Source organism: Squalius cephalus, assembly GCF_949319135.1.
Source record: "Squalius cephalus genome assembly, chromosome: 17".
Lineage (NCBI taxonomy): Eukaryota > Metazoa > Chordata > Actinopteri > Cypriniformes > Leuciscidae > Squalius > Squalius cephalus.
Genome location: NC_137138.1, coordinates 35,922,352 through 36,066,530, shown reverse-complemented (window position 1 = coordinate 36,066,530; position 144,179 = coordinate 35,922,352). Strand labels below are relative to the sequence as shown.

The following is a 144,179-nucleotide window of genomic DNA, read 5'->3' as shown; positions in this document are numbered from 1 at the left end:
TCTGCTTGAGTATGTTCTCTATCCAAAGGATCTGCTTTTGCAAGATTCACAGCTTCTTCCACACATGCCTCAACTGTGTCATCCAGGTTTTTACAGAAGCTTCCCTTAAATCGGGCATCCACAAAGCTGGAGATTTGTAGCACTCGTTCCACCTGCTCTGTGTATCTCCCTTGCAAGTCTTCTCTCATTACTTGCTTCATCTGTCTGATTAGTAGATTGTCTTCAGCTTGCTCAGAGAGGATTTCGCTGCAAATGTGCTCCAGTACCGGTGTGAGTGAGGACAGTGTGACCCGTTTCTCCGATGCCAGGGCATCAGTGAGGTCATAGAGTGGTTGAAGGAGCTGATTGACATTCTCAAGAGTGGCAATGTCATTATCTTTTGGCATGAAATGCCATGTACTTCTGTCACTAGCCAGGACTGCACAGACAGCCTGTTGTTGCTCCAGGAACCTGGAGATCATCTCATAAGTTGATCCCCACCTTGTTACCACATCATGGATGAGGGCATGCTCAGGGAGTTCCAGGTCTGCCTGTTTTTTTTAAAATTCTCTTTTCATTTTCCAACTCCGAGAAAATCCTTGAATCAAGTGTCTGCATGCCCTTACTGCAGATTCAACCCTTTGGATCTTCAAGGCTTTGCTAATGGCCAGATTTAAATTGTGACCAAAACAAGTGAGCCAAACACAAGGGAACTCTGCAAAGGCCTTCTTCATATTGCTTGCATTGTCTGTGGTAATTCCGCACAGACTTTCTTTTGAAAACTTCCATTCCTGGAGCATATTATCAAACATCTCGGAGATGTTTTCTGAGGTGTGGTCTTCAGGAAAAAAATGAGACTCCAAACAGTGGCACTTAAGCTGCCAATCTGAGGTGAGGTAGTGGACTGTAAAACTTATGAATGGCTCCCCACCTCCACTACTGCTGGTCCACAGGTCTGTGGTGGCTGAAATCCACACAGCTTCCTTCAGCTGTTCTTCAACACTGGCCCTTACCTCTTTGTACATGCGAGGGATTTCATTGGTGGAAAAGTATGTTTTTGATGGTACCTTGTACATTGGGACTGCCTTCTTCATCAGGTGGAGAAAGCCAGGTTTTTCCACTACTCTAAAGGGCATCATGTCTTTAGCAATGAAATAAGCTACAGCATGATTCAATTCTTTCGCTTGTTTGGATGTAGGATCTAACTTGATTCCTTTTGCAAGTGACTGTGTGACAGTTGGTTGAGCTGGATCAGGAAGCGTCTTTGCAGAGGTAGTTTGACCCTAAAGAATGAACAGAATTATGAACATGATTAGCATGTAAACAATTAGCATGTAACTACATATAAACACAAAATGAACCAACAACATGGATTTAAATAGGAAATTTAAATAACTTGGATGGGGCAAACTAATTCAAAATTTTTAAATACTGAAACATGTCTAATAAATTGTATTAAAAAAACCATTTTTAATTTATTAATTATTATTTAAGAACAATAGAGTCTTTATGAAATGTATTTTATTTCCTCAGAAATTCTGGGTTGTCTGATATAACTGGTCTGGATTCTGTGATTGAATACAAAATGTATTATTGAAAATGCAATCAGATAAAATGTAACAACTTTTGTTTGTCTACACAAGAGAGGTTTACTAAATTAAAACATGGACAAAAAACTATACAATAGTACAGTATTTCAGTCATTATTTCTTCAGGCTTAACCAAACTTTTTTTGACAGGTTGTACTGAACACCTATAAGTTTCAGTCAGTGTATTTGATGATTATTCTTTTAAAAAATATTATAAAATGCTCATTAAGTGTTCTCTGTCTGGATATGTTCATGTGTTCACGTCTTCACATACATAGTGAGTGAGACAACAGACGCTTTAAAAACCATGAGCATCATGCGTACTTGAGTGTGTACTAGATCTACTAGACGAAACGGCGCTGCTCATTCATACAGAGACACCCTGAATATAGAATTAAGGGGGTCGCACACCAGTCTTTTTGCGCTTTTTGTAGGCTATATTCACAGAGACGCACATCGAGATTTGATTTACTGCACAGCTATATTTTGATTTATTCATCCATCTATCAAATCGCACATTTTACGTGGCATCTGTATTGTAACGCAAAAAGACTGGTGTGCGTCTTTTTGACAGACCGGGATTCCCTCTGCATGACAGAAATAATATGGCCTTAAGTTATAAAAGTTATGAATTACCTTTATCTTCACGGAGGGATGGTGTTCCCGAATATGGGAGAACATGTTTGACGTGTTCCCTCCTTTTGCAGCCACTCTTCGTCCACATATCTTGCAAACTGGATATCCGTCTTCAAGTACAACACCACGATCGTTTTTCGGATATCCAAAATATTCCCATACTGCAGATTTTAATTTTTTTTTCGGTGGGAGATAGAGATTTGCAGCCTCTGTCTCGGACATTTTCAGCGCTGTACAGGTATGGGTGGAGTCTAGCAGTCAAGCTGAGCTGAAAGAAGTTGCATGCGGCAGCGCGGGTGCAATCTGGTTTCATTTTTTTTTTTTTTTTTTTTCCAAAACCGCAGATAAGCAAATGTGCACGATATGATAATCGTACATGTCAATATCGCAATAAACCGCCATACCGGTATACCGTTACAACCCTACTTCTTTCCCCCCAAAATGTCCCTCACCTTCTGTATGCTATATTGCACAATACTGAAAGCTCAGGTAAATGGTAAGTAGTGAACAAACTGTGTAAATCATTACTAATAAATGGTAGAAACAAACTGAATGCATGTAGCGGTTGGCCTTTTGCTGTAGAGATTTTCCATTTACTACATACAGTTGGCACTCTGATTCCATGTATGGGGCACATATTATTCATATGACACACAAACACAAGTAGACAAGACCTGTTTAGTTCAAGCTCACTCGCCACGGCAAGCCACAGATCATGAGTGAGATGACGAGACAAGACGAGAGACAATGTTAGTATTTTTTTTTTCTTTTTGTGGTTTTTGTTGTTTTTTTGGTTGTCGTTTTTTTAGCTGACAAAGACACACATCACAAGGACATGAACACACAAAAAAGAACACATATTGTCAGGGAAATAGATAGTAAATCAACAGTGTAAATCATTACTAATAAATGGCAGACAAAAAAAAAAGAATTTATGTTGCAGGGCTTTTGCTGTAGAGATAATGACTCCCTATCCATCCAGGTGACATTTCTTGTAGTGTTTCATGGTGTGGTCTTGTGATAGACTATGCATAATAGCCCCTCTGCCCCGTGTCACACCGCCTCTGCTCCTGCTGCCTCGCGCGCGCGCCGAGTGTGCACAGCTCGGACTACTGTCATTGCGACTCCCCACCCTGCCTCCACGTTGCCCCCTGACTGTCCTATGAATACTTCGACCTCGTCTAACATACCCAGTGGCATTAGACAAAGCCTCCACCACAATACTGTCGCCGCGATTGCGGAGACGCACACGGTCACCATGGCTAGCGCGGTAAAAATCTCCCGCGGCCGCCTCGTTCCCCACAACACTAACACGCCTGCTAACTTCGCGATGAACACTCCGACCCCGGGAAACATTGTTCCCTTCACTGACATTGGGCAAAGGAGCATATATATTGGGCAAAGGATTCACCGTTTGTGCTTGGTGTAGGGCTATACTTTCACTTTCAGAATCACCGTCATTTTCTGAAGGCAGATAACGTTATTCCCCTTCAGAATCAGGGTCTGCGAATAGAAGACCCAACACTTCATTGCGGGTAAGCTTTATTGATGCCATTAGATAATAATAATAATAATAATCTAATGCAAATACTCGCTGACGTTGACAATATTGCTCTGATAAAATGGCTCACTCGCACACTAGCTCCGCTTTTGTTCGCACTGATTCAATGCGCTCTAGCTCGAAGATTTTGTATAGAAACATGACGTTTTTTTGAGTCGGGGATGAAGTATGACATGTCTGCCAACTAGTGGAGGGGAGGTCGAACGAAATTTGACACCCTATTTGACAAAATCGGCCGTTTTATTCAGTGCTGCATCTTGTCGAGTAAACTCGACCGTGGCGCCTAGAGGGTTAAATTGGGATTTATTATGTGGGGGGGCTCTCTTGACTTTTGGGAGGCCACTTTTGACTTTTACTTCGTTACATTTTGCAGCAATTATTATATTTTCTACTCCACTTACTATATTTCTACAACGTTTCGTTACATTTTCGGATCAGTTTTTCGCCAAAACTAGGATTGAAAAAAATGACGCGCGACGTTCATGTAACATGTAAGGGTGGCGCTGCCAATAAAGCACCTAAAAGCTGTCACAAAGAACCGACAAAAGTAATGATTATGTAAAATATAGCAAGGAGACATTTTAATTGTTTATTAATAAACAAGTGTTTTCTAAAAATTACACAAGCAGCAGTCTGTTTTATTTCGTTTTGAATTGTTCTGTTTAAAAGAAGACATTTCAAGCTTTCTATATTTCTCAGGTCTGTGAGGCAAGTAGCTTATACGCTGAGTTTCGGTTCATTTATGAGACGAGCTCCAGTTCACGCGCCGGCGCCTCCGTGTCGTGTTTATCTATTGTCTGCTATATTTATATTTATTAAATCCAGGCAATTGGTTGATTTAAAATTAAGATACAATTAATACAAAACAAAATTAATTTTAAAGAAAGGCTTTGTGCTTTCTGTTTGAGGTCTCTGTGAAAGTTTTAAACAGTCTTTTAGTGCCGCTTTCAGAGCGCTCACGTCCGTGACATTGTTTTTTCCTCATAAATGCAAACATATAAAATAAAATGAATATGTTATGTTCTGTGGAGAGTATCCGGTGGGTAGTTACTTTTGGTTTGTGCAGTGTAATTCATAGAATTACAAAAAAATATTTTGCCACCTAAAAGTTAAAGATTTTTTGTGTCACGTCCACGGCATGTGTAGCCTCCCTCATATTAAAGGTATAACGGAGGATTTTCCCGAATTTTAGAAAAGAACCGCCCTCTCCACTTTTGGAAAAAATGCACATGTGCAACACTCTACCTGCTTCGCGAATAAAATATTATGATTATTTATTTCGCAGCTAGGTGGCGCCTGCGGGGGGTACACTCCGTTTTTTAGAGTGATAACTCAGCACTCGTTAGGATTTGATCAAAGTGATTAGATGCATTAAAAAGCTGAGATTCTAAGCTTTAAAATGATACATATTTTGTGTTGTTCCATTCATTGATTGCTCAGTCCCTCCAGTTTTTCGCGATTCCGCGATCGCTGAATACAACGCAAAATCAACAAATTGTCGCATTTTTTTGCGATCCTGCATAATTCCTAATTTAACCGCAAAATAATCACAAAAATGAAAAAGACCTCACAAAACATTAAATTATAATCACCCAATTGAAATATCTCTAGTTTAATTAAAGTTTCAATGCATTTTACGTGGATACAGATGTTGCGCACGCAACGTTATGTCTGTGAGCGGTCTGTCAGAAACATGGCGAAAGAAAATTTGTCTCACCTGCCCTCTCACATAAGCGCCAAGGAGCGGGCTAAGCAATATTCTGATATATTGCACGAGAGTGGGGGTAAATTGTTTTGTGTTGACCGAGTGACTGCCTGACTGCAGTGTGTGTGTGTGTGTGTGTGTGTGTGTGCGTGCATGTGCGTGTGTGTGACTGACTGCGTGTCACCGCCTGTCAGCGTAAATTCTCTTTATAGCGCTTGAACAAATACACATAGCAACAATTACTTCAAAATATTAATCTTGCCGAGTATTTACGTAAAACTATCAGTAATAACTGATTGGGACGTTTGTCATTACTGTAGTAGGTCTTAAAGTGACAGTAACCTAATTTACCTGCTGTTGTCAGTGTTGTTAATGTTAATCAAGCAACAACAATAGGCTACAGCACAATTTTAAAAAAAACGTAAATTATCCACTGTTTGTAACTGTATCCTTGTATTTATTTGTCCTGTTTTGTTTCTTTTTGTTATTTGTTCCTTTGTTCTTATTTCATTACTGAGTGTTTACTTGATTATTTAAATCATTTCTTGGATGTTCCTTGGATGCCCATAGGTTGTTTTAAAAGTTAATTTGATGAGAATTTGATTAGACCAAAATAAACAAGCTTTATGCATTTTGTTTGTGATTTGTGTCATGTATGACTATTGTGCATCTGACATAATACTTTTATGGTAAATGTGATGTCCTAATTATAAAATATAAAAATCGCAAATTTTTTCACAAATTTCTGGAAATTACCACCACAAAATCAGTCATTTTGATCGCAAAAATCACACAAAAAAATCGTGAAATCCTGGAGGGACTGATTGGTCTCTCCCATTCACTTTCAATGGCCCATTGAAACAATGGCCCACAATGGCCCTCAATGGCCCAGTGGAACACCACAAGTGTAACTCTGTGCCATGTTGTACAAAATAAAAGTTTTTCAAAACAAAATTCCTGGTGAAAAATTAAAGTAGACTAGTCTGATAAACAGTGCCAATTTTCTTCAGATTTTATTTAATATTTCCAAAATTATTCAAAAATAATGTTTTTTTTACTCAAAAAATGAGATGCCTACTCTCAAATAAATGAGGCCTACGATTTATCAGATGCAAATAGAAATATAAAACCAGTCCTAACTGAAAGAGAACAAGTTGACAAAAAGATTGAATCCAATATTGGGTGAAAATATAGTATAATGAGAGATTTATAAGCTATTTTTTATAGTCCGGACATTTTTGTCCGGGAACACCACAGGGGAAATTGGGTTGTGAACACCACACAAGGGTTAAGGGAGTATGGATATATAAACCGTTTCAATATATTGGTATTAGGCTTGGCGCGATAGTCGGTGTTACCGGTGTTACACGGTGTTCAGTCGCAACACCGGTTTCATCACTTGCCCACCGCAGCACCGCAAAAAAAAATTTTTTAAAGCAATTACGCAGTATCCATATTTTCTGTCTCCAGTTGCGTTGTATGATCATGCTCAACCATTCAAGTGTGACAAAACAAGAGACCGCGCTGTAAGTCCTGCCTATTACACACGCACACATACATACATACACACACACACACACACGAAAAAGACGCGCGTCGTCAGTATCGAGTTCTCTTTTCGGCCTTGAACAAGGATTGGTATACCGGTAGCCTAATAATCATGAATGCACTCTCTTGTGTGCATGAATTAATCTTTTAACACATCTCCGGCGAACTTTTCACGCAAAAGAAAAACTCTTCATAAAGCGCAGTGAAATTCATGTGGCGTTTTCTGTTGGAACGAGGTTGTTCGTTAAATTCACACGAGCTCTAAACGAATGCGAGACTGCTGCGATTAGTCAAAATTTATTAATGAAACAACATCAGAGGGAATAGTTTCTTTAATGTATTTTTTCTTTTATTTTTTACCGGTTGGCCGGTCACACGGCTTTCATAGTTTTCAGTTAGGCTAGTGCGGAGACCAGGGCCGGGTTTCCCGATAACGATGTATCTAAGCTCTTAAGAGCGTTCTCTATGTGCAAGGTTACGCTCGTCACACGCCGCAATTCCACGCGCGTTTCACAAAAATGCACTTAACATGAATGCGCGAGAACGCGTTCCTGCTACTTAAGAGTCGCTGTCCATTCGCGAAGTGCTGAAACGTAACCTTACATGGTGTATTCTTATTCTTTTTAATAAACGTTTTATGTTTAATATAAGCGTTTGCATTTTTCAAGAATAATAACGAACCCACCATTCAAACACTGTGGTTGAATCCGAAATCGCGCCCTATACCCTCAAATAGGGCGTTATTGTTCTCAACATGATCTCAAGCAGTGAAAAATAGAGGACACGGACAACGCGCTGAAAGACAGGACCAAGCAGGTAATATTTAATAAACAAAGTCTCAACTTTCAAATTTGGTCAGTCAAACAAATATAAAATAGGCCTACCGTTTTTTGGCTCTTTGTGTTGTGACAGATTGTCTCAGTTAAAGCCAAGTTCAAATCCACCGAAGTTAATCAATAACTGTTCTGACTGCTTTGTCGCACAAAAATGGTGGAATTTGATTGGTCAGATCGCATGTCAATCAAACTCAATACGAATGATGAATTGACGCCATGTAAAAAATAATTACGTCACTCTATACCCCCCACCCCCACGATGAAACCGGTAATACCGGTGTTGTCACAAGTCGATTAACCGGTGGGAGAATATTATCACCGTCACATCTCTAATTGGTATTAAATGCATTTTCTGAGAATTTATATTTCAAGTTTTTACTGCAAATGTCATGTCCATAACGCTGGAATTGACATCACTTGATTACACATTGTATTACCTTGTTATGATATAGTGACCCATAGTGCCAAATATATTTTCCTTACCTTGTCATTCAAGGCCAGGGCACTTTTTGTACAACCAACGTTGTGCTGAACTTGACAAAATTGATCTGTTGCTGCAGCGGCGGCCAGCAGCTCGTGAGGGTTTTTTTCTTCTTTTTTCCAAGGCAGTAGAAGGTTCTGGAACTTTTGCGCGCTTCCATATCCCGCGCAACTACGGATCTCCCAGGAACATTCATTATATATTGCTGCGTACCAGGGCTCCAGACTAACTTTTTTCACCTCCGTCCTGGAACCGTTCTGAAAAACAATTTAAACCGTCCTAAAGTGAATGTCAGCAGTCCCAAAATAAACATGTTGTTTCTGTACTTTGTTATTATCATCTATAGTTGTTAGTCACATAATAAAAACACCATTAAAATGTTTGATATATATTATTATATTTATTTAGCTCCATTCAAAGTAGTTATCTGTAAACAGGTAAAAAACAGATTTAATAAAAAATAACAGGAGTTAAATGCTTTTTTGTATTCATGCAGAACAAATCTTTTTTTTTTTTACATATATGAAAATTAAGAGAAAAATACATACAGCTCAAAACGTTTTTGAGTTGGTTGGATTAAACAATAACAAATAAATACTGGTGACTACTGTAGATATGTAACATATCTCAAAAATATCATCATTCTTTATTCTTTCAAGCAGCAGACATTTATTTGTATGAATTAAATATAATGAATCCTTATTAAAGCTATTAACGAGCAGTGAATGCTTTTCTCTTTTTCTTTTGTTGCTTGATATTAAGGACACAGACCGCATTAGGTTTATTACCTACTGTCACTTTAAGACATCGGATCATGTCCAATGACATGCGGATCCAATTTCACTGATGCACTGATACACTCAAAACTGCTTAAAGGGATAGTTCACTTTGAAATAAAATTTTGGTATGTTTTAGCTTACCTCAAGGGCATCCAAGATGTAGGTGTCTTTGTTTCCGCAGTAGTTTCAATTTTGATATTTTTAGGTCAAACCGTTCTTGTCTGTCAGTCATATAATGCAGGTCTATGGTCACTATCTCAAAGAGCATGCACAGAGAAGTCCAAATTAAACATGATTTAATGACTCTTAAATGTAAGTACACATTGATGGCCTAAGACATGAAACGAGTGGTTTGTGTGAGAAAATGAACAGTATTTATATCGTTTTTACCTCTTGTACACAGCCACGTCCAAGTGATCTGAGGGTGCGGGCGCTTAGGTCTGCGCAAGAGCCAGAAACAATGAGTGACGTACACGCGCGAGAGATCATTTCCGTGTGCAGCCTACAAGATTTACAGTACTAGTAAATAAATACTGTAGAACTGCAGCAAACTATATTGCACACTGAATATTAAAACAGAGAATATTGCACAAAATGTGAAGTATTGCACTACAGGGTCCAGTTTAATAACAAAGGGTCCATGTGTCAGACACTTTACTATCTTGAGGCCACAAGATAGTATCTTGAGGCCACGAGTTAGTATCTTGAGGCCACGAGATAGTATTTTGAGGCCACGAGTTAGTATTTTGAGGCCACGAGTTAGTATCTTGAAGCCACAAGTTAGTATCTTGAGGCCACGAGATAGTATCTTGAGGCCACGAGATAGTATTTTGAGGCCACGAGTTAGTATCTTGAAGCCACGAGTTAGTATCTTGAGGCCACAAGTTAGTATCTTGAGGCCACGAGTTAGTATCTTGAGGCCACGAGTTAGTATCTTGAGGCCACGAGTTGGTATCTTGAGGCCACGAGTTGGTATCTTGAGGCCACGAGTTAGTATCTTGAGGCCACGAGATAGTATTTTGAGGCCACGAGTTAGTATTTTGAGGCCACGAGTCAGTATCTTGAAGCCACTAGTTAGTATCTTGAGGCCACGAGTTAGTATCTTGAGGCCACGAGTTAGTATCTTGAAGCCACGAGTTAGTATCTTGAGGCCACGAGTTAGTATCTTGAAGCCACGAGTTAGTATCTTGAGGCCACGAGTTAGTATCTTGAGGCCACGAGTTAGTATCTTGAGGCCACGAGTTAGTATCTTGAAGCCACGAGTTAGTATCTTGAGGCCACAAGTTAGTATCTTGAAGCCACGAGTTAGTATCTTGAGGCCACGAGTTAGTATCTTGAAGCCACGAGTTAGTATCTTGAGGCCACGAGTCAGTATCTTGAAGCCACTAGTTAGTATCTTGAGGCCACGAGTTGGTATCTTGAGGCCACGAGTTAGTATCTTGAGGCCACGAGATAGTATTTTGAGGCCACGAGTTAGTATTTTGAGGCCACGAGTCAGTATCTTGAAGCCACTAGTTAGTATTTTGAGGCCACGAGTTAGTATCTTGAGGCCACGAGTTAGTATCTTGAAGCCACGAGTTAGTATCTTGAGGCCACGAGTTAGTATCTTGAGGCCACGAGTTAGTATCTTGAGGCCACGAGTTGGTATCTTGAGGCCACGAGTTAGTATTTTGAGGCCACGAGTCAGTATCTTGAAGCCACTAGTTAGTATCTTGAGGCCACGAGTTAGTATCTTGAGGCCACGAGTTAGTATCTTGAAGCCACGAGTTAGTATCTTGAGGCCACGAGTTAGTATCTTGAGGCCACGAGTTAGTATCTTGAGGCCACGAGTTGGTATCTTGAGGCCACGAGATAGTTATAATTAATTTTTTTGACAAAGTGGGACTAGGGGGGCTCCGTACTTTTCATATTCAACATAGATGGAAAAAAAACACATTATACTATTTTAAAGGGGGGGTGAAATGCTATTTCATGCATACTGAGTTTTTTACACTGGTAAAGAGTTGGATTCCCATGCTAAACATGGACAAAGTTTCAAAAACTAAGTTGTACGTTTGAAGGAGTATTTTTGTTCCAAAAATACTCCTTCCGGGTTGTCACAAGTTTCGGAAAGTTTTTTTTCGAGTATGGCTCTGTCTTACGTAAGATAGAGCGGAATTTCCTTATATGGGTCCTAAGGGCACTTCTCCGGTAAGATCGCGGCCGCGCGCGCACTCGTAGACTAGAGCAAGAGAGTGAAAGCAGTTCGCCATCAAAGCGCCCTGCCCGGCTTTTGGGAAGTCAATGTCACCAAAGAAGTGTGTTTTTGGTTGCCAGGGCAAGACAACCCTGCACAGATTCCCAAAGACCCCAGCGTTAAGGCACCAGTGGATGGAGTTTGTTTTTCTGAGCATAAACGGAGTTGTGTAAAGACTGTTGTTCCCTGCATTTCGACGATGATTGTTTTATAAACAAAGCCCATATCGACGGATTTGCAGATCGTCTAATGCTTAAGGATCGAGCAGTCACAATGATAAAGGTTCGCGGTCGTGCGTTGGAACCGGACGGTGAATAAAACTGTTTGTTGAACAAATGTCTCTGTGTGTTGTCACTAGCTTGGCGCGTTAGCACAGCTAAGCTTCGCCCACAGGGCCCGCCCCCAGCCGCTCGGTTTTTTCCGGAAAGACTCGGTACAGCCTATCTTTCTGTTAAAAATTTAATAAAACAAAAGACTTTTTGGAGATATGAAGGATGCAATATTACTCTATAGGTACTCAAGATTAACAGGAGATTGAGTGAAAATGAGCATTTCACCCCCCCTTTAACAAATATGAAACTAAATGCGCTTATTTAATGGCTATAGCACGTATAGTAGGCCTACAGACTCTCTATTTGTACAAATTGCTGCATATTCATTTACTTCTGAATTTTGCACACATAAGTTGAAAGGCATTTGTTTGTGCATAGTAAACATTTATCAACATTTATCAAGTTCACGGATAATTGTGCGTGCATTTATTAATTATTATCTTAATGAATAATGCAACAAGGACGAAGCATGTAAACTGCGTTGTTTGTTTATTCAGAATGGAATGGATCGCAAATGGATCCGAATGAAGAAACGTAAAAAAACAAACAAAAAAAAAAACGTGAACAATTATGAACACAGAAAATGAACAAGAATGAACTTTGGATGGCCCAGGAGGAGTAGGCCTAGGCTACTACTCTAATATAATTCAACAAGGTTTTAGAATATAGAATATTTTTGAAACAAAGTAAATATTTTTAAAGCCTATTATTCCGGGCCCGGTGTGATGCGTGTGAGCGGAGTCTCGCTGAGCATGACACGTGACGTGTTGCATTTTGTAACACAAGTGCTTGATCAAGGTCCCGGCCCAACCCGGCCCGAGGATAGTGGCGGGAAATATCGGCCCGACCCGGCCAAGTTCGGGCTCAGGTTCGGGCAGAGAATCCAAGCTCTAATTGAAAGGGAGAAAACAGGACAGAGTAACACGGCAGATATCGCTCATATACATTTTTTTGATGACGTAGTTAAGGCGGCAGGCGTGTGTTGCTTAGGCGGCCGCCTTAGTTCCAAAGTGCTGCGGGAAACCTAGGTATAAATTATTATTAATCACAAAGGCTGCGATTCAATTAAATAAATTAATGCTCTGTTTTTTTCCCACAGAGAAGCACAACGCTTGAATTATTTAAACCTGAGACGCGCTCCACGCATATAAATGATAACAGTGCAACTTTGAAACACAAACAGTGTCCGATGTTTTGTGTTCTCAAATGCACGTTATTGGAAACCTAAACAAACAGCACATGCAGAGACTGAGGGGGGTAGACCCCCCGAAACTACTAGTGTCGTGGAGCAGGCGTGTTACAGATGTTACAGGTGTTGTCATAGATGCGGTGCGCAGTAGACAGTTGTTTGTATCGATACATTTCTAGAGTAGTGAAATGACAAGAGTGCACATAAATTGGTAAATAAATATAAACAACATTTATTTACACTTCACACAACCATCAATCAAATTGAATGTTGCTTTTTCTTGTAATCAAATGAAGACATAAAACATTAATTTAATTTCTTTTAATCATATGAAATTAAACAAACTTTTTGTCAAACAACGTGCGGCACAATGAGCTTTACTGTTAAAATTAAAACATGGAATAAAAATTGTGATTATTCCTTGAAGTTTTGATGATAATTTGTATTAGTGTTAGTATTATTATTATTACATTGAGACAGATCTAAATTCAACTGTACAACAGTAATATATTTTTGTGAAGTTAAACCTAATTTTTATTTTGACGGGTTGCCGTGAAGACCCTTGAGTTTCTGTGTGCTCAAATGAAGCGGTTAAATGCTCACGAAGTGACTCTCAGAGCGGATCTAGAGTCTGGAGATGAAGTGTATGCATTTGTTTCCACATATAGGCAAAAAACAGCGCGAGCAACACACGTGCTTCTGTGTGTGTGTGTGTGTGTGTGTGTGTGAGTTCGTGAGATAAATTAAACTGCACATCGTCTGCACCATTCATTCACACAGAACATGCAGGATTTGTATTTAAAAAGTTTTTGCGGTTTAATATTCACACACACTATCGCGATTTGATTTCAAGTGCACTGAAATGCATTTTATTTATTCATCAAAAACTTTATAGTAAATTTCTTTTTTATGACTGGATTCCGTGATTCTGTCCACTTTTTATTTTTTGCATTGCAGAAATCAGAGGGACATTCTTTGCTTTTCATTTTCTAGAAGTAGAGTTTAGGAAACTTGCTTGCAGAAGTCCGGTGCTTGCTTTTGCTAATAGCACCGGTTCTCGCTCCCTCCTCAGAAAGTTGCAAGGAGCTTGTATTTAATCTGCTATCGTCAGTTATCCACCATCTCCACAGAGGCTGGCTTTGCTTGAGTTGTTTCTCCGGATTTTGTTGCTTTTAAGAATTATTATTTTTTTTAACCTTTTTAGGATTGTCACCTTCAGTTCCTTTTTGACATTTTTACTGTTAAAGTTACTACATGGAGATTGCGTGTCTGTTTTAATTTTGTTGGAATTAGTGTTGTCAAAAGACCCGGTACTTCGGTACCAAGTCGGTACTAAAAAAATGTAAACGTCACGGTACCAAGTTTTCTTAAGTACCGGTGGTACCGAGGACCCGTTCAAACCCGGTTCCTTGATGCGCATGCATGCACGCATGCACTGAGCGTGTGCAGTTGCGCGTCACACGCTGAGACATGGCGACCGGCGGTGCAGCTGATGTGGTAGCAAAACCACTTGTCGATAAAAAAGGAGGAAAGAGCCGTGTGTGGAAATATTTCGGATTTGCGGCTGATGACGAGGGGAACATAATTGATCATCAAAAACCCATTTGCAAACGATGTCATCAAAGTTTTCTCTCAAAAGGAGGAAACACATCTAACTTAATAAAACACCTCAAAGACCGACACCCGGATCTGATGAAAGAGTTCAAACAGGTAAGTTTCAAACTAATTTTAAATTTAGAGCTTCTGTTATGAATTATATATCATATTTTAATTTGAATGTCGGAATCAGTCGGATAGAAATAAACAGCCGTTTGTGTAGTAAATCGTTAGCATCCGTGATGCAGCTAACGCTAATATAATAAGTGTTAGAAAGAATTAAGATTCTTTATTAACTATTTAAAGCTCCTATACATTTAATTAGGGTAAAAAAAAATAAACAGGATGACATAAAGGCGTTTACTGCTTTTACACACTAGAGGTTTTTTTTTTAATGATTGTATATCCAAAAGGTGTAAAAAAATGTATGGTTCAGTGTTTAAGTTATTTTAAACTTATCTAGATTTATTATAAAAGCTGAGGTTTGCTATTTAGAGAAAAACCTAATGTTTCATTTGTTCAGACTCAGCCCATTGTTTGACTTATATACTTATAAAGTATATTTATTATATTTTCCTTTTACAGCTGCAGGCTGAGGAAGACCATGGAACACCCCAGCAAACTCATAAACAGCCAACAGTTACAGAAGCTTTTCAGTGGCAGCAAAAATATGACAAAAACTCACCTGAGGCAAGAAAGCTGAACCGAGCTGTTGCTGAATTCATATGTATGGATAAAGTGCCCATTTATACAGTTCAAAAATGTGGATTCCAACAAATGCTCCATCATTTCAACCCAAAATACCAGCTTCCAAGTCGAAACTTTTTTATGTACACTGAGATTCCCCGCATCTACAATGACACTAGAGACCTCATAATCCAGCATCTCAGAGAGAAACCGTTTTACAGCTGCACAACAGATCTTTGGACAAGTAGAACTGCAGACACTTTCATGTCTGTAACTCTGCAGTACATTACTAAATCGTGGGAATTGCAATCCTGGTGTCTTGGCTGTTGTGGTCTCAACACAGATCACACTGCTGAAAGTTTGAAGGAGGCCTTTGAAGAAAAACTTGAAGACTGGAAGTTGGACATAGCAAGAATGTCAGGCATCACAACAGACAATGCCACAAATAACAAAAAAGCCTTTGAGGAGTACACCTGGATTCCTTGTTTCGGACACAATCTCCACCTTGCTGTAAATAAGGCATTAGACATAAACAGGGTGTCCGCAGCGCTGTCAAGGCTTCGAAAAACTATTTCTGCCTTTACAAGATCACCAAAACTTTCACGCCAGCTGACCAAGAAACAGAAAGATCTGTCCTCTCCAGACCACAAACTCATTCATGATGAACCCACTCGCTGGAATTCTTCATACGATATGGTGGAACGTTTCTTGGAGCAGCAGCAGGTTGTCTGTGCTGTCCTGGCTGAAGATAGGAAAAAATGGTATCTGATGCCAAAAGACTCAGATATAACAGTTTTAGAAACTGTTAAAGCAGTTCTTGAGCCACTCAGTCCTTTTACTGATGCACTTAGCGGGGAAAAACATACCACCCTGTCCTCAGTCTTGCCATTACTCTGGAAGATATTTGAGTGTCTCAGTCATGAACAAAGTGACTCTGCATTAGCCAAAGAGATGAGGGAAAAGATACACGAGTATCTTCAGCATCGCTATGATGACCTGCAGCTGCGGTTTCTTTTGAACACTGCAACCTACCTTGATCCACGATTTAAGAACAGCTTTGTCTCTCTAAAGGATGATGTGAAGCAAAGTCTCCTGGATGAGGTGAGGAAAATGGGCAATGAAAATGAAGGAAATGCATCTCGGGTGTCTGGAGGAGAGTCAAGTCAAGAAGTCAGTCCATCAAAAAAATCCAAAAATGACCTGAAGTTTCTGCTTTCCACCATACAAGGGGAAAAGAAAGAAAAAGGAGAGCCAACATCCTCAAGTCAAGCACCTCTTTCTGCAAGTGACGAGATAAATGGTGAATTCTAGGTGTACGGTCAGATGCCTGAGGTCAGTGCTGAGGATGATCCACTTTCCTGGTGGAAAACAAATATGGGTACACTACCTCAACTATCAGAGTTTGCCAGGAAGTATCTTTGCATTGCTGCATCAAGCTGTTCTTCTGAAAGAGTGTTCAGTACTGCAGGGTACATTGTTAGCCCAAGACGCTCAAGACTGAGTCAGGAACATGTTGATATGTTAGTGTTTCTTTCGGAAAATCTGGAAATGGCAAAGAAAATAACTTAAGGAATAACTGTGTAGGCCAGTATTGTTTTGGGTGAAACTTTAAGCATAGAGTAAGTGAAACTTGTTTGAAAAAATGCTTGTTATTTATCTAGTTATTTAATTACTCAAATGTTTACAATCCTTGGCTTGAAATACTTAAATTATGCCATTGTTTTTTTTTTTTTATTTTTTTTTTTTTTTTTACATTTATAATAATATTTTAATTTATAACTTGTTGTTCAGTCATGGCATATTTTGTTTAATTTATAAAAATGTTAAAGTTTATAAATAAGAAGAGTGTTTATTCAGTCATGTCTTATTGTTTTGTTATTTATCTAGTTATTTAATCACTCAAATGTTTACAATCCTTGGCTTGAAATACTTAAATTATGCCATTGTTTTTTTTTTTTTACATTTAAAATAATATTTTAGTTTATAACTTGTTGTTCAGTCATGGCATATTTTGTTTAATTCATAAAAATTGTGTTTTTTAGGTTTGTAATTTATTTTCATTTATTACTTGTGGAAAAACTTGAAACACAATTTTAAACAAGTATAAAGAATGGCATTGTTTAACTTTATTAATAAAAATAGTGTGTTGTTCAGCTAGCATGTTTTTGTGTTTTGCTTTGGTACCGAGAACCATGAATTTTTACTGGTAAATTTAATCTAAATTAAACTTTGGTTTGGTACCGAAATTGGTACCGAGAACCGTGGATTTTCACTGGTATCGGTACCGAATACTGACATTTTGGTACCGTGACAACACTAGTTGGAATATATTTTTGTCATTGCGGGCCGGGGCGGGTCGCCCCCTCAAAACAATGGTAGGGGAAACACTGCATTTTACAATCCTACTAGCCCTTTATTTAGATTAAAACCCCTCTCTTTCATTTGGTGAGGAACTGGTGTTCCCTTTCAGTTCGGTCATCGTACTGCTTAGGGAGCGATAACGCTTATCGCTCCCTTACTGCATAACGCTTAACTGCATAATGCTTAGGGAACTTCATAACGCTTATGGAGCCTGTCATCTTCGAGTATTGATAAAACGAGCCAATGCACATTGGGGTGTGAGATTGCATCTCGCGCTCCGCCCCGCAGCACGGGTATAAATATGGAAGCAGATGCGCCCACTATTTGTCTTTCGCTTCGGAGCCGATCGGTCTTCATGTCGGTGTCTCTGAAGAGTGTTGATTTCTCAACAAGCAAGTGTGTCAGTGCCTCTTCTGGAAGTCTCTCCTGGTGCTGTTGGTTTCTACAGCGCGAGTACAGCGGTGATCGCGAGCTTCTGAGCTCTCAACTGCTGTTTTAACAGCATTCTTTGTGTTTGTTTGTTCTGACGGTTGGTTAGAGGGCGAAGAAGGTGAGTGCTTCACTGGTACAGGCTGCACCATCCCCTGTCAGTGTCGCCACAGTCATTCCCCTGTGTGCTCCGGCACTAGTGAGAGTAATTTCCTGAAAGAGCAACACGGGTGTGTCTGCGTCTTTTTCAAGATGCCATTCCACCTGTGCGTTTCTGGATGTGGTCGTTCCCTGTCCCCAGCTGACGGGTCACAATAGCTGCATCGCGTGTTTGGGCATTCAGCATGCTGAAGCAGCTTTTGTGGATGGTTCTGTTCTCATTGTGGGAACATGACTATCTCGATGTTGAGATCAAGACTTGTCTTCATCTGTGAAGGTGGAGCCCCCATTCCCATGCCCCACTCTAGCGTCCCTTCTGGCCAAACCCAGAAGAGAGCTACTGCGCCGTGTGGGATGGATGATCTGAGGATCTTCCTCACCCGGTAACCAATCCCCGTGGGCCGCTCACTCCTCTGTCACGTTTCAGCCGGTGGAGCTTCCAATTGAATGTGCTGGTCCCTCTGTAGTAGACCGACCAGTTGTTTGGTTCAGGGCTCCTCCTGAGGACAGGATGTCGATCGCTGCATCGGATGGGGACCTGGACTCTGGACATGACGACTGCGCTGCCTCCTGGGAGAGTAGCTTTGCCCAAGCCAGCTACAGAAATGTCAACTACGCTGAAACGGGCCACGATATGGTCAGGCTCTTGTGGAACCCTTCACCATGTCCCGAACCATCTCAATTGGATGATTGGTTTCTCGGGGCGGGATGTGCTGGTCCTCAGTGCCATTCTTTCCTGAAGTGCATGTGGAGGTTACGAGGTTGTGGGCGGCACCTTTTTCTGCCTGAAACCAGCTGAGTACCTCCTCCCCCCTCACTACCCTTGATGGAGGATTGGCTAAGGGGTACATGGTTATCCCTCCAGTGGAGCGGTCTGTCACGATGCTGTTGGCCGGCTACCTCTACCTCTTGATCCGCGTCTCCCCTCAAAGGCCTGTGAGTTCTCGTCCATTCTCACAGGCAAGGTTTACAAAGCCTGTGGGCAAGCCGCTTCCTCCCTGCATGTCATGGCGTTGCTGCATGTCCACCAGGCCACAAGCACTCATGGACATGCACAAGGGTAGTCCAGACCAAGAGCTCATGGGTGAGATTTGCAACACAACCGACCTCACCCTCCGGGGCATGAATGTTGTGGCTTGTGGAGTCGGTCTGGCGAATTCCACATTGGTGGACCAGGAGCGCCATCTCTGGCTCAACCTGGCCGATGTGAGGGAGACCGACAAGTCTCGGTTCCTGAACTCCCCCATTTCCCAGGTTAGGCTCTTCGGCAACGCGGTGGAGAACTTCGCCCAACAGTTCTCCGCCGCTCATAAGCAAACAGAGGCGATCCGGCATATCCTGCCCCGGCGGCCCGCTGCTGCCTCCACCTGTCTGCCGGTTGCAGATCCTCCGCCTGCTTGTTGTCGAGGGCGTCCCCCTGCCGCTGCCTCTGCTCCTGCTAGGCCACAGCAGCAGCCTTCATCCAGACCTCAGTGTGGAGCCGGCCACAGGCAGGCCGCCCAGTCCGTCTCAGCCGCTGCCAGGCCAGGTGGCAAGCGCAAGCAGCCCTGAGACGGGCCACCCAGGGATGGAAGAACGAGCTCTTCGGGAGATGGTGACCGCACCACTCCCTCCCCCGGAGGAGGGCCGGGTGGAGAACCTTTGTTTTGTTTCTGTTTGTGTTCCGTCGCTGGCTCCCCTGAATCCCACATTTAAAAAAAAAAAGAGCAAATTCCTCTCTTCCTGGGTCCCAAGAGGGCCAGACTGGCGGTGTGTGACGCTGTAAAGCCTTGCCACCCTCAGCCCCCTCTTGTACCAGGTTCGGTTCGAGGACCCTGTTAAGCCTTCTCACTCACCCCTAGCCGACCTGTGGAGACAGTAGACAAGTGTTACACTGCACACTCAGACCCTACCATTGTCGGGGAGGCGGCTATTTCTCCCATGAGAGAGCGTGGTGTTCGCATCCTCAACTCAAGGTCAGACCCTTCGTTTCTCCGGGCTGGAGTGCCCCAAGAACAAGTGTCTAGGTATGCTGTGCTCTCCACAGATGCCTCCAACCCCTACTGGGGGGCCACGTACAACAGGCATGCAGCAGCGGGGATCTAGATGGACCACCAACTGCATTGGCACATCAACTGCCTCGAGTTGCTAGCAGTACACCTTGCTCTGAGCCGCCTCAAAACGCTGTTGCTCGGCGAGCATGTGCTGGTCTGCACTGACAACACTGCGACCATTGCGTACATCAACTGTCAAGGTGGTTTACACTCCCCTTACATGTCGCAACTCGCCCACCATCTCCTATGTAGTCAGAAGCATTCGAGGTCGCTTCGTGCCTCTTATATCCCCGGCCTGCTCAATCGTGCCGCTGACGAGCTCTCACTCTATTGCTTATTTTGTGTACATTGCTTTGAGAAGTTGCTTTTAAAGAAATAAAGTTTATTATTATTATTATTATCACGACAGCCTGTGACCCAGGGAGAGTGGAGACTCCATCCCCAGGTGGTCTGGCTGATTTGGGCCCACTTTGGGGCCGCACAGATAGATCTGTTTGCCTCTCCGGACTCGTCCCATTGCCAGTTGTTTTACTCCCTGACCAAGGAACGGAGACGTTGTCGTGGCAAATTCAAAGTCTTTGGTTCGGGTCTCAAAGGAATCTCTCAGAGTCGAAGTTCCAGGTCTCAGAAGAATCAACTTTATTGGACAAGCAACAAAGTGAGATGCCAGCTGTTCATCATAAGTGAATGAAAACATCCTGCAAAGTTTTAAATCTGAAAGTGCACCGTATATAAAGTTATTGTCTTTCAAATGTAAGAGACGACTCTGAGTCAATGAAATATTGTTTTTCAAACGAGCCGTTTCGTGTCAAGACGAAACATTAGTATATAGCCTGCCCACTTAGCGCGCAGACACCAGGGAAAACTTGAAACCCCAAACACTGCAGCTTATTCCTGTGGATACTGGATAGCATCATGTCGAGAAGACGCTGTGCTCTACAATATGAAGGTAAAGCCAGTTTTTTTTCACTGCCCAAGGACGAGCATGTGAAAAATCAGTGGTTAAAGTTCATCTTTACCACGATATCACAGCAGTATAATCCTAAACTTTTGATGTGTTACCTTTATTTTACTGATGACTAATTCTCAAATCTCAATGCAGGATTCGCAAACCGCTTGCTCTTGAAAGATGGTGTTCAAAATACTTAGTTTTGAGTTTTATATTGTGTAGGTCTCCTACTAACTGGCTAACTCACATTATTACTGTCTTACTGCAATACTTCTGCTAATCAGCTGTGGGCCACTATCACCTATAACTGTGACTATTAATGCAGATCGTCTGTCGTTCTCACTAGTTTGAGTAAAGATTAAGCATGGAGCAAGATTTGTTTTACCAACGTTTATGTTACATCAGTCATTAACGATAGAGCTCGGCTAATGTATTGCATAACTTACATGCACTGTTATTGATACAGTTTCCACGTGTTCACCGCAATATATTACAAAAATACTCTGTAAATAAATTAGTACAAGTAAAAATAATCGGTTGATGGACATGCACTTGTTAATGCTGATGCTGAGGAATTACAGATGCAACATCTCATGTACCTCAAACTGAGTAGTGTATCACTGAGAAACACTGAGTCCTGCTCGAGTCGTCCTTGCGATGGAGTTTCGGGTTGAATAACTAATTCTTGTTTCGTCATCGGACTCGCGTTAGCATTGATATGGTAAAATCGACGTCATTGTTTGTTACTGTGTTTAGTTTACGGTGTAGGAAGCCTCAGCATAGCTGACGTTATGGCAATGGCAGTTTTTGTTTTCGACGCGCTGTACACGGTAAACCAATCACATCAGACTGAGCTGTCTGGCCAATCAGAGCAGAGTAGCTTGTGGAAAGGAGGGATTTAGAGAGATTGATTCATTTGGCGAGTCGTTTGAGAATCATTGAAAATCTGGTGATGTGCAAATGTATATTATGAGAAAATTAAACAGTTTTTTGACCTTTGATGCATGTGAACCTGTTGTAGGAGACTCCAAAACAACATTAGGAAACTTTAAAATAGCATAATAGGAGCCCTTTAACTGGCCAATTGACACAACTATGCAAATACTGACGAGCCTTTGGGCAGTATAAAATGCAGAGGAGCAACGATGACGTCAGAATCTAAGACTGAACGCTGCCATCGTTGAAGACGCACCTGAATAAACTTTTTGACTTCTTTCCCCATTGAGATCACACTCTTCGTTGGCACCCCCTCTGCCCATAGGCTGTCTCAACAGCCCGACACGCCGTCCGTCCCGACAGCGACAATATGTTTGAGGTTTCAAACATAAATCGGCAAGGCGGCGTGCGCTCCAGAGCCCTTTTCGAGCAGGCTGCGAGCCTCCTATTGTGGGCGGATCGGCATCAGAGCAACACGCATCCCGAACTGGCCGAATCATCCTTGGTTCCCGGACCTGAGAGAGATGCTGGCGGATATGCGAACGGCACGATATGGCACCCTGCATGCGTGGCTGCTTCAGGGGTCTCAGAGGGGCTAATGAGGTGCCCTGCATTCCCGTGTGCTGGACACACTCACAGAGTCTCGTGCACCTTCCATGAGGTGCCATTATGCACTGTAATGGGTAGTGTTGGTGAAATGGTGCCGTGATAACGATATCGACCCTGCGAGCTGTTCCATGTCAGAAGTTTTACATTTCCTGCAGCAGAAGTTGGATAATGGGAGCCTCCTGTCTACACTGAAAGTTTATGTGGCCATTATCGCCTTGTTTCGTTCCCCATTAACGGGCAATCGATTGGGCGGCATGCGCTGGTGGTCAGATTTCTCAGGGGGGGGCGAGGAAACTACATCCCTCTCGCTCATCTTCAGTACCACCGTGGGATCTTGTTCTGAAGGCTCTCTTCCCCTGTTTGAGCCCTTGACATCTATTACTGTGAGGGAGCTCTCTCTCAAAACTGCTTTGCTTCTTGTCCTTGCTTTGGCTACGTCCATAGGAGATCTGCAGGCGTTCTCAGTGGACGGCGATTGTATTCGCTTTGGACCTGGTGACTGTAGTGTCACTCTCTGGCCAAGACCGGGTTACGTGCTTAAGTCTCTTTCCACTCCCTTTAAAGCGCAGGTCATTTCTTAACCCGTTTTGTCTTCCGAGTCGTCAACCTCGCATGTTGCTGATGCTCAGAGCGCTGTTTGCCCTGTCAGGGCTTTACGGGGTTATATAGACCGCTCAAGCCACCTTTCGACAGTCGGGCCAGCTCTTTGTGTGCTACGGTGGCTGTGCTAAGGGACGGGCAGCCTCTAAGCAGAGGCTTTCTCAATGTATAGTGGTATCAATGTATCTCAATGTATCGCTTTGGCTTATGAGAACCAGGGAATACCCCCTCAACATCAGGGCTCACTCGACGAGGGCTATAGCCCCTTCATGGGCCTGGTCTAGAGGTATGTCTATTCGGGACTTATGTTTCGCTGCAAAGTGGTCTTCACAGACCACTTTCATCAGGTTTTACAAGTTGGACATGCTGTCTTTGGCATCTCGAGTGCTTTTGGTCAGTGAATAACTCACTTATTTCTGGGTTATTGCTGAAATAACTGTTTTGGGAACAGTCTGTTACCGCTTTATCTGTTGACGCTGTGCATGTTTATGTGTATACATTTATGTGATCACTGCTGTCCCTGTATTCAGTGCAGCCCGTTCACTAATTACCTGATATGCTAATTTTGGTAGCCCTTGAGCTGGCATTTCATTGGCTTAGCTCAACCTACCAGCTGTGAGCACTCCTAAGCGGCGTCACTATTGGTTGAGCAATATGCTGTTCTACTCTGTGATTGGTGTAAACTTAACCCTGTTTCTTCAGGCTGTTCTTCGCCCCTCTCACGACTGGATTGAACACAGTTCCCACAGTGTAGCTAGGCTACGCAATGTCGAAGTCCACTTACATTATTCTGCGTGATTAAGAGGTGTGTCTAGAGCATGTGTGTTTAGAGCATGTTGCGCCGTGAGAGGCTAATCATGATTACTTCAGAGAACCCAGCACAATGGGAACTACCAGTGACGTAAGTGTGCGATTAAATAAAGACTCTCACCTCAGAACTGACTTTCCTGTCCTGTAAGCCATTACGCTGTGCTCGTAGCATGCTCTCTTTAATTGCACTCGCTATGGCGTCGCGCGCTTTATAAAGCGCAAAAGAAACTACGAGCATGCAACATTGTTACATTGTAAATTAGTAAGTCACGAAATAAAAGTAAAATACCAATACATCTCGTGACTGGTACGTCGTGTGTTAGCTGAGAAGGATTAGCATGCAGGTCTGATGTTCATTCTTTTCATCAGGAGCAGTTTCCATGTTTCATTAACAGTTCTTGTTAGTATTGTGTATCACCATGGTAACTGTTGTTTCCATAACCTCAAAATGCCACTTTACTTTTACTTTGTGTTATCTTGTACATTTTTAAATGACTTACCAACATTGTATTAACAAAACTAGTTTGGGACCGCTTTTTAACAGCTTAACCTTATAGGCCTACTGTTTATTTATTAGTATTAGTTAGGGGTGTAAATCGGACAGTTCATCACGATTTGATACGATATCGATTCTCTCAGCCAGCGATGCGATATTTGCCGATACCTAAAAAGAATTCTGCGATACGATTACGATTCAATTCAATTCAGGGATATCTCGATAGATTAATTGATATTTAGAAATGATGTGCCAAGTTTACACAACCAGTTAAGTTTTTATTAACTCACAAATGCAACCAAAATATATAACGTGATGTTTAATTAAACTCTTTGAAAATTGCTCACCCTCTCCCAATTGGGACATTTACAACAGAAGAGTTCATTTGCAAAAACAGATAGCTCCGTTCTTGTTCATTTTCATAAATCGTGTTTTTAATTTTTTTTATTGTGCATTCCAAGTAAAATCAATCAAACTGCAGCTGGGTTGTTTTAAGTATTAATAACTAAAAAATTACAGCGAACTTAAAAAATTATAGTTAATTGAAAGTATGTTTTTTATATATTAAAAGTTTGTTTTTTAGCAGAGAAGATACATTCACATTTCATGTTTCAGAGATAAACAGAACCAAGTAATTGCCATGATACACAATAAAACACTCGGTTAATTCTTGTAACGTTAATCTCCTCAGCTGACATAGACACCTGACAAACTTTGTTGTTGTGATTACACGCAGTACAGGGAGCTTTTCCCTCGCCACTGTAACGTGCTGCTTTAGTAAGGTTCCGTGAAAAAGTTTCAGCTTTTATTTTTCCTATTACGCCCCGAGATATCACGGGTTCATTAAGTCCATCAAGTTCGTTGAAATTATCCATCCTCGATCACTTTTAATCAGCTTTGATGAAACTCCTCTTAGCTAGTGCGTCTTTTCGAAGTGACACCTGACATGAATACAGTGCGCTGACATGAGTCAGTAAAATGGACTTATCGGGTTGTGTTCACCAACAAGGGTGCTGCTTGTTGGTTTCTGCTGTAAAACATGAACTCGCGATGCTTTGACAGTGGACAATACCGGCTATTGTGACAACGCGTTTAGGGTTCAGTCAATCTTGTCAGGCGTCTATTTCAGCTGAAGAGATTAGCATTATAAAGACACACCGGCAGACAGTATGGCGAGTAAAAGAAAATGCGGGCTTTGGCGGAAGGATGTTACGCGAGGATGTGGAGAGTGTCAAAATAAAGGTACCGTATATCGATATTTTACGTGGCATCGATGCATTGTATCGTTAGTTGTTATATAGATGCATCAATCCATATCGATGTATAGTTACACCCCTAGTATTAGTTATATTCTTACAATATATGTGTATGTTAAATAAAGGGGGACAGTTCTTGTGTGTCAACAATTTTTGTGCAAACAAATTTATTATAATAGGCCTATATATAGATGTACTGTGTCTCAGAAAAATGAGTGCACCCCTCACATTTTTGTCAATATTTTATTATATCTTTTCATGGGACAACACTGAAGAAATGACACTTTGCTACTAATAGTGGGAAGTTCGGATCATTTTACTGTAGGGCTGGGCGATAAAACAATAACGATAATTATCGCGATATCATTTTTTCTCGATAAAACGATATCAAGAGTTTCGATAAACGTTCGATAATGTTTATGCGCTATAAGTGGAGCGAAACACATTTGAAGTGTTTGCCGCTAGACCAGCTGTGCAAGCATTCAGTCTTAGATTCTGACATCATTGTTGCTCCTCTGCATTTTATACTGCCCGAAGGCTCGTCAGTATTTGCATAATCGCGTCAATTGGCCAGTTAATTAATTGGCGTTATCCTATAAGGTTTCAGGATTTCTATGACGGGGAAGAGTTCCCATAGCATAGCTGTGCTACAGTGGGGAGAACAAGTATTTGATTCACTGCCGATTTTGCAGGTTTCTCACTTACAACGCATGTAGAGGTCTGTAATTTTTATCATAGGTACTCTTCAACTGTGAGTGACGGAATCTAAAACAAAAATCCAGAAAATGACATTGTATGATTTTTAAGTAATTAATTTGCATTTTATTGCATGACATAAGTATTTGATACATCAGAAAAGCAGAACTTAATATTTGGTACAGAAACCTTTGTTTGCAATTACAGAGATCATACGTTCCCTGTAGTTCTTGACCAGATTTGCACACACTGCAGGGATTCTGGCCCACTTTTCCATACAGACCTTCTCCAGATCCTTCAGGTTTCGGGGCTGTCGCTGGGCAATACGGACTTTCAGCTCCTCCAAAGATTTTCTATTGGGTTCAAGTCTGGAGACTGGCTAGGCCACTCCAGGACCTTGAGATGCTTCTTACGGAGCCACTCCTTAGTTGCCCTGGCTGTGTGTTTCGGGTCGTTGTCATGTTGGAAGACCTAGCCATGACCCATCTTCAATGCTCTTACTGAGGGAAGGAGGTTGTTGGCCAAGATCTCGCGATACATGGACCCATCCATCCTCCCCTCAATACGGTGCAGTCGTCCTGTCCCCTTTGCAGAAAAGCATCCCCAAAGAATGATGTTTCCACCTCCATGCTTCACGGTTGGGATGGTGTTCTTGGGGTTGTACTCATCCTTCTTCTTCCTCCAAACACGGCGAGTGGAGTTTAGACCAAAAAGCTCTATTTTTGTCTCATCAGACCACATGACCTTCTCCCATTCCTCCTCTGGATCATCCAGATGGTCATTGGCAAACATTGGATTTTAATCCATGATGGCGTAGTGTGTTACTAATGGTTTTCTTTGAGACTGTGGTCCCAGCTCTCTTCAGGTCATGACCAGGTCCTGCCGTGTAGTTCTGGGCTGATCCCTCACCTTCCTCATGATCATTGATGCCCCACGAGGTGAGATCATGCATGGTGCCCCAGATCGAGGGAGATTGACCGTCATCTTGAACTTCTTCCATTTTCTAATAATTGTGCCAACTGTTGTTGCCTTCTCACCAAGCTGCTTGCCTATTGTCCTGTAGCCCATCCCAGCCTTGTGCAGGTCTACAATTTTATCCCTGATGTCCTTACACAGCTCTCTGGTCTTAGCCATTGTGGAGAGGTTGGAGTCTGTTTGATTGAGTGTGTGGACAGGTGTCTTTTATACAGGTAACGAGTTCAAACAGGTGCAGTTAATACAGGTAATGAGTGGAGAACAGGAGGGCTTCTTAAAGAAAAACGAACAGGTCTGTGATAGCCGGAATTCTTACTGGTTGGTAGGTGATCAAATACTTATGTCATGCAATAAAATGCTAATTAATTATTTAAAAATCATATAATGTGATTTTCTGGATTTTTGTTTTAGATTCCGTCTCACAGTTGAAGTGTACCTATGATAAAAATGACAGACCTCTACATGCTTTGTAAGTCGGAAAACCTGCAAAATCGGCAGTGTATCAAATACTTGTTCTCCCCACTGTATGTCTCGTTCCCGTCTCTCAGGGAACCAAGGTTAAAACAGTAACCGGAGATGTTATCGAATATTGTTTCGTCATATCCGACTTGAAATTAACCAATGTTGTACATTATTTTCGTTACTGGCTGATGGTTCACATGACAATTTGTACGATTATGAGATGTGTTGAGCAACATTTTGAATAAATGAAAGCTGGTAAACACAACATATAACAAATAAATAAAATTTGTTTATTCCAGATATACCATATCTGTTAGGCTACATAGCATATATAGCATATGCGATCTAGATGGTATGGTATGGTATAGTATGTCTGTGAAGATATGTGCATCGTGTTAAACTGACTTAAAGGGATGGTTCGGAGTAAAATCAACCTAAGGTCCTTTGCACCATGACCTCGAGCCAAACACCCCCCAGAAGCTTTTTTTCCCTTGGTCGAACATTGTTAAAGTTAGAGCTTATTTAGAGATATCAGTCGAATGGCTTAGTGCAGGCGCTAATGGATCCAAGGATGTATCATAATGCCCAGAATGGTACCAAACTTATACAGTAGTACAAAGGTAAAGGTGTTTGGCTCAAGGTAATGGTGCAAAGGACCCTAGGTTGATTTTATTCTGAACCATTCCTTTAAAACCAGTACTTTTTGGGTTAACTCAATGTTTTCATTTTTAAAGAACATGTTTCAATAAAAATACATTTACAACTTCCTCTATATCTTTTTCACATTTGTCCTCCTTTATTTGAATTTTGAGAATTTAATGATTTTTGTTAATATTTTAGACTCAATGGAAGTGAATGAAGACAAACACCATCGGTTTCAAACACCTGAAGATGGAAACACTGTCGTTTCACAGACTGAAAGGAGTTTAACACCGAAACAAGCTGGAAAAACTGGAGTCAAAGGATCTTTCACCTGCTCTCAGTGTGGAAAGAGTTTTGCTCGGAAAGATGTCCTAAAACAACACATGAGAATTCACACTGGAGAAAAACCATTCTCATGCACTCAGTGTGGAAAGAGTTTCATTCAGAAAGGAAGCCTAAAACAACACATGAGAATTCACACTGGAGAAAAACCGTTCACATGCACTCAGTGTGGGAAGAGTTTCACAACCAAAAGCTTTCTCGAAGATCATCTGCGCTCTCACTCTGGAGTGAGATCGTTCAGCTGTGATCAGTGTGATAAAACATTTGTTGTGGCATCAATCTTAAGAAAACACCGTAAAGTTCATACTGGTGTGAAGCCTTACTTTTGTTTTTTGTGTGGAAAGAGTTTTATGGATCTGCAAATGTTAGAACGTCATGAGCGTACCCATACTGGAGTTAAACCATATATGTGCTTTGACTGTGGGAAGACCTTCGCTACATCCGATGGCTTAAAAACACACCAGAGAGTTCATACCGGAGAGAAACCATTCAAGTGCTCACTCTGTGGGAAGACCTTCACTACATCGGGAAACCTGAAGAATCATGAGAGAATTCATACCGGGGAGAAACCGTACAAGTGCTCACTCTGTGGGAAGACCTTCACTTCATCAGGAAACCTGAAGAAGCATGAGGGAATTCATACCGGAGAGAAACCGTACAAGTGCTCACTCTGTGGGAAGGCCTTCACTTCATCAGGAAACCTGAAGAAGCATGAGAGAGTTCATACCGGGGAGAAACCGTTTAAGTGCTCACTCTGTGGGAAGACCTTCGCTACATCCGATGGCTTAAAAACACACCAGAGAGTTCATACTGGAGAGAAACCGTACAAGTGCTCACTCTGTGGGAAGACCTTCACTACATCGGGAAACCTGAAGAAGCATGAGAGAGTTCATACCGGAGAGAAACCGTTTAAGTGCTCACTCTGTGGGAAGACCTTCACTACATCCGGTGGCTTAAAAACACACCAGAGAGTTCATACCGGAGAGAAACCGTTTAAGTGCTCACTCTGTGGGAAGACCTTCGCTACATCCGATGGCTTAAAAACACACCAGAGAGTTCATACCGGAGAGAAACCGTTTAAGTGCTCACTCTGTGGGAAGACCTTCGCTACATCCGATGGCTTAAAAACACACCAGAGAGTTCATACCGGAGAGAAACCGTTTAAGTGCTCACTCTGTGGGAAGACCTTCGCTACATCCGATGGCTTAAAAACACACCAGAGAGTTCATACCGGAGAGAAACCGTTCAAGTGCTCACTCTGTGGGAAGACCTTCGCTACATCCGATGGCTTAAAAACACACCAGAGAGTTCATACCGGAGAGAAACCGTTTAAGTGCTCACTCTGTGGGAAGACCTTCGCTACATCCGATGGCTTAAAAACACACCAGAGAGTTCATACCGGAGAGAAACCGTTCAAGTGCTCACTCTGTGGGAAGACCTTCGCTACATCCGATGGCTTAAAAACACACCAGAGAGTTCATACTGGAGAGAAACCGTACAAGTGCTCACTCTGTGGGAAGACCTTCACTACATCGGGAAACCTGAAGAAGCATGAGAGAGTTCATACCGGGGAGAAACCGTTTAAGTGCTTACTCTGTGGGAAGACCTTCACTACATCCGGTGGCTTAAAAAGACACCAGAGGGTTCATACTGGAGAGAAACCGTACAAGTGCTCACTCTGTGGGAAGACCTTCACTACATCAGGAAACCTGAAGAAGCATGAGAGAGTTCATACCAAAGAGAAGCCGCACCAATGCTCTTCATGTGGGAAGACCTTCACTACATCCGGTGGCTTAAAAACACACCAGAGAGTTCATACCGGAGAGAAGCCGTTCAAGTGCTCTCTCTGTGGGAAGGCCTTCACTACATCAGGAAACCTGAAAACGCATGAGAGAGTTCATACCAGAGAGAAGCCGCACCAATGCTCTTCATGTGGGAAGGGTTTCACTGGATTATCTAGTCTACAGGAGCATAAGAAAAAGCATTGCCCGAAGGTGTCTAAATGAGCAAATGTTCATGTTCAGATGACCAATGTATTGTAAATAATTTGATATTCAGACTAAGCAAAATATGGAATTTCCTTTAATAAAGTAATTTAATCTAAAGTTAGTAGTGAAGTTTGATTGTTTTTGACAAGGGGAACCTTTGGAGAAGGTCAAAGTTGTTGTGCTTTGCATTTGTGATTATAAACAAAAATTAGGTTGAGAAAGCTAGTGAGTAGATGAGTTTACATGTTGGGCGTGACGTTTAATATCCACTGACAACCTGTTTTGTTAAGTGCTTTGGACTGACAAGTTAACCACCAAGTTTTTCTAGACAAAAAAATATGTCCTACCTGCAAAGCTGTTTTTTTAATTATTTACACAAAGTGAAGACAGACTTAAACCATTTGATGTAATGCACCTCAGAGGTATTTTATGAATACACTATATACAAGTTATACAATTACAAATATAGCTGTGAACTATAGACCTTCAAGAGCTTTAAGGCCTTTAAGCATACGTGTAAAAAGGTATTATGTTTTATTTAGCAAGTTTGTAATCACTTAGATTATAGATGGAAAAGACAATTTACAGCCAATACAGGCAGATTACTAAAGAAATATGTGTTTTTTTAAAGCTTTTTTCACCTTTGTAACAGTTAAAGCGCCACCTATGGCTTGACGTCCATAAATGTTTGTATACTGCTTTAGAATCATGTCACAGTTTTCATCTAGGAATGATAGGCTTTTGCATGCACTTGGCCACGCCTGTTTTCTAAATGACCCTGCTATAGCTATGCAAAGGACAAAGTACAACATGTTTTGATAATTATGGAACTAGAGAGTCCCGAGAATTGTGCCGCAGTGGTTTTATCGAGGTTGAGCAAAAAACCAAGGACTAGTTCGCCAAAGTTGTTTTTGAAATTATCTAAAAATGTTAACAAAAGATTTGATTGAAAGCGGCGGTCCTAGACGCAGAGTTGCTCAGAATGAGGAGTTCTACCATATGGTATGAATGTCGTCGACGTATGCGCAAAATCACGTGATGTACAATCCTTTACGCCAGAGTTCTTAAACCGGTTCCACAGAGGGCCTAGTGTATGCAGGTTTTTGGTCTTTCCCTTCAATTAGTGCCCAATTAAGACCTAGACTACCAGGTGAGGGGAGATCTTAACCAATTAGTGACCTACTCAATCAGTTTGGTTCAAGGTAAAAGAGAAAACCTGCATACACTAGGCCCTCCGTGGAACCGGTTTGAGACCACTGCTTTACGCACTTGAAAAACACAAAGGTCATATCTAATTAGATGGCTAATTTCTTGCAAATTACTCACAGGCCTTTAGGGCCGTTTTGGCGGCCCTTATAGATCGTGAATCAAAAATTCAACTTTTCTTTGGTAATTATTGACAATCGGTAATTCCCTCACATCAATAGATCCTCTTCTCCACTAACTGTCGTCGACCAGCATCACTGACTGTGCCTCGCTCCCATTTTTTAAGGAGATTGAGGTGATAAATTTTACGTGCTCTGCTCCTATCCAAACGAACTACCTCATAATTGAGATCTCCAATTCGCTGTGTGACCTCAAAGGGTCCTTGCCACTTCACGAGTAATTTAGAACTCAAAGTAGGAAGCTATACAAGGACTTTATCTCCCTTTGCAAATTCTCACAGCCTGGTTTCCCTGTTGTATAGCCGGCTCTGTTTGTCCTGGGCCTGTAACAAATTCTCCTTAGATAGCCACCCCAAAGTGTGGAGTTTTGTTCTCAGGTCCAGCACATACTGAATTTCATTGCGACTCTCTGAAGGTCCGTCCTGCCAAGTTTCTTTTAGGACGTCTAAGAGCCCTCAGAGCTGACGTCCATAAAGAAGCTCGAAGGGGGAAAACCCCACGGAGGATTGTGGGATCTTGCGCATAGCAAACAAGAGGAGTTCCAACCATTTATCCCAATTCTGGCCGTCTTCGTGAATGAACTTCCGATTCATGTTATTTAATGCCAAATAATTTGTAAAGTTTGCGTAATGTACGTGACATAAACACCATGCCTTGATCAGTGAGGATCTCTTTCGGGATCCCTACTCGGGAGAATAAATGAAATAGTGCGTCCGCAACACTCTTGGCAGAGATGCTGCGGAGCACCACTGCCTCTGGGTATCGTGGTGCATAGTCTACAATCACTAATCCAAAGGGATGCCCATGTGCCGATCGTTCTAATGGCCTGATGAGGTTTCAAAGGGGACCTGCATTAGAGGAAGAGGGTGCAAAGGGGCTTTTGGGGAGGCTGGTGGATTTACCAGCTGACACTCACAACAAGCCACGCATCACCTGCACATGTTCTCGTGAATTCCCTGCCAAAAGAATCGGGTCATGAGACGATTTAGTGTCGTTGCTTGTCCTAAATGTCCAGCCATGGGATTACAATGAGCCGCCTGGAGAAGTATTTCCCGACGGCTTTTTGGTACTAATAACTGGGTTGTATAGTGTCTTGGGTCACTTGATACAACTTTTAAAATAGCAAAATATGGTTAGGAAAGCTGACGAGCAGGCTGGAGAGGTTGACCATCAATAGAATGTACCTGTTCAAAAGTATTTTTAAAGACTCATCCTGAGATTGTTCCTCGCTCAGAGAGGATCAGCCTCTCCCTGAAGAATTGCGCTCTGTTCCCCTGGTTCAACTCTTGGAGGTCCCGGTTCAGCCACTCCCAACTGCACAGCCGCCCCGTTTTCCTGCTTTTTCTTCCCACAAGACACATCAGCTCATAAATATCCCAGATGTCCCTTGAGACTGTTTCAGTAAAAGTTCTGACCTTAAAGACAGTGTTTCTTCTAGCCATAACTTCTCTTAAAAGAGAAGGAGATCTACAGAATTGTCGTTCCCCTACGTTCCTTGGTTTCGCACTGGGGATGGTCAAGGCATTCCTTTACCTAAAGCCGGGCTATTGTTTTGCAAGCCTTCTGCCCTCCTCCTTTCAGAGATCAGGACCAGGAAAAGCTGAACCTTGTGTGTCCAGTGAGAGTGCTGGATGCTTATGTCCACAGAGCTGCTCTGTGGAGAAAAACTGATCAGCTATTTGTCTGCTTTGAATTGCCTAAAAGGGGCTCCCTGCATCCAAACAGACAGTCAAGCAAGTGAATAGTTTGAGGCTATTTCTCTTGCTTATGAGGTTTCTGGCCAGCCATCACCTTTTGCTGTCAGAGCTCATTCTATATCGAGTATGGCAGCCTCCAAGGCCTTACGGTCGGATGTGTCCCTTAAAGAAATTTGTGACGCAGCGGGTTGGTCTTCTCCGCTCACATTCGTATGGTTCTACAATGCCTCAGGTTTACTGGTGCTCATATCTTAGTTGTCGTCTCAGTATTCACACAGACAGGCACTTGTAAGTAGTGTTGTCAAAAGTACTGACTTCAGTACCAAGAAATTAAAAAAATGTGACACTTTGAACGTTGTTAGCAGAATCGTACATAATTCTAATTGCCCATTGTGCTCACGCGCTCATCAAATATGTCTGTGATTGGCTACAATGATCAGCGCTTCAAACACATGTTGTAAATATACATCAGTGACGCTCTTCACCGAGTGCTTTTTCACAGATAGACAAGGGAGAGTTTGAAAGCAGGCGTCTATCAGCAAAGCGGTCAAACGCTCCTATGCGTTGATCATTGTAGCCAATCACAATCACATATAAGACATATCCAATGAGTGCATGAACACAATGGGCAATCAAGTGTGTGTACAATTCGGCTCAACAGCACTCAAAGCATCACATTTTTAAAATCTTGACTTGGTACCAAAGTCGGTACTTTTGACAACACTAAGCATGGCTTTTGGGCATTGTCGTTTCCAAATCGTCCTTGATGCAGCACGAGTTCCCTTGAAAGGGAAGGTCTTAGTTTATGACTGTAATCATTGTTATCACTGATAAGGGAACCATCGCCTGCCATAATTACTTCATCCCTGTGATCGACTTGCTTCGGCTAATTGAAGTCATTCCGGATGTGCTTTTATGCTTTCCTGGTCGTGACTTCACCCGCCTGTGACGTTGTGTCTCACCATTGGACTGAGTTGACAGACGTGCTTCAGACGCGATCACTGACACCCTGAAGTAAAGTTTGAATGGCTCGGGATAATCCCACAGCGAGCTCTCCTTCCTCTCTACGCAGTCTCAAGATTGGATGGACCCAATATTTCCTTTTTCTCTTTTTAAGAGAGAGGACAACAAAATCATTCTCACTGCTTGAAGACTCCATTTTGTATTGTTTTGCAATTTTTTTCGCAACCGATTAATTAATACTCATCAGACTCAGTGTGTGCCTGACCAATTTTTAGGATGACAAATACGGAAAAAACGCATATGAAAATTTCGAACTCAGTGTGCAAGGACTTTTACTCTCTCTGCTTGTTTGCTGGAAAAAAAGGCATGGATGAAACATAACTTTCTTAAATGAAATTGTTCTAAAACTGATATTTTGTAAATTGGCACTCCAATTAATGTTAACAAATGTAAGAACTTTATTTTACCATGGACAAAAGCCTAATTTCCCCTTCTGTCCAGGTGCGGAAATTGGGTGTGATTTATAATGTTAAAAAAGTATCTTCACAATATCGTCTGTCATGGTCACAAAAGACAGAAGCAATAATGCAAGTAAAACTCAGTTTTATTTATGAGAGGTATGAAAGTCCGGTAGTGGGTGAGCAGCTGATGACACAGGGACTGGATGGTCAGCGAGGTGTCCGTGAAGTGAAGTGATGCAGACGTGATGACCCAAGTGAAGACGAAATCCAGGTGAACAAGAAACAGGAACGGGAACACAAACAGGAACGTCGACGGGAACAGGATCACACACGGGAGACATCAAACAACGATCTGACAATGAGAGGAAAGTGCGGTGAGGTTATAAAGGTGCGTGAATGAGCTGCAGCTGGAGCGATGAATGAGATCAGCTGGATCGCTGATCTACCGGAATGAGTGGTAACGCCCACTCTCACACACCCAGACACACAAAACAACAGTTACACGAGACAAGAAGGAAACAATGAATTTATGAACCGTGACAATCGTACATATTAGACTTTTTCTTTCTAGGCTTGATGCAAAAAGTCTTATTCCTGCCTTTATTACATCGAGGCTTGATTACTGTAATTTACTTTTTTCAGGCCTACCAGCAAATTCTATTAAGAGATTGCGATAAATAAAAAATTTCAGCTGCTTGTGTCTTGACTTGTACATCTTCACGCCAACACCCCTGTGCTTCTTCAACTGCACTGGCTTCCAGTTCACACATTGGTTCTTATTTTAACTTATAAAGCAGTACATGGGTACACCATCTATACCGTCCTGTTATCTCCGCTCTGCTGGCTCTCTCTCAATCAGCCTCTCTGTAAACCTAAAACCATTGAAGGGGAAGGCTTTTTATTGCAATGCTCCAGAATTGTTTCTTTTCCACAACAGTTATAGAATTCATTACCTGCTTCTATTAGGAATGCTCCTTTTGATTTTTTTATGAAACTTCTCAAAACACATACAAGTTTTTCATTTGTAATTATTGTGATTATTGCTATTATATACTTAATTCTTGTTTTGCATTTTGTGACATGTCATGTGCTTTGAGTTTAAGTATGAAAATGACTTATTACAGATAAAATGTATTATCATTATATTAGGTTTTATTAACAAAGTTCGGGAGGAGCACGTTCAGATAATTAACACAAGTGGAGAGCACTCAGCAATCAATGGTAAGAGGTATATATACACTCAGCAGTCTCACCTCAATCCATTGACAGTTTTGCAGCAGTTTAGTAGCTTCTTGGTTCGCCGCTCGACTACCATGTCTCAACGACTAAGCTCTTCATCTGACGAAGAAGCAAACATCGTCAGGGATGCGCCTTCGCATTCCGCCGGTCCCACGACCATTCCTCCTACGCCAGACGTCGCACCTGAGCCCCAGGCTTCTTCACGCGGCCGCATACTGGCCCGAACAGCCCTGCGCTCACCAAGACGTCGAGGCCAGTCTTCGCCGCCCCCGGCAAGACCTCCATCTTCCTCCCCGGCCTACTCCTACCGCTCGCCCGTCCCGACGATCCCACCTATCGGGAAATGGACCGTAGCTGGATTGAGGCAAGCGCTGGGTAATTCAGACATACAGGCTTCATGAAAAATTAACAAAGCGGAGCTGTATGATCTGTACGTTTCTTTACAGTCATCTCCCAAGACGACCCATAGGCAGAGCAAAGCCCGCAGGGCCCAAAAGTCGCTTGCCCAGTCACCACCATCGTTCTTCATCCATCGAGCCGCAGAAACAGGCCTTCAGCGAGCCTGGGCTGCGACCCCAGATTCTGCCATGGCAGGTCCACTCCCACCTCTCGATGAGGCCCAGCCCTCCACCACGGCTTCTGCTGCCGCAGCACCGCATGCAGCCGGGCCCAGCGGCCTCCCCACAGCCACTCAGTTTTATATTCCCGCTGTTCATAACCCTTTTCCTTTTCAGTGACCTCCAGCTCCCGTCGCAGACACTAGTGCGAGGCTATCGCCACTAACAGCACAGGCCCAACCATTTCAACAGGTTTACCCAACAAGTTACAACCCCGCCCACTTCCAGTGGCCTGCAGCTCCAGTAGCTCAAACAAGCGCAGGCCTGCCTCCACTTGCAGCTCAAGCCCACACTTCATCCTATCATCCTTCCTTTCCTTCATATCCTCCAACTAACTTTCCTTTTCAAGCCACAGCGGGTCATCCAAGCATGAGGCAGCCGCCGACATTCACAGCCCCAGCTTATACCCTTCCCAGCTCTCTCATACAACCTAAATCACAATATTCTCTCTTCACAACAACACTGATGCCCGTTCCGTCCATCGCCGTTGCCATGGAACCACCACCAGTATCTCAAAACATCCGCGCACAGATCCTCTCAGAAATTCAGGATGCTGGCTCCAGAGGCGGATCAATTCCCAACTCCAGTACCTCGCTATTCAGAACTAATATTCCCGTAACCCACCCGTTAAAACCCCTGCTTGATGCACCGCACGACACTATCCTCCAAGCAGTTTCTCCCAGGACCCTCCAATCCTACGTGACTGCTTGGAGATGTTTTAAAACATTCCATGTCTCCTATAACATGCCTTTCCCCGATTTTTCTCTTCTTTCAATCACCTCTTTTATTTCCTACCTTAATAGCGTTAAGGGCCTTCAAGTCGGGTCCATCAAAGGTTACTTGAGCGGCATCCAGTTTTTCCATAAATTGATGTATGGCGCGCCTTCCCCCGAGATAAACAATTCAAAAACCTCGCTCCTGATCAAAGGGATTCAAAGATCCCAGCCCACCCGTCCCGACGCCAGACAACCCATAATGCTAGACATTCTCACCAAATGCATCCACGCCCTCCGCACAGGCTACCAGCTCCTCAATACCGCCTGCACACTCGACGCTATGTTTATCCTAGCCTTTTTTGGTTTTCTTAGATGCTCGGAACTCGCTATCACTTCCAAATTCGACCCAAAAATCCACCCCTCCATCTCAGACTTGTCAGTACTAGATGGTGAAACAATCTCATATTTGATTAAACAAAGTAAGACTGACCAAACCAAAAAAGGTCATTTCATCTACATTTTTACCTCTCATCGCCAATCCAACCATACCAGTCAATTCTGGCATATCTGCAATGGAGAAGCTCTCAGGCTAAATCTCCTCTGGAACCCCTGTTCATAGACGAATACAAAAAATATGTGACACGTTTTTGGTTCCAGAAACACCTCAAATCTGTTCTCCAACAGTCAGGCATTCCAGCAAAGAATTTTTCAAGTCACTCTTTCCGAGAGCCCCAAAAGGCCTCTCCCAACAGCAGATCCAAGCTCTCGGGATATGGTCCTCAGATGCTTTCCAAAGCGATATCAGGACCAACCGGTTCCACATTAAAAAAGCCAAGTCTTAATTTTTTTAACGAAGGTCTTAAATTTCATTATACTAGCCTATAGTGTTGTCAAAGACCCGGTACTTCGGTACCAAGTCGGTACTAAATTTTTTTTTTTAAAGTCACGGTACCAGGTTTTCTCAAACCCGGTACTTGATGCGCGTGCATGCCCGAAGCGTGTGCAGTTGCGTCCTCTATGCGCTGAGACATGGCGACCGGTGGTGCTGCTGATGTGGTGGCTGTAAATCCACTTGTTGATAAGAAAGGAGGAAAGAGACATAAGGAAATATTTTGGATTAGGCTAATGTCACGTTGCCATAAGTGGCCTTTCACATAGCGCGCATTCGTTATTCCAAATGTAGGCGCGCAGCATTTTCTAAGCGCTCCTATGTTCATGGTTGCATAGCAACGACAGACGCCACGGGAGAGCAAGCGCTTGTGGAAAGGAGAAACTTGTCGATCTCCGAATGCAACGTAACATGAGGAGAGTAAAGATGGAAAGCTCTTAAAGAGTAGTTCGATATAAATTCACGGATAATTTGTTGTTTTGTCGTTAGTGAAAATCAATATTGACCTTGTATTTGAAAAAGGATCCTCATATAAGAAACAATACTAAAATTCAGAGTCAGTTCATTTGCATTCAGAGATCGACTATTTTTGAAACGATGCGAACTGCGCTCTCCATGATGACGAGGAAGTATCAGCAAAGAATGAATTGATTTCTAGCCCTTTGGTACCAAAATTGGTACCGAGAACCGTGGATTTTCACTGGTATTGGTACCGAATACTGAAATTTTGGTACCATGACAACACTACTAGCCTATTTATTGAAAGTCAACCAGACTGCAACGCAAGGTGAAATGGGGGAAAAAACAACAGCGTGAAAATTTATCAAATTTATCTAAAATTTATTCTCTTATCTATCTCTCATTGTGTGTCTCTTTTTATCTATCTACCCCTCTCTATGTCTCTCTCTATCCCTCCCTCCCTCCCTTGTTTTTTAGGTGTATTTACATTTCTTTTTATTCTTGAAAATGTACAATGGTTGAAGCAATGGTTGAAGCACTTTGAATGCTGAGAAACTTTACTAAGACGATTTGAAAAGTTAGTTTATCTGTTTATTGTTATGAATGTTTGATATTTACCAAAAACATCACTTTGCAGTGTATTGTTGAATGAGTTTTTTTATAATAAATGTATTTTTAATTAAAACATTTGTTAGTAATAGTCATTATTGGGATTTGATCTGGTGTTTTACGACTGCATAATGGGTGCGACGTAGGTCTTAATTTTCATTAAAGTGGTCTTAAAAAGGTCTTAAAAAAGTCTTAAATTTGGGGTGATCAAACCTGGGGAAACCCTGTCCCTGTTTTCTCTTTCTGTCCAGCGAGCATTGGTCTCACAGCGGACGCAACGAGAACTTTCCCGTATGCGCTGACCGGAATTGTCACTCCAGTCCGCCGTCCGTGATCTACCGTGAAACTGCTCCCATCAAGAAAGGCGCAAACTCTCTCGATTGGTCGTTCCAAATTACAACTGCTCCCCGTTCGCAGGGGGTCTTTAGTCTGGCGGCTGTCCTCTGCTCTTTAGCCTTTTGGGGGGAGTACTCTGGGTTCGGGCCGAACTCCCAGCTCGGAGCCCTCCCTCCGGACAGCACCCCAAATACGCATTCAATTTTGCCCCCTCTAATTGTATGTAAGAGTGAACTCGTGAAATGATGTTTTATTAACAAAGTTCAGGAGGAGCACGTTCAGATAATTAACACAAGTGGAGAGCACTCAGCAATCAATGGTAAGAGGTGTATATATACTCAGCAGTCTCACCTTAATCCATTGACAGTTTAGGAGCATCCCTCCACCACCAATTCTCCACGCTTCTAGTCCTAAACATTTACATACGGGGGGAGTACTCTGGGTTCGGGCCGAACTCCGAGCAACGGCTTGATCCAGTAATGAAACAATTGAAGTTGTGTTGGACATCGGCTGCTGGTGGATGTAACCGATTAAAACAGAGACATGAAGTCAGACACTTTCTGCTTCCCGTAGTGACACTAACGTGGTGTTTGCATACTTACCACAGCTGAAGTGAAATACAGGGTTCCTACGCAGTTTGGAAAAGTATGGAATTTGATTTGAGTAATTTCCAGGTCTGGAAAAGTATGGAAAAAATATTTGCATTTCCAGACTATTGAACTTGGCAAATAGGACAATGCACACAGCCATATTATGCCATCAGCCCATTTCATGTCATGTTTTCTCACGAAACACACATGATCGTTGTCGTGGTGGATTCGGCCAATCGTGGAACTGCTGTGTCGTCATCTGGAGAAGCTGCGCATCTATGGGTGCTTCTCAATTCTTATTTGTGCATCCTCGTTTCCTTTCCTTGCTTCTTTTCCTCGCGTCTGAGCTCCATCCCCTGTAGGATGCGAGGGAAGGCTGCAAGGAAAAGAAGCGAGGACGGAGGAATCGAAGGAAAGCTTAATTATACATTGGAATACTTGATCACTCGAGCGTCACTTCACAGCGTCATCAGCAGCGCTCAAAGGATCTGCCCTTATGTTGTTAAGGTTTGATTATTTGAGATATTCATAATAATAAAGCAAGATGTCCCGTTGAAATATGTGAGATGTGTGGTTTGTATAAACTGCAGAGGTAAAGTTATGTATCCTCGCTCATAACTCCTCGGGAAGCCTCCTCACTCCTCGATCCTCACTCCTCGCGGTGCAATTAGAGATACTGCTGATTGGCTTACTCTCTCTCCTCCCCCATCATGTGAGGACACGCCCCCTACTGCTGATTGGCTTACTCTCTCTCCTCCCCATCACAAGAGGACACGCCCCCTACTGCGGATTGGATTTATGAATGAATGAATAAATTTTATTATTGTGTCATGTTCAAATAGGACCCATCCCTTTCGGGATTATAAGACACCACAAACCACTTCAAATGATAACATTCACTTCCTGTAGATGGTTACATACTTTACAGTAGGTTAACACATGCATAAATAAATAAAGAAGTACATAAAAGTGAAAAAAATAAAATAAAGAATTACAGATTTAGTGTTTCACCTAAATGTACTTTTTGTTCTCTTTGCCCAGGCTTTTTCTAGATAATCAGCAAGGGCGAATACCTTATAATCAGAAAACCACTTTAGTCTATCCGCATCAGCGGATCTGAGTGCACAATGATCTCTGTTTTTTTGATAGGGGAGCACATACATATTTTTCATTTCCAAAACAACTCTTTATTATTCTATATGTTCTTAATTTTGGTTTAAGAAATATATCTTGTGACCATTTACTTTTATGTGTATCTAATAAAACTTCCTTTGCAGCAAGTATATGTACTGTGTTTATATTTTGAAAAAGGTCAGGAGCTCCAATTTGTGTAAATATGTCCTGTACTTCAGATGCCCATGCACCCTTTACAGACACATCCCAGTTGAATATTTTCTTAGCAACTTGGTTCTCAGGCATTTTCACCAATCTATTCCATAAAGCCATCATACTACCTTTCCACCTTTCTTCACTTGGTTCCCAACCCATGTCTCCCGTTATTGCTAAGATTGGGGTAAATTTGTGGACTCCTAGGAAATAACGTATTGCTCTATTTTGTACCATCTCTCCTCTCACATTTATTTTTGAGCCCCATATTCCTGCCATATAGTCCATGACAGGGCAAACACAGGCCTGGAATAATTTGGAATAGGTAGCATATCCCAGGTTTCCCAACTGTTTCATTTTTGCTATTACACCCCCAAGCGCTCTACTAGCAGATTCGGCCAATATACATATACCATGCTTGTAATTCAAATACTCATCCAAAATAAAGCCCAGATATTTATAATGTTCAACATAATCCAACTTGTGACCCCAAAAATAAAACTGAAACTTGCTTCTTCTATGCCCAGATTTTCTAAAATGCATAATCTGTGTTTTACTATGGTTAACTCTAAGTCTCCACTTCCCACACCATTTTTCGGCACACTTTAACATCTTCTGAAGATGTTCTTCATTTTCCGCCACCAAGATTATGTCATCTGCATAAAGTAATATGTCTAGTGTGTTATCCCCATCATAATTTATACCCAATCCAAGACCTTTTATTTCCTGTGCCAAATTATTAATAAATATGGCAAACAGGGTAGGGGAGAGACAGTCCCCCTGTTTAACCCCTTGTGGTGTAGGGAACCACTCTGAATAGTACTCATTGACTTTAACACAAGCTTGAGGGTCTTTATACAATGATTGTAAGGCCCAGTAAAACCTTCCCTCTAGCCCTTCTCCCGAAAGACAATAAAATAATAAATCTCTGTTTACAGAGTCAAAAGCTTTTTGAAAATCAATATAACAAACAAATGATGGTTTGTCTTGCATTAATCTATTTCTAACTACAGTAGTGATAGAAAATACATGATCCACACAGGCTCTTGCCTTTCTGAAACCGTTCTGCTCCTCTACTAAACGATCATTTTCTTCCAGGTAGGCCATGAGGCTGTTATTAAGAATAGATGTATATAATTTGTATGTTGTACTCAATAAGCTAATTCCCCGGTAATTAGCTGGTACTCTGGGATCACTCTGGTACTCTGGGCTTTAAGTGTGTTGTGTTGTTTGGTCTGGTCCGATCCACCTTCAACAGCATTTCTCTGAAATCGCTCACTGCAGGTTTAATTAGTCAGGTGAAACAAGGTGTTCGTTTGACGTTTTTTCTTCTTGCGTGTCACTTTCCCATGAACAACTCATTTATATTCATATCTTTATTTGAAATGAGAATCACTCATATATTCCCCAATGATTGGACTTACAACTTACCTCTGGACGTGGGCCATGCTATATAGTGCTGTCAAATCGACAAATCACATCTAACATAAAAGTTAGATATACACACACACACATACATATATATATATATATAAAATAAGATATAATAAGATATACACATTATATAAACAAACATTTATGTTAGATATGATTCATCCATTTGACAGCACTAATACACACACACACATAATCATGTAAGATGCCACAGGTGGAATGCGTTTAAAAATAATAACGAAAATATTAGTAGTGCCACAAGAACTGTATTTACTCTGATTATTTCAAACAAAGGAAGAAAACTAACATTACAATCTACAAAAAAATGCAATATAGAGCAGATATACAGCAGTCATATAAAAGCCGAGACATGGAGCTGAAAGCAAAAGAACAGAAACAGAGAAACCCTACACGGCAGAATGAAGGAAACCGGCTCTTCTGGGAGTTTTGGCATTAGCAGTCATTCAGTGTCTCATGGTTTCATTCAGGTCCTCTCTGTGATGTTCGTCACTCAAACAGCGGTGGTTATATTGTTGTTTGGCACAGAAGTTGAAGCAGTTACCCTTCATCATCATCATCATCATCATCCGCACTGATTTGCAGTGACTCCCATGTGTCACCTGATGTTGGACATATGTACAGAAACACAACGTCTGCACAGAAAGCATTCAAACAGAGATTTAAAGCCAGCTAACATGAGTCGAGACACGCGCGTGTATCTGAGATCTTATTCCACTTGTTTGCTCCCTTCTGACTTCTGGTCCAGCCGGCTTTTACTGCTCTTCACCATATAAATAAAGTATGTGAGCGTTTCCTTCTCGTTGACTGGAATATTCCGGAAGTGACGGCTCACAGTCTGGAGAAGAAACAAAGAGCACATTACCAACACAAGCACCGAGTGAATTCTGCGTACACTGCTGAATGCTGCATTCTCATTGGCTGACAGATTTAAAAGTGTGTTCCTGTTGCCAAGGAAATCATATACAATACTTTGCATTATTATGCTCAATTCACTAGTTATGAACTGTTTTGACAAAGCAGTTACACTGTAAAATATAATTATTGCTGTTTATTAGACGTGTGTGGATTTAAATACACTGCCGTTCAAAAGTTTTGGATCGGTAAGATTTGTAATGTTTTTGAAAGCTCAGCAAGGCTGCATTTATTTGATTAAAAATACAAAACAATTAAATACTGTTCTGTGGAACTTTATATTCATTAAAAAAATCCTGAAGAAAAAAAAAATTGAACATGACTGTTTTCAACACTGATAATAATCATAAATGTTTCTTGATCATCAAATCCTCATATTAGAGTGATTTCTGGAGGATCATGTGACACTGAAGACTGGAGTAATGATGCTGAACATTCAGCTTTGATCACAGGAATAAATTACACTTTACTATATATAAACATAGAAAACAGCTGATTTACACGGTCATATTTAACTATTTTTTTGTATTTTTGATCAAATAAATGCAGCCTCGGTGGGCAGAAGAGACTTTCAAAAATATTAAAAATCTTACAGATCCAAACCGTTTCAACAGCAGTGTATATACAGTTGCAACCAGGTTTATTGGCTAAATGTACAGGCTTTCAGCTGTCTGCAATGCAAAAAACTAGACAAAAGTAATTGAAATCGCTCAACAGTGGCATACAGTGGCATCAGTCACCTGACTCGAACCCCATAGACAATCTCTGGTGGGATTTGAAGGCTAAACCCAGGAATATCCCTGAGCTGGAGGCGTTGCTCAGATCCTCAGAAACAGAAGCTGAGTCTGCTTATACATCTCGTTTACAGCAAACGTGTGTTCTACTGAGTGCTGAAGATGCTTGCCATGAAGGGGGAGAATAACTTTGAGACCGCAGAAGTCCTTAAAAGTTGCATTTTCAGTTGTATTTGGAGAAACCACGTGAAACATTTGTTGTGTTGAGCTGTTTCAATCACTTTTGTTTGATTTGTTCACTGCAAACAGCTGAACTCTATAAATGTGGCCAATAAACCTGATTTGCAGTGGCGGATGAACAATTTCTATTGCAACTGTATATATGGTAATACAGTATATCACGAACATGTATGGCATTGCTATCGTGAGCATTTCAAAATACAGCGAGTAATTCCAACACCTGAGTTTTGCTAACTTAATTCAGTAAATAAAGCTTTTGTTGTGATATGAAAAGTAGATTTGTGTTAGTCTTTGAGATTGATAATATTGAGTTTTGGGCAGTACCTCTGCTAGCTGGGCTTTGTTGAGTCCAGGTCGGGTCTGGATTTTGTAGTGCCTCTTGTAGCGTCTCAGTGTGTTGACCTGCAGCTGGAACAGATCCACCTGACCCAGAACACACACATCAGTACAGTTACACACACACATCATCACTGCAGCAATCCCAGCAGCCTCTGCTGCATCAGGGCTCGCCCACGCTTCCCGTGCCGTTGATAACAGAAATATTCTTCCCATAGGGATTTTAATAAAGTCTTTGTTATAAGCCATGAACCAAAACTAGGGCTGGGTAAAAAAAAATATTGATTTCTCGATTTTAAATGATTCTCATTTTTACGAACTGATATCGATTCTTAAATCCCAAGACTCGATTAGTCATCCTGTTTTCAGTTGATGAATTAATGGAACATTGTAGCGCGCATCCCATCCAATAAATCACAATAATCTTTGTGCTTTGTTACTATTGATATGAAGCAAAGTCTCAGATTTCAAATTACGTCCATTTTCTTACGAAATTCAAAAACATAAATGAGATTGTGAGATCGCTCCGGCTCAGCTCTAGAGAAGCTCATGATCTTCTCTTCCGCCTTAATAACACCAGTTACAGCGCGAGATAAACATGAATGAGCGTCTGAAAGTGTGTTAAAAGGTAGAGGACAACTTATCGAAGTCCGTATCATGTGACATGGAATCAATCAGTGTTTCAACCGTGGAAAGACGTCAGTAAACAATGTCATGTAACGTCACATTTACCTCAGAAAAACCACATCCAGTGACCATAAACTCGTTAGTCAGCGAGAAAAATGAACTCTAGAAAGGAGCATTCTGCTAAATATATGCACCATATTATATATTCATTATTTTTAATGTTCTTCAATATTTATTGCATGTTTGAATAAACCTGGCAAGTTTTTATGACAGCCACCATTTAAATGTTTACATTTGATATAACTTTATTATTATAAAAATAAATAAGTGTAATTTAGGTTTTTATACAAATCAGTTAATTTGTATAAAATTAAGTTAATCAGTTACAGCATTAGTTCAGAGATTAGTTCAGAGATTTGAAATGTGCCATGTGTTGTACATCCAGGGGGGCGTTTCCCCCTCTCTACCTGATATCCAGAACAATCAATACTGAATCGAAATCGAATCAAATTGTGAAATTTGTGTCAATACCCAGCCCTAAACCACAGCAACCAGCTAAGACGTGAATCACAACATCACAAACCTCGATTAGAAGCAAATCTCTATTTGAAAATTGGACGAAAAGACTTTTCACGATTTTGTTGTTAAACAATTATCACCAGATGAAATCATGTGGGCTGACAGGGTCAACACACCGCAGTCCACTGTATTAACCCCTCGCAGCTCACGGTAGAGCCGTACAAATGATTCCCCCGATGGAGAAAGCGAATGGGATTTTCAGTACGCATCACAGCACCGACAAACACCGGTTCAACATGTCGAGTCGGCCAGCGGGACAGAGCCCGCCGAGTGCGTCTGTGTGAATCAGCCTTAATGTGACTATTCTAAGCCTGGCCTTCGTAAAAATATAAAGCAGACCTGGATCTGTAAATAAATATTAGTTTCTAGACTATCGGCCTGCATCTTACTGAAAGATTACTGAAGCGTCTATGCGTTCAGCAATAATATAAAATTGAACTTTTAAGTAGTTAATTATATGGCTTATGACCCAGCATCTTCCCCACTAGGGCTGCACAATATAGCGAAAAATTATTGTTATCGCGATAATAGTATATGCGGTATCCGTACCGCAGAGAGGTGCGATAAACTGCATTTATTTAAAGTGCCAAGCATTTGTGTGATGCATGCATGGGTTGTTTATCCAAATTCGACCAATCAAATGTGGCCTTACCATCTTTAAACCCGCCTCCCCAGTAGGTGCTATTATGCTATTGGCTAGATCGGCCCACAGGGGAACCTAGCGGCTCAGAGCCGAGAGGGGAAAATAAGCTGATGGCGGGAGTAGAGACAAGCGAGCAAAATGACAACAGCGAAGAGCCTGTGCCTGAAGAGAACTGCACGTCTGAGATATGCAATATTCTGGCTTCAGTAGAGAAGACGTGTCATGATGCAGGTACTGTGAGAGGGGCCGTTCACATATCGCGACTAAAAACGCATGGAAAGCGCGGCCGCGCCGTTATCTCCTTCTCACGAGCGCGTGCGTCTGCCGTTGCTGAGCAGCCACGACCTGCGCGAGCTTGCAGAATTCTGATAAGTTGAGATGTTCATCCCGTCGCGGCACAGGCGGGAAAAATGTGCTTCCATTTTGAGTGCGCTTCTCACGCCTGCATTTGAAATAACGAATTTGCACACGCAAAAAACGTGATATGTGAACATAAGTGACGGTGTCATTAAGTCGTGATGAAAAATGTTGGCCACGTCGAGAGGAAACTAATCTCCAGTCATCCGGAACGCCACCTCAGGGAGCGATATGAAGACTTCAGAAAGTGTAAGCCCAAAACTAACGAAATGCCAAGTAACAATAACAGAGTCTCACAGACAACCATTAATCAAAGTGTTGCATGTGTAATGTTAAACTCCTTATGAAAAAACTGAGATATTCTTCTGAAGATCAGACGAATATCTATTAGGCTACCGGTTTATTTTAGTATGATACATGATAAAAAAAACTTAATAAAAATAGCATTTCTCTAGGGAAATGTTATATCGCAAGAAATATCGTTATCGCAATACTCAACATCAATATCGCATATAGCATACTTTCCCAGTATCGTGCAGCCCTATTCCCCACGTACATCTGTGGAGAGGAAACCATTTCAACTACCAGTATTTGACGCATCAGCTTCAGCGTTACCCATACAAGTAGAGCTCAAAGTTAAAATGAAATATTTAAATAATTAACACCCTGTTTCATTACATCTATCTTTGAATCAATCCGTATTTTTTTACATTTTCACTGAATGAACGGTTTATTAACTCACTCAAAGACAGTCCCCGCCGCCACCTAGTGGTGTAACAGTGTAACTGCACTGAGTGACAGGCCGCCCAGTCGAACAGTGCCGATACTGGTGACGTCAGCAGAAAGCCTCTCGTACAGTGAGATTGGAGGATCGGAGCTGTTGTACATATAGAAATATCCTAACGAGCTCATTGTCAGGTTTATGTTCTGTTATGTGGACCCTTATTTTGACATCCTCCTGTTTCCTCCACTTCGTTTTAACACTGTTTAGTTTCGGTTTCATTACTGAACATGTACTCGTGTTCGTGCCTGCTGACCACAGCCTGCGTAACACTCACTTATATAGCAATAAATAAATGGTGATAATCCAACATATCGAGCCACTCAGGATCACCCCTAGTCATGACTGTCTATTTACTGGCTAATCCACTGCTGTGTGGAGGGTCAGAAATGACTTTAGAAAGATGACAGAATCATTATAATATTTTCACACAGAGATTGGTTTATTAGTGAAATCTGCTGACTTTATCAATCTTTGTTTCATTATATGCCAACGCTGACAGTTCAGAAACGGGGAAAAGCACGTATTGTGTTATTTTCCCCAAGTCTGCTTGCCTGTAACTCCAGTAGTAATACAGTCATCTTAATATCCTTTTAGATTGTGCTTTTTAATAAACATTTCTTTTAGTATCTTCATCTTAAAGGCCCTCGATGGAGATCTTAATGCGGCTCCATCAGTAAATTGTACACATTTTCATTGGCTAAAAACCAAATGTGAGTCACTTTGCATACTTTAAAGACTTGTTCTGTTTAAAGAAGAAAGCGTTTAAAGAATAAACGTTTAAAATGTATCTTGTTTCCCTCCATCAAAACAGTTCTACACAACACACCTCTCCCAGTGCCACAAACACATGGTCGAGTTCAGGCACACTAACTTGACCTCAAAAGTGTATTTATAAGAATCTATATTTGAATTAATTTCAGGGGAATTTGAAAGAAAGGATTTAGTTGGTTTTAACAGCGTCTGAAGTATCATAACTGCATGTTACCGCATTGACATCCCTATATCTATGAGATTGAACCATATAGGGCCTTTAAAATTAAGATCCCAAAATAAATATCCAAGTTTAATTTCTATAGTATTGTCTCTTGAGTATATATACTAAAATGTTTGCTGAAATGTGAGGGGTGTACTCACGTTTGTGAGATATTGTATATTTACAACATGTTTTTGAAGCATTGATCATTGTAGCCAATCACAGACATATCTGATGAGCATGTGAACACAACGGCCAATCAGAGGACTTTACGATTCTGCTCAAAGCGCCACATTTTTAAAATTTCAGTATCGACTTGGTACCGAAGTTGGTACTTTTGACAACACTAAAGTGACCCACATAGGTTTTTGACCACTGAAAATGTGTATATAATTTGCCAATTTACACATGGACCCGCATTAAGATCTCCATATCTCTGGGATTGAACCATATAGGACCTTTAAGATGAAGATGCCAAAAGTAAAAGTTTGTTAAGAACCAGAATCTAAAAGGATTTTAAGATATGTTTAATATAGTGCTGTCAAAGTTAACGCGTTAATAACATTATGTCTTAATGGGTCGTGTTTCAGTCACTATTTCATATTCATTCCGTTGTTTGACAACAGAAACAGTAAAATATACCAATGAAAACAGTTTTATTAAGAATTTAGCTTCATCAAAATGGGCACAGAGAGAGACAAACTAATGTAATAATAAATAATAAATGTACATTTAGCATTTTCAGAAGAGCTGCCCTGTCATGTCTGTGTTAGTAAATTGCTCAGTGCAAAGAAAGAGAAGTAATGGGAACCTGTATTTCTTTGTTCTTTCTACATGTGTCTAATAGACATGAACAAGTTCTTTGAAAAACATCTCTGACCTTTGAAACATGTCTCGTCTTCATGCTCTATGTTGACTATGGTTTCAATAATAAACATACATTTGCATAAAGCATCCATATTTATCCATGCCCATGTTGATTAGAGTATTACAAACTTGAAAAGTATTAATTTAAGGTACATTTAGAACAAATAAAAAATGTGTGATTAATCGCGAGTTAACTCATGACAATCGTGCGATTAATCGCGATTGCATTTTTTAATCGATTGACAGCCCTAGTTTAATACCTCTTGAGTTACAGGCAAGCAAACTTGGGGAAAATTACACAAGAAGTGCTTTTCCCCGTTTCTGAACTGTCACCGTTGGCATATAATGAAACAAAGATTGATAAAGTCAACAGATTTAACTAATAAACCAATCTCTGTGTAAACATCTAAATTTTGAGCCGGGAACCTCTGGTTGAGTTGAGACGTGCAGTGTGTGGCATATGACCTCTGACCGTCCCAACACAACCACCCTGCTCTGCTCTTCTCAGTCTTTACTTTAATAAACATCACAGTCTACAGCTGGAGCAAACAGAGTGTGTGTCAATGCAGCATTTACATTACAAACCCAAAAAGCCCTGAAAGGGCAGAAGATTTTAAAGAGGTCATATTGCACCCTTTGTACAAAGTCTTGATGATGTTTTCAGGCTCTACTAGAACAGGTTTTCCTGCTTGAATGTTGATTATTCTCCTCATATTCTCCACTGTTGCGGCTCCTCTCTTCCCAGTCTGTCAGTAACGCTCTGTTTACTTCCTGTCTCTATGAAGCCCCTCCTTCTGAAAAGCACACTGCTCCAGCCGACCAATCAGAGCACAGTGTGCTTTTCAGAAGGAGGGGCTTCATAGTGATTCTTTTGTGATGTTTTCGAGTGTGTTTGGGAAATGTCCCGCCCCTTACCATAACCGCCAGTTTAACACACTACTAACCAACTCAACCAGGCCCCGCCCCTTTATTCTGCGCATTAATTATTATAATGAGGAATATTGTGACGTGTTCGTTCCCGGAAGAAACTCAAGACTACAGTGGAGGCGTTTGAGAAACACTGACTCTGATACATTACCTCGGGGACTTCGACATCATGGTCAGGTGACTCTCCGCCGTCATCGCTGGTCTTCCTCTTGCGTTTGTTGCGAACGCTCTGGATGAAGTTCTTGTGGAAGTCACAGATGTACAAATGCCGAACCTACACGGAAAACAAGGTTTAGGTTTCTTTAATAAGCAGGAAACTGGACTCAAGCTCACATTACCAATGACATGACATTTAACACACACACTGTGGAAGTTCATGGCTGTCAGTGTCTGCATTTACAGACTGAAGACGCACTTAAGAAGAGCATCATGAAGACGTGGATGACGGATGACAGGAGAGTTAAACACTGACAGGACACAAACATCAGGAATATGAGGTTAGGCTCAGCGTTTACACCCGTATTACCCAGGGATCAACACTGGTGTAACTATACTGGTGTGAGTACTGAAAGTACCATACTCAAATTAACTTTTACCAGTGTCTTTTACCAGTGATTTTATTTAACAAGAAACGTAATGCACTATATTGGACAAATAACCTATGTTAGCGAATAATAGTGTGGTAGAACTACAACATATTAAAACTGAACGTTTAGTGTATTCTGTACCCAATGTTAACACGGGTCAGTGGCACCTTATGACAATCAACCATGGTTTTACCAGTGACTGCAGTTCAACTATAGTATTAGTAGATTTCCATGGTTACCACTATAGTAAACACATGGTGACCATGTAAGTGCTGAATGTTAAAATGTTTTTTTTAAATATAATTTTAAGTGAGTATTATTACCCGTTTTACTCTTAGTATTGTAATAATTTAATAAATTAAATAATTTTAAAGTTCAGTTTAGAGGTAACGGAATTGCTAGAGGATACTGGCCTTTGAAAGTGTCGGTATCGAATCGAAAACACAATAGTTGTTTATTATATGAGTGTTGTGCTATAGTGAGCAGTGTTGTGCTATAGTGAGCAGTGTTGTGCTACAGTGAGCAGTGTTGTACTATAGTGAGCAGTGTTGTGCTATAGTGAGCAGTGTTGTGCTATAGTGAGCAGTGTTGTGCTATAGTGAGCAGTGTTGTGCTATAGTGAGCAGTGTTGTGCTATAGTGAGCAGTGTTGTGCTATAGTGAGCAGTGTTGTGCTACAGTGAGCAGTGTTGTGCTATAGTGAGCAGTGTTGTGCTATAGTGAGCAGTGTTGTGCTACAGTGAGCAGTGTTGTGCTATAGTGAGCAGTGTTGTGCTATAGTGAGCAGTGTTGTGCTATAGTGAGCAGTGTTGTACTACAGTGAGCAGTGTTGTGCTATAGTGAGCAGTGTTGTGCTACAGTGAGCAGTGTTGTGCTACAGTGAGCAGTGTTGTGCTATAGTGAGCAGTGTTGTACTATAGTGAGCAGTGTTGTGCTATAGTGAGCAGTGTTGTGCTATAGTGAGCAGTGTTGTGCTATAGTGAGCAGTGTTGTACTATAGTGAGCAGTGTTGTACTATAGTGAGCAGTGTTGTGCTACAGTGAGCAGTGTTGTGCTACAGTGAGCAGTGTTGTACTATAGTGAGCAGTGTTGTACTATAGTGAGCAGTGTTGTACTACAGTGAGCAGTGTTGTGCTACAGTGAGCAGTGTTGTACTATAGTGAGCAGTGTTGTGCTATAGTGAGCAGTGTTGTGCTACAGTGAGCAGTGTTGTGCTACAGTGAGCAGTGTTGTGCTACAGTGAGCAGTGTTGTGCTATAGTGAGCAGTGTTGTGCTACAGTGAGCAGTGTTGTGCTATAGTGAGCAGTGTTGTGCTATAGTGAGCAGTGTTGTGCTACAGTGAGCAGTGTTGTGCTATAGTGAGCAGTGTTGTGCTATAGTGAGCAGTGTTGTGCTACAGTGAGCAGTGTTGTGCTATAGTGAGCAGTGTTGTGCTATAGTGAGCAGTGTTGTGCTATAGTGAGCAGTGTTGTGCTATAGTGAGCAGTGTTGTGCTATAGTGAGCAGTGTTGTGCTATAGAGAGCAGTGTTGTGCTACAGTGAGCAGTGTTGTGCTACAGTGAGCAGTGTTGTGCTATAGTGAGCAGTGTTGTGCTACAGTGAGCAGTGTTGTGCTACAGTGAGCAGTGTTGTGCTATAGTGAGCAGTGTTGTGCTACAGTGAGCAGTGTTGTGCTATAGTGAGCAGTGTTGTACTATAGTGAGCAGTGTTGTGCTACAGTGAGCAGTGTTGTGCTATAGTGAGCAGTGTTGTGCTACAGTGAGCAGTGTTGTGCTATAGTGAGCAGTGTTGTGCTACAGTGAGCAGTGTTGTGCTATAGTGAGCAGTGTTGTGCTACAGTGAGCAGTGTTGTACTATAGTGAGCAGTGTTGTGCTATAGTGAGCAGTGTTGTGCTACAGTGAGCAGTGTTGTGCTATAGTGAGCAGTGTTGTGCTATAGTGAGCAGTGTTGTGCTACAGTGAGCAGTGTTGTGCTATAGTGAGCAGTGTTGTGCTACAGTGAGCAGTGTTGTACTATAGTGAGCAGTGTTGTGCTATAGTGAGCAGTGTTGTGCTACAGTGAGCAGTGTTGTGCTACAGTGAGCAGTGTTGTGCTATAGTGAGCAGTGTTGTGCTACAGTGAGCAGTGTTGTACTATAGTGAGCAGTGTTGTGCTATAGTGAGCAGTGTTGTGCTACAGTGAGCAGTGTTGTGCTATAGTGAGCAGTGTTGTGCTATAGTGAGCAGTGTTGTGCTATAGTGAGCAGTGTTGTGCTATAGTGAGCAGTGTTGTGCTACAGTGAGCAGTGTTGTGCTACAGTGAGCAGTGTTGTGCTATAGTGAGCAGTGTTGTGCTACAGTGAGCAGTGTTGTACTATAGTGAGCAGTGTTGTGCTATAGTGAGCAGTGTTGTGCTACAGTGAGCAGTGTTGTGCTACAGTGAGCAGTGTTGTGCTATAGTGAGCAGTGTTGTGCTACAGTGAGCAGTGTTGTGCTATAGTGAGCAGTGTTGTGCTATAGTGAGCAGTGTTGTGCTACAGTGAGCAGTGTTGTGCTATAGTGAGCAGTGTTGTGCTACAGTGAGCAGTGTTGTACTATAGTGAGCAGTGTTGTGCTATAGTGAGCAGTGTTGTACTATAGTGAGCAGTGTTGTGCTATAGTGAGCAGTGTTGTGCTACAGTGAGCAGTGTTGTACTATAGTGAGCAGTGTTGTGCTACAGTGAGCAGTGTTGTACTATAGTGAGCAGTGTTGTGCTATAGTGAGCAGTGTTGTGCTACAGTGAGCAGTGTTGTGCTACAGTGAGCAGTGTTGTGCTATAGTGAGCAGTGTTGTGCTACAGTGAGCAGTGTTGTGCTATAGTGAGCAGTGTTGTGCTATAGTGAGCAGTGTTGTGCTACAGTGAGCAGTGTTGTGCTATAGTGAGCAGTGTTGTGCTACAGTGAGCAGTGTTGTGCTATAGTGAGCAGTGTTGTGCTATAGTGAGCAGTGTTGTGCTACAGTGAGCAGTGTTGTGCTACAGTGAGCAGTGTTGTGCTATAGTGAGCAGTGTTGTGCTACAGTGAGCAGTGTTGTACTATAGTGAGCAGTGTTGTGCTATAGTGAGCAGTGTTGTGCTACAGTGAGCAGTGTTGTGCTATAGTGAGCAGTGTTGTGCTATAGTGAGCAGTGTTGTGCTACAGTGAGCAGTGTTGTGCTATAGTGAGCAGTGTTGTGCTATAGTGAGCAGTGTTGTGCTATAGTGAGCAGTGTTGTGCTATAGTGAGCAGTGTTGTGCTATAGTGAGCAGTGTTGTGCTATAGTGAGCAGTGTTGTGCTATAGTGAGCAGTGTTGTGCTACAGTGAGCAGTGTTGTGCTACAGTGAGCAGTGTTGTGCTACAGTGAGCAGTGTTGTGCTACAGTGAGCAGTGTTGTGCTATAGTGAGCAGTGTTGTGCTATAGTGAGCAGTGTTGTGCTATAGTGAGCAGTGTTGTGCTACAGTGAGCAGTGTTGTGCTACAGTGAGCAGTGTTGTGCTACAGTGAGCAGTGTTGTGCTATAGTGAGCAGTGTTGTGCTATAGTGAGCAGTGTTGTGCTACAGTGAGCAGTGTTGTGCTACAGTGAGCAGTGTTGTGCTATAGTGAGCAGTGTTGTGCTATAGTGAGCAGTGTTGTACTATAGTGAGCAGTGTTGTGCTATAGTGAGCAGTGTTGTGCTATAGTGAGCAGTGTTGTGCTATAGTGAGCAGTGTTGTGCTATAGTGAGCAGTGTTGTACTATAGTGAGCAGTGTTGTGCTATAGTGAGCAGTGTTGTGCTATAGTGAGCAGTGTTGTGCTATAGTGAGCAGTGTTGTACTATAGTGAGCAGTGTTGTACTACAGTGAGCAGTGTTGTGCTATAGTGAGCAGTGTTGTGCTATAGTGAGCAGTGTTGTGCTATAGTGAGCAGTGTTGTGCTATAGAGAGCAGTGTTGTGCTATAGAGAGCAGTGTTGTGCTATAGTGAGCAGTGTTGTGCTATAGTGAGCAAGTGAGCAGTGTTGTACTATAGTGAGCAGTGTTGTGCTATAGTGAGCAGTGTTGTGCTATAGTGAGCAGTGTTGTGCTATAGTGAGCAGTGTTGTGCTATAGAGAGCAGTGTTGTGCTATAGTGAGCAGTGTTGTGCTACAGTGAGCAGTGTTGTACTATAGTGAGCAGTGTTGTGCTATAGTGAGCAGTGTTGTGCTATAGTGAGCAGTGTTGTGCTATAGTGAGCAGTGTTGTGCTATAGTGAGCAGTGTTGTGCTATAGTGAGCAGTGTTGTGCTATAGTGAGCAGTGTTGTGCTATAGTGAGCAGTGTTGTGCTATAGTGAGCAGTGTTGTACTATAGTGAGCAGTGTTGTGCTATAGTGAGCAGTGTTGTACTATAGTGAGCAGTGTTGTGCTACAGTGAGCAGTGTTGTGCTATAGTGAGCAGTGTTGTGCTATAGTGAGCAGTGTTGTGCTATAGTGAGCAGTGTTGTGCTATAGTGAGCAGTGTTGTACTATAGTGAGCAGTGTTGTGCTATAGTGAGCAGTGTTGTGCTACAGTGAGCAGTGTTGTACTACAGTGAGCAGTGTTGTACTATAGTGAGCAGTGTTGTGCTATAGTGAGCAGTGTTGTGCTATAGTGAGCAGTGTTGTGCTATAGTGAGCAGTGTTGTACTATAGTGAGCAGTGTTGTGCTATAGTGAGCAGTGTTGTGCTATAGTGAGCAGTGTTGTGCTACAGTGAGCAGTGTTGTGCTACAGTGAGCAGTGTTGTGCTACAGTGAGCAGTGTTGTGCTACAGTGAGCAGTGTTGTGCTATAGTGAGCAGTGTTGTGCTACAGTGAGCAGTGTTGTACTATAGTGAGCAGTGTTGTGCTACAGTGAGCAGTGTTGTGCTATAGTGAGCAGTGTTGTGCTATAGTGAGCAGTGTTGTACTATAGTGAGCAGTGTTGTACTATAGTGAGCAGTGTTGTACTATAGTGAGCAGTGTTGTGCTATAGTGAGCAGTGTTGTGCTATAGTGAGCAGTGTTGTGCTATAGTGAGCAGTGTTGTGCTATAGTGAGCAGTGTTGTGCTATAGTGAGCAGTGTTGTACTATAGTGAGCAGTGTTGTACTATAGTGAGCAGTGTTGTACTATAGTGAGCAGTGTTGTGCTATAGTGAGCAGTGTTGTGCTATAGTGAGCAGTGTTGTGCTATAGTGAGCAGTGTTGTGCTATAGTGAGCAGTGTTGTGCTACAGTGAGCAGTGTTGTGCTATAGTGAGCAGTGTTGTGCTATAGTGAGCAGTGTTGTGCTATAGTGAGCAGTGTTGTGCTACAGTGAGCAGTGTTGTGCTATAGAGAGCAGTGTTGTGCTATAGTGAGCAGTGTTGTACTATAGTGAGCAGTGTTGTGCTATAGTGAGCAGTGTTGTGCTATAGTGAGCAGTGTTGTGCTATAGTGAGCAGTGTTGTGCTATAGTGAGCAGTGTTGTGCTATAGTGAGCAGTGTTGTGCTACAGTGAGCAGTGTTGTGCTATAGTGAGCAGTGTTGTGCTATAGTGAGCAGTGTTGTGCTACAGTGAGCAGTGTTGTGCTATAGTGAGCAGTGTTGTGCTATAGTGAGCAGTGTTGTGCTATAGTGAGCAGTGTTGTACTATAGTGAGCAGTGTTGTGCTATAGTGAGCAGTGTTGTACTATAGTGAGCAGTGTTGTGCTATAGAGAGCAGTGTTGTGCTATAGTGAGCAGTGTTGTGCTATAGTGAGCAGTGTTGTACTATAGTGAGCAGTGTTGTGCTATAGTGAGCAGTGTTGTGCTATAGTGAGCAGTGTTGTACTATAGTGAGCAGTGTTGTGCTATAGTGAGCAGTGTTGTACTATAGTGAGCAGTGTTGTGCTATAGTGAGCAGTGTTGTGCTATAGTGAGCAGTGTTGTACTATAGTGAGCAGTGTTGTACTATAGTGAGCAGTGTTGTGCTATAGTGAGCAGTGTTGTACTATAGTGAGCAGTGTTGTACTATAGTGAGCAGTGTTGTGCTATAGTGAGCAGTGTTGTGCTATAGTGAGCAGTGTTGTACTATAGTGAGCAGTGTTGTGCTATAGTGAGCAGTGTTGTACTATAGTGAGCAGTGTTGTGCTATAGTGAGCAGTGTTGTGCTATAGTGAGCAGTGTTGTGCTACAGTGAGCAGTGTTGTACTACAGTGAGCAGTGTTGTACTACAGTGAGCAGTGTTGTGCTATAGTGAGCAGTGTTGTGCTATAGTGAGCAGTGTTGTGCTATAGTGAGCAGTGTTGTACTATAGTGAGCAGTGTTGTGCTATAGTGAGCAGTGTTGTGCTATAGTGAGCAGTGTTGTACTATAGTGAGCAGTGTTGTGCTATAGTGAGCAGTGAGGGACGCGGCTTACGCTCTTGTCGATGTCCAGCTTGAGCTTCCTCTGCGAGATGCTCTTCTGGATGCGCTTGCTGAAGGACGCGTTCCCCGCCGGACGCCCGCACCGCTCCCCGTCCTCGATCAGACAGCAGCTCTGCCCGAAGAACGGCGGCGCGGGTGGCCCGTCGTGGCTGTCCTCCTCCGTGCTGAACCCGTTCATACCGGGCAGAGGCGGCGAGCAGCGACGCGACGTCAACGCAGCTTAACGAGCTCAACGCGCTGCGAACCAACGAACCAACGGACGGAGGATCTCAGCAACACTGCGGACTCGGGCCGCTAAAGATCCCGCGGCTTCGCTGGATCACCGGACTCGGTCTCGCGAGCAGAACCGAACGTGTGTGCGCGGAAACTGCGGATCTGACATGCGCCGAACTACCGAGCAACAGTCGAGCTCATCTCAACAATGTACGCCGTACAATGAAACATGTCCTGAGAGAAACCGGAAGCTGTGGCTTTGAACACCCATTGGTTGTTTTCCGACAAAGGCGGGCCGCCGAACTCGTGTCTTTGATTCTGATTGGCTAGCGCGCCTGTCGATCAAACTGAACTTCCTGATCGCTGCCATTGATGTCATGAAATAACGCCTCACTGGTGCACTTCAAATGACTCAAACACACACACACACACGACTTTGACTCTTTCATGGAACTTCAGTAACTAAAACCGAATGTCTTAGTATGAAAACCCCCCCGACGAATATTGTAATATAGATAAAATAGCCTATCTTGACGCGTTATGTTGTTTGAAGTGTCCTAAAAGTGCTATTGTCATTGAGATTGAACGCAGTTGTGCTTGTACATCGATAAAAAAAAGCAAAATAAATGGGTTACCGACTTTTAAACGGGAGGAAATCGTGTTTCCCATCTTTGGTGATTTACATCAGGGCCTGCGGAAGAACAACACTCACAAAGTGCTTTATTCAGGGTCAAAGCAGTGCAAGTTATATGAAATGATGTTAATCTCTGTTCATGTGTAATAGGGTTACTACAGTCCTGTGATGCAGCCATGCAGGATCATAATCTCAGCAATCCTGTAATAAAATAATTCATAAACTATATCATCCTTAATACTTAATATTCCAAACAAAAAAGTTTGTTGACCTGTGTGTGTGTTGTGGCCTTCATCTATTCAAAGTAAGACCACAAGAAGTGTTGGAACTAAAAGAGAAAAAAACATTGATACAAATGAAAATAAATAACACAACTGCACAGATGACTCCAGTAATAATGATGTGCCATCAGAACCATTTTAATGCATCAGTATAAAAATACCAGCATTCCCAAGATTTCCCACCAAACCATCAGATTCAACTAACAAAAGCTGGTCTTCAAACTATTCAGCTCAAAAGTACAGCATTAGATTTCAGTCCAATAATTTTTGCATGTGCTTTTTGACACAGTGGTCCACCAGAAACAACAACAGCAGAGCAATCACTCACTTTAGCTAACCCTTTAAAATCTACAGGAGTTACAAAACTCTCATTCATACTGGAAAACAGGCTCTGAGAGTGCAGGACAGAGCCACTTTAGAGGAACAGTTAAAAGTGCTTGACAGATAATCTGCAAAAATATTCAATGGTAAAAACAGGTCAAATGCTTCTACAAGAGTCTGGGATTGAAGGCACGTGGACTGGGTTCAAGTTTATCAGTGTGCGTCAGGAACCGAACACTGGGACATGAGCAGATCCCGTCTTTGGGCTGGAAGCGCTGATCGAGACCCGTCAGGATCGTGGAGAACCAGTGGAGAACCAGTGGAGAACATCACACAGCCTGGAGGTTTATAGTTGGGTCATTCCACACGGTTGATCAGTGCTGTTACTGTACTGAATCACACGAGCAGGACTGAATATCTCAGATTCTCCCTCACAGAAAACACATGTACAGGCAAACCAACATTTATTCAGACGCCTTCAACATTCCTCTATCAGTTTATTCGCTATAGTTTAGAAAATGGTAATGAAATATGAGCAGAACTCAGTTGATATTTGACTGGTTTTGTCCATCCTTCTGTTAGACTGTCTCACACATGAATTATGTTGAATATCTGTCAGCTGTTAAATTTAACTACACAATTAGATAATACCAGTTTAGCTCAACCAATCACCAAGCAATGCTTCATTGTGTTCAGTCTGTGTGTAAAAAGAGCATTAGCAATTAAAGACACACACTTCAGCAAAACATGATCAGCTCAAAGTGTCCCAATCATTTCTGCTCCCAAATTTGTATAAATGTTACTGGTAGTCTCTGTATGAAGAGTTATTGGGGATAATATGTCACAGTTTACTGTATTCTGCTCTCCTCACTTACAGAAATTAACTATATTGTCCTGATCACACTAATTAAAAAAAAAATCAAAAGTTAAATCTGGTGTCTGGATATTTTTTAGTTTGACTGTACATGTAATTGACTGCATCATTCTAGTTAACAGGGTTGATACACCTTCAAGTTCTTCTAATAAAATATTATGTCCACTAAAACAAAAACTAAAAAAATGTGTATAAACAAACAGAAGATGGATAGTAAACCACACACACTTCTGTGGAATGACCCGGATAAACGGCCAGGTTAACAAGCGTTCGATGTTTACAGGGAACATTAATGATCTCCTGAGGGATTATAGCAGTGTTTGCAAGGCGGCGCGCTCGAGTCCGGCGCTGGGAGTGTGTGTCGTGTCCGGCGCTGGGAGTGTGTGTCGTGTCCGGCGCTGGGAGTGTGTGTGAATCAACAGTCCTCAGATTAAACAGATGCAATAAAAGATTGGACATCTGAACCGATAACTGATATATTAGCCGATAAATCTAGATTTTCGGGAACACTTTACAATAAGGATCATTAGTTAACACTGATTAATGTATAAACTAACACAAACTATGAGCAATACATTTGTTACAGTATTTATTAATCTTTGTTAATAATGTTTCGTCCACAGTTTCCACTCTTCCAGCGCTGTACTCGTCCTGTTCTTCAGAGAAAGGCTGCTTAACTCTGTCAATATTCAGATCTCATCTAATGCTGTTGTTCTGTGTTCACTGGTTTTGATAATTATTTTTTTCATATCGTAAAATTTTATTAATAAGTTTTGTTATATGCTGTATAAAAATATCTCTGTACAAATCAAAATAGTGTGTATCATTGAACTATGTATATGTGTTTGCAAGAAGGTGTTGGTTAATAAAAATAAAATAACTTTAAAAAGACTCGTTTACGACTGACAGACTTCACTGTAAAACTACAGCAGACTCTTGAGTAGCATCCAGAAAAGAAAAATAAATTATAATAAACTCTTGTAATACATGATGTCACGTCACGAGTCAAACCCGACGGAGGAAATAATCCCCCATTTAATGGCTTTAATATATCGACCTGATCTTCTGATCTGACCGATAACGGTCACAGTAGAAATGAACAGTTATGGGCCGATGCCGATATATGTGGTGCATCCCTGCAACTCAACCCCAAATACAGTGACATCATCGCTGTCGGTGTGAGATTCACAACCTTTCCTTAAAAACGCAGAGCACATCTGAGCTTTAGGGCCCTAATTTACCGATCTCAGCTCATGGTCTACAGCGCACGGAGCAAGTGCACTCAGTGTCCGAACCCACGTGTGCTAGTTTAACGACGGGTAAAATGGTCGGCGCTCCCGGCGCTGGTCTTAAAGGCTTGTCTCTATTCTCTTAATGAGTAATGGGTGTGTTTTGTCTCTGTTCTCTTAATGAGTAACGGGTGTGTTTTGGGCGTAACGTGCAATAAACCAATCAGAGCCTCATCTCTCTTTCCCTTTAAAAGCCAGTTGCGCTCGTGTCGCGGCGGATTCACTATTTACATGGAGGAAATTACAAGCGGAAAAACTGAACGCTTCTATAGCGAGGAAACGGATCTGCTCGTGCGCGAGGTTAAAGCTGTGTGTGTGTGTGTGTGTGTTTAATAAGCAGAGTGTTGTGACCCGCCTATAGGCGCATATTACTAAAGCGCTCTAAATAAGAAAATAAGATCCTGCGCATTGACTTTAGAGCAGGGTTCAGTCGGTCAACGGCTCAGTCTATCTCAGTTCCTCATAACAGCAACGCTCCATCAATGCTCCTGAACACACACTCGTTCTCAGACCAGCAGCCCATGGGCACAGATGAGCGCTAATGCATTTGCAATTTAAACAATGTGTTGCAGGACGTGAAAATGAAAAGTGCGTCGGGCTGAAACTAGCAAAAGCCGTATGCGCCGGGTGTGTGATGGGCCCTTCATCACAGAAACACAGTCTGAGCGGACTGAGGGACACCAATAACGCGCAGCCTTGCAAACACTGGACCGCGAGCCCGTTCTCTCTCCTCAACAGTAGCATTAGCAGCAGGAGTTAGCACTGAGATGAAGACGGTTCCAGCGTCCGCAGACGATCAGACGCACACGAGTTCAGTAAAGGCACGAGAGGTGTCCCCACGAGAGCTTCGCCAGCGCGTCACCGCAGGGTCCGGCTCACTGGCCGCGGTTGAAGGAGTCCAGGACGGTGGCGTTGGTGTTCCCGAAGAGCCACTGCTGACCGGGAGACGAGGGGTCGCAGGAGTTCATGAAGATCCGCTTCTGTGCAGCGCTGCAGTCCACACAGCTGTTACTGATGGGGTGATAGAGGCTCTTATCCTGCACACACACACACACACACACACACACACACACATATTATCATTTGCTCACAGAACCTTCATCCTTAACTAGTGTTGTCAAAAGTACTGACTTAAAAAATGTGACGCTTTGAGCGCCTCTAAACACGTAAACACCTCTGATTGGCCGTTGTGCTCATTAGGTATGTCTGTGATTGGCTACAATGATCAGCGCTTCAAAAACATGTTGTAAATATACATCAATGACACTCTTCAGCGAGCGCTTACACAGACACACACACAAGCGTTTGAAACTCACGTTTTTTAAAACACTTTCAGACACTTGCGTGTGCTAAACGCTCCCGTGCGTTGGCCATTGTGTAGCCGATCGCTACATTTGCTAGTCATTTTTCAGTTGTGTCTTGCTTCTCACAACAACTTTGAGTCATTTCAGTATAAAAGTCTTCTCTACTGACCGACTCGCTCATAAAGACAGTCTCTGCCGCCATCTAATGGTGAAATGATGTGTGTAACTTCTGCTGCTGTTCACGGCCAGGGACTATTTTTTCCAGCGGAAGGAAGGCTTTTAGTGATTTTACTTCATGAAAGTTGCATTGATACATATTTGTATGCATTGTGTGGTAAAAAGCAATAAGGTACTCGAGGCTGTGCTGTATGGTGAATACGTCACGGCTGAAGGGGTTGTTCGGCACGGCACGACTTGTTCACGATACAGCACAGCCTCGAGTACCTTATTTCCTCATATTCTCCATTGTTGCGGCTCCTCTCTTCCCAGTCTGCCAGTAACGCTCTGTTTACTTCCTGTCTCTATGAAGCCCCTCCTTCTGAAAAGCACACTGTGCTCTGATTGGTCGGCTGGAGCAGTGTGATGTGATTGGTCGAGCGCTTCGAGTGTGTTTGTGAAATGTCCCGCCCCTTTCCATAACCGCCAGTTTAACACACCACTAACTAACTCACCCAGGTCCCGCCCCTTTATTCTGCGCATTAATTATTATAATGAGGAATATTGTGACGTGTTCGTTCCCGGAAGAAACTCAAGATACAATGGAGGCGTTTCAGGAGTTCAGAAACACTGACTCTGATATAGAGAAGAAGAGCTGGAGCTTCTTCAAGACATCAGACTCTCAGCTGTGACGCCTGTACAGGCGAGATCTGGACCGTCAAGTCACCTTTACTTATACAGCGCTTTTAACAACACAGATCAGATCAGCTTCACAGAGATAACAGTGTGTTAGCGTGGGCTAGCACCTTCCTGTAGGCCCACAGCTGGTTGCCCTTCATCCCGTGGCAGTCGTAGAGCGTGACGGGGCTGTTGTGGGACACGGCGTCGAAGCACACCTTCTTAGTGTGTAGCGGGTCTCCAACACGGATATCCTCCCTCCACCCGAACGTGAACACCTGCAGAACAGACACACACACATTAGCATTACAGCATTCAGCGTCATCTAATGCTCGTGTACAAGCGGTGCCGCTCACCTGACCGTGACTCCAGCTCGGCTCGCCGCGCTCCCTCAGGCACTTCTCCAGGCGGATCGGGGATCCCGAGGAAAAGTGCTTGCTCTCCATGCAGAGGCCGGAGCCCACGTTACGCAGCTGGAACACACACACACACTCGGTGTCACTGCAAACATGCACTCATTCACTTTTTAACTTTTTTTTTTTTACTTCAACAATAATTTACATAATAATTTAACAGACGCTTTTATCCAAAGCGACTTTACAAATGAGAACAATAGGCGGGCAGACACTGCGCGATGTGTGTGAATTCAGCAAGGTATACTCACACTGAACGAGCAGATCACATGCGATGTAAAGCCAAAGCTCAGCATTTATGTGCTCACACTATACGGCCTGATCATCGAGCTGCGGCTGCTCACACTATACGTGTGAAATATGTGCGATAAACCCTCGTGCCGGGTTGTGCCTATAGACGATATCATGTGTCCAGAGATATTGCCAAAACAAGCATCAGCTATCAATGTCAAGATGATTCAGCATTTACAATTTATGCATTAAATTATTATTATTATTATTATTATTATTATTAGGGAAGGCCTAGGCTACTTTTATTATTAAATTGATAGGCTATTATAATTAAATTGCCACGCAATAATTTCAAAGCGCATCCCCGCATAACCAACGCGCTGCGAGGATAATAAAATAGTACATAGAAGCTTCCTCCTCCTCATTGAAAATTGTCTAAAACATTTAGGTCGATTACAATAAATTATATCATTAATTATTAACAGTCTATAATAAGTCCGAACACTACGATAATTCATCACTGAAAATTAAAAAACAGCTTTACTTCAAAAACATTGTTTAAACTAATTAATAAAAGAGGCAAAGTGTACACCGCAGGGGCTTGGAAGACGTGGGTAATCGTTAATCCATTTTGCGACACGAACTGGAGGTGAGCAACAGTAATTAGTGGCTAGCTTGAACTACAGAACTTAAAGATCTCTCCCTTTTCCTTTTTTTTTTTTTTTGCTGCAGATGAAACTTCAGTTTTGGCGCGGGCGCAGTGAGGGGAAGAACACTGAGTTTAGGGCAGTCGGTTCGTAGCTGTGCTTCACCTGTGCGATATAGTCACGAGGAGCGAACAACATTTCTGACATGGCAGAAATTCATCCGGCCATTCGATTGCGGTCGGGAGAGGTTAATCGCCTCTCGTTTCCCCCATACACCGGGGGAAGAGCTTGGCAGATTGGCAGAGCTGAAAATCGGCCCGACCACAAAGAGAGTCGCACGAGTCAGAATTCGGCTCAAAATCTCAGAGTGTATGCCCGCCTTTAGTCTAGCACAGAACAAATCACAAGGGTTTTTTTAACCAGAAAAAAACAAACCAAATATAATAGTATAGAACAGAAAAGGTAAGTGCTAGTGTTAATTGGTCAGGTGATGTAGAAAAAGGTGTGTCTTTGACAATAATCTGCCAGGGAGTCTGTGCTCCCTAGCTTCACATTTCTATGACGGTTTTTTGACACAGACATTTTTGTCTACAATGGACCTGTTACTGTTTTAATTGATACACAATATTTAAGGTCTTCGCACACAGAATCAGAAATTTTCGCACATTAAAAAATTAAAAATGACCTCACGTTGTGTCAACCATGTTTTACACCGTGTCCTAACTACACACGCCGCAACGCACTATAAAAGGTTATTTTCCATGTTAATCAGTGTTTCAAACTGTGAACAAACAAGTGTATTCTTGGACAAAGATGGTTTTAGTAACTCAGCCTATGTATTTTTAATAATGTTTAAATGGTGTAATATTTGTGAATTTGATGATGGAGCTACTTATCCATTTTCTTGCGAGTGCCGTCAGGATTACTCTCTGGTGCCGTGCACTCACCACGAGACTCCGCCCACACGCTGTTCTGATTGGCTGACTCCGCCCACACGCTGTTCTGATTGGCTGACTCCGCCCACACGCTGTTCTGATTGGCTGTGGGTTTTGATTGATTTTGACGCATCTCGCTGTTGCGTCGCGTCTAGTGTGGACAGACACATTATTTGTCGTTGGAATCTTATCGTATTGCGTCTGGTTAGGTCACGGTGTTACACACTGCCTCCGAAACATTCGTCCGTCATAATTTTTTTTGGATCGGGTCGATTTTCTGTGTTTTTCGCATCCGTAGCAAGCATTTCGAGAATGTGTTTTGACAATTCAGAGCCACCGAATGACAAAAACGAAAAAACGCAACACGATAATTTCGGACTCCGTGTGCAAGAACCTTAAAGGTGAGCCGGATGGACTCGTGCTGGTTCTGTCCGCACCTCTCCCCAATTAAACACAGTTACAGGTCCAGTGTGGACAAAAATATCTGTGTCAAAAAACTGTCATAGAAATGTGAAGCTTGGGAGCACAGACATAAGTTTGGTCTCATTCTGAAGAAGATTGGCAGATTATTGTTGAAGTAAAAGTGAAAGAGTGACCGGACTCCTGGTGGTTTGTCCGCACTAGTGATGGGGAGTCACTCCTTTGACTCTCAATAGCCCTAGTGTCGGAATCCAGGACAGGAACTGACTACCAGTATCGATTCTGTATTTATTTATTTATTTATTTTTAGATGTGTTCGTGTTATCTATTTTTTTACAGTCTATGGTTGGACGTCGTCTGCGGCTGGATGAAACCGATTGGAGAGCGTCGTCGTGTGCGGGAGCTGAAAACTGAGACGTGAAGTCGGACACGTTCTGCTTCCCGTAGTGACACTCGCGCTGTGTTTGCATTACCACAGCTGAAGTGAAATACATGCAGTACTTGTCAAATACAGTGGGGGGCACAATATAACATCGCGACTACATGAAAAGAGTGTTCACTGTTGAAAATAATTCGGGGCGGATTGCTTGAATTAGTTCATTAGCCTATTATTCTTAATCAAAAACACAACAACAAATCAGTGCAATGACAAATTCGCTTATATAGGCGCTTTTACATTTCGCTTTGACTACATATTCCTCATCATCTTGTCAGTCATTGTCTCACTCTCGTGATAAATGAAATCTGACTCCTGTTGCGTATCTGTGCTGCGACTCTCGTTCAGCTCACGGTTTATAAAAGCAGAAACGGTCAGTTTTTAACTGTAGTGTCTGTTCTCTAACTGAACTAAATGATTTTATAAAAAATATATTTTTTTAATGATTTTTCTTTTATTGTAAATGGAGTCGACTCTGCCGAAACCCCCGGAAAGGAACAGCGCTAGTCCGCACCTCTCCCCAGGCGGCGGCGGGCGGCTCCACCGGCGGGTAGTGTTTGGGAAGATCCCACGCCACCTCCGTCATGAACCACTTGAAGCTCCTGCAGTTGAGCCGGTTCCTCAGCTCCTTCTGCGCCGACACGTCTCCAGCCGAGAGATGCCGATACTCCGGCCGGCGCTGGTACATGAACTCAGCGTACTCGTCCATCCACACCTCCGCCACGCGCTTCAGGTTCTAACACACACACACACACACCAATCATGATAACGCTCATACAGGACACTTTTGTGCCAGACAAATACTGCTTCGACTACAGAAATAATCAACAGATAGTTATACATTTAAAAATATACTGTCCTATGAAATAACTTTAACTTAAAGGGATAGTTCACCCAAAAATGAAAATTATCCCATGATTTACTCACCATCAGGTCATCCTAGTGTATAAGACATTCTTCTTTCAGACGAACACAATAGCTTTATAGTGGCAGTAAATGGCTGTTTATAAAAGTGCATCTGTCCATCATAAAAGTGCATCTATCCATCATAAAAGTGCATCTGTCCATCATAAAAATGCATCTATCCATCATAAAAGTGCATCTGTCCATCATAAAAATGCATCTATCCATCATAAAAATGCATCTATCCATCATAAAAGTGCATCTGTCCATCATAAAAGTGCATCTATCCATCATAAAAGTGCATCTGTCCATCATAAAAGTGCATCTGTCCATCATAAAAGTGCATCTATCCATCATAAAAGTGCATCTGTCCATCATAAAAGTGCATCTGTCCATCATAAAAGTGCATCTGTCCATCATAAAAGTGCATCTATCCATCATAAAAGTGCATCTGTCCATCATAAAAGTGCATCTATCCATCATAAAAGTGCATCTGTCCATCATAAAAGTGCATCTGTCCATCATAAAAGTGCATCTGTCCATCATAAAAGTGCATCTGTCCATCATAAAAGTGCATCTGTCCATCATAAAAGTGCATCTGTCCATCATAAAAGTGCATCTATCCATCATAAAAGTGCATCTGTCCATCATAAAAATGCATCTATCCATCATAAAAGTGCATCTGTCCATCATAAAAGTGCATCTATCCATGATAAAAGTGCATCTGTCCATCATAAAAGTGCATCTATCCATCATAAAAGTGCATCTATCCATCATAAAAGTGCATCTATCCATCATAAAAGTGCATCTGTCCATCATAAAAATGCATCTATCCATGATAAAAGTGCATCTGTCCATCATAAAAGTGCATCTATCCATCATAAAAGTGCATCTGTCCATCATAAAAGTGCATCTATCCATGATAAAAGTGCATCTGTCCATCATAAAAGTGCATCTGTCCATCATAAAAGTGCATCTATCCATCATAAAAGTGCATCTATCCATCATAAATGTGCATCTGTCCGCAGAATGCGGATGTCAAAAGAAGAACATCATACACACCTAGGATGACTTGAGAGTAAATCATGGGCTAATGTTTATTTTGGGTGAACTATCCCTTTAAGACTTTTTTATTGCCTTTTTTCTCCTGTTAAAAGGGCATTTTCACGTCTTTGCTCATAAAGCGAGGTGACAGTGAACAGGTGGATGTAGTAAATCTAATCTCACATCAGAACATCATGGTGTCAATGTGAAATGCATTGTGGGAAGTGCGTGAGTGCTGATGGGACACTCACCCTGGCGAGACTCACTCCTCCGGGAACTTTATAAGGCACGTACTTCCGGTATATGTGGCCCACCCGAGAGCAGGGGATGTCCTCCATACGCCCGCCACACATCCACACCTCAGAGACACACACACACACACACACAGATGATATCATACAGTCAGAAAACATAACATAATATAACTAATATCATATAATTAGTCAAACTATTATAATATAATATAATTGATTAAAACTAATATAATATAATTAATAAAACTAATATAATATAATTAATCAAACTAATATGATATAACTATTAAAAATATTGTAATATAATTAGTAAAACTATTATAATATAATTAATACAACAAATATAATACAATAAATTAATAAAACAAGATCATATAATATAACGCATAATATAACTTAAAAAACAAATATAATATAATTAGTAAAACTATTATTTTACAGTGTTGTTGTTAAGTTACATGTACTTACTGTAGTAATAACAGTAAATGACTATTATAATAAATATTAGGTACACAAGATAGGCGTTCATTTTTCTGAAGAAAAAACAAACCTCAGCTAATGCTGTAAACACACACACAGAGCACTATCAGCTGGCAGTGTTATTTAAGGTTGAAAATAACTCAAATGAAATATAATGCGGTTTTTATTATAATAACAACTTTATTTAATTATATAAGTAAAAATATAATAAATATGTAATATAGTACACATATTTAGCAAAATACTCTCAATAGCTCTTTTTTTCTAGCCAACTAGCATGCTAGCCTATATATTATGGTCATTAAATGGCTTTCCTGAGGTAAATGTGACATAATTGTTCTCCAGCTGTTTTATTGACCTCTTTCCGCTGATAAAAACACTGATTGATGATATCATGTATGAGGAGTATACATTTCGGTAAGTTGTACTGTATCGTTCAACAGTGTTCGTGTTTATTTACTGTTAGCTAGAGATGATCGGGTCACGTGCGCTAGGGATCTGTCACGTCACATTTACAAGCGCCAAAACGGTATTTATTGTTTGAATTGCGTAATAAAATTGACAGAATCTGAGAGCTGAGATTTTTTAATATCATAAGTAACTGCTCTGTCCAGTCTGTCGGTCTCCGTGTCCTCTGTGCTTCGCGATTTTTCCGTGCGTGAGTAAATGGATCAGTGTCAATCGCGTGAGTGTCAATCGCGTGATTCTCGGTGAATCAGAGTTGGCAGCACGGCATCAGTGATCAGGACACAGAAGAAACTCGGCGAAACGCGTATATAGACCCTTTCTGCACCGACGGCACGGCTACGTCACGGCACTGGAGGCGGCCGATACACACCAGCACAGATTCGCTTCATGCGGCGCTTTAACATCATCTTGCTGCCAGAATCGACGGAGTACAGGCTCCTATTAGAAACTTTATCGCATAATGTTTTCTAAACTATTGTGATTATTCGTGAATCATCTGTGATTATATATTGTTATGATTGATTGTGACTTTTTGTAAAACCTGGTAAGAAAGAATAATCAAATACATAAAGGTAAAATATTAATTTACTGTATCTGGAATTTCTATTTCTAGAAAATATTCACATGATTAAAATGTCACAGTAATGTCACTCTTTACAGGGTGGTCTTCTGGGCGTGGCGCTGGCTAGGCAGAACTGCGGATCGAACCACACAAGTCCTGTACGTCACCATTCAGCAAATACAGTTATAGTTATCTAAAGATTCACACGCCCTCAGGTTCTCCATCGGGTGTAGAGGTCAGGCACTCGCCCGAGGTAACCCCGCCAGATCCGCCATCATCGAGTGTGTACGGGTCACCAATCCGGTGCCGTCAGTTAAAGTTAACTTTTGCAAATAACAATCGCGCTCCTGTGAGCGAGCTTACATATTATGATAAAATCGGATTCTCTTCAGTCATTGTTAAAAAAAAACAAGCTAACAAAACTTTGCTAACTAGCGTTAGTGAAGCGGCCGGAGGAACCGTGGCTCCGCCTAAGCTCCGCCCACAAACTAACGTCACCGTGTTTACGAACTGAAAAGGGGTCCATTAGAGAATTACCTTGAATGAGATCTCGTACTGCTCTCCTCCCCAGATCTCCAGACCCGTGTCATATCCTCCCAGCTCCCAGAACCACTTCCTGTCCACAGCGAAGAGCCCGCCCGCCATCACCGGAGACCTGACGGGAAGAGGAGAAGAAGACACGGCTCGATGTGGTGGAGAACTACAGCTGCACCACACAGATGACGGGGACACACAAACACTGTTGTAGGCGCAAGCAAAGAGATCTGCCCTTATAATCACTGAAGCCGTCAGTCGCTTCAGTTCTAAACTAAACTCCTGTTATAATCAGTGATCATATAATCAAATTTTCCACGTGTTTTCCAATTAGTCATACATTTTTCCAGGTTTTCTGGGATGCTTGGGAACCAGGTTTTGTGGATAAAGGGGAAACCCAATTATTGTTCTTCAAAAATTGTTATTCAAATTGTGAATGGGTTATATATACTGTATATATATACATATATTAGACGCAAACAAAGAGCACTGCCTTTAAAACCGCTTCAGTTCTGCACAACACTCCTGTTATAATCAATGAAGCTTTTATTTTCTAAGGAAAACACAATCATTTTTTCCAGGACATTTTTTCTAATTTTCCATGTGTTTTCCAATTAGTCATACATTTTTCCAGGTTTTGTGGAGCGAACGCCGTTGAATTTGCATAAAGAATGTAAACTGATGATTGGCTTTATACACATTTTTCTCTGTGTAAATTGAGTTTCCAAGTGCAGTCAAACAGAGATCCGATTGCTTGAGATGCATAAACGGGTTTTTAAAAATCAAAAAGGGATGAGTCAAAGTTATAAATTATTATATCTTATATACGCATTATGCCATTATATATGTTTTTGATCCACCGGCTGAATGAAAACACAAACTCACTCTCTGCCAGTAGGTGGCGCTGGACCAGCAGAAATAAAGCGTTTACTCTGCTAATGACGCTGCACTTTTTGCAGGTAAACATCATAAAGTAAACAGTGTCATAATTCATCAATAATAAACCAATAGCGTGTCATAAATGTGTTCATCATTGTGAACTTCTCTGAGAGAGCGAGTCTGTAGAACGAGCATTAGCGCGCACACCTAAAGTTCATCACCTCCTAAAGTTTAATCATCACACTAAGCCGTATCACCATTCCTGTTTTTCTGAACCCAAATTTAAGACCTACTGAAATGAATATAAACACTTTTTTAATACTGTTTGATTTTTTATGGCCTTAAATTTTATACAACAGACTTTTTAAGACTTTTTAGGGAAGTGTTAGGGTTGTCAAGCGATTAAAACTTTTAATCTAATTAATCGCACATCAAATTTGGCTGAGAAATTACCACAAAAGATCATTTAAAGTCATTATTGTGTTAAATGAGAAAAGCAACAAATATATATTAGAAAAATATATATATATTTTATTTGATTCAACATAGAATTTAGTTTCCAGAAACTTTCCAGAATTTTTGGGAAAATTTTCAAACTTTTGGAAAGTTTCTGGAAATTCACAGGAAATGTTCAGCCCCTTTGCAACCCTAATTACACAAACACATTTAGGCTTCAACGGCCATGAGGGAGAGTAAATTATGACAGAATTTGAATTGTTGGATGAACTATACCTTTAATGGGGTTTTCATTAATATGGACTTTTTAATAAATTATACTCTAAATAAGAAATTAAAACTGCCAGTAGGTGGAGGTAAATGTCTAAATAAATGAGTCATTCGTTCCGTTCAAACGGCTGATTCATTCAGGAATGAAGTAAATGGCTCTCTTTATGAATGAGTCATTGAATCATTGATTCGCTCTCCATTCAGAAACGAAGCATCGCTGTGTTGCTCGGAGACACACAACACTTCTGCTCTGGCTTTATAGGGAATATTTCCAATTGAGCAAAAACAGACAATATGTATCTGAAATATAACACAATATTAACTTCTCATTTATTGAACTGTTGCATAAAATCAATTTCACATTTGCACATTTGGGGCAAAAACAGCACTCTTGTGATACTGCACTCTATGCTCGTGTGATATTTCTTAACTATATGAGACAAAAACTCATACAGGGGCATTTTTGCGAGACGTGGCTTTTAATGGTGAGAATTTTTGGTTTTGTAATCAGGCTCTCAGAAATTATAAAAAAAAAATTGGATTTAGATTTATCGGCCGATATATCGGTTATTGGCTTTCAAATATAAAGAATTATTGTTAACGGCCAAAATTTTGATATCGGTGCATCCCTAATGAAATGCGTTATTTTTTTCCATAACTAATTAATCAAATTAACACGTTAAACCGACAGCCCTAGTAAATATTGACCATCTGAAGTCCACAATCACAATCGTCTGCATTCAGCTTTTACCTATTCAAAGATATGCAAATAAAGGTGTGAAAGGGCACTCACTCGAAGGGGTCGCTGGGGTCAGACTTCTCCAGCTGGGGGGGAATAGGGATGCGTTTGTAGTACATCTCCCAGTCGAAAGCCCCTCGCATGGCGTCGCCCGCCTGCGTCTCGTAGCCGAAGTTATCGTGGTCGATCACATCGATCATAGGACACACGATGGTCTTCCGGTTCTGAGCGATGCGATCTGAAGGGGGAAACAACAATAACACACTGCCATGGAATCAGGGTTCAGTGGTTCAAGTAATGTTGTCAACAATACCGACTTCGGTACCAAGTCAGTACTGAAATTTTAACAATGTGACGCTTTGAGCGCTGTTGAGCGGAATCGTAAACTCCTCTGATTGGCCGTTGTGCTCACACGCTCATCAGATATGTCTGTGATTGGCTACAATGATCAGCGCTTCAAAAACATGTTGTAAATATACATCAGTGACGCTCTTCAGCGAGCGCTTACACAGACACGGGAGCGTTTGAAAGCAGGTCTGGTCCGATGATTGACGGCTGCTTGTGCTTTCAAAAGCTCCCGCTCCCCAAACACTCCCGTGTGCTCTCAAACACTCCCGTGCGTTGACCATTGTAGACAATCACAGACATATCCGATGAGCTCGTGAACACAACGGCCAATCAGAGGTGTTTACGACTCCGCTCAACAGCGCTCAAAGCCTCACATTGTTAAAATTTCAGTACCGATTTGGTACCGAAGTCGGTATTTTTGACAACACTAGGGTTCAGGAGGGTAGTTTACCCAGTATGGGAGGGTAGTTTACCCAGTAAGTTTACCCAGTAAGGGAGGGTAGTTTACCCAGTAAGTTTACCCAGTAAGAGAAGTTAGTTTACCCAGTAAGGAAGGTTAGTTTACCCAGTAAGTTTACCCAGTAAGGGAGGGTAGTTTGCCCAGTAAGGGAGGGTAGTTTACCCAGTAAGGGAGGGTAGTTTACCCAGTATGGGAGGGTAGTGTACCCAGTAAGGGAGGGTAGTTTACCCAGTATGGGAGGGTAGTTTACCCAGTATGGGAGGGTAGTTTACCCAGTAAGGGAGGGTAGTTTACCCAGTATGGGAGGGTAGTTTACCCAGTATGGGAGGGTAGTTTACCCAGTAAGGGAGGGAGTTTACCCAGTAAGGGAGGGTAGTTTACCCAGTAAGGGAGGGTAGTTTACCCAGTATGGGAGGGTAGTTTACCCAGTAAGGGAGGGTAGTTTACCCAGTAAGGGAGGGTAGTTTACCCAGTAAGGGAGGTTAGTTTACCCAGTATTGGAGGGTAGTTTACCCAGTAAGGGAGGTTAGTTTACCCAGTATGGGAGGGTAGTTTACCCAGTAAGGGAGGGTAGTTTACCCAGTATGGGAGGGTAGTTTACCCAGTAAGGGAGGGTAGTTTACCCAGTAAGGGAGGGTAGTTTACCCAGTATGGGAGGTTAGTGTACCCAGTATGGGAGGGTAGTTTACCCAGTAAGGGAGGGTAGTTTACCCAGTAAGGGAGGGTAGTTTACCCAGTAAGGGAGGGTAGTTTACCCAGTATGGGAGGGTAGTGTACCCAGTAAGGGAGGGTAGTTTACCCAGTATGGGAGGGTAGTTTACCCAGTATGGGAGGGTAGTTTACCCAGTAAGGGAGGGTAGTTTACCCAGTATGGGAGGGTAGTTTACCCAGTATGGGAGGGTAGTTTACCCAGTAAGGGAGGGAGTTTACCCAGTAAGGGAGGGTAGTTTACCCAGTAAGGGAGGGTAGTTTACCCAGTATGGGAGGGTAGTTTACCCAGTAAGGGAGGGTAGTTTACCCAGTATGGGAGGGTAGTTTACCCAGTAAGGGAGGTTAGTTTACCCAGTATTGGAGGGTAGTTTACCCAGTAAGGGAGGTTAGTTTACCCAGTATGGGAGGGTAGTTTACCCAGTAAGGGAGGGTAGTTTACCCAGTATGGGAGGGTAGTTTACCCAGTAAGGGAGGGTAGTTTACCCAGTAAGGGAGGGTAGTTTACCCAGTATGGGAGGTTAGTGTACCCAGTATGGGAGGGTAGTTTACCCAGTAAGGGAGGGTAGTTTACCCAGTAAGGGAGGGTAGTTTACCCAGTATGGGAGGGTAGTTTACCCAGTATGGGAGGGTAGTTTACCCAGTATGGGAGGGTAGTTTACCCAGTATGGGAGGGTAGTGTACCCAGTATGGGAGGGTAGTTTACCCAGTAAGGGAGGGTAGTTTACCCAGTATGGGAGGGTAGTTTACCCAGTAAGGGAGGGTAGTTTACCCAGTAAGGGAGGGTAGTTTACCCAGTATGGGTGGTTAGTGTACCCAGTAAGGGAGGTTAGTTTACCCAGTATGGGAGGGTAGTTTACCCAGTAAGGGAGGGTAGTTTACCCAGTAAGGGAGGGTAGTTTACCCAGTATGGGAGGGTAGTTTACCCAGTAAGGGAGGTTAGTTTACCCAGTATGGGAGGGTAGTTTACCCAGTATGGGAGGGTAGTTTACCCAGTATGGGAGGGTAGTTTACCCAGTATGGGGGGGTAGTTTACCCAGTAAGGGAGGGTAGTTTACCCAGTATGGGAGGGTAGTTTACCCAGTATGGGAGGTTAGTGTACCCAGTAAGGGAGGTTAGTTTACCCAGTATGGGAGGGTAGTTTACCCAGTAAGGGAGGGTAGTTTACCCAGTAAGGGAGGTTAGTTTACCCAGTATGGGAGGGTAGTTTACCCAGTATGGGAGGGTAGTTTACCCAGTAAGGGAGGGTAGTTTACCCAGTATGGGAGGGTAGTTTACCCAGTAAGGGAGGGTAGTTTACCCAGTATGGGAGGTTAGTTTACCCAGTAAGGGAGGGTAGTTTACCCAGTAAGGGAGGGTAGTTTACCCAGTATGGGAGGTTAGTTTACCCAGTAAGGGAGGGTAGTTTACCCAGTAAGGGAGGCAGCCAGTTGACGTTGGCCTCGCAGTGGGAGTCCAGGAAGGTGATGACGTCCCCAGTGGCGGCTTCGGCTCCCAGGAGCCTCGTCCGGATCAGACCCTCGCGCTTCTTGGTCCGCAGGATCCGCACCTTCGGCAGGCGCACCATGTACTCCTCCAGCGGGGCCTTCAGGTGCTCTGGGCCAACAGAGGAACAACACACTACAGCATCCCTCTTACTAAAGCATTCTTGTGTCAGGACATCAGTGTTAAAGGAGTAGTTCACTTCAGAATTAACATTTCCAGATAATTTACCTCATCCAAGATGTTCATGTTTTTCTTTCTTCAGTGGAAAAGAAATGAAGGTTTCTGAGGAAAACACTCCAGGATGTTCCTCCATATAGTGTCTTCAATGGGGTCCAACGGGTCGAAGGTCCAGATGTGAGTTTCAGTGCAGCTTCAAAGTCTCGACACGATCCAGCCGAGGAATAAGAGTCTCATCTAGACAAACCAGCGGACATTTTATAAAATAAACATTTATATACTTTTAACCACAAATGCTGGTCTTGCACTCGCTGTGATGCGCCACACATTACGCAATCAGGGTGAAAGGTCAAGCTTCTTCTGGTTTATGAATGTAGAATAGAATCTTATTTTCTCCTCCAACTTCAAAATCGTCCGACCTCGTTATTTTACCTTTTAATTATTATTATAATTTTTTACTTAGTCTTTGCACATTCGCTTTGTAAACGTCTTGCGTGACCTTTCACCCTGATTACGTAATGTGTGTCGCATCACAGCTAGTGCAAGACCAGCATTTGTGGTTAAAAGTATATAAATGTTTATTTTGTTATAAAATGTCCGCTGGTTTGTCTAGATGAGACTCTTATTCCTCGGCTGGATCGTGTCGAGACTTTGAAGCTGCACTGAAACTCACATCTGGACCTTCGACCCGTTGGACCCCATTGAAGACACTATATGGAGGAACATCCTGGAGTGTTTTCCTCAAAAACCTTCATTTCTTTTCCACTGAAGAAAGAAAGACATGAACATCTTGGATGACGAGGAGGAGAGTAGATTATCAGGACATTTTAATTCTGAAGTGAACTAATTCTTTAATATTGCTCAGTGCTTCCAATCACGTAAACCATCATAATGCAGCGAATTTAAAAACTCAGGAATGATGAATACATTTTGGTCTGTTTCTCGCATAAAACTATTACATGGCTCTTTCTCCGTCTCTCTTCATCTCTTAACACTGAAAGCAACAGTGAAAATGCTTGACATGTTTTGATCTTAGAACAGAAGTTGTGTTCGAGTCTGTCAGTTTATTAAAGCTCAGTCATGATTCAAATATGACATATTTTAGTCAGATATAGTGCAATATCTTCCTCACATTGAGGCCCTCGTTTGACACTTTGATCAGAGGAGTTCTGAAAAGTGGCCTGGACATATAGTGATATACTGTGATGCATATAAACTTAGTTTTGATTTCACTCATATTTCTGCTTGTTGTCACATCTTTGCCACAAAGAAGTGCAGATGTGGGTAGTTTTGAAATCACACATTAGTTTTTCGTGCACATTTTTTTTTTTAAATCAGAAGGTCATTTGAAACATGTTGTTGTCAATAATGCTATCACAAATGATTCATCTAATATTCACATGTTAAAGCTTCAGCATAATTGCGTCACAGATGAAGTGCAGTCAATGTTCCCGCTAAGCTGCGCGCACGTCTGATGCGGAACATATCCATATATAATAATATAATATCAAAACAAATTGAAGCATATAAACTGATATATTATATCACTTCAAATACTTCAATTCATTTTTATATTATATTATATTAGGCCTATATTTTATTATATTATAAGCCTAATAAAGAATTGATCTCACACGGGTATTGTTTGCCATTAAAAGTTTAAACTCCTTGCTGAAGAAAATATTGGAAATTCATAAGCAATAAACAATCATTTAATTTTGATGAGTTAACGCTGCCTGTGGCCAATAATTGATGGTACAAAAACACTTTATGGTTTTCCCAAACCATCTCAGTGTAACAGCTTATTTATTTTTCATTCTATATTATATTATTGTAAAGAACTGAACTGTCCTGCACGAGTACTGTGTGGACGAGTCAGATGAAACACAAATACTGGGCTGAAATGAAACATATTTGTGTTTGATTAAAACAAGCAGCAACCCTCAAATCTGAGCTATAGTGAGCGGATTACGGCCAATCTGGAGCTTATGAGCATGTGACGCGCTGCAGGACAGGCCAGGGTCATGGCTTACATCTGTCACGCATATAAAACACACTGACTGAGGCTGCGTCTACATGTAAACTTTTGGAAAACGCCCTGAAAACGCTAAATTCCCCTTTACAGCGCATGCGTAAAATCTCACAAAAGCTCACTGAGATGATGCAGATGGACACACAAATATTAAAGTTATTACGCAATTCTTCTGGCAGGATCATTTTATCTAGCAAAGCGTTCACTGATCGTCCAGGTCCCTCTCAGTCACCATTATAGGTTTGGTCTAAAACACTAAATCTCTCATGTTTCACCGCAGGACAGCAGATGCGAGTGAGTTTTCTGTCATCTTTGCAGGACTGATATGAAGAGTGTGTGAACTAACATATTTTAGCAACTGTGTGAAAGTGAGACACAACACCGCTATAAACATGAACATCTATTGGTACAACAGCGTCACATGACTAAACTTTCTCATTTTTAAATACCTCAGTTTTCTCAGTCCACACTACAACACGAACACAGTGTTTTCAAATTCATCCACTTTGGAGAGCGTTTTCAAAAAGCTTAGTTTCTAAAAACGCCGTCTCAGTGTGAACGGAAGGACAAACAGAGAGAAAAGATGCGAAGTCAGTGTGGACAAGGCCTGACGGTGCGTTCAAGTCATCTCGTGAAGACTGTATTTACGAGTTGGACGCACAAGAACGCACCACAGTGTCGTAAATACGTGTGGGAAGCTCGGGATTTTCTTTAAGATCTTTATGAGTTTTGTGCGTGTCAGTGAGAAACATGGAGGAACACAATACTTAAAGGTGTTTAGCAGTGAATATCATCAGGCTTTTCTATTTACAGTGAAGTAAGCTAATCGCCTGCACAGAATATGACGGCATTATAATATAACAATGTAATTGTTGTAATTGTCGCCTTTTTCCACCTTTGTTGCCATTGGCTCGGCTTGCTTAGTTCAATTTAACATTTAATTTAATATTCAACAATATTATTGATCTCCTGCATTGACACCATTATATGAGAACTGAACTGAGCTATACAGTATATATATATATATGAACTAAATGAATAACTTTTTTAAAACGGAAATGAACCTTCACTGAACATACTTAAGCTGGACTGTGACGCTGTTTTCTTCTGGAAACAAAATTATTTTCCTGTTATCTCTGTAAAGCTGCTTTGAAACACTCAAAGAGTGCTACATAAATAAATGTGACTTAATATGTAACGATAAAGTTTGCAGTGGCTTCACAAATGATTTAAAAACACAAAGCATTTCTTCCGAGACCTCGAGTTCACGAACCGTGCTCTGTATTCTTGTGTAATTAAGAGAAAGCACTCCGCCATCTGACTCCGGCGAACAAGCCGTCGTAAACACGACCTCCCAGCAGGACGTGAGACACAGGAGGTGTCACGTGATCAGAGGTTATGATGCGTACCCTTGTCGCTGAAGTCGTCGACGAGCACGATCTCGGCCAGGAGCTGCGGCGGCGAGCGGTTCAGGACGCTGTGGACGGTGCGGAGGAGAGACGACCAGCCCTCGTTGTGGAAGGGGATGATGATGCTGGTGTTGGGGAGGTCTTCGGCATACAGCTTCGTCTTACAGCTGCACACACACACACACACACACACACAGTTACAACCGGTTTCAATGGTGGAGAGGGAAAATATATGCCCAGTTACTCAAAAGCATGCATCAGATTTAGTCCCACATTGTTGAATTTGAACCAGTTCAAACGTTTACCCTTGATTCCCAATAAAGCGTGTCGTTACCTGGATGATCAATGACTGTTTGTGTGTTTTGTGATCGTTGTTAGCAAAACCCTTCACTAACCCTTTCCAACAGTGACTGTATGACACTCACAAGTATTGCAAAAGTCACAAACATTCACATTTGCCCAGTTATTCATAATCAGATTTAGTCCCACAGTGTTGAATCTGCAGGAATGAACCGTTTGCTGAGAGTTGTGAGAGTTAAACTTCCCAGTGTTGATCATTTCCAACAGTGACTGTATAATAGTGAGAACCAAAGGACTCGAACACAACTATTATAAAAGTCACAAACATTCACTGATGCTCAAGAAGCTTCTGGTCATCCAGGGAATCACACAGTATTAAGAGTCTCTTCTGCTCACCAGAGCTGCGTTTATTCGATCATAAATACAGTAAAACAGTGAAATATTATTCCAGTGTAAATCAGCTGTTCTCTATGTGAATATACAGTAAAGTGTAATTTATTCCTGTGATCAAAGCTGAATGTTCAGCATCATTACTCCAGTCTTCAGTGTCACATGATCCTCCAGAAATCACTCTAATATGAGGATCTGATGCTCAAGAAACATTTATGATTATTATCAGTGTTGAAAACAGTCGTGCTGCTTCAGGTTGTTGTGGATTCACAAGTTTGGAGTCAGAAAAAAAGTAAAGAAATCAATACTTTACGCTTTAAATTGATCAAAAGTGACAGTAAAGGCATTTATAAATGTTACAAAAATTATATTTCAAATAAATGCGGTTCTTTTAAACTTTCTATGAAATCAAAGAATCCTGAAAAATAAAATGCATCACCGTTTCCAATCAACAGACAGGACTATGTCATCATTTAATGTAATTATAATCAAATAATTTAAATAAGGCAATTACATTATTTTAAAATTTTTTGAATAAGTAATAATAACTCCATAGCAATGTGTTCTCTATAGTATGAGTGCAATCTGGACACACTACAGCCGCCATGTTGTCATTATCACATGACCTGTAAATCCTCTCCTGTGGCCTCATGGGATAGCCAAGTGTTCATCGCATGCACACTTCAGAAGTGTTTTATGAGCACTGTGTATTCAGACACTGTTTTTCGTCCACTATATAGTAGGGAAGTATGGGATTCGGACCTGTGCTGTGACTCTGAGTGGTGAAGTACCGGACACATGTGAGAAGTGTACGCAGTGGGAGAAGTTATTACATCTCTGATAAGGTCAAGCCTGTATGGGTTTATTAACTCTCTGTCATCATATAACTTCAATATCTTCGTTGGAAAGTGTGTGCCGCCATAGTGTTACTCGTAACTCTCTTAAATATCTTAGAGCTCAGTCTTTACACTTATTATTAAGTCTAAGAATAAGAGTAAAATTACAGCATTCTCAGAATTTAGACACACTTTAACACCGTGTCCTAACCAGACGCGATACGATAAGATTCCAGCGACAAATGATGTGTCTGTCCACACTAGACGTGACGCGCCTGCGAGATGCGTCAAAATCAATCAAAACCCATAGCCAATCAGAACAGCGTGTGGGCGGAGTCAGCCAATCAGAACAGCGTGTGGGCGGAGTCAGCCAATCAGAACAGTGTGTGGGCGCAGTCAAGCAATCAGAACAGTGTGTCGGCAGAGTCAGCCAATCAGAACAACATGTGGGCGGAGTCAGCCAATCAGAACAGCGTGTGGGCGGAGTCAGACAATCAGAACAGCGTGTGGGCGGAGTCAGCCAATCAGAACAGCGTGTGGGCGGAGTCAGCCAATCAGAACAGTGTGTGGGCGCAGTCAAGCAATCAGAACAGTGTGTCGGCAGAGTCAGCCAATCAGAACAACATGTGGGCGGAGTCAGCCAATCAGAACAGCGTGTGGGCGGAGTCAGACAATCAGAACAGCGTGTGGGCGGAGTCAGCCAATCAGAACAGCGTGTGGGCGGAGTCAGCCAATCAGAACAGTGTGTGGGCGCAGTCAAGCAATCAGAACAGTGTGTCGGCAGAGTCAGTCAATCAGAACAACATGTGGGCGGAGTCAAGCAATCAGAACAGTGTGTGGGCAGAGTCAGCCAATCAGAACAACATGTGGGCGGAGTCAGCCAATCAGAACAGCGTGTGGGCGGAGTCAGACAATCAGAACAGCATGTGGGCGGAGTCTCACGGCACCAGAGAGTAATCCTGACGGCACTCGCAAGAAAATGGATAAGTAGCTACATAATCAAATTCACAAATATTACACCATTTAAACATTATTAAAGATACATAGGCTGAGTTACTAAAACCATCTTTGTCCAAGAATACACTTGTTTGTTCACAGTTTGAACGTTCTTGTTTAATTTGAAGATCTGAGGTGAATTATCCACTGTTGCTTTTACAGCCTCAAAGCTGGAGCACTAAATGATATTCAGAGTCACATGACACGCTTTTAACATTAAATAAAGCACATAAACAGTCCCTGAGATTATCATCGCCACACTTTGTGTTTGTTGTTCCAGCGCGACGTCGCAGAAAAATAGAAACCGTTTCTAAAATAGAATCGTCGCGGCTGGATAGGACAAACACTGATTAACATGGAGAAGAACCTTTTATCGCGCGTTGCATCATGTGTAGTTAGCACACGGTGAGAGAGAGTGACTTTATACATAGACATCTAGCAAATATTCACAAAATTGTTTGGGTGTTGATTTCAATTTTCAACAGTGTTTCTCAGAAAACGCTCACTGCGACTTTAACCGTATACTTAATGTGTCTATATACAAACACAGGGCTACCAGTCCTCTTTTGCCGAACCTACACCTAACTAGTTACTGGTAAAACTAGTTTGTCGACTAGTGTGTAAATATCTTTGGAAGTGAGCAACCGGAACACTATTTGACATGGCCATGTGAGCCCATGACTGCAACCGTCTGCTATTACTACGCCAATGAGAGCGCGTCGCCATATCATCTTAGTGTGTTTCTCAGTAAACGTAACTGTGGAGTTTATATGGAAGAATCCCACCCAAACTAATACCCATGATCTCTTCTGGAGATAAAAACTACCCATTATTCATCACGCCTATGTTTTATTAGCAACTTAAGCTGTGATGTTTGTCGTTTTGCCGTCTTTCGTTAGGTTTCTCTCACTCCTGGACTGTAGGATGTCAGAAGGAAATGCTGATAGTGATCAGAAGCAGTCGTTCTTCTACAGTGGTGAATATGCAGTTAAAACGAAGCAAATATGATCAGTGCTTACAATAGCGGAGGATAAAAACCCATGACAGACTCTCCAAAAGAGGAAAATACTGAGAGATTACAGCAGTCAGAGGAGAGGAAGAAGGACATGTAATGCTGTGAGGGGTTTGAACTAGTAATGTCATGAGAAGGTAATACAGGGAAAGGGAAAATATCCCAGATTGGCCTGTTTAAATATTCAAGGTAACACTTTATTTTACAGTGTCGTTGTTACATATGTTACATGTAGTTACTATAGTAATAACTATAAATTATGCATAAGTACATGCATCTAACCCTAAACCAAACCAAACCCTAATCCTACCCTAACCCTATAGTAAGTACATTACTCAATATTACTCAGTACTTAAATATATAATTACACTGTAACAATGACACAAAATAAAGTGTAACCATTTCAATATTACACTTCTGTCTAACTATATTACTACGGCTGCCCCTAAATAGTGGACTAACCATTAGTCAACATTACTTTAAGGATAAATATGTTTGCATCTCCTTTTCTATCTATCTAATCATTTCTTGTACACCCTGTTTAGTCCCGTGCTCGTAAGACACGTGCTAGTCAGGGATAGAAATTAACTTTTTTAATTGTGGCTGGTGGATTTCAAAATCTACCAGCCACTCAATGTTTTTACCAGCCACTTTCTTGTTTTTAACCGACAATGTGTAACTGCAAGTGAAAATTAATACTACAAGATCTACAATACTTAAGCAGTTTATTCAATCTCATGTCTCAATGAAATACTGACATTTTCTCTTTCTTTCTTATACACACCAGGCATGGCGTTATGGGTGCAGGCCGCCCACCCACTTTTCAACAGGCCCACCCAAAACTTTTCTTCTTCTTCTTCTTCAAAAAAACCCGTTTAATATATTCTAATTTTGTCAAGAACTATAAAAAATCGTCAATAACCTCTTAATTTGTGCTAAAATAGTCTAAATGTTTAGTTTTAAAATTTTTAAAAAGCTGCATGGTTATGTCTATTTTTATGTTTCTGCGCAAATTCAGCAGACAGTAGTTCGGGTTTGTTCCGATCAGAGCTCGTGAGTGGAGAGCGCATTTCTGAATATTCCGCTCCGCTCGCAGAAACAGAATGGCCTGAGCCTGGCTCGAAAATATGTGGAATAAGGGCTGCCTCCGACTTAAAAAAATTTTTTTCTAGTCGACTAGTAGTTGTTAATTTAAGCCATTTGTGGACAAATCGCCCCTGTATATTATTTTAATTATGCTACTTAAATAGGCTATATAGCCTACACAGGATAATGAGCGTTAACGTAATATAGCCGCACTCAAGCGCACGACCACACGCTTAAAGCTAGCCACAAAGAACCGGTAAAAGTAATGATTATGAATGTGTCTAAAATAGCAAGGAGACATTTAATTATTTATTAATAAACTGCTGTTTTCTTTGTCACTGCAAAGATGAAGTTGACAATGCGGACTCGCCATGAACGCCAGAGAGAAATGCACATTTCATATGGATTCCACAATCAGAGAGCCTATTTCTTTTGGTTTTGAATATTTTCGTTTAAAAGTAGACATTTCAAGCTTTCTGTAATAGATAGCCTATATTTCTCAAATCTGTGAGGCACAAGCTGAGTTTCGGCGCCCTTCAGTTCACGTGCAATGCAAGTGATCATGCCGGCGCATTATTACATTGTCTGCTATATATTTGCTTCTTATTTATTAAATACAGGCAATAAAACATTGATAAAACATTGATCAAAATTAAGATACAATTTATACAAAACGAAAATCTTTTAAAAAGAGTCTTTCTACAAAACAAAACTCAATGAAGTGGTCAAAATCATGTCTTACATGTCATGTTTCCAGACATATTTGTGCATCTCATGATGTATCATATCTTTCTCAGCGACTAGGAGGGCGCCAGCGCCTCTGCCTCGCGAGTGGATGATAGCCCTGAAGACGCCTAGCAATGGTATACCTTTAGTGGTAGCATACCTTTAGTTAATTATACCTCAAGAGTCTTCGTAGCGCACTAAGAGACAACGCCAGGTATGATGCGTAATGGAGATTACAAAGCGCTCTTCTTTGGTCAGAACCATGGAGAGCGATCGCGGAGAGGTCCGTCCTATGCACCGACACTTTTTACAATGCAACAAAATATTTAAAGAGCATCAAGCTATTAAAATCTATATTATTCGCACAGATAATATAACAGTATATTAGTCCGTAATTTTTATTATGTTAAACAGTGATTGAATAACGTTTTTAATTTAAAGCCCACCCACAATTGGTCTGGCACATCCAAAACTGAAATCCTGGCGCCGTGCCTTACACACACAATCGTCTGAAGCGTGTTGACGACATACCGAGCAGAACTTGTCTCGTCGTAAACTAACCAATCGCGGGACTCCCCATTGTCTGCTTTTCTCCATCGTTCTTTAAAAAAAAATTTTTTTGACCTTCGCCTCTTTGTCCACTGGCTCCTCCTGACATGTTTTCTCTGCAGACCTCTTAACGCCTGCGATGTAACGCCACATTTTTTTGAAGGTGTGCCTCCTCTAAAAGTGTCCACCATCCGTGTGAAACAGTATACTATTTTTATTTACCCGCCACGGTGGCCGGTAGGTGAAGCGAGTTTACCCGCCACAACACAAAATCAACTGCATTTGGCTGGTGGCGGGTGCTAATTTCCATCCCTGGTGCTAGTGATGAGGAGCAATGTTGCAGATGATATAATTATGAATGGAGTTCTTTGTCTATCTATGGATTCTTTCAGTTCAGCTGACAGTTTCCTTTCTTTTCTATATGGACTTACAGACTCTTTTCTTTATAGACTTGCTATATAAACGATGGCACGAGCACAATAAAGCTGACTTTGAGTGAACTGCACTTCTGTGTGTGTGTGTGTGTGTGTGTGTGTGTGTGTGTGTGTGTGTGTGTGTGTGTGTGTGTGTGTGTGTGTGATTCTTGGTGCCCAGATCTGGTGTTCTGCTCTTCTCTCCACTGATCATTGACTTCATTCTGAGATCTTTTATCTAACAGTTGGTTGGTCTCAGAAAGAAAAAAACTCCACAGGAAGTGATGAAATCACACAGTCTGTGACGGACAGATCGGTAAAGTCCAAACATTCGCCTATTAATACGTTAACCTAGATAAATGTGCGCTATTATTAGGTGCATAAGTGCATTATTGCAAGCGCCGGTGTATGGCGTTATTTTTTAGTCAAATGTTATGAGCGTGTAAGACATGCTCACGAGCACATTATGTTATTTCACACGCACAAAAATGAACCTTCAGCTGGCATGATAAAAGTACTCGCGCACAAATTCAACAACCGAGAGGTGTACAGGTAGCTGCGAGCGAGCGCCTGGCATACTCTCATAGGTTAACTCTGCTTGTACAGTGGAATCCTGCTCGCGCGCAGCGGCTTCTGCTCGCGGAGTGCTGTTTTGCTCGCGCAGTGGATTTCTGCTCGCTCAGCTGATTTCTGCTCGCTCGAGCGAGAGTCTACATGACTTTTGACAATTTGGGGGCGGAAACCAAGGAGGGCACTAACCCTCTTATGATTGGTCACTTTCATCATGGAAAATCTTGGGAAATCCTAACCCCGCCCACCTTCTGACGCAGCGCGCGTCACTCAGCTCGCTCTGCTACTCCGGTTATCTCTCTGTATATTTTAGGCAACGAAATATGTGATAAAACACCATACTAACTATTTTCGTTTTCATTTAAAGAAATCTTAAACATGATAGCCACACAAATGTGGTTCATGCAACGCGTATTGATTATATTCACTGCACATAACGTTTGCCTATTTATAAAAAACAAAACAAAATATAAAACACAAACCTGCCTCTTTTCGTTTTAAATATAATATAAAAACATTAAACATTTTAATATGGTCCAGGCAATATGTGCATTTGTACTAAACAACAGATTTTGCAGTAAACAACATTACAGTTTTTAAATTTTTAAATACAATTATTACAATTTAAAATGACAAAACTCAACCCAGTCTCTTTTTGTTAAATTTCAGTTTTATCAATATTAGCCATTATAAAAGTATAAGTAAAAGGTATAAGAAGCTATACAAATAAAGCAAACAATTCAGTCAAACACACAAAGTCAGCGCTCTAGTCTAAACATACAACGGTAATGTTAAATAGCTTATAAAGTTATGAAACTTCCCCTCAGCCAAAACGATTGGCCAGGGAATAAATTATAGATTCACGAGACCAAAAATCGCCCGTTAGATATACACAAGACGAATTATATCTCATGTTTAACCACTACAGAGACTCCAGCGAAAGTGGCGAACGTCAGAAAGACTATAACCGAGGAAAGGCTGTTCCAGGCGGGGTACATGAGTGCCGAGCGCCCGGTCATCGTTATGGTTAGACAAGAGCGCTGACTTTGTATGTTTGACTGAATTGTTTGCTTTATTTGTATAGCTTCTTATACCTTTTACTTATACTTTTATCATGGCTAATATTGATAAAACTGAAATTTAACAAAAAGAGACCTAAGTTGAGTTTTGTCATTTTAAATTGTAATAATTGTATTTAAAAATTTAAAAACTGTAATGTTGTTTACTGCAAAATCTGTTGTTTAGTACAAATGCACATATTGCCTGGACCATATTAAAATGTTTAATGTTTTTATATTATATTTAAAACGAAAAGAGGCAGGTTTGTGTTTTATATATATATATTTTTTTTTTTATAAATAGGCAAACGTTATGTGCAGTGAATATAATCAATACGCGTTGCATGAACCACATTTGTGTGGCTATCATGTTTAAGATTTCTTTAAATGAAAACGAAAATAGTTAGTATGGTGTTTTATCACATATTTCGTTGCCTAAAATATACACAGAGATAGCCGGAGTAGCAGAGCGAGCTGAGTGACGCGCGCTGCGTCAGAAGGTGGGCGGGGTTAGGATTTCCCAAGATTTTCCATGATGAAAGTGACCAATCATAAGAGGGTCAGTGCCCGCCTTGGTTTCCGCCCCCAAATTGTCAAAAGTCGTGTAGACTCGAGGGAGCAGAAATCAGCTGAGAGAGCAGAAATCCACTGCGCGAGCAAAACAGCACTCCGCGAGCAGAAGCCCGCTGCGCGCGAGCAGGATTCCACTGTACAAGCAGAGTTAACCCATGAGAGTATGCCAGGCGCTCGCTCGCAGCTACCTGTACACCTCTCGGTTGTTGAATTTGTGCGCGAGTACTTTTATCATGCCAGCTGAAGGTTCATTTTTGCGCGTGTGAAATAACATAATGTGCTCGTGAGCATGTCTTACACGCTCATAACTTTTGACTAAAAAATAACGCCATACCGGTGCATCACTGCACTTAACTTAAAATAAAATAAAAATACTCTGTCATTTCTGTTCAGATAAGATCATGCAAACTGTTAAGGCTCTACTTTTATTTCTGTAAACTCACAATAACAATAAAAAGTTGTGCTTTTGTAACATAATGAAAACAATCAGGATACGCTCTCTGCCGTCTCAGTTTCAGTGAACTTGAGCTTGTCAGGAAAATGAACCGAAACTCAGCGTATATTTTCCTCACAGACATGAGAAATATATCTTTAGAAAGCATGAAATGTCTACTACTGAATGAACAGATTCAAATGGAAAATAAATTTTCTCAGATTATGTAATCCGTATGAAACGTGTGACGTAGGCGGAAGTACCAACCTAGTGTTTACTAAGCGAACATGCAAAGATTAAGTCAAACGCCATTTACAAAATAAATGCATAAATGTTAAAACAACGATTACCTTTTATTAGAGGTAGGGTTTATTACCAAGATTAAAGGTAATCCTTTAATCTCTGCAGCCGAAAACATTACCAATAAATGATTAAAACGTTCAAACTGTCTTCTGTTTTTATACCACACACTCATAATCATTATGTTTGCCGGTGCGCTGTGGCTTTATGTGTGTTTGAATAGGCTATGTGTTTTATATAGGCAATTAAAGGCTAATTATTTTGATTTATGGATTATTAATATAATATTAATATAACGCGTGATTAGTCGACTAGAAACTACTAATCGACTAGAAAAATCTTAAGTCGAGGGCAGCCCTAAATATTACATGATCCTGAACAGAAACTATTTATCTATTTATTGTACAAGGAAAGTTTAACTCTACAATACAAGTTTAATTTCTACTAAAATATTTTAGAGCTGATACTTGAGTCTTACTAAAAATGCAGAAATTTCCAAGACTTTGCTATTCCCTGACCTTATTTTCCATGACTGTACATGGTGAGGTGAGGTGAAGAATTCAGTAAGTAATATATCTCAGAGAAAACACTGGCCTGTTATCTTACTAGGGCTCTACACAGCAAACTTACACTGAAATTCAGCACACTATTAATGTCCTGTAATGTGCTTGAGAATTAGATTAGATTAGATTCGATTAGATTAGATTAGATTAGAAAACATTATTAATCCCTGTAAGTGGAAACTCATTTGCCACCATTGCACATTACAAACAACACAAATAGACAATTAAACATTACAAACAACAACAATCAGTACATACAAAAATTACACAACTTCATTAATAAACCTAGCCTAACTGCAGTAGGAATAAAAGACCTTCTACATCGCTCTGTAGAACACTGGGGCATTACTAACCTTCCACTAAATGAGCTTAAGTCCACTAAAGATACAGTGTATCATGTGTGTATCAGACTCACTTCGGATGTCTGATGTCGGGCAGGAGTGTGTGTATCAGGCTCATATGTGTGTATCGTACTCACTTCGGGTGTCTGATGTCGGGCAGGAGTGTGTGTATCAGGCTCATATGTGTGTATCAGACTCACTTCGGGTGTCTGATGTCGGGCAGGAGTGTGTGTATCAGACTCATATGTGTGTATCAGACTCACTTCGGGTGTCTGATGTCGGGCAGGAGTGTGTGTATCAGGCTCATATGTGTGTATCAGACTCACTTCGGGTGTCTGATGTCGGGCAGGAGTGTGTGTATCAGACTCATATGTGTGTATCAGACTCACTTCGGGTGTCTGATGTCGGGCAGGAGTGTGTGTATCAGGCTCATATGTGTGTATCGTACTCACTTCGGGTGTCTGATGTCGGGCAGGAGTGTGTGTATCAGGCTCATATGTGTGTATCAGACTCACTTCGGGTGTCTGATGTCGGGCAGGAGTGTGTGTATCAGACTCACTTCGGGTGTCTGATGTCGGGCAGGAGTGTGTGTATCAGGCTCATATGTGTGTATCAGACTCACTTCGGGTGTCTGATGTCGGGCAGGAGTGTGTGTATCAGACTCATATGTGTGTATCAGACTCACTTCGGGTGTCTGATGTCGGGCAGGAGTGTGTGTATCAGACTCATATGTGTGTATCAGACTCACTTCGGGTGTCTGATGTCGGGCAGGAGTGTGTGTCTCAGGCTCATATGTGTGTATCGTACTCACTTCGGGTGTCTGATGTCGGGCAGGAGTGTGTGTATCAGGCTCATATGTGTGTATCAGACTCACTTCGGGTGTCTGATGTCGGGCAGGAGTGTGTGTATCAGACTCATATGTGTGTATCAGACTCACTTCGGGTGTCTGATGTCGGGCAGGAGTGTGTGTATCAGACTCACTTCGGGTGTCTGATGTCGGGCAGGAGTGTGTGTATCAGGCTCATATGTGTGTATCAGACTCACTTCGGGTGTCTGATGTCGGGCAGGAGTGTGTGTATCAGACTCATATGTGTGTATCAGACTCACTTCGGGTGTCTGATGTCGGGCAGGAGTGTGTGTATCAGACTCATATGTGTGTATCAGACTCACTTCGGGTGTCTGATGTCGGGCAGGAGTGTGTGTATCAGACTCATATGTGTGTATCAGACTCACTTCGGGTGTCTGATGTCGGGCAGGAGTGTGTGTATCAGGCTCATATGTGTGTATCGTACTCACTTCGGGTGTCTGATGTCGGGCAGGAGTGTGTGTATCAGACTCATATGTGTGTATCAGACTCACTTCGGGTGTCTGATGTCGGGCAGGAGTGTGTGTATCAGACTCATATGTGTGTATCAGACTCACTTCGGGTGTCTGATGTCGGGCAGGAGTGTGTGTATCAGACTCATATGTGTGTATTGTACTCACTTCGGGTGTCTGATGTCGGGCAGGAGTGTGTGTATCAGGCTCATATGTGTGTATCGTACTCACTTCGGGTGTCTGATGTCGGGCAGGAGTGTGTGTATCAGGCTCATATGTGTGTATCGTACTCACTTCGGGTGTCTGATGTCGGGCAGGAGTGTGTGTATCAGGCTCATATGTGTGTATCGTACTCACTTCGGGTGTCTGATGTCGGGCAGGAGTGTGTGTATCAGGCTCATATGTGTGTATCGTACTCACTTCGGGTGTCTGATGTCGGGCAGGAGTGTGTGTATCAGGCTCATATGTGTGTATCAGACTCACTTCGGGTGTCTGATGTCGGGCAGGAGTGTGTGTATCAGGCTCATATGTGTGTATCAGACTCACTTCGGGTGTCTGATGTCGGGCAGGAGTGTGTGTATCAGGCTCATATGTGTGTATCAGACTCACTTCGGGTGTCTGATGTCGGGCAGGAGTGTGTGTATCAGACTCATATGTGTGTATCAGACTCACTTCGGGTGTCTGATGTCGGGCAGGAGTGTGTGTATCAGACTCATATGTGTGTATCAGACTCACTTCGGGTGTCTGATGTCGGGCAGGAGTGTGTGTATCAGACTCATATGTGTGTATCAGACTCACTTCGGGTGTCTGATGTCGGGCAGGAGTGTGTGTATCAGACTCATATGTGTGTATCAGACTCACTTCGGGTGTCTGATGTCGGGCAGGAGTGTGTGTATCAGACTCATATGTGTGTATCAGACTCACTTCGGGTGTCTGATGTCGGGCAGGAGTGTGTGTATCAGGCTCATATGTGTGTATCGTACTCACTTCGGGTGTCTGATGTCGGGCAGGAGTGTGTGTATCAGACTCATATGTGTGTATCAGACTCACTTCGGGTGTCTGATGTCGGGCAGGAGTGTGTGTATCAGACTCATATGTGTGTATCGTACTCACTTCGGGTGTCTGATGTCGGGCAGGAGTGTGTGTATCAGGCTCATATGTGTGTATCAGACTCACTTCGGGTGTCTGATGTCGTGCAGGAGTGTGTGTATCAGACTCACTTCGGGTGTCTGATGTCGGGCAGGAGTGTGTGTATCAGGCTCATATGTGTGTATCAGACTCACTTCGGGTGTCTGATGTCGGGCAGGAGTGTGTGTATCAGACTCATATGTGTGTATCAGACTCACTTCGGGTGTCTGATGTCGGGCAGGAGTGTGTGTATCAGGCTCATATGTGTGTATCAGACTCACTTCGGGTGTCTGATGTCGGGCAGGAGTGTGTGTATCAGACTCATATGTGTGTATCAGACTCACTTCGGGTGTCTGATGTCGGGCAGGAGTGTGTGTATCAGGCTCATATGTGTGTATCAGACTCACTTCGGGTGTCTGATGTCGGGCAGGAGTGTGTGTATCAGACTCATATGTGTGTATCAGACTCACTTCGGGTGTCTGATGTCGGGCAGGAGTGTGTGTATCAGACTCATATGTGTGTATCAGACTCACTTCGGGTGTCTGATGTCGGGCAGGAGTGTGTGTATCAGACTCATATGTGTGTATCAGACTCACTTCGGGTGTCTGATGTCGGGCAGGAGTGTGTGTATCAGACTCATATGTGTGTATCAGACTCACTTCGGGTGTCTGATGTCGGGCAGGAGTGTGTGTATCAGACTCATATGTGTGTATCAGACTCACTTCGGGTGTCTGATGTCGGGCAGGAGTGTGTGTATCAGACTCATATGTGTGTATCAGACTCACTTCGGGTGTCTGATGTCGGGCAGGAGTGTGTGTATCAGGCTCATATGTGTGTATCGTACTCACTTCGGGTGTCTGATGTCGGGCAGGAGTGTGTGTATCAGACTCATATGTGTGTATCAGACTCACTTCGGGTGTCTGATGTCGGGCAGGAGTGTGTGTATCAGACTCATATGTGTGTATCAGACTCACTTCGGGTGTCTGATGTCGGGCAGGAGTGTGTGTATCAGACTCATATGTGTGTATCAGACTCACTTCGGGTGTCTGATGTCGGGCAGGAGTGTGTGTATCAGACTCATATGTGTGTATCAGACTCACTTCGGGTGTCTGATGTCGGGCAGGAGTGTGTGTATCAGACTCATATGTGTGTATCAGACTCACTTCGGGTGTCTGATGTCGGGCAGGAGTGTGTGTATCAGACTCATATGTGTGTATCAGACTCACTTCGGGTGTCTGATGTCGGGCAGGAGTGTGTGTATCAGACTCATATGTGTGTATCAGACTCACTTCGGGTGTCTGATGTCGGGCAGGAGTGTGTGTATCAGACTCATATGTGTGTATCAGACTCACTTCGGGTGTCTGATGTCGGGCAGGAGTGTGTGTATCAGACTCATATGTGTGTATCAGACTCACTTCGGGTGTCTGATGTCGGGCAGGAGTGTGTGTATCAGACTCATATGTGTGTATCAGACTCACTTCGGGTGTCTGATGTCGGGCAGGAGTGTGTGTATCAGGCTCATATGTGTGTATCGTACTCACTTCGGGTGTCTGATGTCGGGCAGGAGTGTGTGTATCAGACTCATATGTGTGTATCAGACTCACTTCGGGTGTCTGATGTCGGGCAGGAGTGTGTGTATCAGACTCATATGTGTGTATCAGACTCACTTCGGGTGTCTGATGTCGGGCAGGAGTGTGTGTATCAGACTCACTTCGGGTGTCTGATGTCGGGCAGGAGTGTGTGTATCAGACTCATATGTGTGTATCAGACTCACTTCGGGTGTCTGATGTCGGGCAGGAGTGTGTGTATCAGACTCATATGTGTGTATCAGACTCACTTCGGGTGTCTGATGTCGGGCAGGAGTGTGTGTATCAGACTCATATGTGTGTATCAGACTCACTTCGGGTGTCTGATGTCGGGCAGGAGTGTGTGTATCAGACTCATATGTGTGTATCAGACTCACTTCGGGTGTCTGATGTCGGGCAGGAGTGTGTGTATCAGACTCATATGTGTGTATCAGACTCACTTCGGGTGTCTGATGTCGGGCAGGAGTGTGTGTATCAGACTCATATGTGTGTATCAGACTCACTTCGGGTGTCTGATGTCGGGCAGGAGTGTGTGTATCAGACTCATATGTGTGTATCAGACTCACTTCGGGTGTCTGATGTCGGGCAGGAGTGTGTGTATCAGACTCATATGTGTGTATCAGACTCACTTCGGGTGTCTGATGTCGGGCAGGGATCTGTTGAGGGCGATCCGGTTACTGACGAAGATGTTGAAGCCGTTCTCTCTGTAGGCCTGATCCACACGGTCCGAGTCGCTGAGGGGGTACGGCCGGCCCTGCTCGCCCACACCTGACACACACACACACACAGTTATGAGGAATAACTTCTGACAGAACTTAACATTTCATAGGGCCCTATTACTGCAAACAAATAAATAAAGTTGTGTATTTATGAATTCAATTAATTAGACATGCTTTTGATTAAACCATGAAAATGAAATCCAGAAAAAGGAAAAAAGGAAAATTTAGTAAAAAATATATAACAGAATTTGAGAAAAAATAAAACCTATTTCAAAGTTTCAAATATTTAGATTTATTAGACATGCTTTTTGATTAATACAATTTAATTTAACCATTAAAATGGAGTCCAAAACAAAAACAGAATAATTAAATTAAAACGAAAAAAAAAGGATTTGTAGAAATGAGTAAAATTAAACTTTTCATCATGCATTTTTCTATTGAGCACATGCATCTTTCAGTAATAACAAATCTAATATGTTCGCTGTAAGAGATTTCCATCATGTGACGTACCTGAGCGCGCCGCCTCACTCTTAATAATGGCGTAGTCATGCCAGTCCCGTTTCCGAACGCCGTCGTTCTGCACTCTGTGTCTCTTCGGCCTCTGAGAACACACACATGAAGCTTGTTTGAGTAGTGCATTCTCTGAAAAGCAGAACACAAAACCTGCAGAAACAGAGAGAGCACCCGAGGAAGAGGAGGAGGAAGAGCAAAGCTTGTTTCTAGGTTGAGTTGGAGGAAAAAAATACCAGAACCGAATGAATTTCAAGATGTTCCATTATAATAATGAATTTCAAGATACATTTTCTAAATATTTTAGAGCCAGTTATCAATCGTATCCACCACTGAGGTCCCAGAGGTCAGGAACTCAGTATTTTTCCAAGTGTATAATGAAGGTTGTGAAATAATTGACTAATATTAACTCTACTTTGGTGCTGCAAGGATGTTACACATCGCCACGACTGCAGATTTTAGCTTTTGTGATGTCACATACAATTAAGCTCCGCCCACAACTGCTGACATACTCCACCCAATTAGCATAGGCCCCACCCCCTCAGTGATCTGAACACAGTCCGCATGTTTATCTCCTCTCCAGAGCGTTTTACAGCAGCGTTCAAGTAAGAAATGTATTCTTATTAAAGCTACTAAAGTTATTCAGTCGAGAGCAGAGAGTGATTTGTTTTCTTTTGTTTGATTCATATTAACAGCAGATATAGCAGTAGGTTCTGTATATTACACTGCTGTCACTTTAATACACAGATATAATATACACATGCGATTTCTTTCCCTGCGGTTTACATTCACAGACATAACCGTCTGTGTTTATGGCCTCGTTTACACTGTCAGTGAAATGTGACCCAATTCCGATTCTTTCCTCATGTGTTCTATGACCGTGTAAACAGGAAAAAAACGCATGCATTCGGATATTTCCAGATCGGTTTCAGGCCTCATTCGTATGTGGAAATAAATCAGATATAGCCTAAATCGGATATGTGGCAATGCGACTGTCATGTAAACAGGCAGATCGGATTTTCTGAGGCATTAGGCGACGTCTCCGCGGTTTAATGACGAGAGAAACCCCGACGTGCTTCTGCAAAGGGACGGATGGCCTGTCGAAACGCTGTGTCGTCGTAGGAGAGGAATGTGGACACACTTTAACACAACATATCAAAGGTTGGCTTGCTCATCCTAAAATTTCTGACCCATAGCTCCTCATTAAAGCCCGCCACAATCTGCTCCCGCCAGTCCTGAGAACTCTCTCGCACACAATAGCTGAAGCATATGTGCAATGATGATGGCCCTTTTCGTCCTCCTCCGCCTCAAAATCATGATGTTTGGCGAACTTCGCATAGGCTATATCACAAAGCTAGCATCAAGCATATTTCACGTTTGTCCATCTGTGCCAGAACCCCCTTTAAGCATGCGCGATGTTTCAGATAGTATGGCAAGTGTAAACACATGAATTGGATATGGGTCACATTTGAAAGAACGTGTAAACAGACGGTCCAAAAAATCATATATAGGCAACAAATCAGAATTGGGATAGATCATGCCACTGCTACACTCACATTCAAAAAAATAAAAACCATTATAAAGTAATGTAAAAGTCTGCGCTGCTCATCCCACACGAGCTGCAGTCGCACACAGGGCAGCAGGAATCACGGTTCACTGACCGCGAGACGACGACGGAGGATTCGTTGAGCAACAGAGCCTAAACGTCTGATAAATGTCGTGTAGAATGCGCGCTCAGCACCGCCGCTCCCCGTACACGGAGTACACGCGACCGCGAATTTGAAAGTGAAAGTAAAATACAAGCTCCCTGATACGCGCAAATTAGGCTACAGAAAACCCATTATCAAACCTATCTCTGGACTGTGTAGTTGTGCTTCTTGTCTCTGTTTGTACTTTGAATATTGGGAGAGCATTGTAACGTTTGAAGGACAACAGACAAGGGAGTTTCTGAACTTGTAATCGGAACGCAAGAACAACTGTACACAAACGCACCAGCCTCGTCTCTCTCTACACGGCCGAACTTTTCCGAACTCACCACCTTAACCCTATAACTGGTGCAAAATAAAACAGCAATTATTATAAAGAGTTGCTACAGTACTTTGATTATTGTTTGCACTTAATAAGACTAAGAGAAAACTGTTATCTATACTGTTTTTATTTCTATGTTCAATTGTGGAAAGGAGTTCAATCAGGAGGTCACACACACACACACACACACACACACACTCAATGAGAAGTTCTGGAAGCTCATAAATGTACAGTAAGGTCTGAAGAGACTCATGTGAAATCACACAGGAGAAAAGCACAGTGCTTGTATATTGTTTTCTTTCAATGCATTTGATAATTCATAATCATAAAGTAGACCTAAAATGACATGCATTATAAGATTATTAGTTAAAACATTTCAAAATGCACATGCATACTATTTTTCCAGTCATGAATTTTGTCATTGAGGATTTCTGAAATATTCTGCAAAACTCTTGTGTCTCGTCTCGTCTCGTAAGTGTCTCGTCACACCCCTACTATAAATACACGAACCGCACACTATCAAAATGACACGTTTGTTTGCCGTCTTCTAATTAATGCATCATTATGTAATAAACATGAGCAGAGTTGCTACTAATTTGTGACAGGATGATTGACAGGCCTGTTTACTCTAACAGGATGGGAATGTTAGTCTAGTCAAAAGTGTGTGGTTGTTAATGAGTGCACACTTGCAGGGCGTTAGTACGAGTACACAAACAGGGATGTAGTTTTCTGCTACGTGTCTGTCTTTCAAATGCAAACAGTGTCCACGCCCGCACCTCTGTTAATAACAAGCACGCTCACTGCACGCTCAATGCTCCTGCCACTAAACTCACACACTGTGGCAAATCCGATGAATGAGTTAGCAGAGAAATGGGAATGTGTGGGATTGGGAGTGTGTGTGAAGGATTAATGGGCAGTCCAGGGGTCTCATTTATCAAAATACTATTTGGCCAGAGGAAAAGATTGACAAAAACTTTCTCTGAAATGTATTTTACACTATTTGATTGATTTATTAAAAAACAATGCAAGGATCGGCTACTAAATGATTTTTAGCAATGTAATGTGTCGCACATCCGTATCTCATATTCTCCTAATGTCTTGTACCGTTAAACATGGAATCACGTGGATGATTATGCATATGCAAATGATATGCAGATGAGGATCTGCATAGTAAAACGAGGCGTTGTAAGCTCATATATGGTTATTTCGGGGTGTGAACACAGTCTTCCGCTGACTGGGGTTTATAAAGGGGATTTAGCGCAGGTTCACACGCTTTTATAAGTCTGAATATTTTTTGGCTTCGGGCGCACGTCCACTTTTAGTGCGGATCCTGCACAGTTCTCTAAATGAGAGCGCAGCACCTGCCCGTCACTGCTGGATCTCCGGGTCTGAAACAGAGGCGCTAACAGCCCTCGGCCTGGACGCGAGCCAGCGCACCACAGCACGTGTCCAGAGCAGAACACAACACCGCCTTTCAAGAGCACCGCTCACATCCCGGCCCGATGAAGTCCTGCTCTTCCGGTCGGGATTGTGGCACTTCGAGAGAGATATTTCATCTTCATTATCCTCATATCATTCCACACCCATATTCAGAGCAGGGAAAAGACTTATTCAACAACACTGTGCAAACTACAGATGAGACTAGAGATCGCAGAAGAGCTGGTGTTTCAACACTGTAGTGTTAAAGATGTAAAGCTGTCGGTCTGTAACTGAACATGATCTGATACATCAAAACAGACAAACTGCTCAGTGAAAACATTAAAACACTTGCTGTTGTGTTGCTTCTTGTGACTTTAAGCAATGCCAATGTTCTTTAATGGTATGTTTATTTTACTGAGCCTTTCAACTCAAGGTCGCTTCGTAATTCACAAGCATATAACAAAAACTTCAATTTGTGCCCTTTTTTAAAAAAGTCTTGATACTAGAGCAGGTTTTCCTGCTTGAATGTTGATTTTTCTCCTCATATTCTCCATTGTTGCGGCTCCTCTCTTCCCAGTCTGTCAGTAACGCTCTGTTTACTTCCTGTCTCTATGAAGCCCCTCCTCCTGAAAAGCACACTGTGCTCTGATTGGCCGGCTGGAGCAGTGTGTTGTGATTGGTCGAGCGCTTCGAGTGTGTTTGGGAAATGTCCCGCCCCTTTCCATAACCGCCAGTTTAACACACTACTAACTAACTCAACCAGGCCCCGCCCCTTTATTCTGCGCATTAATTATTATAATGAGGAATATTGTGACGTGTTCATTCCCGGAAGAAACTCAAGACTTCAATGGTTAGTTTCAGGGAGTTCAGAAACACTGACACTGATATAGTGTTTTTAGTTAATATATTTCCAAAATTAAATAGTTGTCACTGCACTGAAATAAAAAATAAACGATCAATACCAATAAAATCAATTTAGCTCTGAAGCACAAAAAAGTGCTAAACAACCAGTGTAATTTTCAGATGAATAATTTTAACAGAAAATGTTTATATAATACTTGTATTTAACTCAATAGCCATAAAAAAGACAAAGTTAACAACTTTAATGTTCAAAATCTGGACTACGATTAGGTCTTTGTGTTTAATTTCCATGACAAATGATACGACTCTAAAACTGTGTCTAAACTGTGAACTTCGTTCAAAAGAACCATATAATTACCGATCAACCGATAACTATTACCACGTTGACAGAGTGCGCGCGACGCGACAAAACCTCAGCGACAGCGTTCTAGTCGCGTCGCGTTCCTCGCGTGCGGTTCAGACGGAGATGAAAGAAGTCAGAGAGTCTTGTATCCCAGTGACAGTGACAGTTCAGTGTTTCTGCGTGAAATCTGCGGTACCTGTGTGTGTGAGAGTCCGGGTCCGTCCGCAGAACTGCTGTCAAACAACCGCTCCAGAGACGAGGACCACAAGCCGACGTTCGGCAAGAACAGAAAGGCCACGATGAGCAGAAACGCGATCTGCAATAGTCTCTTCTGCTTCCGTCGCATCTCTAAAGCTCTCTTTAATGTTTACGACGCCGTGTTCAACACATCAACACAAACTCATACAAGTGCCTGTAACTTCACTTCGCTCGCTCTGCGTTTAACTGTCAGAACTTCCGCTTTCATGGACTGAACCACTCCGGCCTCGTCGACGGGGGGAGAAAGTTCAAGACTAGTTTCGGAGAATATGATTTTTGAAATACAATATACCCAGCTATTTCGTAAGACTCTTTGTAAAGAAGTACTTAAAATAGATTTTATTTTTTTAAACAGTTAATTAGCGCTTTAACGGGCTGTATTTTATCGAGCTGGGCTTGATCGTTCCCTACTGCTGCGCCCGAGTGGAACAGTTCATCAAGTATGTGTTGACTGATGAGAGTCTTTATGAATGAGAGCATAGGATAGTTTCACTGCTGATGATCCCACCCGGCAAAAACTCATTTCAGAGAGGTATTATATTACATATATTATATTATATTTTAGATTATATTATCTTATATTATATAACGGTTTGTAAATCAAACATATGCCAAGGGATAATCATTCAAAGCCAAACATAACATAACTGAAAGAAAAAAATGTGATATAGATCACTTACATGCATCACCCCCCCCCCCTCCAAAAAAAAAAAATAAGAATTACACAACAACAAAAAAAATCATTTTCATATTGCTTCTTGAAAGTGAAAAACCCAAACAGAACATTCTTAAAGTGTCTCAAAGTCTTATATATATATATATATATATATATATATATATATATATATATATATATATATATATATATATATATATATATTATTATTATTATTATTATTATTATTATTATTATTATTATTTTTAAGGTCTAAATCAAGGTCTAAAGGAATGCAAAAAAAAAGTTCCTCCAGAAGCAACACTAGATCCAAGAAACAAGCTTCCACGTGCAGAAAGACATACATGCGTCTGAATACTACTTCCATACTATATAGTAGGCAAAAACAGTATGTGGGTCATCAGTGTCCCAGTGTGTGTAGTGTGCCAGTGTGTGTAGTGTGCCAGTGTGTGTACTGTCCTTACTGGAGCCACAATATTCTGATTTAGTCTGATTGAGCTGACTGAGACGCACCATCACTGAAGACATGCCGACTGTGTCTATGTGAATATGTGAAGCTTGAGTGGATTTGACAGTTTAAACGCAATTAAAATAACTTATTTCAGGATGCATGTGTGCACGGAGAAAACTGTGTCAGTGTCCTAGTAAAAGGTTTACCTGGCCTTAATGTAGGGTTGGGTATTGTTTGAATTTTAACAATTCTGATTCCGATTTCTATTCTTATCGATTCCTAATTTCGATTCCAATAAGGTACAAAAAACAACCTTAGATATCATTCACATTTAGTCTTATTGCAAAACATGTAATTGTATCTGAATATCATGAACAGGAATCAACAGGCTGAAAACACTTACACAAGGAGCGTGGTTTAAAAACACCATAGAAGAACAACTAGCCTATAAACTTCAAGCATTATTAAAGACAAGTAAACACTCAGCTAATTTTTTTATTTGTTCTTTTTTAATTACTATCGCAACAAATAGAGACAACTGAACAAAGATACAATTGAAATAAACAGTGTTTTAAGATTTTCAGGTTCAGAAACTGTAATCAAATGTAAAATAACACTGCACTTTATAAATAACATTACAAATATAGTTACAAAAGTTATTCAGTCGAGAACGAGTGAATTTTCTCTTAGTCTTTTGTTGTTTGATTCGGGTTTGACTCAGTATAAAGAGGTCAATATGCATGATGAGGACTCGTGACTACGACATCACGGCCGTGTAAACCCAACTGATGTGCTCTACATGTGAGGGCCGTCAGCTGAGAATGTTGATGATAAGGACATTTAATAGCAGGCAAAAAAAGTCAAACCCCTGATATTTAGACCAAAGCCCCTGATGTATTTGAAGAATCACAAAACCCCAACCTAACCCTAACCCTAATCACTATGTGTGTTGAACATCACAGAAGACGTGTTATCATCTGTTAGTTTCTTTATTTTCATCTTGCGAGTTTAAACTCGTCTTCGTGTGAGCGTCACAGGATGTGATGTTTTCTCTAGTTCATCGATGACTCATCGCTGTCTCATTATTATTCATGAGACGGCGTGTCCTTATCCAATGAGAAGACACCTCGCTTAATTATTCAAGACAGAATGTGCTGATTCCTCTGACAGGCTCTTCAAACAGTGCATCACATACAGAAAGTGAGAGATGCAGGAATGGGTCCAAAACGAGTATTTGTTTGTTTAGTTTTTTTGTAAAAAAAATTGTTTTACTCTTGCTTGTATATATATATTTATTTATTGTTCATTCTTGTCGTTCATTCATCAGCTGTGCTTTATGTTGCTTCGCTTCTGCTGTAATAAAGAGACATCCACTTCTGCAGTGTGTTTTTGTGTATTTTGGGGGCGGAGCAATGAAGGAAGGGGTGTGTTTGATTGGGTTGATTTCTAATATCAACAGTATTCAACAATGATTCTCAGAAATCGCTTACTGCACCTTTAAAGTTCCCCTGTGGTGTAAATCAAGCTTTTAATGTTGTTTGTGTGTCTATGTGGTGTTTTTAATCTGCTTTAAGACAAACCATGTGTAAACTCATAAGTCGACAGCATTGCTGAGTATTTCCTCCTTAAAACTGCAGTGAACCAAAGACAGTCTCAAAAACACGCTTTGAAATCGCTGGTGTTTCTGACGTCACAAACTACCTTGTAACCAATCAGATCAACGTGTGATCGTCAACCAGTGGATCTCTGAGCTGAGTGAGTGAGTGGAGGCGGGGCTCATTTGCATATTCATAGAACCACGCATACTAAATGAGGCAAGGGTGTCGAGTTACATTCAAGATATTTTAAGGCATGAAGACATTTTTCAAGAAAAAACGTTTAAATATGTCATTTCAGTAATCAAAGATGTGTTTTTAAGAGATAAAATGTATCGACTACAGGGAGACTTTACACAGTTTCACAGCCCTCAGTTCCTGCTCCGGCCAGTAGGTGGGACTGTCAGTCCGCAGGTCTCAATAAGAGCTGTTGAGGTAATAATAAAGATGTGTTCAGCTAAATTCATAACATATGTCTAACTTTTATGTGTTTAATAACTGTGCACACTTTACAATGTGACCATGTAAATCTATAGTTTTAAAGGGAAATTAATATATAGAATTCATTAAATATATTGAAATATATTGGATATTGAAGTTATTGATGCATTTAACAATTTTTGGGGGGCTACATCTCTTCAACCCTGAATACCTGTTATTTTAGAAGATGACTGAAATCACATGTGTTTTAGATACCTCAAGTTTAGGTGTTCATTACACATCCCAGACAGCAACATCGTTTACATTTATTATTTTAAAACCAACAGTTCTAATCTGAATTTGCATGACAGAGGTTTCATGAAACTGAGAATCAAATCAATGTATGCAGAAAAAGACTGCAATCCAAAAAGAGAAAAGACTTTTAAAGCAAGCGAAATAAACTGCACACATCAGCTGTGGAATAAAAGAAAAGAATTGCCTGGAAATTCTCTACATATGTATGTGTAAGGTTACATTATCTAACAGTTCTGACATAAGGCATGCATACAACAGGATACAATACAAAAAAGACCATATGCAGAACCGTAACAATACACACAGTGTCCTGTGGATGTGCATGTTCATTCACAGAAAGGTTTTCTATGAATTAATGGAGAGAAGCCCATTTTATGGGCCTTGTGTCTTTTCTGTGCTGTTGCATTTGTCCACCTTCCCCTATCTGGTCTCGTTGGATTATTCATTAATTATAATAAATAATTGTGTGTCTGATTGGTCCAGCCGCTACACCTCTCTTCAGTAACGCTTTGATTAGTTCCTGTCTCTATGAAGCCCCTCCTTCTGAAAAGCACACTGTGCTCTAATTGGTCGGCTGGAGCAGTGTGTTGTGATTGGTCGAGCGCTTCGAGTGTGTTTGGGAAATGGGAAACACTACTAACTAACTCAACCAGGCCCCGCCCCTTTATTCTGCGCATGAATTATTATAATGAGGAATATTGTGACGTCTTCGTTCCCGGAAGAAACTCAAGACTACAGTGGAGGCGTTTCAGGGAGTTTATTTGCAGTTTTATTTTTCTATTTGGATATTATCTCATCCAATTTTTTGAGGAGGCACTTGAAGGAGGAAACGCCCTTTTGTTAACCATAGCTGTATTTGTATCGTATGTTCTGCAAGTACATTATCCCGTGGGATTGGTGCTAAATGTTTGATCTATAAAACTACATGCCATGGCAAAAGCTGCTTAAAGAGTTTAAACACACCCCTGAATGCCTCAAGACTACATTAATCCACTGAAACATTCAGACCCGCCGCACGTCACACCTCAACACTTCAGACGCGCGCTGGGCATTGTTTTAGCCTTAAACATCCATTAAAACTGTGATATGGCAGATCCAACGATTTCTTCATCCTCAGGTCTAAACTCCATCGTGTTGCTGAAAGACTCCAACTCATCAGGTAAGTTTAATAACTCATGTGGAATGGTTGTAGAATAATGTCAGCAACAGTTTCTGTTGGAAAAGTGCATTAAAAGTGCTTAGAATTATAATCTGTTCACTAACATCCATGCATTAGGCCAAATACAACCGAAACCAATGTTGTATTATCCAGTGTGGCTTGGCGCAAAACCTTCTGAAACATATTAAAGTTCAAACTATCGAGATCTGTTCAGTGTGAGATTTGCACAGACTTTGGTCATTTCTGATTTCTGGTACTTTGTGATGCCCAATTGTAGTCCTTTTTACATTTGTGCATTTGCACGTTTCTTTTCTCTGACCTTTAAGTCTTCGCACATGACTCTCATTGGCTGATTTGTAAGCAGATTAATGTCTTTGACCCAATAGCTTCAGTTAGTCTGAGACATAAACGCTTGCTTTTCTAGCAAATATCATAATAATCATATAAGTAAAGACAACTTGATATTAATGATATAAGTAAACAAAACGGTAGATACAACAAATGGCATGTTATCAGAATTATCAATGTTTTTGTTGATAAAATAAATATCTACTGACAGGAAAGCAAAGCACATGCGCATCACAACAACACTCTCATCGTCAGCTTATTGGTCTTAATGAGGATAGGCAACAGATAATAACTGATAATAACTGATAGGATAATAACTGCTTTATTTCCAGTATGCACTACATCAAGGCTCATAAGTCTGTTTGCCTATGTTTCTTAGCGTGAGGATTAAATGACATATCAAGCATTATGAAACACATTATTTGAGCATGAGTGGTTGTTATGTTGAATTAATTTTATTAAATAAGCTAAAGAAGTTGTTCCCCCTCTCATACAGTACAGTTCTGTAATGGCGGTTTTGCATGCAATTCTTGATTCACCTTCCAGACGGCATCATTTATCAGTGGATCTGATATTACAATTAAATATGCTTATTATAGTTTCCTTTTGGTGGCAGTAGCATGTTTGTAGTGGGTGAGGTTTAAGAGCATGGCCCTGTCCCAAATAACACACTTCAAATGCACTTCGGGGTATTATTTGAGTTTTAGGTTTAGAGTTTCCAATTACAAGTCCGATTCTGCTTATTGATTACAATTCTTATTGATTCCCAGTTTCGATTCCAATATAAAAAAATAAAATAAAATAAAAAAGAAGTCAAACATTTAGATATCAATCATATTTATTAACTAAACTAAACTAATATAAATTTCAAACATTTATTCAAAACAATACAGTCAGTAATACAGTAAGAACAAGTAAGAAAATTAGCAATAGCACTAATAAACACAACCGAACAAAGTTCAGAAATTAAAATCAAATGTAAAATAACACAGTGAGGGATTTTCTTTTTCTTTTGTTCTTAGATTAACTCTAATTTCAAAGACAGCAGAAGCAATATTAGGCCGCTGTCACTTTAAGACCGAATGCACGGATTCGATACACTGATACGCGTGTTTTTTCTCAACTGTTCACGTTCACTTAAGACACAACTGACTGTGTTTACGAGGATGTTTTGACAATTTTGTTGTACTGTTTCCACATATGAAAGAACAGATCCAGGCACATGTAAACACTGTATACACAGTTAATACAGTATAGTGCCCCGTTGCAACAGAAATAGATGAAATTATGAAACTTGAAATTCTCATTTCTCCATTTGTACCAAGGTTTCTGAAATTTGGACATGTTGTAGACAAGATGTATTGTCCTGGATTTATAAAAGTGCTTTTAAAGCAGTGGAAAATTGTTTGTATGTAAACAAATAAATTAAAAAACAATAAAATTTAAATGAATATCAGAAATAATATCTAGATAGAGAGGTGAATGTTTATATGGTTTTCACCAAATGAAACCCTATATTTTATTCAAAATTAAATATCTTCAATGCATTTTTGCTTTAATAAGATTTACACAAGAAATAGGCAAGAATAAACCTGGCGTCCTCCATGAAAAACACAGGAAATATATTTCACAACCATGTAAACTAAAGACAAGACTGAACACTGAACAAAAGGACAAAAGACCTTAAATACACAGGACTAGATCTTTAACTAAACTAGAGACAAGTGCATATTTAAAACAGTAACCATGGAAACTAAAGAAACTAAACAGATCAGGGAAACAGGAACCAAATGTCTCCAAGATGCTTGAAAAAACCTACAAAAACAAAACAAACAAACATGTATAGTAGAGGATGAATTCAATATAAACCCACCAAAATATTATAGTATGGCTTGCTGCTTGATAGTTTTCGGAAACTCAACATCAAATGCAACTGGAACATGATATTTGATATTAAAACATCTTAAACAGAGGGAGTTTTATTTTGATCTTTATTTTGTCATTTCACATCACCACACATGCAGATTAAACTCACATTTAAGAGGTCAAAGTAGTCAGTACTCTCTCTCTCTCTCTCTCTCTCTCTCTCTCTCTCTCTCTCTCTCTCTCTCTCTCTCTCTCTCTCTCTCTCTCTCTCTCTCTCTCTCTCTCTCTCTCTCTCTCTGCAGTCCAGGATTGGACCAATGAAAAGGACCATGAGGAGGCAGTCTTCATCTTGCCATCCTTCCAACATCCATATCTCTCTGCAGTGCAGGGATTGGTGTATTGGCAGGAGCCGAAGAAGTCAGTGCTAGTGTTTGGTGGCTCGATGCTGGTGCTCATTTCTCTAGCCAGGTTCAGTGTTATCAGTGTCGTATCCTACCTGCTCCTGGCCCTGCTCTGTGTCACCATCACTTTCAGAGTCTACAAGTCAGTCGTGCACGCTGTGCAGAAGTCCGACGAAGGACACCCTTTTAAGTATGTAGACATTTGTTGTATTTTATAAATCTCCCTTCACCAGTCTGATCTGTTGGTGTCTTTGAGGATGAATGTCCGGTGGTGAAAGGCATTTATGTACAGTTCATGGATAAACACTTAATTAAAACACTTGGAAGGGTTTGACCTTTCTGAGAGTAAAGTTCTCTCTATCCCACAGAACAAGAAGTATGATCATTTAATTGGGTGAGAAATTAATTATTTGTATTATTCCCTGGTTTGGTAAAGTCAAATCTGACCTAAATGATAAGCACTTTAACAACACTACCGACCTGGACAGAAGACTCCTCCATGATCTGTCCTTTCTCAGTATCATAAATCAACATCTCGAGAGGCACATTTCTAATAATAGACAAAAGTTAATTTATTGATTACAATTTATTTCTATATGTTACGAAGTTCAAAGCTCAGGGAAGGAGGAGGCGGGGACCGGCGAATGTTCAGTATAAATTTTGAAATAAAATAAACATAAACAACAAAAACGAAAGTAAGCGGCTGTCCCTCACAGACGACTGTCGCATATAAGCAAAATAAAAGTTTCAGAAGAGAATGTCGTCACATTGACAGGTAGATTACAAACTACAATCCACATTACAAACAGTAGTTGATACACGAAATTAGTAATTTGGTAGTTTGTTTTTGTATTTCTGTCGGTAATGTTTTGATCCTGGTCTTCTAATAGTGCTAACAACTTGAGCAAAATATACTAGTTCCTGGAAGTAAAACCTGCACGGGACAAAAGACACACAGTAATGACACAAGTAGGCCTACTTTAGCTAAATTAATATGCTTTTAATAATCCATCCATCTTCTTCCGCTTATCCGGGGCCGGGTCGCGGGGGCAGCAGTCTAAGCAGAGATGCCCAGACTTCCCTCTCTCTAGACACTTCCTCCAGCTCTTCCGGGGGGACACCGAGGCGTTCCCAGGCCAGCCGGGAGACATAATCCCTCCAGCGTGTCCTAGGTCTTCCCCAGGGTCTCCTCCCGGTGGGACGCAAAATACTGATATTCTGGTCCATAACTCCTCCCCGAACATCCCGCTGTCCTGTATCTTGCTCTCTCATTGGCTGTCGGTCATCGCCGATGTAGTTTTCAGTCAGAACACATTCACAAATCGGGGCTAAAATCGTGCAGTGTGAACTCGGCATTAGTCTCCTTGGCTGTTAATTAGTTCATCACACCTGTTCTGTTTCACGCTGATTGCTCTCTGTTGTGTCCTCTAGTAATGAGTAACAGGACAATTCATTTTAGGCTCTTTATTCAGCACATGTTGCAAATACTCTCAGAAAACACACTGCTCTCCTTCATAATCAGCATCACCTCAATACTCATGCATTATACTGCCACCTTATGGTTAAACTACGAAACACCACACTCTCCCACTTGTTGAAGCCCTGGGTTCTAGCTCACTGTCCAGTGTTGTTTATGTCAACATCTGTGTTATACGTGGTTGTGATTTTCTCCTATGATCTCCTGAGTTTTCTGTTTGGATTTATAAAAGACTGTTTGTTTTTCTGCTTTTTGTGTTCGGCTGGTTGAATGTTTCTTGAAATGACAAGACTTTGATAAAAAAGGTAATATGAGATCTTTGTACATCCACAGAGTTCTGATGGAAAGAGATATCCGCATTTCCCCGGACACAGCCCGCAGGTACATGGACATATTCTTGGTGAAATTAAACACCGCTCTCATACAGACAAGAAGACTTGTGCTTGTAGAAGATGTGGTGGATTCCCTGAAGGTATGTCCATTTATCTACAGCAATTCACAGCTAAATTCATATCAGTGTTTTCAATGGTTTCTTATTTAAAGGGGACCTATTATATTTTTTCAAGTTTACCATTCCTTTTAATGTGCAATATTCCTGTTTGTGGATGTAAACAATCTGTTAAAGTTACAAAGCACATAGTCCACAGCAAAGGGAGTGAATCTCTCCAGCAGAAAATGCCAGCACTTTATTTCCATAATGTAGTCACCATATAACACATTTGCATAATGCTGCCTAATTTGGCTCGCCCTCAAACAAAAGCAGTTATAAGACAGTTATCATTTCCTTATGAGGGAAATCACTATGTCATTATTGGACTCAGACTCAAACTGATACAGCAAAACTGATGCCATAGTTAGCGTAGTCACAGAAGTGTTTCAAGGAAGCCGCCGGATCTGAGACTTGACGGTTATTAAGGGGCATTACATTTACACACACACTCTAAGCAGTCGACCAATCACAGCAGACTGGGGCCGACTGACCAATCACAGCAGACTGGGGCCGACTGACCAATCACAGCAGACTGGGGTCAGCTAACCAATCACAGCAGACTGGGGCCGGCTGACCAATCACAGCAGACTGGGGTCGGCTAACCAATCACAGCAGACTGGGGCCGACTGACCAATCACAGCAGACTGGGGCCGACTGACCAATCACAGCAGACTGGGGCCGACTGACCAATCACAGCAGACTGGGGTCAGCTAACCAATCACAGCAGACTGGGGCCGGCTGACCAATCACAGCAGACTGGGGTCGGCTAACCAATCACAGCAGACTGGGGCCGACTGACCAATCACAGCAGACTGGGGCCGGCTAACCAATCACAGCAGACTGGGGCCGACTGACCAATCACAGCAGACTGGGGTCGGCTAACCAATCACAGCAGACTGGGGCCGACTGACCAATCACAGCAGACTGGGGCCGGCTAACCAATCACAGCAGACTGGGGCCGGCTGACCAATCACATCAGACTGGGGCCGGCTAACCAATCACAGCAGACTGGGGTCAGCTAACCAATCACAGCAGACTGGGGTCGGCTAACCAATCACATCAGACTGGGGCCGGCTAACCAATCACAGCAGACTGGGGTCAGCTAACCAATCACAGCAGACTGGGGCCGGCTGACCAATCACATCAGACTGGGGCCGGCTAACCAATCACAGCAGACTGGGGTCGGCTAACCAATCACAGCAGACTGGGGCCGGCTGACCAATCACAGCAGACTGGGGCCGGCTGGCCAATCACAGCTGGCCAATCACAGCAGACTGGGGCCGGCTGACCAATCACAGCAGACTGGGGCCGGCTGACCAATCACAGCAGACTGGGGCCGACTGACCAATCACAGCAGACTGGGGCCGGCTGGTCAATCACAGCAGACTGGGGCCGGCTGACCAATCACATCAGACTGGGGCCGACTGACCAATCACAGCAGACTGGGGCTGGCTGACCAATCACAGCAGACTGGGGCCGGCTGACCAATCACATCAGACTGGGGCCGGCTGACCAATCACAGCAGACTGGGGTCGGCTAACCAATCACAGCAGACTGGGGTCGGCTAACCAATCACAGCAGACTGGGGTCGGCTAACCAATCACAGCAGACTGGGGTCGGCTAACCAATCACAGCAGACTGGGGTCGGCTAACCAATCACAGCAGACTGGGGTCGGCTGACCAATCACAGCAGACTGGGGCCGGCTGACCAATCACAGCAGACTGGGGCCGGCTGACCAATCACAGCAGACTGGGGTCGGCTAACCAATCACAGCAGACTGGGGTCGGCTAACCAATCACAGCAGACTGGGGTCGGCTAACCAATCACAGCAGACTGGGGTCGGCTGACCAATCACAGCAGACTGGGGCCGGCTGACCAATCACAGCAGACTGGGGCCGGCTAACCAATCACATCAGACTGTGCTTTTTGTAAACATATTCTAGCAGACCCCATAAAACTGTGAAGATCATGTAAATAACCATAATATAGGGGCCCTTTAAAAGAAGTGTTTGCTAAGAAATTCATCCATTCATACTTTTATACTTTTATTCAATTCTTTGTCATCAGTTAGCACTGTGCACTTAATGTAGAATGTCAAATTATTAACCGAATAGTTTCACAGTAAAAAGTGACTGACCTGCTGTGTTTATCTGCAGCTTGCCGTCGCTATGTGGTTTCTGACATGTGTGGGTGCCGTCTTCAATGGTATCACAATTTTAATACTTGGTAAGCCCATCTTCATAAATAAATAATAATAGTCAAAATAATGATAAAATATAAATATATTGGTGGCTAAAGAAAATCAAGATACAGTCCAGAAGGCACTGTGCTAAACCAATGATGAATTATTTTAATATGATGCAGTTATAGATATACCCTGTAATTTTTAAAAAGCCTATACAGTATATATTGGTACACCATTATTACAAAAAGTTACGCAGTGTATGTTCTTGCTAAATTGCTCCCAAATGTAAGATTGTTGTATCATAATAGTAGAATAAGTACCCCTTAGTTCTTTAAAACTCCTGGTTGTTACCCCTTTATTCCCCAGTCTTTACATATTGTTCCCTTATTCTTACATGTAAGTACGTTATAGGTACACTATAATTACCGAAAGTTACGCTGTAAAATCGTGTTAATTACGCAGTACTTTCCAGGCTGTAATCTAAAGCGTTACCTCTTCTTTCTCTTGGCAGCTGATATCATCTTGTTCTGCACACCGCTGCTGTATGAGAGGAACAAAGTAAGAATGGGTTTCATATTTATAAACTTCTATGCTCTTGCTGTTACTGCTTTTAGTGTTCTTCATTTTATTTTCTAAACTTTTTTTATTTGTTGTAGACCCAGATTGATGGTTATTTGGTGCGTGTGCAGTCTCAGCTTGAAGAGAAACTGGCAAAGTATGTATGATTGATAAAGCACTTTATTTTACCACAGTTCAAAATAAAATCAAAGTCTAAGCACCTGTACAGCATGTAACTGAATACAAACACTAGAGAAGGAATAAAATATGTAATTATCAAGTAAAACAAAACATGGGTGAACAAAACAACAGATACAGGCCCTTGTGCAGGAACTAATGGCCGTTTCAGGAAATGCAAATCACATGCAAATACTGACGAGCCTTCGGGCAGTATAACATGTGGAGGAGCGACAATATGAGCTTTGATGTTGAGGGGGCATTCCTGTCCCTGGTTTGCATAAGCCAAAGCGATGGCGTCCACTATACAGTGAGAAAGCCTCTGCTTAGAGACTGCCCGTCCCTTAGCACAGCCACCGAAGCACACAAAGAGCTGGCCCGACTGTGGAAAGGTGGCTTGAGCGGTCTATATAACCCCGTAAAGTCCTGACAGGGCAAACAGCGCTCTGAGCATCAGCATCATGCGAGGTTGACGACTCGGAAGACAAAGCGGGTTGAGAAATGACCTGCGCTTTAAAGGGAGTGGAAAGAGATTTAGGCACGTAACCCAGTCTTGGCCAGAGAGTGACACTACAGTCACCAGGTCCAAAGCGAATACAATCGCCGTCCACTGAGAACGCCTGCAGATCTCCTATGGACGTAGCCAAAGCAAGGGCAAGAAGCAAAGCAGTTTTGAGAGAGAGCTCCCTCACAGTAATAGATGCACTGTTAGAAAAAGAGGTACAATACAGGTCCATTTTTGTTCCCTAAGGTACAAACTTTGCATATGTACCCTTAAAGGTACAAAAATGTATCTTTAAGGTACAATTGTGCACCTTTAAGGTACAATTATGCACCTTCCATTGTACATTGTGGGCTTTTCGAGGTGTAAGGTACATATTTGTCCCTTACATATTTGTACCTTAGTGTTTAAATGTAAAATGGCAGGAATTAGTGGATGCTGAAAATGTCATCTCTCAATATAGAAACACAAGTTAACCTATACTATCAAACTCAATAACTCAATAATTGTCAAACTAAATGAACTGTAAAGTTTTTAGATTAGGGCAAAATAAATCAGACTGTTTTTTTTTTTTTTTTTTTTTTTTGTGAAGTGTCCCTTTGAATCATTTTTAATCATGTTAATGAGGATTATGTAATCATTTATATTCACAAACAGTATTGAAGGATTTGATTTTCAAACCCTTTACCCTATTTATATTAGAATAAAACAGACAAATAATTGTTAACGCTTTAAGTTGAAAGGATCTAGCTACAGGCTAACCAGAGCTCGACTAGGCGGAAGCATAAATATTGCAGCGCGAAAGGATACATGAGTGAATCGACAGTGATCCAACTGTCAGTCGCTGTCAGTGTCGATCAAAGGCGGGAGGATGGCGCTTCGACATTTATCCACGGAGGATTTAATCATTTGGGATAGAGGTCACTGAAGGGGAGAGAAGTAAATTCAAAGGTAAAGTATTTTTTTTAATTTTTAATCAGTGTGTGTGGTGTTAATTCAAAGTTGGAAGTTAACTTTTACTGTTAATGTTAGCTCTAGCCAAGTTCATTCTCTGTCAACATTAACGCTAGCTAGCTAGACTCGACATTGACGATTGCCATTATTAACGTTAACTAGTTAGTTAAAACATTATCAGTATTATGTCCCATATTGCCGTTCCACATACTATGATTATAAGTAACATAAGTTACTAGCTGCTATCTTAGCTACAGTTCACCATCGAGCTAACGTTTAGCAGTACGTTAACTTTTCGGCGGCAAAAACACTTCTCATCCAACTCTGACGAAGTAGTTTTATAGCTTAACTTAGCGTCGTAGTAGTTAGTAATAAAACTACTAAAATCAAATTTAGTAATAAAACTACTGCGAGAAGCGTTTTTGCCGCCGAAAAGTCTTTTGTTCTGACTTACGTTAGTTAGGACTGCGTCAGAGGAGAACGATGAAAAAAACAACAAGCTTTTTGCCGCCCAACAGCAATATTTTAATGCTAAAGCAAAGCCATTTGGGCGGAATGTGACTATCGATAGCCAGTGAGGGTTTGGAATTATGATTTAGTCTTTATTTGGTCGTCAAACTGTCTTAGAACATTGCCAACCTTTATTTATTTATACCTAGAGTAACGTTACTAATCCAGTCAAGATATTAACTATGTTCTCTAACGTACATTTTGATGCACACATTGTTTTCCACCATGTATTTTCATGCTTGTGCTTTCAGTTTTCTGCAAGTGGTTTGTATGCTTATTTAATTGTTCAATTTTATATTCTTTTAAATAGCATACCTGGCACATGTCTCTCAAACGTAAGTTCAAATATGAGCGGGTGCCACTGGTAGATGATGAAGAGGTGAGAAGAATGAAACAGAAATTTGGTCATCACCAAAAGCCTTTACAACAGGAAGAAAACACAAGCAAACGAGCCAAGGCATCAAAGGTCAGAGCATCTTCTTTGGTTTGCTGTATATCTATGTGTGCATGTTTTACACACAAGCAGTGTGGCCCAATGGTTAGCCCCTTAACCCAGCATGGTAGAGAATAGTCCCCCCTGTAAAGTGCTTTAAGTAGCTATGATAAAAACGCTATATAAAATGTAATAAATTGTTATTAAGAGATTATTTTTCATAAACATTAAAAAGGGGAAAAGCAACTGTCAAATGAGCAAATGTTTGTCATCCCTCTGTGTCGTAGAAGGTGGATATTATTGGGGAGGATGATACCTCAGTAGCGAGCCATGTGAAAGTCCTGCAGGACCAGTACCGGAAGACACAGCCAGATGCCCGAATGGTTGAGGAACGGATGATGAGGACATTTGCTTGGAGAAGGCGAGCGATTGCCAATGGGATGACTATCAAAGAAGCCATTAACAAATATCCATTCCTTAAGAGTCCATGCGGGGTTTGTCTACATTTATTTCCTTACATTTGTGTTGGAGTTCATATTAAATTACTAAAGGCTCTCTTTGAAATTTAATTTTAAAATCCTATGATAATGTTTGTGACATGTTTCCCGTTTGTTTGTGCTGTGTTGCAGCTATTTCAGGAAATGGGCCGGCTTCATGATGAAATGAATATCTGCCGAAGATTCGCAGATGGCTTTAAGGTCCTAGTACCCAAAGTGCTTAGATTGACTCAAAGGAAATCTCCCCTTGCAGATCTGGCTTTGGAGGAAAGGGAGGCTGCCCTCACCGAAGATGTCCCTGGTAAGTGACTCACTGATCAGCCATGGTCACCCCTAGTGTTGTGGAGCCATTTAAGCTTAATTTCTTTTCTATTTGTCTTCAGACAAGATAAGGTCTAACTAACCAAAATACACTGTATGTACATTCAGGTAATACACTTCCCCTTTTTTTTTTTTTTTACTTATTTTTCAGGGATTGATTTCAGAGCTGCAATCCTGCTGTTGCCGATCCTGTTCAGGGAGAAAAATGACATTCTCGTCATACTTGGGGAGGTGTGTAATTTGTATATACTTTTTTTTGTTTGTTTACATTACTTCCCACAGAGACTGGGAGAATTATATGCATCCCTTTCCTTGGATGTCTTATTTCATAATACAAAGTTTCTAGCTATCAATGCTGGGCCTTGGTGTGGACATGGGGGGCCGCATAGTGCAAACCTCACTGCAGCAGTGAGAGAGAGCTGTGCAGTACAACAAAAATATGGTGTTTTTTGAAAATTAAACCATGTAAACCTATTCTGGTACAACCTTAAAATAGAGTTATGAATCTGAAAAGGAGCATAATATGGGCGCTTTAAGGTCTTTACTAACCGTAGAAGTTTTTTTAGTGTGTGTGTGTATGTATGTATGTGTGTATATATATGAACAGTTTTTTTTTTTTTTTTTTTATGAATGTGGTAGATTTCTGCATTTTAACTACTTTATGATCTCTTGCAGGATCAGCCACCATCGCCATATCCTACTGTACAACTCGACGCTGTCTCTGACTGGAGGAGTGTGCTGACTCAAAGGGTCCCTGCAGTGGTCAAACTGGATGGGCAGTCAGTCTGCAGGGCGCTTGGTTTGGAGGAAGGTGTTATTGCTGCTTTTTGTGCTTACTTCATATACAACGTGGTATATCCATCTCGCCTGAAGAACATCCTGATTTTCATTCAGCGATATGTTCTAAAAATGTCTGAGGTTGGTGATAAACCTCTACCTGTTAGTGTGACCAGGGTAATCAACATTTTAGCTTGATCAACAACCGCAATGCCTACACCATTCAGCTGTCCTAAATGCTCTCGAAGAGCCTTCACATTGGTGAAGTTAATCCAGCACATCGGACTTGTTCATGCACATTGTATGAAGTTGTCAGTTGGTCAATGAAATGCTTCTTAAAAAATGTTTAATTTTTTTTTTTATGTTTTTTATATCAGACATGACATCCTAAACATTGTGGCATTTTATTTTGTGATGTTACATTGTATGGTTGTGAGATGAATTATTATTGAATCTGTGAATTAAACTTTTCCATTTAAGGACTAAAATAAATGTCTAAAATTCAGTTAGTTGTTGTTTGCCTTTATTTTCTTTCACTCCTTAAGGAATAAAAAGGAACTTTTTTGCCACCTAAAGGTACAAAATGGCTTTGTCACTGGGGTGGTACCTTAATGGGACAAAATTGTACCTTTTTCCAGAGGTACTTTATTGTACCTTTGTCTAAGGTACATTATTGATCCTCAAAGGTACAGTATTGGCCCTTAGAAGGTACAAACAAGTAAGGTACAAATTTGCTCCTCTGACTCGAGGTACAATAATGTACCTTTGAGGGTACCACCCCAGTGACAAGCTTTTGTTCCTTAAAGGTACCGTTTTGTACTTTTTTTTCTGAGAGTGTGTCAAGGGCTCAAACAGGGGAAGAGAGCCTTCAGAACAAGATCCCACGGTGGTACTGAAGATGAGCGAGAGGGATGTAGTTTCTGACTATTTGATGTTCGGAGTGATCTTGCTGGAGTATGTTTATTCAACAAATTAGAAAAGTATATTGGAGCAGTTCCATGAAGACATTTAAAGACTAATAAGAGGATCCTGAATTCAATTATGAATGATACAGGCAGCCAGTCTTGGAGTAATGGGATTTCTAATTCGTGCAGCTGCATTCTGAACTCTTTGTTCGTGTTTAATAGAGCTCTTTGGTAACCCAGCAAAAATGCTATTGCATTAGTCAAGTCTAGACATAAAAATGCATGAGCAAGTTTCTCATTGTTAGAAGGGCAGAGAATGTCACATACTTTGGAGGTTTTTAAACTAAAGTCAATTTCAAACATGATTCCTAAGTTCTTAGCCTGATTACTGGCTTTTAGTGATAGAGAGTCAAGGTGTGGATCAATAGATGTTCCCTGCGTGTCATTACCGATAACAAGTACCTCTTATCTTTGTTTAGCTGTAGAAAGTTCTGTGAAATCCAAAACTGTATGCTCTGCTCTCTATGCAGTCCAGCAGGGTGGACATTGAATTGTGGAAAAGTGAGAGATAGAGTTGAGTGTCATCTGCATTCTGGTGAAATGAAATATTTTACTGATTAATTATACCAGCTAAAGGAAGCGTGTATAGGTTAAATAATAGAGGACCCAAAGCTGAGCCTTGAGGAACACCACAAGAAATGAGGTTATGCCTGGAGGTGTAGGTAGCCAGTGAAACATAGTATTCCCTGTTGCTCAAGTAGGATCTGATTTAGTCTAAGACAGGACCTAATAGACCGACCAATTCTGAAGTCGGTCGAGTAGATCTCATGATCAACGGTATCAAAAGCAGCAGCGGTTTTTTTTTTTTTTTTTTTTTTTTAAGTTGCCAGCCACCGGCAGCATATTTGAACATTTTCACAAAATGTTCATGGCCCCCATAATTTTCTGAACATGCAATATATCAAAAGAAAAAAACAGAGCCTTTGTTTTTAAACAAAAAGCTTAATGCTAAATTTCAATATGGTGATGGTAAGTTTCATAAAAAAGCATAATTTTGAGTTATGTTGAGTCAAAGACTACATCCAGAACGATGATCAAAACACAGATGGAGTAGATCGAGTCCATCAACACGCCCAAATCTTCACAGTCCTGAAGCTCATCCTGCATCAACATTTTATTCAGTAACATTAGGCAGATTTGATTTATATGCTGTTTAATGTTGATGATCGAGTTATTTTACATATGCATATGATTACATATGATATCGCTTGTTTCTGCAAATTTTTTTCCTGTGTTTTCATCAGGAGATTCAGTACTCTTTTAGAAGATGTGTAATAGTGCCCGCTACTGTATAACAGTGAAAACACGGAAAGCCGGAATTTCTGTCAATAGCGGGGAAAGAGTTAACACTGCCTTGACGTAACCTAAACCCAACTATTTGGAGAATAGGAACATGTTTAAATAAGACGGTGTGGGAGGAGGCACAGAGTGCATACTGTAGGTGCACCGCCATTCCGGGATTATCCTGAGCTTCCCATCATCGCCGGGCAAAAACAGTACAGACCATAAGCAGATCTTTGTGTCTCAGCCAATCACAGTGCCAGAGCAACTGTACATGGCCAATCAGAGGATTGATCGCTCACAGCCAATCAGCTGCCTTGGCACCTGATTAGAATGCATATGGTCTAGAAAAATATTCAAGGTATGTGAACGCTGTTGCGCTGTACATAGTGTGCTTCTGGTATGTGAATGTTAGCCTGGTTGACACCAGACCCTTCTCAGTCATAACTGAGAGTGGGTCTGGGGAAGTTTCATTCACATCCCATTTCCAAAGGGGCGTCACCAACGGACGTCGCTCAAATGCCTCTGGGCGCAATTGGATAGACCTAAAACCAACCAGAGCGATCGTCATTGTATAAAGCCCGCCTCAACGTTTGTGATTGGTGCCAAGATTTGGAAAGATTGGAAATGGGCTTGAATGGGCTCTTGGCCAGACTGACTTGCAGAGCAAATCTAAATTTGCCGGAAGTTTGTCTGGGTTTTCCCAGGCTATGTGAATGTAACATCAGATCAATTTTGAGTGTGTGTGTGTTTATTTGTGTTTATGCACTGACAGGGATGTCCCTGGATCACCACCAAACTCGTGTGCAGCTATTTACATCTCTGACGAGAGGTTTTGTTTAGATTTGTTTGAGACATGTTTTGTAGCCTGTTTTATGAAAAGCTCCAACATAAAACTAAATCCAACATAAAACATACAACCAGTTAATTAACTCTCTAGGTTACGTAGCAATAAATAAAAAATGATTATATGACACAGAGTTTTGTAGCTTCATCTCCGTCTGGAGAACATTCCAATCTGAGGTGGCGCCATATTTGAAGGAAGTTTTACCAAAGCTTAGTTCTAACAAAGGGCCCTATCATAGGCACAACTCAAGTGTTTTTTGCTAGTTTCAGCCCGACACAGTTTTCATTTTCACGTCCTGCGCCACGTTATTTAAATAGCAAATGCATTAGCGCTCATCTGTGCCCATGAGCTGTTGGTCTGAGAACGAGTGTGTGTTCAGGAGCATTGATGGAGCGTTGCTATTTTGAGGAGCTGAAATAGACTGAGCCATTGACCAACTGCTCTAAAGTCAATGCGCAGGATTTCATTTTCTTATTTAAAGAGAACAACGCACGTACACTCTGCTTATTAAACACACTCTGCTTATTAAACACACAGGGATGCACAGCAGTACACAAACATGACAAATATTAAATATAAAAGGATTACAATTTAAAAGATTATTATTGTGAACATAAAGGTATGGTGGAATCCGGCTTGTCCCGTAGATGGTCTAAAGCTTTAACCTCACGCACGAGCAGATCCATTTCCTCACTAGAGGAGCGTTCAGTCTTTCCGCTTGTAAATTCCTCCATGTAAATAGCGAATCTGCCATGACACGAGCGCAACTGGCTTTTAAAGGGAAAGGGAGATGAGATTTCTGATTGGTTTATTTCACGTTACACCCAAAACACACCCATTACTCATTAAGAGAATAGAGACAACTATTCAAAGTTGGCAAAAGTGGATTCAGACACGCCCTAAGTGCACAATGCGCATAGATTGTTAAAATAGGGCCAATAGATTGTAACTTGATTGAGAACATAATGAGTAATTGCTAGGCAAATCCGTTGCATAAAACAACAAAGATAAGAGGACAGTTAACCCAAAATGGCTTTATATATCAATAAATAAACACCAGTGCATTTTTCTTCAAATAATTAACAGTTAAATTTCAGATCATTTAAAACGCTAATAAAGGCTGTTTCTGTGCTGTGGTTTGCCGGAAGCCAGAATGAAATGTCTAATTAAGATTATTGGCATTGAGATAGTTATTAAGCTGTATGGATACTATTTTTTCTTTAATTTTACCAAGAAATTAGATTAGAGATTGGTCTGTAGTTACTGAGCACAGACAAATCAAGATGACTTTTCTTCAGCATGGGCCTAACAATTGCATTTGCAAAAATTTGTGGAAAGACTTGCTGTAGGGACTGATCAGGGATATTCAGGATTTCTGGTAAAAAGCAGTTTTGAGAAATTTAGTGGGTAATGGGTCCAGAGAGAAGCTAGAGGAATTCATATGTGACATGATCTGTGTAAGTGTACTGAGGCTCACAGCTGAGAAAGAGGACAGATTGCATTACAAACGACTAGCTGGGGAGTTGGAGACTTTACAAGTAGGGCAAGTGCTGGCAATGTTTCGTCTTAAGGAAGTAATTTTGTCATTAAATTTTTTGGCAAACTCTGATGATATTTGAGCTGAGGGGTTAAGTAGTCTATCGATAGAGGAGAATAATAATCTTGGGTTGTCTTTGTTGCGGTCAAATAAACTTGAAAAATAAGCTTTTCTTGCAGACCTCATTGCATTATTTAATATTTTTGGATATAGATATCATGGTGAACTGTAAGCTTTGTGTCCTTCCATTGCCTTTCTGCTCTCCTGGAGGCTCTTCTTAATTTTACGATATGATGTACTATTTCTCCATGGGGCTTTAATTGTCCCAGAGTCTTTGTTTTTAAAGGAGCAACACAGTTAATACATTCAGAGAGCCTGAGACTAAGATCCTCAACATAAGTGTTCACGGAGAGGTAAGCGAGATGACATGAGCTCCATGAAGGTCACGGCAGAATCCGCTTGGAGATAGCGCTTATTGACACTTCTCTTATCACTCACAGTTTTGGTACTGAAATCTTCAAGAAGACACAATAGTGGTCAGATATAGCAGCATCTACTGACGGTTAAGCCACATGAGATCACCAGATCGAGTGTGTGTCCATGTTTGTGTGTGTGTGTTACATGCTGTATAAGGCCAAATGAGTTTAGTAACTTTGTGAAATGAACAGTCGATGGGTCAGACATTACATACATATGGATCACCAGTGATTAAAACACATTCAAAGTTAGTTAAAATCCTAGAAAGCAGTTCTCCAAGATCATCAAGAAAGCCTTTGTTGAGTCTAGGAGGATGATAGAGAACTAATAAAACAACAGTCTAGCGAGCTGAAATATCTAAAACCTGCTGGAGATGTTTCGTTTAGGACAAAACTATGATTACTGTCAAGCCATGTTTCTGTCAGGAAGATGATGTCCAGCTTATGGTTTTCCACAATTTGGCGAAATTACAAAAGACGTACAGTATTTGTTAATGACCTTACATACTACACTAGTGTCGTTTCAAATGCTACACAAAACAAGCATGTTTTAATAAGTGATTTAAACCATTTAGAGCAGATTTAATATGTAGTGGCAAACTTATTCAAGATCGCATTCAGTATTAAACGTGATCTAGGAACAGTCAACTGCAATCTATATCTGAAGACCATATAAAGGTCGGGAAGCCTGATGCTGAGAAATGTAATATACTTTGTAATATGTAAAATGTGATATAAATTAATTTGTTTATTTCAGTTTTAGTTAGTTTTAGCTATTTTTTTGCTATTTCGAGTTAATAAGTGCTTCAACTTCCATTTATTGCAGAGGCAACATTTCTAATTTTCGTTTAGTTTAAGTTTTTATTTAATTTCAGCCAACAAAAATGTTTCAATAGTTTTAGTATAGGTTTAGTTAATGAAAATAACCCTGCTGCACAACAACTACAACTGACTTACAGCCTTAGATGAAGACAACTGCAAATAAAATGAATATCTCACCAGAGGATGATTAAACAACTCCAAAAACAGCATTACCATATTCACTTATTGCAAACCAGTGTGGCTTTATTTCTTTCATATGGTACATGTACAAAGGTTGTTGAAGTCTGTTTGAAGTCACCATTATTATGATCAGTGTTCATTTGAGTGTTCACTTTAGTTGGGTCCTTGGCCATTGACTTTGGTTGAATTAATTCTCTTTCAGCAATTGTTGAAAGTGCATGCTATCACTGTTTTCAACAATATTTCATGCTCCTGACTGTAATGACATACCTTTTACTATATGTGCAATGTTTGGAATCAGTGACTGACAGCTGCATGTTGACACATGTGACTTCCCAAATAAGTATGAAAGTATTTAAAAATTGTAACTCTCAGTTTTGAATTTTCATTATCAAGTTGTTATTAACTGTCCTATTGAAAGAACTCTTCTCATAACCCATGTTATTGAACAAACTGCTTATGATTATGCTTTTATTAGGTATTTGTCTTGGTTTTCAAAGGGTTATAATCATATAAATCAATATTTTTTTTACCTTATATTGTTCTTTACATTGTTCTTTACATTATTAATGTGTTGAATATAGAAATATACAAGCAAAAATGCTTGTCCCCCAAACACTGCTTGCATACAGACAGCTGGCCTCCTCACAGTCGAACCTGCAAGACCATGCTGGTCCAGCCCCGTTTTGCTCAAGAACAGCGTGCATGGTCCACCAGCTAGACCAGTATTATAGGTTTGTGCTGGATTTTTCAACAGGGAGGGTCCTGTCCCATCCAGTCTCCTTCCTTTCATCCACTCCAGCTCTTGCCCTGCATCCCTATAAAAATCTGTAAATACTGTATATGTGGCTTATTTACACCAATTGCAGATCCCTCATGTTCAGGGAGCTCACATCTCTGGTGCAAACCAATAAAACAGTACACAGATCGGCACTGTTACGGACACATCTTGTCCCTCAGGTCTAATCTACTGTACTAGACTGAACTGTGCTGTATTGTCCTTAAAATGATTTATTTTTTGTTTTTATGTCTATACAATGAAAGCCAGTTTTGTCCAATGTTCTTCTAAATATACTCGACCTCTCTCTCTCTCTCTTTGTGCAGACTGCAAGACAAACTCCCGGGTCCCGTAAAACGGAGCAAAGCAGAATGATGGGTTTCTATCATCAGGAAAATCCTGAGCATCCAGTGAATTACTGTATTCTTTATATATTAGTAGAAAGAAACCATAGGCCTGTCACTGCACTACAGTCAGTTTGAGTTTCTGTTTAATCATTGATGTTTGTACATACAGACAGACTACATAAACTCTGCAAATATGTGCACAATAAACTGAGCTTTGATTAACAGCTTCTCTCCCTTGTGTCCCCAGTAAATCTTACCAATTTAATCCTGCTTCTAAAAGGTCTAATGCTTACTGTACTAGGGAACACAGTTTGACCCCATAAAGAGAGACCCAACCACATCTGTGTCATCTGTAATGTCAGAACTGCTCATTTCTTGTGTTTTTTTCTCTCTCATCGATTTACTGTTGCATATGTGAGTCAGAGTTACTTTTTTCTTTAGGTAGAACGGCAAAAGTGGCAACTTTGGTTTCTGCATGGAGTTTTCCAATTGTAACATCTTCAACTACAGACATTTCTTTGTAATCCTTTAAATCATCCTCAAACTCAATAATGTCTCTCTCTATGTGCTTTTTCCATCTGCAAAAAACAGCTTGACTGCTTGCTGAATCAAATCAGATTCTTGACTCTCCGGACACATCTACTTTTCGTGTGCCACCAAACCTACTTGTGCTCACTTGATTTCATCCTAATCCTTCCCTTAATCACACTTAATGGGGAAATAAATGCAATATTTCATATTCAGATATATTTATAATTAGTAATCTTTTTATTATTAATAATCTTTGATAGATAATAGTAGAGTTTGAATATTATTTTGCAGCCACAATGAAAGCGACGAGATCGATCTGAATTTCCCCACACAATAAAGAGAACAAGAATGAATAAACCGGTTGTCATATAAAAACAATTCTCTGGCACTAATTGAGTACAATCAAAATGGGTTAATTTTAGTCTGAATATCATAATAGCCACAATGAAAGCGACAGTTGATTAATTGCCTCGAATCTGGAGTGAATCTACATTCATGGAACAACTTCTTCCTTAAATGTTATAGTAACATTTATTTAATGTAGCGTCTCAGTTATGAATGTAACCTTTGTTCCCTGAAGGAGGGAACGGAGACGTCATGTCGGTGACTCACAAATAGGAATGTCGCTAGAGAGGCCAATCGACTTCGAGTGTAACTAAACGAGCCGATATTTGCATCAGCTGCCCCTCCTCGCAGTGCAGGTATATAATGAGCAGAAGGTGTATCGCATCTTCAGGTTTTTGCAGAGGAGCCGAGCCAGTGACCTGGCTGTACCAGCGGTGGTACAGCAACTGTGGCGACAGGACGTGACGTCTCCGTTCATACGTAACCAAGACGTTCCCTTTCAGTCGGTCACTCTCGTCGTCACGTCGGTGCAGGGGCGCGGGAAGTGGGGGTGCTGGGGGTGCTGCAGCAAGTCCGCTGTCAGTGTTGTGTAAGTTTAGCATTAGGCAGGTTTTTTGTGTTAATTTCTATTTCCTGTCACTGTGCAGACTCTTTTATAGTATATGACACTGTAAACAGCCCAATAACCCTTTTCTTTAAAGGATTAATTTATGTCCCGTTGACCGGTCCATTGCATTACGAATAAAAGCAGAATCAATAAAGTCAAAAATGTGATGTGCAGTCAGGTTTGAGTGTGTGCGCTGTTTGAACACTGATACGATGATTGTGATTCGCGGAGTTTTGACGAGTTTTATAGTCTTGATATTGTTTCTTATTCAAAACTGGTGATGCACCCCCCCCCCCCCCAAAAAAAAAATCAGCACACCCAACCTAAAACCTCTTCCCGCGCCCCTGCGTCAGTGACCAATGAATAGGAAACCCTACCAAAGCGCCACAGATGCTTCCCCTTCCAGCGTCCTGTGAAAGCCTCCTGATCCCTCTATGGAGGATGGGACAGGGCTTACACAGAGAATGTCATTCACTGCTGTTCCGCATAATCCACACAGTGAGACTATTGGATAACACTGGGAAAGCGTGCCCTTTCCACTGGAAAAGGAATGCTGCGGAAGCCACAACTCTCTGGAGCAATATGAGCGCATGTATTGGCACAGCAAGCCGACACTAGCCGGGGCCTCTCGGTGTCTTCTACCCGTTTGAGGTGAGAACACAGGAGGATACCAGCTATACACTAAAGCTATAGAATCAAGTGAACGTGTTAGGTGTCTCTACAAATATCTGTTAGCGTGAGGTGCCATGCGCCAGCGCCCAGGAGGATGCAACACATCTAGTAGAGTGAGCTCACAACCTGAGCGGGCAAGGCACACCCTGAGGTTGGTAAGCCAAGGCGATGGCATCCATTATCCAGTGGGCCATCCTCTGCTTGGAGACAGCCTTTCCCTTCTGCTGGCCTCCATAACAGACAAAGAGCTGGTCTGAGTTCCTAAAGCTTTGTGTGCGGTCCACATACAGTCGCAAAGCGCGGACGGGACAGTACACAGGGCGGGGTCTGCCTCCTCCAAGAGCAGCGCTTTCAGGTTCACCACCTGGTCCTTGAAAGTAGTGGTGGGAACCTTGGGCACATACAAGCTTGCAGGTCCCCTACCCTCTTATTGGAAGCCAATGCAGCCAGGAGTAATGTCTTCATAGACAGGATTTTTAGCTTGGCTGACTGCAAAGGTTCAGGGCATCTGGAGTGCTTTAACCCTCTGGGGTCTAAGGTGTTTTTGGGGTCCTTGAGATGTTCTGACATGCCCTGACATTTGTGCTTTTTTCAGTTGCTTATAAACATACTGTATTAATGGCAAAGGTGTAATTACACTCTATTTAGCACAAACAGGGCTACCATAATATATGAGCAACATGTATGTACATGTATCTATTTTTGAGAGAATAATGTTTATGCATGGTTATTGAAAAAAATAAAAACTAAAGTTTCTGAAATAAGGCCACAAAACACCTACTAAATAATTATAAGACTTTTGACTAATGGATGTCGTCGCCTAGAGTTTTTTCTTCAAAATGATCTGAAAATCATCCTGCCTAATCATTCACATAAAACAATACATTGATTTAAATTTTGCAAGACACTTTTTGTTTGGAAAGGCAATATGCGGGTGGGCGTCAACGATCCAACACCATCATGCATATTTAGTGGTTCGCACCTGAGGAGACAATGGGGCTGCATACATAATGAGCCATTCATTCAGGTGTGTGACTGAGCCACAAGAAAGAATGCAAGAGCTATATATATATATATATATATATATATATATATATATATATATATATATATATATATATATATATATATATATATTCTACCAAATTGGTTCACAGTTGGAAGCATCTAAATTTTTTTTTTTTTTCCACAAATTGTGCTTGCAAATTGTATAATATCCAAGGAAAACATGTCTAGTAATTGTGCAGTTAATTCTCATACTGTATTTTCAGTTTTGGAATATGTATCCTCTCCCCAAATTTGTCACTATATATTTGTAAATATATATTTTTTATTAAAAAGGTTACAATTACAACAACAATTCAAGTGTAATCTTTCTTTGTAAAAACTAAAGTATACATTTTATCATACATATTTCAAAGTTAAGGATTCATTACTTTGAATATAGCCTAGGCTACACTGGATCAAACACTATAATCACATATTATTTGATGACTTTATTTTTGACAAAACATACTATATTTAACATATGAGCAAAAATTGGCAAACAAAAGCTTATTTGAGGTGGCAGATATTTTACAGTAAAAATTTATAATCTATCCAAAACTAGTCAACGAAATGTTGTCTTTCATATGTCTGTAACATAGGTCTTTCGTTTATATAAGAAATATAAATGTTAATTTGCAGTTTAATACGTTGCTTATACAAATACATTTTATTTCAACATATTTCAGTCGATTTTTACTCATCTCAGTATAGCAATACAGTTTGCTAAAAGCGGATCATTCATTCACACACAGAAACGCGATTCAAATTTAAACCGTCTTTTTGCGAGTTGTGGTAAACAGCGCGCATCTCCGCCGTTCATTCATTCACACACAGAAACGCGATTCACTTAAGAATGAAAAAAACTTACTACAGTATTCCTCAGCTCAGCTGGATCCGCTCCTCGAAATACCCGCACTTCTGAGGTACATTTTCCATTATTATTATTACGATAGTATTATTTCTCACAGCGCTGCGAGACGGTGTAAACAAGCACAATGATCTGAATAAACTTGATTTGTTTTCTTGAGCTGATGTGGGCGTTCACAGTTTGCATGGATTGCCTCAGCCATTTGCGTTTGAATAGCGTGCGCTCTCCGTGGACGGGATCACATTAAAAATAATGAGCTGAGATGAGAACGACTGACATCTCTCTCTTTAACATACATATTACATAAACTGAGAATATTTGTTTTTTATATAAATTACTTAATTCAAAAGAAGACAATTCAAGCTTCATGCCTGTGTGTCTGTATGCCTGTTTGACTGAGTATTTGCTGAGTTACAGTTCATTTTCAGAGCGTTTCAGAATTGACTTCACTGACAGAGAGTAGGCAGAACTCGCTTCGTGTTTATTTTTCTTTATTTGGCAAAAAGCACAACACTTTGTTTTTATTGTGAGTATACACAAAAATAATACACACTTAACAGGATCGATTGATGTATGAAACTTGTTTGTAAGATCAAAGTCAACAGAGTATTTTGAGTCTCGTTTGAACTGATAAGAAAAAAGCCGGCGCGATTGCCGACCCCAGGGGGTTAAGCACCAGAGCTAGATCCCAAGAAGGTATGGAGGGAGGGCGAGGAGGATTCAATCTTCACTGCAGGAAGGAAAGTACAGCCCTGATCGGGCAAGTTCGGGATTCTTCTCGCTGATAAGAACACCACTCGACAAACAGGTTCCACTTCAAGGCGGAAGCGTGTCTCGTAGACGATGCTCGTGCCGAAGCGATGTTGTTCACTACCTCTTGGGGTAGGTCACCTAGTTCAGTTCACAAGCCAGCATCTCTGATGGTATGGGGGGCATAAGTGCATACGGTATGGGCAGCTCGCATGTTTTGGAAGGGACTATGAATGCTGAAAGGTATATAAAGGTTTTAGAGCAACTTATACTCCCCTTCAGACGACGTCTATTTCAGGGAAGGCTGGATAATTTCTGGATAATTTCAGCAGGATAATGCTAATCTACACACTGCAGGTATTACAGCAGCATGGCTTCGTTGAAGAAGAGTCCGGAGCTGAACTGGCCTGATCTTAGAGAGAACAACCAGAGAAGACTACCACGAACTCTTCAGAAGCTGGAAACCTATATAAGGCAAGAATGGGACCAAATTCCAACACCAAAACTCCAGACACTCATAACCTCGATGTCCAGACGTCTTCAAACTGTTTTGAAAAGAAGAGGAGATGCTACACCATGGTCAACATGCCCCCGTCCCAGCCATACTGAGACCTGTAGCAGGCATCACATTTGAAATGAGCTCATGTAGTGGATAAAATTGTAAAATGTCTCCGTTTAAACGTTTGTTATGTTATCTATGTTCTATTGTGAATAAAATACTAGCTCATGTGACTTGAAAGTCTTTTAGTTTTCATTTCATGTTAAGCCATAAAGCTAAGTAGTTTCTTAAGTTTGATGATTAATCTGCTATGTCATGTTTATGACACATTTATGACTTGATGTTATGATGTATTGGTTTATGTCAAGTTGTCATAACAAAGACATCTCAAACAATGTCATCTTTGCATTAAAAATGACATAATTGAGCGAATGACACTTAAAGACAATTGTCATTAACATGCATAAAACCTCCTTAATATTAATGATGTGTCATATCATGATTATGAAGCTGTCATGTCAGTCTTATGCACACCCCTTCAAGTAAAGTGTTACCTATTTTTCAAACAATTCTTTTCAGTATTTTTACTTTTTTATATGAATTACTCCTTATTTCTGAATTTTCTAAATTTCTACATCAAAATTTCAGTGATGACACACTCTTTCAAATATTTTTTTAAACAAATCACACCCTCCAAACATATAAGCAAAACCGGTAACACTTTTGTGAAGGTATTTTTGGTGCAAATCAACTGGACGCTTGTGACAGTGGAATCTGTAGTTGTAGAGAATAGCCACACATGTGCATCAGCACATTTGAAGTCACAGAGAGAAATGTTTTAAGAAGTTGCAAACTTGTAGACTTTTTTCTCTCTCCCACAAACACAACACAACAGTTACACCTTCTCAAATTCTTCATTTCAGGTTCACAAATCACATTCTAAAAATCAAATTTAGAAATTTGGAAAATTTGGAATGTTGCTCATCCGCAAATCAGTATGTGAATTCTTCCAATGAGAGTTGCACACTTGTAGAATATTTTCTCATAAATGTCTTGGATATTTTTCTAGGACAAGCAGAAGTACGTAACTACAACTGCTTGAATCTGATGCAACGAGTCTCAAACACTGTTTTTCGCTTTCAGGTGACAAGTTTCGCACACTCTCCCTTTTGCAGTATTGGTCTATGTGAAATGTGGAGCAAAAGTGAGTTGTGCATCTGTAGAGGCAGTGGGCGGAGCCGACATGAATATTCATGAGTTTCCCAGCATGCTAATGGACTATTTCAAAACAGGTAAATATAGTTTCTGCGCGAACTTAAACTAGAATTGTATATCGTTTCGTAAAGATAATAATTTTTTTTTATTAGTTTGCACGTTTTGTGCATTTGTCAATGACTAAATGATTGCAGACATTTACCTCGTGTAGGCCTATATAAAGTACAGCAAACTTCAACTCGTATAAATTGTAGGTCTACCTTAAGATGTTTTAAAACTGTGTCTTTTGCTAATTGTTATCATTTGTTGAATGCAAATGTATCATATATACTGTATATATATATATATATATATATATATAGGCTATATATATCCTGGTGTGATTGTTCATGAATGTGTTGCTTTAACACATAAGTACAATTTGGATTAAACAAAATTGTATGGACAAAAGTGTATAAATTACATTTGGTACATACAGTTACTGTAAATGAGTCAACATTATTTTACAGAATAGCAACCAATTTGATGTTCAAATTTTTTTTTTTTTAAATTATACAAAATAATGTAACAATTTCTTTATTTATTTTTAATGTTTTGATTGCAAAGTGTGCTTGTGCTGGTTTTGATATGATAATATGTACACTACTGTTCAAAAGTTTGGCAATAGTAAGGTTCTTTATGTTTATGTTCACCAAGACATTTATCTGAAAAACAGTAATAATGTAAAATATTTTCATCAACTTTTTTTCTATTTTGATTTAAATGTATTTATTGTGATGGCAGTGCTCATGACTCCAGATTTCAGTGTCACGTGACCCTTCAGAAATCATTCTAATACTGATTTGCTGCTCAAGAAACATTTCTGATTATGATCACAGTTATCCTGAGAAACTCATCACTGCTCAATGAAGTGTGGAGGAAATCATTATGCAACATATGTTTTCAGGATTGTTTATAAATAGCAAGTTCAAAAGAACAATATTTATTTGAAATAGAAATTATTTGTTACTTTATAAATGTCTTTGCTGTCATTTGTGATCAATTTACAGTTTTTCTCGATTGTTTACACACATTTTCTGAAAGCATGCCTCATATTCTCAGAACTCTACACACAAATCCAAAAACACACACACAATGGGCAAAACCCCTCAATTCTCCTGCAAAATGAAACTTTACATTCAAAACAATGTTATTTCTTCTCAAAATGGTATTTTGTTTTCAAATGACACACACAAACCATCATATGAACAGACATTTATAAGAACCAGTTGAACACTGATGTGCTCACTGTAAAACACTATGATGAGTGTAAAACACTTCTTCTCCATTCATCATAATGACTTAGGCCTTTTTTTGTTCAGTGTTACACTTTCTACAGACAGTACATACTACATACATAGGCTAAGTGTGTTGTAAAATATCTGAGAATATTGTTTTTATACTCAGAACACACAAATACACGGTAACAAATATATTTTATTTTTCCCACAAAAACAATGTTCCCAACCAACACAAAGTTGGACATACAGTGGTCTACATACAAAACAACAGAAGAATTTACTGTATACAGTTACAGTAATAAAAAAAAAAATCCAATGTTGGCATCCATTGCTCCATTGAAGAGCTCACCTTTTGCCCTTTTATGCTAAAGCTCTGATTGCTAATTGTAAAACTGTGTGACGGGTGTTTGCCCATGTGAAGAGTCAGTGTGCATATTTGAATGGCAGTGTGTTCCTTGTGAAAACAAGAGATTTTCTGCATGAAAATTGTGCCAAAAGCAGAGAATTGTGTGTAGTGTTATGAAAAAAGTGTGTTTTAGAACTGCAATTTGAGTGTAAAGCAGGAATTGTGCTTGTAGTTTAGCAGAATTGGCTCAGGCGGTTGGTGAATGAGTTACATGTTGTGGTCATTGTGTCTCAAGTACCAGAAAATGTGTGTAAACAATCGAGAAAAACTGTAATGCATCCTTATAAAAGTTTAACATTTCTTAAATCATAGTGATTCCAAACTTCAAAACGGTGCAGGAAGCAAAATGTTTATTAGGCCATCGATATGGTTGTGGTTGTGGTTATGGTTATCTCAGTCATTGCCAGAGAAGACACAGTTTTAAAGCTTCATAAGGTAAGGTATCAGAAGAGCATAGCAATAAATAAATTAAATAAATTCAGCAACATTTCTCTGTGACTTCACATTGTTTGATGCGGGTGTGTGAATGCGTTTGCACCATATTCACTGCAGCAAAAATGTGAGCGCACGAGTTTCTTAATTTGTGATTTGTAGAATGTGATTTGTGAACCTGCAATGAAGAATTTGAGAAGGTGTAACTGTTGTTTGTGGGAGAGAGAAAAAAGTCTACAAGTTTGCAACTCTTAAAACATTTCTCTCTGTGACTTCAAATGTACTGATACACATGTGTGGCTATTCTCTACAACTACAGATTCCACGGTCACAGGCGTCCAGCTGATTTGCACCAAAAATACCTTCGTTCACTTTATTTTAAGGTGACGTAGTTGCACAAATATGTACTTACTATAAAAGTAAATTATGCATAGAAACTAACCCTAAACCAAACCCTAACTGTAACTCTATAGTATGTACATGTAGTTAATTAATATTATTGTAACCGCAAAATCCTTCCCCGTTAAAACTAGTTTTTCCAGTTTAAATGTAATTGCCTAAGCCTAGCCTTACTCAACATGAACATCAGTGCTGTCCAATGAGAGTGACAGGAGTGGCCATTCTGATCAGTATATTATCAGATTTAAATATGTCTGTCATGTTTAAAATTGAATGTCTAGACTAGACACACAGCAACACTTGGATTTTTTTTTTTCTCTGAAATTCTGCTCATGAAATTACAAAGGTCACTGAGTTGCTCATTTCTTGAATCCATTACGATTCAAAGATTAGTATCTGATGTAATGATTGTTAAGCGATCCCTTGGTCAGCAACTGGACTTTAAACAGCCAATGAGGGGAACCTTTCCGAAGTGTATCATAAACATTCCAGTCCAGATTTGTGTGTTTGGGAGGGGTTACAAGCATGTGCAAAACTGAATGAAAGAAGAAAGAGAACATTGCTAACAGCGGAGAAAAATGAGAGATTATGATGAAATCACTTCTTTTCTGGGAACATGGGGTCCCTTCCAGCTGACTGTTTTCTTTGCATTAGCTATAAGTATCCTTCCAAATGGTTTTGTGGGCGTCTACATCGTTTTTGTGGGTGATACGCCACCTCACGAGTGTCTGATCCCTGAGGAGTACAACATCAGTGACATGTGGAGAGAAACCGCAATCCCAACAGTGATGCAAGATGGCGTTTTAAAGCGCAGTTCCTGCTCCAGATACAACATGGAAACACTGAGAAATTTTACCATGCTTAACTACACCCCAAATGTGGATGTCAATGTCAGTGAGATAGAGATCGAGTCCTGTATGAATGGCTGGAACTACAGTAAAGTGATTTACGAGTCTACGACAGTGACAGAGGTGAGTCGGCAGGTTGTTTGTATGGTGATGTGCTGTTGCTGTACGGTCTAATGTCCAACTGACCAAACTGGTCTTGAGATAAATGTGGATAATCCTTTGAAGATCAGTTCAAGTAACTTTGATTGGGGGAAACAATAAACGTTTCTGGCTTGTCTCTGCCCAGAGGAAAAATGTATTGCTCACTGGTTGCTTTCCCTAAGCTTAGGAGACTTAGTTGTGATTCTCAAATATCTCTCATTTCAGTATCAACAGTGTCTCAGGGATTTCTCTTAAAATTGCTTAGGAGAAATAAAAATAGGCACAAATGAGACATGAGTAAGTTCTGAGAGAAAGGAGAATGCCTCTGAGAAACATGGGAGATCTCTTTATTGCCTTGCAAAGGTTGCTCTATATTATTATTATTGTTATTTTTTATGACATAGGGGTTTTGCACCTTTAAAGAGTTAGTTCACCCAAAAATGAAAATTCTGTCATTAATTACTCACCCTCATGTTGTTCCAACCCCATGTTGTGTCAGCTTAACAGAAAACACACTTTAAGATTTATTGATTGGTTTGAGTGCCATTTTGTCAAACAAAATAACTAAATAATAATAATAAATAAAGGCAGGGCAATTTTTAATAGACTTTTCACTAATTTCCTCCACTTCTGCAGTTAATTTTCTGTTTGCATTCACTCATTTCCCAAAGTCATCTTAAATGTTGAATTGTCAATACAACTGAACATTTTGAGAGAACATGACATAAGCTGACTTCAAAAATTGATGTTGATTTTCCTCAAATGTTTGAACTCATCATTATGATGATCAGTGTTCCCTTTGGTTGGGCACCTGGAACTTTATTTATATTGTTGTAATTCTCTACCTATTGAAGCAGCGATGCAACAAGAAATCACAGTTATTTGGTTTCAAAGGAATGGAAGTTATAATTATACAGGTGCTGGTCAAAAAAATTAGAATATCATCAAAAAGTTGATTTATTTCAAGAATTCAACTTAACAGGTGAAGCTAATATATTATATAGACTCATTACATGCAAAGTGAGATATTTCAAGCCTTTATTTGTTATAATTTTGATGATTATGGCTTACAGCTTATGAAACCCACAAAATCAAAATCCCAGAAAATTAGAATATTACATGAAATCACACAGTAATTACACAGTGATACCATGGTCATTGAAGCAGGTTTTGGTTCTTTTGGCAGTGTGGGCCGGTGCAAATCCTGCTGGAAAATGAAGGAAGCATGAAGTGCTCTGGAAATGTCCTGGTAGACGGCTGCATTGACTCTGGATTTAATAAAGCACAGTGGACCAAAGTCCTCTTTTCTGATGAGAGCAAATTTTGCATCTCATTTGGAAACCAAGGTCCCAGAGTCTGGAGGAAGAATGGAGAGGCACACAATCCAAGATGCTTGAAGTCCAGTGTGAAGTTTCCACAGTCTGTGTTGGTTTGGGGAGCCGTGTCATCGGCTGGTGTTGGTCCACTGTGCTGTCCACTCAACGCAGCCGTCTACCAGGACATTTCCAGAGCACTTCATGCTTCCTTCAGCAGACAAGCTTTATGGAGATGCGGACTTCATTCTCCAGCAGGATTTGCACCGGCCCACACTGACAAAATAACCAAAACCTGGTTCAATGACCATGGGATTACTGTGAAATTACTGTGTGATTTCATGTAATATTCTAATTTTTTGAGATTTTGATTTTGTGGTTTTCACAAGCTGTAAGCCATAATCATCAAAATTATAACAAATAAAGGCTTGAAATATCTCACTTTGCATGCAATGAGTCTATATAATATATTAGTTTCACCTGTTAAGTTGAATTCTGGAAATAAATCAACTTTTTGATGATATTCTAATTTTATGACCAGCACATATACATTAACTTCAAGTTACTTTTCTGTGTTTGTGTTTTTCAGTGGGACTTGGTTTGTGAGAATGAGTACAAAGGCCCCCTGACCTCATCTATATACTTTTTTGGTGTGTTGGTGGGGACCTTTCTTTCAGGACAGATGTCTGACAGGTTAGCGCCAACAATCTAAGTGTTAGCTCTCGAATCTTCACACAAAATACACTAATGGTTAATAGAGCTGACGGCTAAGCTAAACTTTTAATATGTGGAATTCAAATATGACTCTAAAATGATAAAATATGCTATATTTGATATGTGTAGGTACGGCAGAAAACCTATACTTTTTGCCATGATGGCTATGCAGACAGTGACCATCATAATCCAGATGTTTTCTCCAAGCTGGGAAATCTTCACTGCCATCTACTTCCTTGTGGGATTTAGTGGTTTTTCTAATTATGTTGTAGCATATGTCCTAGGTAAAACCACGAATTACAATCATGCATGATTTCAAAAGTCATCTGTGTCTCTTCTCATCTGATGAAAATGCATTCCTCTTGATGAACAGGTTGTGAAATTCTGAGTCCAGCGAGTCGGGTGGTGTTCGGTTCTCTGGGTGTCTTCATGGGATCTGGAATCGGTCTGATGCTCTTTCCATTAGCAGCTTATTTCATCCGCAGCTGGCGATGGCTGGTGCTCACGAACGCCCTCACTGGAGTCCTGTATCTACCGCTGTGGTGGTGAGTGTGTGCAGAGACAAAGTTAAAGCCACAGAGAATTAGAAAGAAAGATCAGGTGTGAAGAATTAAGATAACACATGAAGAAAGATATTTCATAGTAACATCAAACGGCTATAAACCAGGGAGAAGCAGGAGATCATTAAGAGTGTTGGGGAAAGTTACACATTTGAAAAGTAATGCATTACAATATTGCGTTACTCCCAGGGTTTGAAATTAACTTTTTCACTGACTCACGAGTTGAGGATTTGCGCTAAATCTGCACAGACTTGGTTTACACAAACTTACCCAGCAAAGTGAGTAAACATAGTAACACGCCAAATTGGCTCGTGATTTGACAGCGTTACCCGCCACAATTGATTTTTACCCATATTTGGCAGGTGTTAATTTCAAACCCTGGTTACTCCCTTAAAAAGTAACTAATTGCGTTACTTAGTTACTTTTTTAGAAAAGTAATGTGTTACGTTACTTTTGTGTTACTTTTGCGTTACTTTTTTCACCTGTGATGGGCTTGTTTTTTTTTTTTTTTACAAAAAAGTTATATTTTTGGGCAAATGTAAAGACCCTTTCACACCAAAAGTGAAATAATAATCCTCAGGCTGAAGGAAATGCAAATGCACTCATGTCCAGTAGAGGGCGCCGCTCAAGCAAGCCTTTCAGCTGCTGTTATTCTGGATAACGAAAGAATAGGATGCAGGAGGAAAAAGTTGAACACTTACTTTACCAATAAAAACTAAAAAAATCTATAGTCATTATTGCTTATGGTTTAACTGAATTGCTTATGGACTGCAACAAGAGAGCTGTCAGTCAATAAATGGGAAAACAAAGTAACTTGCATTACTTAATTGAAAAAGTAACTAAATTTTGTTGTAAATTTTAAAAGTAATGCGTTACTTTACTAGTAACTTGAAAAAGTAATCTGATTACGTAACTCAAGTTACTTGTAATGAGTTACACACAACACTGGTCATTAATATATGGAGAAAGCAATCCAATCACATATAGTGTGGACATACGGTATTTCATATGTCTAGTATTATAGTTAATAGTTAGCTAGATAGTTATTAGTTACTATTTTGAGACTATGTGTGCAGCCCCACTTCATATTAGGTGTCTTAAGCTACTTTGTGTTCCTAACAAAAGGGATCATAAATTGAGAAAAGTCCCCCTGTGGTAAAAATAAAACTTTTAAATGTTGTTTATGTGTCTGTGGTGTTTTTAATCTGCTTTAAGACACACCATGTGTAAGTTCATAAGTCGACAGCATTGCTGAGTATTTCCTCCTTAAAACTGCAGTGAACCAAAGACAGTCTCAAAAACACGCTTTGAAATCGCTGGTGTTTCTGACGTCACAAACTACCTTGTAACCAATCAGATCAACGTGTGATCGTCAACCAGTGGATCTCTGAGCTGAGTGAGTGAGTGGAGGCGGGGCTCATTTGCATATTCATAGAACATTCATACTAAATGAGGCAAGGGTGTTGAGTTACATTCAAGATATTTTAAGGCAAGAAGACATTTTTTTCAAGGAAAAAACTTTTAAAAGGGTATTGTAATGCCCTATTCACAAGATGTAAAATAAGTCTCTGATGTCCCCAGAGTGTGTGTGTGAAGTTTTAGCTCAAAATACCCCACAGATATTTTTATACAGCATGTTAAAATTGTCACTTTTTGAGGGTGAGCAAAAACGCACCGTTTGTGTCTGTCCCTTTAAATGCAAATGAGCTGCAGCTCCCGGCACAGGGGGCGGAGCTACAAGAGTTTGTGTACTTCTAAGTTTCAAAAACTTTTAGCCTGTTATGTTCAAACCGGAGTCAGACAAAGATGGAGAGACTCAAAAAGAAGTGACAACATGTAGAATGAAACAGGACATTTCTGAACGGTTAATTGATGAATTTATGAAGCTGATGTGGAGTTATCTTCTAGTCATTGATTAGCAAATTCTGTCATGATAATCTATAAATCGTGTTCTGGGGGCGGGGTTTATGTAAATTTTAGGGTTGGTGATGTCACTAACCCGGGAGGAATGTGGTGTAGTCTCTACCAGCCGTTTGTTGTAGTCCTTAAAGAGTGATTTCTGTAAAAGCAAATATCTCCCTTTGCTTTGAACTTTGAGTGTTGTAACTTTGCATATGTTGTTTATGCTCAAACAGCAACATTACACACTAACTAAAGTTAGTGGATTACACGACCCGGGAATGCGATTTATAGATTATCATGATAGAAAATGCTAATCAACGACTAGAAGATAGTTAACTCCACATCAACTACATAAATTTAAACATAAACAAAAAAGTTTTTGACATTTTCAGTACACAAGCTGTTTTAGCCCCGCCCTCTGTGCCAGAAGCAGCAACTCATTTGCATTTAAAGGGACGGACACAAAAACGGTGCATTTTTGCTCACCCTTAAAAAGTGACAATTTTAACATTATACCACCCCTTTAAATATGTAATGCTGGCGATCAAAGATGAGTTTTAAGGGATACAATTATTGACTACAGGGGGACTTTAACCCTTTTCATAAGAGGTCATTGTATTATAAAACACTGTAGGTTTCGGAACTCAAAACCTATTGTTAGTCTAAAAACAGCTTTTATCAAAACCAAGCCACAGCAATGACTTTACTAATGTTAAGAAAACAGTGTTTATTTTCAACTGTGTGCAGTTCATTGCTCTGGCCACATCTTTACATATGCTCCTCTCTCAGCATGACAAAAATAGCTACATAAAAATATACAAAAATATCTTAAGCAGGTCCACGCTGAGAACATAAAGTCTTAATAATTTAAAGTGTAAAATAATAACATTATTTAATTACTATTTATAGTAATGGCTTAAAGTACAGTGGCTTAAAATGCTCACAAAAAAACTAATATATATATCTCGAATTAATGTTTAAAGCTGACTAAACTGTCTGAAACTGAGCTGGTAAGAAAAGTGTTTGTGTTTGTCCTGCTCCAGGTTTATCCCAGAGTCTCCCCGATGGCTCCTCTCTCAGGGAAGAATAGCAGAGGCCGAGGCCATACTGAGACTCGCGGCTCACAGGAACAAGGTCTCCGCTCCTGAAGTCCTCTTCACTTCTTCTGAGGTGATGAACTTTAGACAAACACGCCCTAAATAAACTCAAACCTGCTCCAGTTTCATTAATGCTTTTCATGTGTCCTTAGATCGAGGAGGCAGCAAAGATGAGGGAGAAAAAACACAACATTCTGGATATTCTAAGGAACTCTAATGCTGTTTTAACCATCACCATTTGTTCATTTCTGTGGTATGCAGTAATATTTTTCTACAAATATTGTTTTTAATTTCTACTTGGTCAAAATCATTAACTATATTACTTTCAAGTTTCTCATCTAACACACCTGATCTGTCCGACGCTCTCCGACCTGAACAGGGTTTCTCAGGCCTTGTCCACACTTATACGTTATGGTTTGAAAACGCATCTTTTTCTCTCCGTTTTGTCCTTCCGTTCACACTGAGATTGCGTTTTTATTAAAGGAGAACTCCGGTCATTTTTAACATTGAGCTAATTTTTTTGTACATTTGGAGTGCTGTCAATACAGAGAACAATGACACAAATCGGTGTTGCCTACACCGTGTTATCCTCTTTTTAATATTTGCACCCTGTTGACTTCAATGGGGCAAGTTTTAAACCTGCTTTTAGCCTCTTAACATCCTGTGAACATCCTGTATTTACATCCTGTTTTCGGTTGAAGTCCAAAGTAGTCGATTACCGAGTTCACACGCGTGATCATAGGTAACTAAACCTATGCGCGTGAACTCGACAATCGACTACTTTGGACTTCAACCGAAAACAGGATGTAAATACAGGTATTTGCGCTGGCTTAAATAACATCATTTTTATTCATATCTTTCACATCTACTGCAGTCAGATCCACTCGTGTTCACTCTGAAGGAATCACTCACATGACCTGTGCACTTGTAATGACACATCAAGGATGTTAAGAGGCTAAAAGCAGGTTTAAAACTTGCCCCATTGAAGTCAACAGGGTGCAAATTTTAAAAAGAGGATAACACGGTGTAGGCAACACCGATTTCTGTCGTTGTTCTCTGTATTGACAGCACTCCAAATGTACAAAAAAATGAGCTCAATGTTAAAATTGACCGGAGTTCTCCTTTAATGAAAACTAAGCTTTTTGAAAACTCTCCAAAGTGGATAAATTTGAGAACGGTGTGTTCGTGTTGTAGTGTGGACTGTCAAACCGGAGGTATTTAAAAACGATGACGTAAGTTTAGTCATGTGACACATATTGTACCCATAGATGTTCATGTTTATAGCAGTATTGTGCCTGTTATGTGCCGTTCACTTTCACACAGTTGATAAAATATGTTAGTTCACACACTCTTCATATCACAGTCCTGCAAAGATGACAGAAAACTCACTCGCATCTGCTGTCCTGCGGTGAAACATGAGAGTTTTAGTATTTTAGACCAAACCTATAATGGTGAGTGAGAGCGACCTGGACGATCAGTGAACGCTGAGATATTTAGATAAATAAAAATGATCCTGTCAGAAAAATTGCACAATAACTGTATTATTTATGTGTCCATCTGCATCATCTCAGTGAGCTTTTGTGAGGTTTTACGAATGCGCTGTAAAGGTGAATTTAGCGTTTTCTGGCGTTTTCCAAAAGTTTCTGATCCGCATTGAAATGCCTAAAAACGCTACTGTGGATGAAGAGCGTTTGTAAACGAAACGCTGTTTTCAAATGTATCCGGATTAATGTAGACGCAGCCTCGTGAGACACCAGAGGAGGGCTGATATAAACAAGTGCTGCTTTTGTCCTTCAGGATGGTCATCACCATGTCTTACTACGCTCTCCTTCTGAACACCACAAACCTTCATGGAAACCCATACCTGAATTTATTCCTGTCTGCGGTGGTGGAGGTCCCAGCTTTCATCATAGCCATGCTTCTGCTCAGGTTCTGCAGGAGGAGGTTCTGCCAGTCTTCCACTCTTCTCATGGGTGGAGCAATGATCTTCATCGTACAGCTCATTCCTAAAGGTAAGACCCGATCCTGTCCTGCATCACACATCTAACTGTGTGGAAGTTACATGTACTTACAAAACGTTTGTTAAGTCTGAACCGGAAGTGAGATTTACAATTAAGCCCCTGATTATCCTCTGGACAGCAATAGACAAAAGAATGTTGATGAAGTTTCATTGGCTGTAATTTAGGAGCCAAATGACTTTCTCTCACTTGACAAATGACAGAATTGCCTGATAAAAATGTTTAAGCGCTTTATTTAGTACAGAGATTCTAAGCTTTTAACAACAGTCACTTCTGTCCTGCAATGAAGGGATGTTTTAGTAAATGATCTACAAGGATTTCATTTATATAAACGAGTGTTATTGTGCACAAATCTCAGTCTTCATTTCTGTCTATAATAATTTAAAAAAAAAATTGTCTATAGACATTTAAAAAAAATTCAGCTTCCTTAACGATTGCTTGACATCAAAAAACGTTTTTAAACTTTTTTGCTTTTGTGCCTGTAACAAAAAAAGTATGTATAACATTTATGTATTAAAAAATGCATGTATAACAAATTTGGTAAAAAAAAAAATTCGTCCACAAGATGGCCGTATAATAATCAACTTTATGTTTTCACTAATAACTCCGCAACCATGTGTGACAGACAAAAGTCAAAATTCTTGTTTCTTTTCTTCCAAACTTCTCAAAAATAATTTGTATATACAGAGAGATATTGTAACGTCTCAGGGTAGAAAAAGCTCCAGGCAGAGATCCAAAACACTCAATATTTATTTAAACTGAAGAATACACGGAACTGTGTGCTAGTGCACAAACAGAGTGCTAACACAAACATTGACCGACAACTGAAGAGTGAGAAGGGAGAACTTAAATACACAGAGAAAATGACAAGACAACAGGTGAAGGAGATGAAGATGAGTGAACACAGGTGCTGAGGATGATGATGACGATGTGCAGGTGAAGGTGATGATGACGGAGGATTCTGGGAAGTGAAGTGAAGACACAGACGATGAAGAAGGTGGTGAATGTGACATTACTCCCCCCTCCCGCTAGGCGGGAACCGCGCCGTAGAAGGCAGAACACGGGAGGGGGGGGGGGTGGGCATCCTGGAGTCTGTGACTGGAGGGTGGACAGGGAGATGACAGACAGGAGACTCCAGGATGGTATCGCCGACCCCGGCGACGCAGGCTGAGGAGGTGGCCATGGCGAAGCAGGCTGAGGAGGTGGCCCTGGCGAAGCAGGCTGAGGAGGTGGCCCTGGCGAAGCAGGCTGAGGAGGTGACCATGGCGAAGCAGGCTGAGGAGGTGGCCCTGGCGAAGCAGGCTGAGGAGGTGGCCATGGCGGTGCAGGCTGAGGAGGTGGCCATGGCGAAGCAGGCTGAGGAGGTGGCCATGGCGGTGCAGGCTGAGGAGGTGACCATGGCGGTGCAGGCTGAGGAGGTGACCATGGCGGTGCAGGCTGAGGAGGTGGCCATGGCGAAGCAGGCTGAGGAGGTGACCATGGCGGTGCAGGCTGAGGAGGTGACCATGGCGGTGCAGGCTGAGGAGGTGACCATGGCGGTGCAGGCTGAGGAGGTGGCCATGGCGAAGCAGGCTGAGGAGGTGACCATGGCGGTGCAGGCTGAGGAGGTGGCCATGGCGAAGCAGGCTGAGGAGGTGACCATGGCGGTGCAGGCTGAGGAGGTGACCATGGCGGTGCAGGCTGAGGAGGTGGCCATGGCGAAGCAGGCTGAGGAGGTGGCCATGGCGGTGCAGGCTGAGGAGGTGGCCATGGCGGTGCAGGCTGAGGAGGTGGCCATGGCGGTGCAGGCTGAGGAGGTGACCATGGCGGTGCAGGCTGAGGAGGTGACCATGGCGGTGCAGGCTGAGGAGGTGGCCATGGCGGTGCAGGCTGAGGAGGTGACCATGGCGGTGCAGGCTGAGGAGGTGGCCATGGCGAAGCAGGCTGAGGAGGTGGCCATGGCGAAGCAGGCTGAGGAGGTGGCCATGGCGGTGCAGGCTGAGGAGGTGGCCATGGCGGTGCAGGCTGAGGAGGTGGCCATGGCGGTGCAGGCTGAGGAGGTGGCCATGGCGGTGCAGGCTGAGGAGGTGGCCATGGCGGTGCAGGCTGAGGAGGTGGCCATGGCGGTGCAGGCTGAGGAGGTGACCATGGCGGTGCAGGCTGAGGAGGTGGCCATGGCGAAGCAGGCTGAGGAGGTGGCCATGGCGAAGCAGGCTGAGGAGGTGGCCATGCGGGGAGGACCCTTAGAGCGGCCATGGCGGTGAGGACCCTTCGGGCGGCCACGGCGGAGA

At 41.2% G+C, this 144,179-nt stretch overlaps 5 protein-coding genes across 5 annotated transcripts in view; 3 read left to right on the top strand and 2 right to left on the bottom strand.

The window, feature by feature from the left end:
- Nucleotides 1-43,864: 43,864 nt before the first annotated feature.
- On the bottom strand, nt 43,865-59,513 carry sap30l (sap30-like). Its single transcript, XM_079847187.1, has 4 exons — nt 58,557-59,513; nt 51,770-51,892; nt 45,850-45,948; nt 43,865-44,474 (listed from the first exon to the last, which is right to left on the bottom strand). Exons 1-4 carry the CDS (start codon nt 58,740-58,742, stop codon nt 44,346-44,348), a joined length of 537 nt encoding a protein of 178 aa, XP_079703313.1. The 5' UTR covers nt 58,743-59,513; the 3' UTR covers nt 43,865-44,345.
- Nucleotides 59,514-60,358: 845 nt separating this feature from the next.
- galnt10 (UDP-N-acetyl-alpha-D-galactosamine:polypeptide N-acetylgalactosaminyltransferase 10 (GalNAc-T10)) lies at nt 60,359-101,107 on the bottom strand. The gene is made up of 12 exons (XM_079847186.1): nt 100,858-101,107; nt 96,011-96,101; nt 95,411-95,549; nt 80,605-80,771; nt 76,912-77,097; nt 74,040-74,223; nt 71,645-71,762; nt 69,595-69,702; nt 67,911-68,132; nt 64,671-64,787; nt 64,443-64,592; nt 60,359-63,213 (listed from the first exon to the last, which is right to left on the bottom strand). Exons 1-12 carry the CDS (start codon nt 101,005-101,007, stop codon nt 63,052-63,054), a joined length of 1,794 nt encoding a protein of 597 aa, XP_079703312.1. The 5' UTR covers nt 101,008-101,107; the 3' UTR covers nt 60,359-63,051.
- Nucleotides 101,108-105,462: 4,355 nt separating this feature from the next.
- Nucleotides 105,463-124,485, top strand: LOC307174521 (reticulon-3-B-like; the record flags this gene model as incomplete). Its single annotated transcript, XM_079898385.1, has 7 exons — nt 105,463-105,535; nt 108,052-108,340; nt 109,961-110,099; nt 112,275-112,344; nt 112,815-112,861; nt 112,960-113,018; nt 124,245-124,485. The coding sequence occupies 7 exons, from the start codon at nt 105,463-105,465 to the stop codon at nt 124,291-124,293; spliced, it is 726 nt and encodes a 241-aa protein (XP_079754511.1). The 3' UTR covers nt 124,294-124,485.
- LOC307145087 (sterile alpha motif domain-containing protein 3-like) lies at nt 114,353-117,536 on the top strand. Its single transcript, XM_079847913.1, has 5 exons — nt 114,353-115,470; nt 115,725-115,931; nt 116,067-116,235; nt 116,407-116,486; nt 116,931-117,536. The coding sequence occupies exons 1-5, from the start codon at nt 115,327-115,329 to the stop codon at nt 117,228-117,230; spliced, it is 900 nt and encodes a 299-aa protein (XP_079704039.1). The 5' UTR covers nt 114,353-115,326; the 3' UTR covers nt 117,231-117,536.
- Nucleotides 124,486-133,875: 9,390 nt separating the features above from the next.
- The window catches only part of LOC307174520 (uncharacterized protein), a 58,785-nt gene continuing 48,481 nt past the window's right edge, over nt 133,876-144,179 (top strand). Inside the window, exons 1-7 of the mRNA XM_079898384.1 lie at nt 133,876-134,287; nt 136,208-136,311; nt 136,462-136,616; nt 136,706-136,877; nt 139,838-139,964; nt 140,044-140,144; nt 141,689-141,903. Coding sequence (XP_079754510.1) covers nt 133,895-134,287; nt 136,208-136,311; nt 136,462-136,616; nt 136,706-136,877; nt 139,838-139,964; nt 140,044-140,144; nt 141,689-141,903 — 1,267 coding nt within the window. The 5' untranslated portion in view covers nt 133,876-133,894. The remainder of the gene's footprint in view (nt 134,288-136,207; nt 136,312-136,461; nt 136,617-136,705; nt 136,878-139,837; nt 139,965-140,043; nt 140,145-141,688; nt 141,904-144,179) is intronic.

What these genes read in the sequence shown, in the direction of transcription:
- sap30l (XM_079847187.1), bottom strand. Translation starts at nt 58,742, where the DNA reads ATGAACGGGTTCAGCACGGAGGAGGACAGCCACGACGGGCCACCCGCG. An exon ending in ATGATGTCGAAGTCCCCGAG is followed by an intron (nt 45,949 to 51,769) that starts GTAATGTATCAG and finishes GTTCTGGGTCAG; the next exon opens with GTGGATCTGTTCCAGCTGCA. An exon ending in ACAAAGCCCAGCTAGCAGAG is followed by an intron (nt 44,475 to 45,849) that starts GTACTGCCCAAA and finishes TTTCTTCTCCAG; the next exon opens with ACTGTGAGCCGTCACTTCCG.
- galnt10 (XM_079847186.1), bottom strand. Translation starts at nt 101,007, where the DNA reads ATGCGACGGAAGCAGAAGAGACTATTGCAGATCGCGTTTCTGCTCATC. An exon ending in CCGGACTCTCACACACACAG is followed by an intron (nt 96,102 to 100,857) that starts GTACCGCAGATT and finishes GTGTGTTCTCAG; the next exon opens with AGGCCGAAGAGACACAGAGT. An exon ending in CGAGCTGGAGTCACGGTCAG is followed by an intron (nt 64,593 to 64,670) that starts GTGAGCGGCACC and finishes TCTGTTCTGCAG; the next exon opens with GTGTTCACGTTCGGGTGGAG.
- LOC307145087 (XM_079847913.1), top strand. Translation starts at nt 115,327, where the DNA reads ATGTCTCTCAAACGTAAGTTCAAATATGAGCGGGTGCCACTGGTAGAT. An exon ending in AACGAGCCAAGGCATCAAAG is followed by an intron (nt 115,471 to 115,724) that starts GTCAGAGCATCT and finishes TCTGTGTCGTAG; the next exon opens with AAGGTGGATATTATTGGGGA. An exon ending in TCCTTAAGAGTCCATGCGGG is followed by an intron (nt 115,932 to 116,066) that starts GTTTGTCTACAT and finishes GCTGTGTTGCAG; the next exon opens with CTATTTCAGGAAATGGGCCG.